We start from the raw sequence: 144,179 nt of genomic DNA on the forward strand, positions 1-144,179 counted from the left end.
ATTGCTCTAAACTCAGCAGGGCAATCTATAGTTTTTAATATCCGGTGATTTTAAGATACTGAAGAAACGCGAGTCCTAGAGCCACCTGGAGTAATGCAAACATTACCCTCTCAGATCGTTGGAAGCCAGCATCCCCTTATTCAATATGAATACAGAGACCATTTGAAAATAGCATGTTAATATATTTTTGAATGAAGCAATCTGACTTATGATATACATAGATGTTTATGATAGCTATTTTGTTTACAAAACTAATTACATTGCACTGTATGACTTACTTTAATTGCAGTAAGTTATGTTCTGTTATATAGCGATATGAATGTGAAGTGGTTGTTTTATTTCATCCATTTTGATTAGCTCTCAGGAACATAATTCATCGACGCATCTCGTAGTACTTTGCTCGAAATTGCGGGTTCTTTTTCCTTACTAGTGAGGATTCGATACCTAGCCAATCGAATTTCAGGAAAAAGAAAGTAAAAAAATCTGAAGTGTGGAGAATTGTCCATTTCTTTTTTGCCAGAACCTTGTATTAATTTTTTTCGGTATTAAAAAGTTGCGAATTTACTGACACCAATTTTTACAAAATGGTGTAATTAAGTCGAAATTAAATTTGATGTCGTGCAGATGTTGTCTGCCATCATATCTTAGTCAACTCCACTCAATACGTGTACCAAGATGTATTGTGGGAAAGGTACCCTGTTACAATAAACAAAGATCATGTTCAATTTTGATAAGATTTGGGCGTATTGCACTTTAGAGTTAAACAGTAGGTCAAGGATACTCCGATGTTTATTTTCTGGTATTTTTAAGAGCCACTGACGGTGAATATCGAGAATCTGCCGACAGTCGCAAAATTTCGTAATTCGTTTTATTTTTTTCTAAAGGACCCTTTTAATGAACCTTTTTCGAAGTCTATATCAAAAATTTCTATCGCGCTTTTTATCTCCGAAAAATCGAAAAGTTAAAAATACGCCTAAATGGCCGCTGTCCCTCCCTTAGAGCAATGAAAAATTATGCAACTTCGGCAACTTCATACCCCACAACGCGATGTAATACCGCTTTTAAATTTTGTGTGCTAGTAGATGATTCTTTTATCTCTTGGAAAATATTAAATTCTCGTTATATTTTTACATAAGTCTGAATAGTAACCCGTTGAAATAAAGTACTTCGCGTCTCTTTCGCGGAGGCAAAATAAAGGTCAACTTCAGTGACCTATGAACAGGTCTGCCATATACACTTAAAAATCATAATATACATCATCTTAAAGCTCTATCCTTGTATTTTAAGTCCTCCAATTCTCTATCTTGGCCCGCCATAAGCGGCGCGTCCAGGTTTAAAAGAGTTTGGACTATTTTATCAAAACTTCAATGCTAACCGCTGAACAGCTGTCATGATCCATTTAGAGGCCTTTAAAAATGTCTTGTGTGATATATTTACAAACCAAATATATGTCATCCTATAGTTTTATCCTTATAGTTTAATTTCTCAAAGTTTCTTTCTTGGCCCGCCGTAGGCGGCGCGTCCAGCTGTCAAAGAGTTCGGGCTAAATCAAAGGCTCTTGTGAGCAAACTCGTGAATGCAGTAGATAGGCCTCCAGTCGTGGAAGTGTATGTTTTGCTAGCAAGGGCACATACAGGTAGAGGTGCTGGAACAGACGGCTGAAAAGTGTCTGGAAAGGATCTGTTTTTAGAGTATTTGAGTTACTTTGCGTATTCCTATTCGCAGGACGCCCATGATGAGAAGCTGTTGAATGTTGCGCATTCGTTCGTTCTACTCTTGTTCGCTATGTTTGATTCTTGTGTTGTACAAGTGTTACCTTTCCGGGAGGATGACTAACGGGATGCTCGTCGAAAATTTGGAAATTTATTCCAGAACGATACCAATGTAGGCGTGGGTCACGCATTCTTTTTACCCCTAAGAGAAAAATCTGGGTTAAAAATGATTTTTTTACCCATATTTCTTCGCGTGCAACCCTAAACGAAACCTTAAACGCTGAAAATGTTGGCGCTTTTTCCTGAAATCCCTAGGCGAGGCCAGAATCTGAAATCTACACCACTAAGCGAGAGCACGGGTATCCCCGTTTGTTTCATATAGGAGTCCTACCCCCGAGATTGATTTTTCTTCTAAGATGATAATTTTTCGGGAGAACCAAGGAGAATGAGGTGTTTCAAGTGAGCATAGGGCTTTACCCATCTACGGATTTTTGCTGGACTGTATATCAGTTCTTCATTTTCCGAGTGGCTATAGAATCCGTGTTCCTTAGTGCCAACTGATTTTCGAGTCTCCTCGATTAATAGTGATTGCGTAGGAAAATGAAATTCAAGTTTTATTTTCGTTTTTCTTTACGCTGCAAAAAGTTGAAATCGGACTTTCAATTTTCTCTGCTAGGAAGGACTGATTTCTAATTATTACAGTGTGGGTGTTTTTTCACAGTAAATGAACATTTCATATCGATAACACGAGACCTCATTGAAAAAGACAGTAAAAACATGTGTTAAAAAAAAAAATTAAGTACCAAATATTTCGACAAGTAACTTTTGTTTGCATTCAATGTGGATATGCGGTCAAATCTGTTGTAACCAGCCAGCTTCTTCCCTGTCGCACTACACAGTAATTCAATTTCTCCCATTGCTCTTGGGAAGCAACCAGGTTAATGCAACCTGACTAGATAATTAAAAGACTGAGCTGGATATTTTGTGATAATTTATGAGTTGTTCCAAAAATATCCATGCTCCTCCAATAGGAGGTTTTTTTGGTTTGAACCGACCTTCCCCCCAACAAATCTTAAGTTAGTTTGAAACTTTCCTACTAGGGTTTTGAGAATCACTTCTTCATCAAAATATACAATGATCTTCCATGGGTAAGGAGGGGGGAGGGTGTGAGAAGGGTATCTTCTGGAAAGAAGCAAATTGATGTACAGCTCAAATACTGAGTTAACACACAATGTTTGAATGTTTCATTCATTGTTCAAAAAATACTGATTGTTATAAGATTTACGGTGGGACAGAGATAAAGAAACTATCCAGAAATCTACCGGAGACCCCAACACAGGACGGCGACAATGACTATACAAAGCTCAAGAGAAAGTTAAATAATCATTTCCTACCAAAGAGAAATAATCATCACGCCAAATATATGTTTAGCAAGGAACGTATATAATCCAACGAAAGCATCATCAGCTACGCAGCGAGAATGAGAGAAAAAGCTAAAGAATGTGAATTCGGCGATCAATTGGATGCTGGAATACTAGAGCACTTGATCCAAACCATACCAAAGGAAGACCTGATAAAGGAATGCATAAGGAAAAGATGAAATCTGGATCATCAAGGAAAGAGACATAAAACAAAACCAAATGAAAAGAGAGATGAGAAACCCTTTCACTACTATGGAAAAAACGGAGATCACAAACCAGGTCAAAACTGCCCTGCATATGGAAAGCAATGTTTGAAATGTGGAAAGTACAACCACTTCGCGAAATGCTGCAAAAGCAATCCAGGCAAAGAAACGACTGAAAGCAACAAAGGCACAAAACCACAGCAGAAACAAAGACAACAGCAACGCGTGATAAAGACCACAGACTCAAGCGAGGATTCAGATGACGGATTTCTACAACAAACAGCACGTCACCTTAACTATGAAGCAAAGAAAGTACGATCGAGTAATAAAACCAACACAGTCAGATTGAGAATCGCTGATTTAGATGCAGATGTGGAACCGGACAGGGGAGCTAGCATCAACATAATGGATGAGTATCAATTCAGAACACTCAAACACAGATCTCAAGAAATACAGGAATTGTCACCTTCTAATGCCAAACTGAAAACCTTACAAAGCAGGTTGGAGGTCAAGGGTGAATTCACAGCACTGATCAGAAACAAGACCCGAGCAATCACAGCAAAACTCCTAGTCATGAAAGAGAAGATGGACTCACCGCTACTTATATGCGAAGACACACTTACCGAGCTAGGAATGCTCAAGATTGATCCGGAAGGAACACTTTAAGAGCGAAACAACTTAAGGATTAAGAAAGTCCAAACATCATGTCAAATTGAAGCATTACTGGCAGAGTATAGTGACACATTTCATGGAATTGGCTGCTTCAAGGAAAAAGAAAGTGGAGAAAAGATGCAAGTCAAACTAGAAATGGAACCCCAAGCAAAACCGGTGGCACAGAAACCACGAAATGTACCCTACCACTTGCAGCAACCATTGAAACAATGGATTGACGAAGGTGTAGAGAAGGAAATCTTCGAAAAAGTACCACCAGGCGAAGCGATCACGTGGTGCTCACCTCTCGTGGTCCAGCCAAAACCAAAATTCGCCGAGACGAACAAGAATGAGCTAGAATCACAGATGATAAGAGCCAGCATAGATATGAGAATCCCAAATGAATCCATCAAGAGAAGCAGATGCGTACAGGCACCAAAGATTGAGGATTTCATCTATCACCTACACTACTGCAAAGTATTCTCGAAACTCGATCTCAAGCAAGGATACCATCAGTTAGCACTGGACCCTGAAACCAGAAAGGTGGCAACATTCAGCCCGCCATGGGGTAACTATCGAGCACTTAGACTGATCTTTGGTGCTAAGTCGTCGCAGGATGTATTCGACGAGGTGATGTTTAAAGTATTTGGAGACATTCCTCGCTGCCTAAATCAAAGAGACGAAGTACTTCTAGGCGGAAGAAATGCAGAGGAACACCAACAAGTATTGCGAACAGTGTTGCAAAGAGCCAGAGATCACGGAGTAACATTCAATGAAGACAAGTGCGAATTTGAGAAAGAGGAGATTGAGTTCTTTGGACACACCTTCGTCAATCCATGGACTGAAACCATCACCAGACAAAGTGAAAGCGATTAAAGAATGCAAAGCACCTCAGAGCAAAGAAGAAGTTCGGAGCTTCTTAGGAATGGCGGGCTATCTAGACAACTTCATGCCAAACTACGCAAGCATTGCTCCACCACTACATCGTCTAACAAGAAAAGAAACCAAGTTCCATTGCGGAAAGGAAGAACATGAAGCATTTCAGAAAATACGGGAGAACGTATCGGATGAGAAGACTATGGCATACTTCGACCCAGGCAGGCAAATCATATTGAGAACAGAAGTCAGTAACAACGAAGGACCGTCTGCAGCACTACTACAGAAGACCGAGAACGGCATGCAACCAGTCCACTACATAAGTCGTACAATGACTGAGACAGAGAAGAAATATAGCCAGACGGAGAAAGACGCACTAGCGATCAAGTGGGCAAAAGATCGACTGAGAGTATACCTACTTGGAGCACCGAGATTCACCATCGTAACAGCGCACAAGCCTTTACTCCCACTCTTCAATAAAGTCAAGATGTCAATGCCTGCCCGAATAGAGAAATTGGTTATGCAAATGCAAGACGTAGATTATGAACTAATCTACGAACCTGGAAAAGATGAAGCTGATCCATTAGACTACCTCTCGAGGCATCCGTTACCCGAAACAGAAGACGATGGAACAGAAAAGGTCATCAAGTGGACAGTAGAAGCTGAACACTCGGTAGTCTTAGAGAGGATAAGAGAAGAAACGCTGAAAGACAACACCATGCAGAAACTAGCCCAACAAATGGCAAAAGGAGACTGGGACACACACAAAAAAGACAAAGATGTCGAGCCATATACACACATCGAGCAAGAACTCTCTACTGCACAAGGACTTATCTTCAGACAAGAAAGGATCGTGTTACCAGAGAAACTGCAAAGAAAAGTTGTCAAGATTGGACACAGCTTAGTGCACCTTGGAAAGACAAAGACGAAGAAAATGTTACGCGGAAAGTATTGTTTCCCTTACATGAGCAGCATGATAGACAAAACCATTGACCAATGTTACGAATGTCAAGTTGCTACAAGAGAGAAACAAACGGAACCAATCAAGACTACCACCATCCCAGACAGACCATGGAACATTGTATCAGTGGATTTGGAGGCCCATACCCTGATGGACACTGCAACGTAGTAATCACCGACAAGAGAACCCGGTACCCAGTTGCAGAACGAGTACCATCAACATCATACCAAGTCAACAAAGAAAGGCTAAAACATGTGTTTGCTACTTATGGAACCCCAAGAAGAGTAGACAGACACCGGACCACCGTTCAATTCCAAACAGTTCAAGACTTTGCCAGAGAAGAAGGATTTGAGCATCATAATGTGACACCTCTCCACTCAAGAGCTAACGGGGAAGTGGACAGATTCATGGAGACGATAAACAACACTGAACGAATAGCCCATCTACAGGGTAAAGACAAATTGGAAAGCCGAAATGCAATTCATGACATGCTGACTGCATACAGACTGACACCCCACCCAGCAACAGGAATCTCACCATACGAAGCGATGAGAGAAACATTCATCAGGACCAAATTAGATCACTCAACACCCAACCAGCAATCATCCGAAGAAGATGAACAGATAAATGTTAATGATGCAAAGTACAAGGAAATAATGAAAATACAGCGAAAGAACAGTCGAACAAAAGAGAAGAGATTGTTGATCGGAGACTATGTATTGGTCAAGCAAGAAAGAAAGAACAAATGGAACACACGATATGAACCAATATTCTACATTGTGTGTGACACATTGTGTGTGACATTGAGGGATCAAAGATCACAGCTAGAAGAACCACAGATGGACGCACCGTATCGCGTGATGCTAGCCACTTCAAACTAGTTAATTCGCTTATCAACACGGCAGATGAAGTGAAGGACAACGCGGTACAACACGGCACAACGCCATCGAAGACCAAGCAACAGGACCATAAAGAGGAAAGTCTGAGAGGCATAAAGAACCCTGAGACCCAAGAAGAACCCAACAGCAAGCAAGAACAAACGACACAGTACGACAAACCAGCAGAGACACCACAAATTAAGCAGGAAAAGGAGAAAGAACCACGACGAGAAATACCAACTAGACCACAGGGGGAACGACGACTGCCTAAACGATTTGATGACTTCCAATTGTACACCTAAGAAAAGCAGCTGGATCATGAACTTAGTTATTGTTGAGCCACGTTATATTTGTGATAGAATTGAGTGATTACAAGTGATTACATATGATTTCCACAAAGGGACTGTGGATCTTTGAAACAATAGGAGAAATGTAGTATCCAATCACATCACATGTATTCACATGAGCATATTGTGTAACCATGATTATTGAAAATTAGTTCTGATCTGAGATGGAGTAGTTATTACAAATATATCATGCAAGACCTTTTTAATGGCCTTTACTGTCAAACTAAGTGAAGCGTAACCCTCAGGATTACATTAATGATTTGATCATTTGAATATTAAACCCGCTAATCGTTTCATGAGTGCAATAACGTATTGAATATTTAACAAATGGTAAACACCACAGCGTACACTATTGAGTTATGGATGCACGTGGGAGGTTGCTAAGCACGAAAGAAGCGTAAGAGTCACTCGAAGCGATAGCCGAGAGCGACTATAGCTTCTTGAGTGCTTGGCAAACCTCTCAAGTGCATCCATAACTCAATAGTGCACGCTATGGTGTTTACCATTTGTTTTATAACATAACATTGATACATTGTAGCTAAAGAGTTCCCTTTATTTAACAAATTTTACGTGACCAGAAAAAACAAGCACGCGCGGAAAAATAGTCTTTACATTTGCTCACGTCAGCAGCGTACACCCATGGGCAAATGGGGGACGCTAAATTGACCAATCAGAGCGCGCGCTTTACTTTGGTTATGTTATAATTGAACATGGAACCCGCTAACCGTTTCAAGAATGCAATAATGGATTGATTATTTGAATATTGAACCCGAAAGCCGTATTCGTTTTGAAAAGGCGCGGATCATAGTTCAAATCAGAAGTCCATTTCTGATTGGATTATGTAAACACGTGATGATGGATTGGAACTATTTCAACATGGCGTCAGACATGGGGGGAAAGGTGAGTTCGAGCGTTGTGTAGAACTTCTTGTAAATGTTGTAAATGGAATGTTATCGAGAGCTTTTTTCGCATATTTACATCTTGACGAACTTGTAGAAATTCTTGAGCGTATTCATGGTCGAAAAAAATAGTTTATGGGCGAAGCCATCGCAAGACTTTTTTAATTCGTTAATATTTGAGATCGACTGTTTTCGCAGTGTTTTTACAGTGCAGTTTGTTCATTTTCAGGATTTCTCGTCAAATAGAACAAACTTATCGGACTTCAGAAATGGACTTCTAATTTGAACAATGATCCGCGCCTTTTCACAACGGATACGGCTATCGGGTTCAATATTCAAATAATCAATTCATTATTGCATTCGTGAAACGGCTAGCGGGTTCAATAATCAAATAATCAATTCATTATTGCATTCTTGAAACGACTGGCGGGTTCAATATCCAAATGATCAATTCATTAATGTAATCTTGGGGGTACGCTTCACTTAGTTTGACTGTTAGAGTAAATGTCAGTAAAAGTCAGAGAAATCGCGGACACCGCTCAAATTCAATTTCGCCCATAATTTGTCCATTGGTAGGCTTCAGTCCCATACATATGACAGCAATGTCCGTTTGTTAAAATTCTCGCTTGTATAGGAGAGATCTACTTAACGCGGTTTACAATATTTTCTTGAACAAATCCTTTGAAATTGTCATAATTCGTGGCGCTGTCAAGTCAGTTCATCGTAAGTTTTAAATTAGTTTCACACTAATCCTATTCGTCTGATGCTTCAGCAATTGATTGGCAGCACAACCAACTCATAACCTTTCCTTAAAATTAAAATATGATTTTTTTTCAAGTGCACTCACAGCTGCTCTGAAATAGATTCGTTGGTACTTCAAACAAACGTGCCAAAAATGCCCGCGGCACTCAATGAAATCGACCAGGAAATCTCCTGAGCCATGTTCAAGGAAAGCTTCAACTTTCTATTGTTTTATTTCCCTGGGATCTTTTGTATCTGTACAACAAGACTTTCCTGAAGTAAGCCAATTTTCAATATCCGCCATTTTGAAGTAATGAACACTTCACACGTTTGCAGTTAAAAGTTTACAATGTGAAGCTCCTCTAAATTGTTAAGCGAAGCAAAATCAATGGAATAAGTTGAATATGCACCAGAGCAAAATGCAGAGGTACACGTAACAGAAATGGGTCGAGAAACGTTTACAAAATCTGCTGTGAGTCACCTCTTAACCTCGTCTTTACGTGTTTGGCTCGTCATGACATATTAGTTTGTTTCTAGCTAAATTCTGCTTTCTCCTTTTCACAGGCGATCTTTGCTAAGTAAGTCGGCTTCATGTTGGTGACGTTTCCTATCAGAACAGTTTTCAGTGTTGCGCTGGTAGACAGAAAAACACCTAGAGGTCACGTGCTTGGATACTGCATTGCAACACAAAACTGGAGAACAAGCGCTCCAGTAAACAAACTCTCGTAAGGGGTCAAGCATATCTGGCTTTAGACAATAGCTTTCTGTTCATTACGCTCAATCCTTTTGCAATATCTACAAAAACTGTAATATATTTACTAAATCTCTCGTCTGGACTCGATTTTTGGATGGAAAGCACGATATTTTTCTCGAAATCGTAAAAAAACTGTCACTAGCAACCCGCTCGACGGCTAAGATTAAGTTTTTATGTCTTAATAATCTTTTGTTAGGCGCATTGAGATTAGAAATGCGCCCTATAAGCATCTACTTTATTATTATTATTATTAAGAAACATGGCGGGTTCGCAAGGTATGTACTTCAAAAAATATACTTTTTTTTTGCTTTTTTTCAGTTATTGGACTTCTAAAGTCTTTGAAAATAAAATATTAGATCGAAAATCACGCCCGATTTCTTACGATATTATGAGAGTAACTATGCGTCTTACATTGAGACTAAACGCAATGCTAAAATTCACTGTAGATTTCGAAACTACAGACGAGCCATCAGCCCCGAAGAAGAAATCTTCGTACCATTGTTGTGTTCCCTTGTGTAACGGGGACTCTAGATATCGTCCTGAATTAAAGTTACACCGCTTACCCGGCCGGGCAAAGGATGACCAAATGCGCATGGCTAGGTTGTAGTCCAGACAGAAAAGTTTATGATCTTGATGCAGTAAATAATGGTGAGAATCCATTTGGCTTATTAGAAATAAAAGTTGTCAGAGAAGGTGAAACTTCATTAGACAATGTCAGACATCTATTTAAGGACCAGAACACTAACCAGTACAAACTGAAGACAACAGACATTCATTACTACCAGATTCAGTGCCAGCTTGGACTCACAGGATTGAAACGGTGATTTTTTTTAAGTGACATTGATGAAAATTTGCTTTTTTGCTCTTGAATTAATTTTGATCCAGTGTTCTTTCAGGAAGCAAAGGACAAAGTGGATAGTTTTTTCTTCAATTACTTTTTACATTAAGACTGTGTTCACAATGTATGGCAGAGGGAATAGGGCAGCTTAAATTTTAATTGACAATAAATTAGCTGATCATCATTTATCAACTTCAAAGATTAAAACCCCTACACCAAGAAAGGCTAAAAACTTTGTAACTCCCAATTTTAATATAAAAATGTTCCTGTTTCCCTATGGATTTTTTTCTACATGTTTTTGATCGCACTGATTTTTACTGCACCCTTCCGTCATACATGATGAATATTGACTTCTCGAACAAAACACAGGTTGCTCTCTAATTTATACTTCCCAGATATTCCAATTTATTATATCCATTTTGAAATCACCATCAAATCCTGTAATTTGATTGGCTCAAATTGTATGATTCGAGCACGAATCCCACTATTTTCCGTCTGAATCGCATCTTTTTGTTAGCAAAATTCAACACTAAATTTACACGACCAATCATATTACAGGATTGTATATATTTTGCCAATCAGATTAGAACAAATAATGTACACAAAATGAACTATTTTTCAAATTTTATTTCCTATGTTTGACATTGCTACTAGTCTCTAGGTGAACAAAGTGCAGCTTCATTTACATAAATCCAGAAAATGTTCAGTGTCTCTAGGTGAACAAAGTGGAGCTTCATTTACACAAATCCAGAAAATGTTCAGTGTCGTACAATTTCGGTCTGATATCAAACTTTTGATTTCATATCATACTCCTACTATGCCATCATGTGATCTTGTTCACTTGTGTTTGATATCAGATCAAGTTGCACTCTATACTCAGTTCAATGACCATTATTTTTTTGTTTAGGTAAAGTATAAACATTCCCAATAAAATATAAATAACACAATTCTAAGTCTAAATTCTCTTAGCTATTCATCTGTTAAGTACTGGAACTCCCTCCCTGACCACTTTAGAAAGACTGTAGATTATGGTGAATTTAAGCACAAACTGTTAGTGCACGGTTTCTGTTAATATTACATTAATATTAAATTATATTATTATATTAATGATTATTATATTATTATATTATGAATTATTTATTTATCTTTTTAGCCTTGTTCTTGCTGTAACTTTTAAAATTAGTAATTAGGATCGGAGATACTAGCTTGTAAGCTACATTGAAATCCGAGGATAAATAAAGCTTATGTATGTATGTATGTATGTATGTATGTATGTACAATAACTTCACTATGGCTCATTGTTACTATTAGATAAGATTAGTGGGCCCTGGAAATTTGTAAGGAGGCAGGCTAGTCTATGACTGATTGACTGAACCCAGTGTAGACGATGGCACATCAGAATCAAAAAAGTGATATCCTTTGACCCTCCTTATTGCTCTTTCAACATGTATTCTCAAGCTTGCTATTGTCTTTGTTTTCTGAACATCCTGGGCAGAGAATTGCTCCAGACTTTCCAGAAACGGAGGGATATTTAGCTCCACCCCCTTCTCCCTCAGCAAATCTTCAATGTCAAACCCTTTGTCGGCCATGACCGAGTCCCCAGGCTCTAACAAATCTGCACCTTGTGATTCCCGTACCACTTATCCCTCCGGTGTAGAGGCTAGAAACAAAACTGATAACTCCATAAGGGGCAATACCTATTAAACCTTTTAGTGTAGTAGTACTTTTATAAGTAGAATAAAGCTGTGACTGAAGTAGCAGTGAGGTAGGTGTTTGCACAAAAATCTCAGTACAATCTAATATAACACGCGTGCTTGCATAAAGCCTTTTGAAACCTTCTGGCATAGAGCTATTGACATCTTCCCTTGATGGCCAGATCACTTGACTCCCAGGAAAAAAAATACGAAAAATTAGTCCATGTCATCACTTTTCTGCAAACTGATGATCTGTGTATCTGAAACCTATGTGCTAAGTCCTGCTCAAATAAACCAAGCTTGAGTCGCACATAAAACATAAACAGCTCATCTACCAGAAGCATATTTCTTGAACCTGGTTTACTAGCTCTTTCACCGGAAGCATAACAATATGTCATTTGTACAGCAAAAGGCTGCAGCAAACGCATAATTGCTCTCATAATATCGTAAGAAATCGGGCGTAAAATGCGGTAAAATTCCGCTCGGTTGCTATTTTCGATCTAATATTTTATTTTCATAGACTTTCGAAGTCCAATAACTAAAAAAAAGCAGAAAAAAGTATATATTTTTTAAGTACATACCTTGCGAAGCCGCCATGTTTCTTAGCCGTCGAGCGGGTTGTTGGTGACAGTTTTTTCACGATTTCCAGAAAAATATCGTGCTTTCCATCCAAAAATCGAGTCCAAACGAGAGATTTAGTAAATATCTTACAGTTTTTGTAGATATTGCAAAAGGATTGAGCGTGATGAACAGAAAACTATTCTCTAAAGCCAGATATGCTTGACCCCTTAGTTGAGTTTGTTCACTGGAGCGCTTGCTCTCCAGTTTTGTGTTGCTAAGCACGTGACCTCTAGCTGCAAAAGGCCTATCGAGGACCGTTCAACACGGTTCGATCACTTGACTGATCTGTCACGCAATTGAATAACAGGCATCATCAAAGCCATGACAGCACTCTTTTTAATGTTGGGAGAAGTAATTTTAAAAAGACCCACATATTAATTGCGTGCAAAGAATTAACCCAAATTTTTTTTAAACATAGCGACATTCTAAAGTTGAATGTTTTTTTTAGTCTCAAAGATTTGCTTTTTGCTTGACCTGCTCAGGTAGGCTACCTATCTCTCGACAAGCAACAAGAATATCTCGTAATGAGCAACATATTGCCAATTATTCATAGACGTGGACAGTCTGAATTTGAACAAAAATAAATTACCTTAAAGTAACTTCCTTTCCATCTAAACCCATTTATTTTCTTACTTTTACAGTGTACCATAAAAGCCCACACTTTAACGTCAATTTCACCGTGTCTTTTCCATTTTTCGAACATTCTTGGAGGCGTGGCTCCTGATCTGACATGAATGAGGTCACGCAATATTATAAACTGGAAATAAATTATAGCTCTTGTAGGGAGAATTAATTGCTTGATACTATTAGCGTTTCAATGATACTCAGTTGCTTGATATGCTTAAACTAATACCGTTTGAATAGCTTATATAAACTAGCCAAATTCGTTTTTATTCTATTATAGAAAAAAAGCAAATCGAATAAAAGAGAAAAATTGACTGCCAAGCATCGTATTTTGCACAGATGACGATTTTCCGTGTTCTCGCGGGTGAAATACACTTCATCCGTGTTCCAACTTCCCAGCTACAAGATCCGAACACGGGTGAAAGTGGACACGGCCGGGTACAAAACTCTGTCCAAACCGTTCAACCATCCCGCGTAGGGGTAATGGGCCCTTTGGGGCACAAAATTCTATCAAAACAAACAGAAATGTGAATAACTAGACTCTTCTCATCAAGCCTGATGGCTTACACTGGTTTCCAGCTCTTTCCAGTGCCTAAAGTTTGAACACTGTTTGAATAAGTTTCAGTATTGCTGTTCTTTCATAAGTTGATATTAACATAGATTATGGTGTAAACGATATTCAGTCCTTGGTGGTCGTTTACTGACAGTAAATTACCTTGCAATACGGTAACCTAAAAACACCCTTAGTTGAAGATAGATTACATTCTCACGGAGACTTTTTCATCAACAAAATTAAAGCTACTCTTCATCAGAAAATAAGGACGAGATATTATGGAAGTATTATTTAGCAGATCGCCTTAATTTATTTTTAGCACGCGCGCAAATAATTTTTTCAGAACCTCGCTTATTTGTTCCTTTGGAATTTCATAAAAGATTGCTATAATAACCCTTGCCATGACAAGAACATGGCCATCATTTCTTCTACAGTGTCTGGGAATTTTTGCTAAAATAACCTCAATTTTCGTGTCACATCCAATAATCTTCAACTGTTTTTTTTACGGCATGTTATATTCCTGTTGCAAGATACGAGGGGGAGTCCCTGACGAGATTGATTTTCCCATCTTGGATCAGGTCCACATTCTCCCGACCATCAATGAAAACGTACAAGCCATGCTTGAGAAAGGTTTATTATTTTAATGACGCAATGTTAGTTATGAGAAAATTTTCTGAAAAGTTCTCAGAGAAAATTGAAATCGACAGCTCCAGAGTTCACACTTCACGGTGTCACGCAAGTAGACAAAAAGAACTGTTACTGGAGTAGGATACGTACGATTACGTTCAGATAAACCTTGCAGACATAACTAAATGAATAAAACTTGGACATATCTTGCTTTTTTAAATATTATTAAGGTTTAATTTAAATTAGCGAACTTCCTCATACCAGTGATACTGATCTTTGGACAAACGTAAGTAAGTAAGTAAGCTTATTTATTCACGTTGAACATAAAAGAGCTTACGACAAAGCTTGTAAGAACGTGCACGTGCTAAATACTAAAACATATGTTATAACATGTAATAAAAAGAATGAAAATCGTAATCTTTACAATTTATGATTTATGACCCATCCCTTCCAACCCGAAAATGCGCAGTAAGAAATCCCCAACTACAATGACTACTATGATGCATAATTCATCATTAATTAACCGTCCCTTCTAACCCAATTTATATATAAAAGATGGAATACTGAAGAAATCCCCAACTACTATAACTATTATAATGTTCAATTAAATATCGGTAGTTCTGTCATCAAACATGCGTGCCAACAGTCTGCCGACGGGTACATTACAGACACAGGTTGTTTCACACGCTGCATAGTTTAAATTATGTATTATTTGATCAGTGTTTGTCATGGAAAAGCCGGACTTTTCGTAGACTGCACATTCTGAAAAGTAAAACTAATAACTGAAATGCCCACAAAGTAGATTTGCAACCGAAATCGAAGGTATCAACAAAATGCAACTTTTTGGTACAGTAGTCAACAAATATCTTGTGTTAACAAACTGACAACAAGCAAATGTCTGCCAGAGTCTACCACCAATTTAATTAATTTTCTAGATAACCGTGAACAGAAACAATTTTGAGTTAGTTTATCATGTGTTAACTTCAAATGTACTTTTCGACATGCGATCAATTGTTTCTTGATGGTCAAGTTTGTTGAAACTTCAATATGGCGGCTGCAGCAAATCTCGAAAATTAGCAAACTTCAAACTAGGGTTACTGCAAAACCAAAAATTATCCCAAAAAATTGAAAGTTTATCTGAGAACGTCTATACTTAAACTGTATCTGCAATATAGTTATTGGGTTCTTCTTCGCGTACCAACAAGCGTTTTTGGCAGTTGTTTTAGGGTACCATAGAGCTATTGAAAAACAGCCGCAGGGTGTCATCGAGAAAAAAATTCATAACATATTTATAACGAGAACATATCTGCTTTTCATGCCATCAATGAATTACTCAAGGCCCTAACTATAATGTTATTGCAAAGGAAAATACACGGATAATTTTCGACTTACGCTGGCAAGCCATGAATTTGACAGAAGTTCGATATTTTGAATATCGAAATTTGGCTCGATCCGCACTCGACCGTTTTTATTTTATTACTCTAAAAGAAAAACAGCAGAAAAAACTAACCTTGTTTTGGTTACTTTGGTACAAGGGTCTATCAACATAGAAAGTATGAGCGAAATCGATTTTTTGGCTGTGTCCGCGATTTTGATGATCATGTCTGATTTTTACTGACAGTGCCTCTTAAATGGGTTGTGACAGTTTTTCAGGGGTTCGCATTGCAATTTTGACAAAATAGCCCAAACTCTTCCAGTCCTTTTAAACCTAATGGCGGGCCAAGATAGAGAATTGGTGGAATTAAAATACAAGGATAAAGCTTTAAGATGATGTACATTATGATTTGTAAGTATATATGGCAAACCTGTTCATAGGCCCCTGAAGTTGATCTTTATTTTACCTCCGCGAAAGAGACGTGAAGTACTTTATTTCAACGGGTCACTATTCAGACTTACGTACCAACGTAACGAGAAATTAATATTTTCCAAGAGATAAAAGAACCGTCTGGTAGCACACAAAATTTAAAAGCGGGATTACATCGCGTTATAGCGTACGAAGTCGCCAAAGTTCATAATTTATCATTGCTTTACAGGGGGGACAACGGCCATTTGGGCGTATTTTGAACTTTTCGAGTTCTCGGAGAAAAAAGCGCGATAGAACTTTTTGATATAATTTTCGAAAAAGGTTCATTAAAAGGGTCCTTTTTAAAAAATAAAATGAATTATGAAATTTTGCAACTGTCGGCGGATTCTCGATATTTTTGGTTAGTGGCTCTTAAGTTTCACACCTTTCATATTTTGTTGCATAGTCGTTTTTTATTTAAATGAATGTTCTTCCATTGGAGCCGCTTTACTGAGGTCTGGTAGAGACTTCAGAAAGCCGTCACGTCCGTTTAAGAAAAACGTGAGCAGTGTTCCTTTTCCCTGTAAAAACAACACACATACATAGTATTATATTAGTCCAATTTTAAGCAACAGCAAAGGGTACTCCAAAAACGATATAATTTCAGCTCGATTGCTAAAAAGTATACATATAATTAACCAAACCTAATAGAATGTGGTAAAAATCAATTAATTAATTAATTATTTTCAATGTGGTAAAAACTGGCAAAGCTAGAGATTGAAGTCGCGACTTTTAATGTTGCGTGAGTATTCATAAGGAGTACCTTCATTGACGTCCAACCTCTTTCCTCAATGTGATAACCGCCGATGTCATCCAGCAAGGACTTGCACTGAGAACTGACATGAATCCTAAGGGCTGCAAAATCCCAAAACAGTGATCTTTTAGTCTATTAGACTCTTTTCATACGCATTCCATATAAAAAAAATTACCACAAGAGTTCTGGTTTTCGAATTCGAATTCGAATTCGAATGCATATGTCAAGTTAATTTTGGCTTTATTAACTGAATTGCTGGTGTAAAGCTCCCACCGATAAGAGTTTTTAAGCTGAAGTTTCGAGCTGCTCTGTTCACGGTATTCGTGATTCGTGCTGGTTGTGTGATGTCATACATATCATACTTACCAAGCCCGCTGGATTCCATTCGGGACGCTGTGTTGACAGTATCTCCAAATAAACAGTAACGTGGCATTTTAAGTCCAACGACACCGGCAACACATGAGCCTGAAATTTTACAGTAGGTGTTTGTAAGACGGGTCATAAAAACTGATTTGGCGAAGTTTTGCTATATTAGCAATCGTCACAAGAATCCAGGACCGTGAGTTAGCCCTAATTAGATCGGAGGGAATCACAAGAATTGTACGTCCCTAAAGAAAGTTTTGCAAGTAATATTGTTACAAGGATGGAATTGTCTAGAAAGTTCGCGAAGGTCAATGTCACGCAATATGTTGTTTCAAGAATTTTCTAGAACTGACTCATCAGTTTAAAAATACAGTTTACTGTAATAGTTATGAATAGTTACTATTGTAATGGTTATAAATAGTTACTTTTGGAAACTTCTAGACTCTCTTCGGATGCTTATATGAGCAGCTCGTTAGTCAGGTTGTTGTTGTGATTTGGGACTTCGTTCCCTGTTTGTGATCTACAAGCGATATTGTATGACAAGTGACAAGTAAAGGGATTTTCCCGTTCGGATGTGATACTGATATTCTGCTGTCAAGTCCAGAGCTGTTTACCGTGGAGTGCGATACGTCGAAGGAAGTCTTCAGGAGATTTCGCCAAAGAAAAGGACAGTACTTTGCTTGTGGTCAGATAAGCGTAGATAAGTACATAGTTAATTTTAGTTGGATTGTTCCAAGAGTGGTCGCTAGCTCGTGTTAAGTTACCTCCCGTTGTTTACAGTTAAATAAATTGTGTTTCGCGGAAATAGCGAGGTTATTATCTTTCTGCCGGTAATCAGTTACCGTAACAATATCATTAGGTATGCGGAAGACAAACAGTTTAAGAGAAAACACAGAAATTCACGTTACGAGATAACTTACCAGAATGAATCCCAATTCTAAGTTGGAGCTGTTTCTCTGGGAGGTGTTTAATTTTAAAGTGACACATGTCACTCAAAAGATCAAGGGACATGTTGGCAATTTCTCCAGCATGAAGGATGCCATTGCGCTTGGGCAGTCCAGATACAACCATGTAAGAATCTCCAATTGTCTCAACCTATGGTGAACAATACATGTACATGTAGGTAAGAGTTTTAACAGATTGTACTCAAGGGAAAAACAATAGCAGACAAACAGAGAAGATCGACACCACCTAAGGCTGATACAACTGCCAACGAAAAGAAAATTAACGAACACGTCAACAATAACAATAAAAAAATGTAACAAAAACTACCACAACACCAATGATAACCAAGGTAAAACCTTAAGAAGACAATGAACAACTGCAATGGAAAAGAAAGCGGCATCATAATGAAAGAGATCATCTCTTATTTCAGAAGAGGTAATTTTCTTACCTTATAGACATCATGGCGATCAATGATATTGTCAAAGCAGGTATATAGATCATTTAATAGGTTAACAATCTGTGTAAAAAGAATTTAGTTAAATATGTGTCAATAATACTTAATGAAAATGATGCTCAATGAAAAAGAAATGCTTTTGTGTATTCGAAGACTATCCACGTCTGTACTTCCTTGATAGTTCAATATTGTCATGATTACTGTCATGAGTGCGATTGGCTTGGTAAGCCGTCAAAAATCGAAGATAAAATCAATACTGCTGCAGCTTAGGATAGGAGCTACCTCACAGCGAACAATCTTTTTGCGTCGTCTTTGACTCAATAATTGATCAACGAAAAATGGTGACGGTCAGTTAGTTAAGAATGAACGTTTTACGTTGTCACGTTAAAAAATCAGCCGTGTTCCTCGACCAGTGACCAACAAGAAGAAAATGATGTTGTACATTCTGGTTTTCATAAACAAATGAAGTTTTGATGATTTGTCTCCCGATGTAGGAGTCAGGGTTTTCGATTGTGTATTGATTAGTATTGATTGCAGCGATTGATAAGCCTGACCCTTTGATCGTGAGACAAAGAAGCAAACGTTGATTTTATCCATTGGTTTTGTTTTCAAACAAAAAGTTCTTTTAGCCAAATCGAATTTTCTTGAAAGATTTTGTCATTTCCCTCCACTATTCCTATTTTCGTGCACATTAACCTAACTGATCGATGAATTTGTAGTATTAATTTTTTTGATAGCTCAGATTGACAAGAAATAAAAACATTCGCTCACCTCTAGCGGCTTACTTTGGGCAGCTATTGTTGTGAAACCCACTATGTCACTAAAGAAAATTGTAACTTGATCAAAATATTCTGCCGTAACAGCCTCACCACGTTTTAACTGCTCTGCGACCGTCCTATTAGAAATGCAACAAAGCCTTATGTTAAAGTCATTGCAAATGTAAATATTTTATGAAGTCTCCAATTGAAAAATTAGGAAAATTATTTTTCTATTTCTTTTTCTACTTTTTAAAATTATGTTGACATGACTTTTTGAACAAAAAGAGTTTTGTACAATTTCACAAAATGTAATTTAGAGAGGAATTATCATCATTATTATGGCTATCAAAGATTGGAGTGATAAATGATAAAAGCAATAAGTAGATAAAATTGAAATCCCCTTTGGTCGGAAAGCATTTTAGAACTTTGAGATAGCTCCGAATCCTCTGTACTTACTTTGGCAGCATTCTGTATAGCAGGGCGTCTGTCTTTTGTTTCTCTTCCTCCAGTTGTTCAGTTCTCTCTCTGACGATCTCTTCCAGATGGTCTGTATATTTTTCCATCAGTGATATCATGTTGTCCATGATGTTGATGTCTCTTTCGAATAAAATCAATGAAAGGATCAGAAAGTGATAAAAGTAGATGAAGTCAAGTTTCAACCCCTCTCATTTCATAGATCAAGTGAGCCAAAAACTGGAAATGCGAACTCGATACTTTTTTCGATTCTTTTCAAAGTACGTCGTCCTCGGTGCAACAAGTATGACGCCAGTAACAAGGCTTACAGAGAACGTCACAAAGGAACAGACCGTTTTGTGTGTTGGAGTATCAACTTTAGGTGCGATGCCAAAATGCGTCTCATAGTGAGGTGCTCTTCAAATTCAAAATACTTTATTCAGAGCAACTATCGCTATTAAGGTGGCTGGACACAGTTTTTGATACCTTTGCTTTTTTCACCATTTTCTCTAAAACCCTTGATCTCTCGGTCGCCAAAATTGGCAGCAAGCAAGTTAACAACACAAACTTTGTTTCTGCGACAGTTAAGCTGCCTTGTGTGCCGTTGCCATGGCGACACGAATAGATCTAAATAGGCAATTAAAATCGGTTTTGTTTCTTTGTAGAAATTCTAGTCATTAGATTTTCTTTATAATTTTCATGCAGCGAGCTTGTAACGATACTCACAAGTTAACACCATTTTGCTAACAATTTAACAGAGAGATCTTTGATTATCCCTTGCTGAAGGTTCACTCGATTTTCTAGAATTTCCTTTGTTTAAAATCAATCTTTTTCAATACTCCAGTTACTTATTTCCTAAAGTATTTTTGTGCCAAATTTCGTGAAATTCTAATGGGTGGTTCTCGAGAAATAGGCATATTTCCGAGAAAGGAGTTTTCCATTCAGTCACAATTTTTTTACTTACTACGCATCCGCTGCATTTAACTGGTTTCTTTCGGTAACAACAAAAAAGCTGAGAATTGCTGGGTTCTTTGCACCGTTAACTTTTCTAACATTCTTTGTAACAAAAAATTAAAGCCCTGCGCCATCTATAGAGAAAAATAGCACAGATAGTGCGGATAGGTGTTAGTAAATGAAATGACCGCTCTGTTGACGGCATGTTTGTTTTTTTGCAATCCTTGTGCTGGATTACATCAGCAAAAGCGCGCACGGAAACTGTGTTCAGCCACCTTAAACTGTATTAAGAGAAGGTACATTAATTGTTGGGCGAGGAGGGCTGGAACCTGAGAGGGGAGGGTCATTAATAAAATTTGCAAACTAAGGGGAAGTCACATCTTTCACTTAAAGCTATTAGGGGAGGGTCATCCTATTAAACTTTAAATTCCACCCTATAAACTTCAAGAACATAATTTGATGCTTTCTTGATCGTTAAATTTACACGTGAAAACTGAATTATCTCAATTGATTATCATCATTAAGTAGCTATGTATGTATAAATACTCAGCAGTAGAAAATCACTATTTTCAGTGTATTTGATAACACATCTCTATATACAATTTTGCAAGTTATCTTAAAATCAATATGAGCAAGTTTATAAAAGTCCTTAAAAGTCAATCTGAGCCCACGAGACAAAGTTGTAATTCAAAAGAACGCTTTCGCTTGGAATTTATAGGGGAAAGGAAGCGTCAATGGGAATTGCATCAATCAGTGGCGAAGATAAAGAAAAAGATTTCCTTTGTTACATCTGGCAATCCGGCCACCGCAGGGAAGTACATGCATGAAAATTTCCAAGTTAACTCTCATGACTCCAGTACGATTACGAATAACAAGAATGGGCTGTCGAAAGTAAAGAATAAGATAGAGAAGCTTATCTGTGAGGTCAAAGAGCACGATAATGCGCTATTTATACCTTATGGGATTAAGCTGAAACCTGGATTCCAGGCAAAGCACAATGCTAATCAGGATTTCTTAAAAGATCTTTACTCAGCAAAATCTACAGTTTTGGAAACAACTGAGCTGTTGGAGAATGCACTTAGAAGAGTTGAGAGGATTTATCCTCGCTGAGGAAAAGCACCGAAAAGACATTCACGGATGAAGAAGCAACATCGCTGAAAGGCTGAGAAACGAGAAACCAGAAGGTATTCAGAAAATGAAGAAGCAGTCAAAAGAAAAATACTTAAAGTTGACATCGAAGTAATAAGGGACAACGAAGATTATGTAATTGACAATGATGATCTCATTGTTTCGGCAATCGCAAACATGAAAGCCTTTGAGATGAGATATTTGCCATCAATTCTTGACAATACTCCAGACAACACACTCAGTACATACAATAAAACGCTTCCTCTCGCCCCAATGTCGAAAAAAATTTGAAAGTATTCAAGAAAATCAATGTGATCATGAAGATAGTTCGAGCGATACAGATGAATAATTATACGGACTCGGACTAGACGTAGGACTATTATGCTCCTTGAATGTTTGTGTAAATGTATAATTGTATAATGTAAACACAAAAACACTCAAGAACGTGTGAATTTATATTCATACAATTTAATACTGTAGCCTAGTGCACGTGCCGAAAAAAAGAAAAAACATCGTACGTTCTCATTCAAATGCTACACTTGAAATCAAAATTAGCTAGGCAGTTTTTGCAATATAAGAATTTGATTTGAATATTTCATGACTTTTGCGAGCCCTGCATGTTCGAAATTTATGCTGTGTATATTTGACTGCTGAGAGAAAATAATCTTTAATATATTTATATATGGTTTGGGGGGGAGGCTTATGAGTATTGTTACTGCTTTCCTGGGGAAGGTCATAACTTTAGTTTCAAAATAACTGGGGAGGGTCTAACATTTTTTGGGAAAAATTGATCTGAATTCTCCAGCCCTCCCCCCCAGTAATAAACCTACCTTCCCTAAACGGAATCCCGATATTTAGGTCGTTGTTCGTTGGCTGAGATACAGAACTTACTTTCCATTGTTAATTCCTTTTATTGTTTGAAGAACGTCACTGAATCTTGGCCGTAAAGTTGGGTCATCACTCCAACAGGATCGCATCATTCTCACGTACAGTCCATTTCCAAAGCTGGATGGAATGACCGGACGAAAGGGAGGGTTCTCTCTTTTCTGTACCTTGCTGACAATTGCTGTTGATAAATAGAAATTATTATTAGAGTTATACATGTTATCGGGAATGTTGAGCGTCCTATAGTAACATTTTATTAACAACTCACCAGGATTGGTTTTTTTAAAAATGATTTTCTTTGCAATCTAAACGAGCTAAGTTTCCCTCTAATGTCTGAATTAACTATTTCAAAGTCAGAGGTAAACGTCTGAGGCTTACTTTTTGCCTCCATGAAGTCATTCATGGCATATGGCAGACCTCTAAGAAGAATCTCTTGCAGAATAATGCCGTAGCTGTAGACATCTCCCATTTGTGACTTAGATAAATCATTCCTGCCATCCAGGTGCTCCGGTGCTCGCCACAAAAGTTCTGAAAAGTTAAAAAAAGAAAATGAATATGAATTGTTATGTGAATGCTCTTTTTTATGTACAATTTACTCAAAGAAGATAGCCTAGTTAGGGTGACGTTTTCACATCATTCGATTCTTCATCACTGTTATCTTAAGCGCTTTAACTGAATTGGCGAATCAAGGTTGAAAATAAATTGGCTCTTCCCAGGACTTATCGACTACCATCTTTCCTTTCGCTGAACTTAAACGCCCGATTTTAGGAAGCTTCGAAATGAGACGTCATGGATCAACTAAAACCCTAAAGCCTCGCTTAGGTGTCACTCAATTGTCGTGGATCGAACTCCCTTCCTGCATCTGATATAACGAGACCTCTATTTCCACCTCTATTGAAAACTCCAGTTTTTTCTTTTTGTTCTCTGCCTCCAAACATACGGCCATTCAGTTAGATTTATTGGTATTTTGAACTACTCACTGTTATATTCCGCATCAAGACCAAGATACGAGTCAACCTTCTGTCCTGCTTTAAAATTTTCTAGTCCGACATCGGTTATTTTACAAACCCAACGGCTGTCTACGACACAGTTTGAAGACCGCAGGTCACCATGGTAAAGAATTGAGCTTTTGTGTAAGAAAAACATTCCCTGTAGAGACATTACACTCGTCAAAAATTTAGTATACATATGTGAATAGCATAAACATTTGTCATAAACAGAAGCAAAAACGAAGGCTAAAACAGCAGCAGTGATGAACCTCAATCTTTTAGATATGAGTAGTAAATATTTCGTTTTTCATATTTCTGCCATAAAAATAAGCATTCCTAACAACAAATTAGACTCTTATTCTGGTAAGAATTATAAAAACGAGGCAGGGTTTTCAGCGTCAAAGTATTTCTCTTGTACTTGTTTTTTGTTTTGCTAGATTTAGGCACTAATATGCCATCTGTTCTTACTCTTGCGATATCGGATGCAAAGGACATTTTAAACATCCAGTCAAGCTTCATCTTCTCATTATTCAAAACATCCTGAAAGAGAGATTGGCGAATGATATGTTTTTAATGTAGCAAATAAGGAAGATTCTCTACACGGTCTGGGAGTAGCTTACTAGATCATGTTAGCGTAGTAAAGTGATTACATGAATTATTTTTCTCCTTCGCACCTTGGGAGCTCTGTACTTTGGACTCCCAACGCATTACATGATTCGGCCTGTGATGAGCAAAAGGCCTAGCTTCAGTTTCAATCGAGGTTATGCCACTTTTTTATATCATCATGGCTATCGTCCTGATGGAACTGCACCTTTGGCTCATGCAAAATCTGATTTTGTATTAATGGTTTACGTATGTTGTTGTTAGTCAGGTTAGCGAAACTTTTAGAAAAGCAATTCTTGAATAAAAAGCAAGTAATCGACACCAATGGTAGATAGCTAAGTCTTTTCTTATGATTAGCCATTAACATTATCAAAAAGCGTGTGTAGACGAGAGACCCTAAAATCGTGTCTTTGTCCTCACTCCTTTAAAATATACCTGCAGACTTCCCTTGTTACAGTACTGTGTTAAAATCCATATATCTGGCGAGTCCATGCACGCACCGATGAATCGATTGATATTTGGATGTTGAAGCTCGTATACCTATGTAAGATATACACTACTGTGAAGAGCAGTGATTAAAGTTCACATGTTTTGAACTTCAATTTTCTTGTGGAAGGAAAATTAGATTGTTTTTCGAGATCTTCAAGAAATTATATTGCAAAGGAAGAGATTTGATGTTAGATACGACTGTGAAATCGTCATTTGAAGGGAGCCCCTCTTCCAAATTTCCGAATGGAATAGGGCAATATACTATTGTTGTGATCCAACGGAAGTGAATTGGAATTCTGTTTGTTCACGGATTACTTTCCTTCAGAAGACGACCATTTTACGTGCGCACGTGGTTTTACGATACTATCTAAATTGACCGATCTCTACACTTTGTCAAGGGCCATTCACGCTGGGGAGAGGGTTTTAAACCTTTTACAAAACCACATCTTGAAAATAAGCTAAAATTTTGTCTGTTGTCTCAGGTTTACGACGACAGCTGGTGTCGTGTTTTTGGGTGGCTGTTTATGGGACACTCAATCTTTGTTGGCCGTTTATGACTATTTTGTTGTGCTGCACTTTAAATGTTTGTGGTACACAGCGGATTACCTCTTTTAATTCCATGAGAATTGTCCTTGACAAAGTTATGTGCGTCTTTCTCAGCTTCTTAACTGCTACCACTGTGGACTAAAGAATTTAAATGGAAACAAATCATTGAGATGGGGAATTATTATTTCAGTATCTCACCGGGCACCTTTCTAATTCCAGTCCTCGAGAAATATATAACAAACCTTAAAAATTGCCACTTTTGTAAATACTTGTCCTCTTATTTCATCTTCCTCTAAGGCTCTCGAATTCATACTGCTGTCACCAGAGCCAATGCTAGATGTTGAGATCTGCCAAAAACATTACAATGTTCATAATAGAGATAACTTAATTACTTAAGCCCGTCCATATCTTCTTTAACAGCTACAGTAAAGTCTAAATTGACGCACGCTCAAAAAGCGGTACTGGAAGAGTTTTTTTTTGCACCCGATTGCTGATGGTTGCACAAGGCAATCTCACGCCTTTTCCTTTGCGTGAGTTATTTTTGGGCCACACTTTTTTTGGGAAAACGTCCAATATAAACAGTTGGTGTCAGACAGTATGCCAAATGTAAAGTCATAAGTGCGATCTTGACCCTGTATCTTTCTTTAATCTTGGCAAAGGGATAGTGAAAACATACAAGACTGAGGATATAAACGCGTTCTTAGAACGGTAGGTGACAACCCTAATTTCTATTTCATAAAAGATAAAAATGTGTTCAGGGATTGTTTCTCACCATGCTTCTTCCATCCAGAGCTTTTCTTGTAAAGTTTATATCTGCCGAAGAAATTTTCCAACGTTGGCTCTGAAGTGACGACTCAAATGCTTTCCTCCTAAATGTAAAGTAAGTATCATGATAAGGCCAGCCACTCTATTGACGGAAGAGCAAAGTACATTGGGATGGAAATTTGCAGCATATTAGTATTTTATCACCTAAATAGAAGAGGTGACGGGTCCGTAGTAATTGAAAGGTATTTTTAAATTTATTGTGGGTGACATCGATTAGCATGTCAATCGTTTTGAACTAACAGACCGATAGAAAATTTCCATGAATATATTCAGTTACAAAGTATAAGCAGAAAATTACTTTACGAATCATTCAATCATACGATAAGTTCCTATATATAATATACTGCTTACTTGTAATAAACAAGAAGAACACCCATGCAAATTATAAGAGCAGTGAAGGCTGAGAGTGCATAAACAGCGATCCTCCAAATCACTAGCAAATAAAACGATAAGATACTCATTAATAAGGAATAACATAAAAGCTTGATGACGGATTAAATTTATACATAGATAAACTTTTCATCAAACTTAGTTTCTCAATAGGAAACGCTCAAAGATGCGTTTACTTTCCAATTAAAGTTGGAAAGTAAAGCTTAAAGATGGCTTAAAGCGAAGCAAGACGGTAAACACAACCGCTATGCCCTGTCTAGTAACGAAAAATTTGCGGCTCAAATGATCCAGTTTGGATTATGTTTTTGTCAAACGTTTTATCGTATTTAAGGGAAAATTTGCGGCCGCGGGCACCTTGTGCTAAGGTTGTGACAGCTAATAATTACTCAGTCAAAAGGGCAAAATGGGCAAGTTTTTGGACAAAACTACTTCCTTAAGGAAGGACTAAAAATAGAATGAGTAACCCTCTTATTATTTCTTATTCAAATATAATCAGGATACAAATGGTTGAGAAGTTTCGCTTTGTTTGTGAAGCTTGTCGGCTTGTCTGTGAAGCTTGTACTGTTGTTTTAAACACGGGTAATCGTTGTTATTATCATACCTGGAGACGAGCAGAATTCTCTGTTAAAGCCACACTTAGGTCTTCCCAATGGAGCAACTACAGACCCTCCTGGCCAAAGAGTCGTTGCGTTTATGAACTCGAGTTCTTCTGAGTGCCGAAAGTAGTTTGCAACACGAACCATTCTGCCATTTTGAAAGTTCTTCATTTGGAGGGTGATCGCTCTATCCCCATTTTCATCTATAAAAACTAGCCCAGAAACACCTGCACGAGACGAAACATCATGCCTAGTCAACGCGAGCATTTTAAGTAAGCCTTCAGAAATGAAGGAAGAAGAACTGAAATGGAAAGTAGCGAAGTTGTGAGAAAAGGAAGGGGAGCTACTTGCTCTCCTTCAACTTCTGGCTTCGCAGCCTCTTTTTTAGGGCTCGGTTGCTCTTTCTTTATGGCTTCGCCAATCACCCTTGGAACCCAGGCAGCTATGAAGTCACGATAATTGAAAGAAAGATAGCAGATTCAGTGCAAAGTTAGGCCAATGCATTTTGATATCTTAAACTAATTTTTAGGTGTTTCAATTCACGAGTGGCTCCAGTCGACATTCTTGCGCAGGAAGATGAAATTTCTGACTAAAAAAACTGATCACTTACTCACTGACTAATCTTCGTGATAAAAAGTATTTAAATTAGACGGTAGCTGTGGATCAACACAACGGAAACAGAACAAGAGCATACACACAGACAATTCATCTCGAAAATAGAGGATGACATAGCCACATCATGAAAAGAAAGTTACGTCGCATCACATGTAAGTACCCTCAAAGCTTCTGTTTGTCATGCGCTTGATCAGTGCTTCTCCATCCGCAAGGTCTCCTCCAGCTCGTAAAAGGTCATGGGCTGCTCGAGCATACAATATCACTGCATCATGGAGAAAACCCGCGTAGATATCCACCTGAAGAACAGGGGATATTGACAAACACTCAGCATAAGATGAAATCCCTGGGAGTATTACACATTGGTTCATCTTTGTTATCCGTTATATATCGAAATGAAAACTCATGTTCTTGAAACCTGTTTACTCCTCGCTTATGCGAATCTAAGAGTGCTGTACAGACCTGCAAATAACACTGGAAGAGAAATTCCATGTGTACACGGGCCCATGTATTATTCACTATTTACTTCACGATGTTTATATTACAAAATTCTGAGTGCAAATTTTTTTCCTCCCTTGCCAACTTCGCAGCGAAAACGAAAATTATCGGCGCCTGATAAGTGTATATTGATTAATGAATTTATTTTACCACTGACCCAATTAATTCACTAATCCTCAGCTCTTACCTCATCACCCTGTGGCATCTGATATCCTAAGCCAGCGAACTCAGGCATTTTCTGTCGAACTTTTTCCTCAAACTTCTTGTATGCCGTATTTACTGGAACATAATTAGCAATGTCCATGAGGCCTTCGAATGCTTCACAAGCTTCTTTGTCCCTTCCGTCGTTCCCCTTACAGTTTTCGGGTGTGATTTCAAAGGTGAAGAAGGCGTATGTTGTCGAAATCATCTCTAAATCGTGCAGGTTTAACATGATCTGCCGTATCGAGTTTCCATAGCCAATAAGGATAAAAACTAAGTAATGAAGAGAATGTGTTGCATAAAAAGTTATGAAAAACATAACTACATCAACAACAACAAAACAAAACAAAGAAAAATATGCAAAGAAACAAGATGAAACTATAACTTCTTGCCTAGAGGGAGGCCTTAGAAGAGAAATTATACCCTGTTGTGGCTTTGCTTTTGTAGAGAATGCCGTAAATCTGTCTGTAAATCTTTTTTTTGTTATAATTTTGTATATTAATGACTGGGACTGAGTTATTAAACTCTCGGAAATGCTGTTAGAATAAAAAGCTCCATCATTATCGATATAATTTTCTTAACTGTTCCCTGGTGTCTGTTTCCATCTGGGCAGCACGGGTGGGCTACAATTTCGTCTAATCTAAACTAAAAATATGTATCTTTATTATCCAACTAAACCTAGATGAGTACAAATGACGCCATAGACGAGTACAACTATCCCGCGCTATTTGTACTCGTCTATTGTAGAGTACCGGTTAAACAGGTTTTCTCGCATCGCGCAAGCGAAGAATTGGATTTTAGTTACGAAAGAAAAAAAACAAATGTGGACAATTTGAATCATATTTCCGACGACGAAGAGTCAGAATGGCTGGCAAATATAGATCCAAGTTCATTAGACGAATCGAACGAAGAAAAACAGCTTGACGACCATAAAATTTCTTCATTTAATGAAGAAAATAGAAGCAGCAACACAACAACGCGCCAATTCCGTTCCGCCTCGCATACTTCTGTCACGCACTCCCCGTAAATAAACATCCGCAAAATTCGCCCGCACTGAAATAACAGTTCGACGTGTTGGATAATAAATAACTTATTAGACGTTTTGTTGTGTAGTATCGCTGAGTATTTTTACTCGTTATTTGTAGTAGGGCTCGTCAAAATACGGCACAACTCGTACAATTACTCAGCGATATTACACAACAAAACGTCTAATAAGATATATTTATTTACTCGCTTAATTTGCAAAACATCGGAGTTGAAGATACATTTCTGTCATAGGTTTTGTTTGTAGGTTTGCAGCTACATTACAATCTTCAATCTTTCGAGGATAGTCAAGTCCTAAGTTTCAACGGAAAGGGAAATATGATGGCAATGCGGACAAAAGATGTTGAAACAAAAAGATTTTTATGTGAATCAGTTACGCTGCTAATGATTCGTTTGATCTCAGTAGTGTGGCAGAAGACTGATTGCTTTCCAATTATCATCTAATATTTGTCCTTTTCCTGTTATTTGTAACAATTGTCCGCCTTATAAAATACATTCACACAATGCTCCAAATTTCTCAGATATTCTTTGTGCAAGGGCTTAAAACTCAATGAAATGACTGTGGATCAACATATAATCAGCTAAAGAACACCAAAGACATCATTTGACGTTTGTTAATCAACCAACATCATGATGTCATCTTTCTTAAATATTTCTTCATCTCAATTTCCTTTTACGTGGCGTCTTAGATGCCATCATCCATTTGTCATATAATGTCCGCCTCAAAACAACTTTAACCCTAATGACTTTATGGTTCAAGGAATGTTTTCATAAGTACATTTACCCATCATTACCACCCCCACCTCTAGTTCGAATTGTTGTGGTTCAGTTTCCTTGCAGTATTTACTTGGTCAAGAGACGAGTTTCCGTCAGTGAAATATAGATTTTCTTTTATGGGGCCTAACTTTCGGTCGAGCCATCAAGGGTCGAGGGTCTTATGTCGAGGTCGAGGATATTTAGTCGAGGGTCCCTTTCTTATTTTTCTTGGCGATAGAAAATACGAGTCATCGCATTGCGTGGGATCGGATGTTGACGTTGTTATGAAATCAAGGAAAACTAGTTCTGTTAAAATAAATTGACTTGAGTTCAAATGCGATCTTGAACGTCACATTTCGAAATGCGGGAATTTTCAAGTTCGTTATCATTTCTCGTATGAACTTTTTTGGCCCTAGCATGGATATGTTTCAGGGTTAACTGGCGTGCATGGATTTTTTTTTTCATTCAATTTTCCCTTTCGCGAAAATTTTTTTTTTGTACTTCGCTCGCCCTCACCCCTTAAGTATTTGAATTGTCCGTCGTGTTTTAGCGACGAACACGAACCGGAAGCAAGGCCTTTTCTCTTTTTATATGCCTTGATGATACCACATTTGTATTGATAAGTGTCAATACTCTTATGGAGGCAGTCTGCCTGAAAATTTAGACAAAACCACCACCCAAGAACTTCCGCTGGAAAGTACGTACACGCATATCTTTACCACAGACGCCACGCGATATTCAAAGGAATACCTTTGTTGTTTACTTTCCACCATTCTGGTTTTAACATTTTGTGCAGATAAACAACTGCACGAAGAAAAAGTATTCCCTGAAGAAGGTTTATTTTAGCCAACGTGTAGCTGCACCCTCCCCTGAATGGAAAAACGGAAAATTTTCGTCACCTCCAATGAACAAATAAGTGATTCAGTAATAGAAAAGGGTGGGTAATTCAATTTCAACAAAAATAGTTATTGAATTTGAAAGTAATCAGTAAAAAAAATGCACTACCGCTACTAAATGATAAAACAATGTCAAAAATTACTCCGAACAACTTCAATTTATTTTAACAGAACTAGTTTGCCTCGATTTCGTAACAACGTCAACATCCGGTCTCACGTAATGCGATGACTCGTATTTTCTATTGCCAAGAAAAAGAAGAAAGGGACCCTCGACTAGGAACATGGGCTGCGAAAAAGAAAAACAAAAAAAGGGACCCTCGACTAAATACCCTCGACCTCGACATAAGACCCTCGACCCTCGATGGCTCGAACAAAAGTTAGACTCTCTTTTATGATATCCTTAGTTATAAACACTCATAGAAACTAATCGACACCGGTTAGTCTATACTGTTTTATATTTAGTATTGGTCACGTATTAGTTATGTTTTGACATGCAAACTCCTTAAGCGTGACATTGTTTTGATAATATGCACCCGTATTCTTCTTTTGTGATCGATTGCCTTTTTATGCAGAACGCATAAACCCACCAGAAAAATTAACGATCGACCTACTGAAAATGAATTTCCTGCACAAAATCGGGCTTTCTCCTCGAAATTGATGTTATTTGCTCGATTCTTGGGTTAGTTTGGAAGTAACAATAGACTTCAGATTCCATGCACTTCACCTCCTGTGGTTTGCCTATATTATTTAGGTTTAAAAGACGTAATTTGGAGCTTTCCTCTAAAGCATCTGCTACGCTGTACTGGGGAGCCTTAGCTTAATTTTGCAGTTGGCCTGGATTTGGAAACAGGCTTTGCAGTCTGTTTTTTTCGGTTGCATTTATGGTTTAAATGGGCTGGCATGACGCACTCTATTTACATTTGAATGAAATACTAGAGGACAAACCGAGAGTATATTTGCTCACCGATCTATTAAGATAGCATGATACCGACTTTTACTCTTTTATCAATAATCTAAACGAATGAAGACGGTACGAAAGAATATATCTTTTATCAAACTGCAGAAACGAGGGAGCATAAGGATTTATTTTTTTTGCGTGAGTACAGGTCAGAAAAAAAATGGAATATTGAGGAATAATATCTGATGCGTATCGTTTGAATAAATCAGCTGTTCGAAAGAAAAATATAATGGCGGATTGACCTTACGAAAAGATAATTGTATCTTTTGAGAAAGGATCTTTTGAACGTTGACTTATGAAAAGGATCAAAAAGAAAATGTTAGAAAATATTTCAACGTCGTGTAATCTGTTTGCAGTGATTCAGCATTTAAAATTTCTTGCTTATTGCTAACAAAGGCGATTTGGAATAAGAAGTGTTTAATAGATCTAACTAATCCCTAAAGATACCTACCTATCTAACACAAAAACAGGGTTAGTAGAGGGGACCCAGTCCCCTCTACTAACTCTGACAAAAAGCATCAAAATAAAACATTGCAAAGGTATAACTGAAATAACCTTCAACAACCAATGATATTATAGTAATTAATTCCTCGTCTTAAAGTGATAAAACTACTTATAGGTTGAGTTTACCCTATGTTTTGCCTTTTTGCAGATTTTCGTGAGATAAATACTTCTAGAAAAATTTTTCATGCAGACACAAGTACTACCTACTCACCATGTGCCTCTTCTCTCGCAGAACTCAACATATTTTTGAATTGCTCATCGGTCGTAATACCGGGGCTGAATACGTGAAAAGAAGCGACAGTGAATTTCCCGCTTGTGCTACCATCAATTTCGTCTCTCACAAAATTAGCAACTTGCGACCATAGGCTTTCTGTGGAGGCTAGAATCCCAACACGACTCCAGCTATATTTTTGCATAATATTCAGAAAAAACTTTCCGGTTTGTGCGTACGTTCCAACTGTTCGAACGAATGTTGGATATTTCTTTTTATCTGAAAGCGCAGATTCGCCACAAGCAAATGATATCATAGGCTTTTCCCAGTACGCTGCTAAATAACCACCTGGTATACATCCAACAGAACAGCCTGGCCCGAGAAAGGCATGAATTGGTGGCTTCTTCGCTTGTAAGTCGACCATGGATCTCAGCGTGGCACCGGTATCACAAGCGCTATCTTGCCAGTAATATGTAAAGTTATAATTTGGCAGCAGGTTGAGATCGTTCTTTATCGTATCAAAGGCAACAAGCAACGCTGATGCCATTCTCGGTCCCACTGGCCAAGTTCCATTCCACGCTATCAGAGCTCCTAGTCTTATTTCTTCAGAAGTTGACAGACGATGGAAAAGACCATTGAAAATAGCAACGATTAAGGCCATAAGAAGCTTTGTTTTCATATTCGCTGATGCTACTGGCAGTGATGAACAAAATGTATCAGCTTCATGTATTATAGTATTGTTGAACCTCCATATTTCGAGCTAAACTCTCTAAGAGTTTGCCAATTCATTACAAAAGCTCTGAGGAAGGTGCTAGAAGCTTTCTGATCCAAATGGCATCGTATATCGACTCCAGTTCCATTACTTTGAACGAAATCTCCTTGGAAATAAGCTTGCATTAGTATAAGGTGTTGGGTGTCAGCAAAACAAAAAGAAGACAGATGTAGATTTGTTTTAGTTGGAGGAAAATAAACGAATTCGAATGGAGCGCGCATGGGCCAATTTATCCAATTTTCCGTCTCGATGGCAGTTGTAAATTAGTTTGAATTATTCAAACTTGACGGTAATTTAAATTCATGACCGAGAAAGAGTTTGTTTGCTTTAATTCATATTGGGGATGTGCGTTAGTAGGGTTGTTAAAGTTGTGTGCAGATCCTGTTTATAAAATGAAGGGCTATAGAAAATGATAGAGTTACCGAAACCAAAAGCTAGACTTAACATCAAGCTGAGAGAGAACACGTTGCGAAATATATCTCGGTGTGATTCGACAATTAATATAGTTATGCAAAAGCACCTGCGCGGGCGTGAATACAGTGTGAAAAGTTGGTAAACTAATAATTCCATTTTGCGGAAGACACCTATGGAAATTCGACACGATAACGGAGAAATGATATTATGCATTTTCAGTGTATTGTTTAAGGCTTTTATTTTGATAAACATTTGGAAGCAAAACGTTCATTGGAAGGAAAAATAGATATTTAGTGCATCTGCTCCAAACAATCTCTGTGTTCATAAAGCATAGATAATTGGGAGATTTCGAAGTCTAATTTGAGCACAATTTTTTCTCGTTACATCTGGAGCCAAAGGGAAGCCAATTTAAATTCCTTAACGACTGCAGTTCGCGTCTACTTTAAATATAAAAAGAAACAAGACTTCTTTTGTAAAAACTCAACCAAAATCTCGGGATATTAAAAATGAGAGATATATATACATATATATATTCTGTATACGAGGGAAACCCTGACCCTGTACACTCCAAATAATCATACTTAAGTAGAGTAAATGTTTGAAAAGAAAATTTGCCCTGAGCGGGATTTGAACCCACGTCCCCTTGTTACTAGTCAGGTGTGATAACCACTACACTATAAAGACAACCATGCTGGCAACACGGCAATCGAAGATGTGATTTACGTGATCGGAGACGTGGTCTCCCGGGAAACTTAATTTTCAAGGTGACAGGGTAGGGGAAGCCTATAACCCCATATGAAACCCAACTAAGGATCTATTAAAGATACACGACCGAAGTCAACTTTAATAGATCCTTAGTTGGGTGTCATATGGGGTTATAGGCTTCCCCTACCCTGTCACCTTGAAAATTAAGTTTCCCGGGAGACCACGTCTCCGATCAGGTAAATCACATCTTCGATTGCCGTGTTGCCAGCATGGTTGTCGTGATAGTGTAGTGGTCATCACACCTGTCGTTAGTGGAACTCTCAGGCCAACAAAGGTGCACCGCGCCAGGAGGATCAATAAAGATTCGCAGTCCAAACCTCACAGCAAACACGAACGTGGAAAGTTTAAAAATTGCGAGGACGGACAACTTCTGACGTAAAAAATTTAAAAAATTTTAATAAAAAACGTTTCAGTCAGAGACCTTCTTCAGTTATTTACAACTTTTGAAATAAAAAAAGAGCATTAAATAGGATCGAAGTGCTAATGATTACGTAATTACAGATAACGACTAATGAACTGGTGCTAATAAAAAGATAACAAAAAACCTAATTACAAAGAAAGCAATGGACAAAATACAAGAAACAAACCCTAAAAACTAAGAGATAAGAATACTAAATATGTTAATGAGTGGCGTAACCAATTGCAAAGAAGCAATGCGGCAAGCATTAAAAAAAGGAAGGGCCATTTTTAACTACAACTGTAAACCGTAACAAAATCCCAAAACAAGGCCTCTGGAGCCCGAAAGGGCAAATTAGCAACAAATTCTCTGGAGGGGCCCTTAAATGATACTATTTATATATATATATATACTGTTAACATAGTGAACGTACTTGATGGACACAATGTAAATCAAAGGAAAGTCATAATGGACCCTTGTCATGGAAATTTTTTCCTCATTCGAATCCAACTCAACTTGAATCAACCTTATCCGCCTCTTATTACTTTTTCTCTTATTCGGCATTTTAAAACTTTTCACACTTGGGATAACCAACTCAAACAGGAAAATTGCCTCAGAGAAAAATTCGAGTACATGTCTCATTTATTTCGCTATTGCCGGAGCTTCCTCTCAGGGTTGTTTTTCATGATGACAACAAGCATAATTTGTAGCAAATTTTTGATAAATATAAAAGCAAAATAAGAGTTGTTTCTACGTGTGAGTGTCTTTTAATCGCATCAGTACATTCGGTTTATTCAGAATCTTCCCTACCTGGCATATGATTTTATAAAGCAACTTTGTATTTAAAAGTTATTCCCTATTCTCTAGAGGAGCCCAACTGATTGCTAAGATCGTTGGATTGTTTTCGGGATGAGATTTCAGATAAGGAAAAATCTTCGGATCCTTTACTTAAAAAGCAGTGTCGTGACGTAGACCGCCATTTTTCACTTTTATTTCTTGCGCTTTTCGTGTTTGCCTACTTCACTGCAAATAAAATTTCAATACAGGTTAGGAACTTTCTCGCTCTCTGACGTCTTATATGTTAATCTATCTGCTTTTCTGTGTTATCACAGCTCTCTACTTTTTTTTATCATAAGCAATAAAGCAGGCAGAGGGCACATTGCTACAACAGCCATGCTGTGACGCTTAAAACCAACTTCTCTCAGTTTGTGTAGAAAAACCATTCAGGACGTAAATAATTCAGCTTTCCTTTAAGGGGCTAATCTCCAATTTTTTCCGGCATCTTGACCCCGACGTCAAAACTCTATTTGAGGATCTCGTGAATGTTTTTGGAATGTTAAGCAGTAAACTAAATGATTTATTAAGGGTAACACCAAGCATACCAAACCCCTAAAACATTCTCAAGAAATGTAAGACTTTAAGCTATGTGAAAAATCATTGTTTTATTTTAGCCAAGATATAATCTTACATCTTGAACAAAATAAGATAAGGCATTTGCCGGCTGTTTTCAGCAAACACGAGTTAAGATTGTTGAAAAATGCTGATCCAACGAGCGGACAAGATAATTCGAACCGAATTAGCTACAAGAAAAACAATGTGCTTGAAGCTGTTCACTTATTTCGTAGTTTTTCGGTTACATGAAGTGCAGTTTTCACAGCAATGGAAACCGTGGAGCACGTCCAATGACTATTCGAAACAACAAAAAACACGACTAATTTAGGGAATTAATAAAGAATAATCTTCATCGTCTTCCTCCCATAGAATAAGTCCTTTATTGACCAAGCCCTCTTGGTCCTTATCTTTGAATATTGGCCATGGACCAACGAAAATCCGCCGTATTGGCCTTACCCTTGTTCAATAACGTAGAAGAATTAAAGCTTTTTTCTTCAAACAATGAAGCCCAAACACTTATTATTTAAATCTTTTTAAGGGAAGGTACGTTTTTTATTAGGGGGGGGGGGGTGAGCCGGGGCTTCGGAGGGGAGGGTCATTAGCAAATATTTTACAAATTGGGGAGGGTCAAACCTGTTTGATACGCAGCCGGGGGAGGGTCATAGTTTTTTTTTTTGGCAAGGAAAAAACTACTCCATGTCGGTTAGTTGACTTTTAATTATTTGTTACCAAACACGCGAAGTGTAAAGAAACCTAAAACTTATATATACAAGCAAAGCTACCAGTCTAAATCAATCTACATCATTTTAAACAGATGTCGAAATATTATGTCAAAAAACTATCTTGTCCCAACTAACGTAAATGTCTCTCTCGACCCGTGCCCGCTTCCGTCCATAATTTGACGTCGGTAATGTTTCCGCGCGGGGCTCTGGTATAAAATTAGTGTCCGGTGAGGATTCGTTGCTTGAGCTACTCGGGCTTGAACCGACAACTCGATCTACCACATCACTTTGCGAGTCAGTTGCCACCTCGGAAAACGACGAGGTCACTTGTTGCTGTACATTTCTGAGTAGGGGCTTCCGAGGTTGTTGACGCCCCATTAAATTGTACAGCAAGCTACCAATGTGCCCTTTTATCCTTGCGACTTTTTCAGCTTTCTTCACGTTGAAGGTGATCTTGTGATGGGAAAAGTACAAGGATAGTTCGTCCACCCTCAACGACGACAGCTTATCGGAGACCCAGTCAATGTCATTGTACTCCCGGTTCAGCCGTTCCATTCGCTCCAGTTTCAGTCTCCTCTTTCTTCTTCTCCTTGCGCATTTTTATCTGGGCAAGGTGCTCAACATACACCGCTACAAGCTTTTCGGGGACAATGTATTTATCTGAAAACCTTCTAACAGCCTCACTGTCCCCACTGACTAGTTCACATTCCTCAAACAATCGCTTAATCTGAGCTCGAGGCTGGAAGTCATCCGGCTCACGGCCATCGGTGGGAGTTGCACTCCAAGAGAGATAATGGAAGTTTGGTAGCTTGCCATAGTCGGGATATGGTCGTCGAGTTGGAAGTGGAGCGCTGGTAGCCTTATCCTTCTCGCAAAATTTACATAGTCTGCCATTTCTCTCTTTACACGGCATTCGCCTATATAGTCAATATAAAGCTCACCTTTCTCACAAAATGCTATTTGAGAACTCAGTATATTCGCCCTTCGGGTTCGGGAACAACCCCAGATCTTTATCTTTCCACTTCTCTGGACTTGTACTTTCACTTGTTCCCGCACCCTATGTGCTACCAACAGCGTCAGAGGAGTAGCGGGCATCCTTTTTAGAATGGCGAGTCCGCAAACAGCCACAATAACCACAAGTTGCTCCATCTTACCTCATGAAATCCTGGCATTCTCCACAAGCGCATTTCCCTCTTTCTATTCCTGGCACATCCTTGCCCATTTTCAAGTTTTCACCGTACAACGCCACGCAATTAACTGCTTTGTGCGCAGACACGGTTATGCGAGCAACACTTCCGGTCAGTTATTTTCACTTCCGGTTGTTTTTGTCTTGGAGGATGTGGGGGAAGGGTCAGATCCTTTTTGTTTAGGCATTTATAAATTGTCATGCATTAATCCAATCTGGAAAGTGGGAGGGCCACGACTTTTTTGGCAAAAAATTTCTAAAATACCTCAGCCCACCCCCCAATAAAAAACGTACCTTCCCTTAGCCAGTTCTTGTGTAGGACAATTAATGTTTATTTCCAAGTAACGCTTGTTTCTTCTTTCGTGTCTTTATTATCAAATGCTTATGAAACTTATCAATTAGCATCAGAAGTCTAGCGCGAGGAGATGAATATGAATAGAAACAGTTTGTCGAAGTTTGGGTTTATCAACAATAAAACAAGTCATAAGAAAAAGATTAAAGCGATTAACATGGATATTCTTGAACTGAGATAACACTGAAATACGTTTGATGACCTGAAGGTGAACTATTCGCAACTATCATATCCACTATTTGCACGGAAATATTACATTTGCAAGTAACTGATATCTTTGTTAATCAATTAATCCTGGTTTTCAATTACTATTATTTTCAAAGAAGGTGAGTATTTTGTTTTGAAGGTGACTGCAGGATATTAAGAAATCCACAGGCGGCCGGCGCTTGTCTGCCAAATTGAGATAGACTTTTTACCGACATATGAGATTACATTAATCCTGCTTACGTTATTCAGACGGAAAAGCACTTATGCGAAATCTTAACATTGATTGAGAAATGGACTTTATAATTGAATTACTAAATATTGACCTTCGCAAATAAAGACGTGCATGCAGGAAAGAAGTTGTCTTTGGCTTATTTCACCTCATGCTTAGACTGGTTTGACAGTTAGGGCTAGACTTTCTCATAGTCGTTCGCTTGGTTTTCTGTTCTGGTGCGGTAGGACCCGCACGAACGACTTTTATCCCTTGCTGCGCGCCAAATTTACAGGAGGAATTTTCCTCCTGTAATTTTATCTAATCAGAGACAGCCTTATCAAGCCGCACGTCAATCAAACAGATCACGCGCGCAAGATCTTGAAACATGAAACCTGTCTGGGTAAAAGTCGTTTCGAGTGTTTTGCTTAGCTGTTTGTTTATGTAGAAGCTTTTACTAAAACTTAAATTTTCAGCTGGTTGTACGATGCGCTTTCGCTCGCTCGGCTCGGCTCGCTCACGCTTCGCGCTCACTGTCGCGCTACGCGCTCCAAAGCGCCACTTGTGAGCAAGTCTAAGTTAGGGCAGGTGCTATTATACAAAGTCCCTGACGGGAACTTCTGCATTAAAGCAGGATATGAATCGAATAATTTTCACAAAATAATTGAGCATCAAGGTTGGCTCCTGTTAAAAAGTTTCCCGAAAATATATTAGGTTTTCATTTTTTCCGATCACTAAAAAATTTTACTAGGAGGGCTTTCTCGAAAACATAATTATTGGCAATAAAATTTACCAAACTTTGTTTGTGGTTAGCGCCTGGCCGTCAAATTCAGTTTATTTTGACTTCCTCTCAGTTAATTACATGCGATAATGTATTTTCCAAAGATTTTCCACATAGATTTTCTTCTGCTTTCCCCAACACTGTTAAATTTAGGAAGCAAGAAATGTTCAGAGAGACTCGGCATGCAAAAAATAACCATACTGAGTAAATGTGCCCCGTGGGGAGGAAGGACACGAGGGGCATTGTTTCAATTTACTACCTGGAACACTACTTCAAGGTAGATTTTCATTTTTCGCTGATTCTCAGTTACTTGTGACCCACCGAACATTTTTTTTTTCACTGAAAAGCTTAGGAGACTTCTTAACTCTGTCCTTGCCAGTGAGTATCAGAGTCGAACTGTAAGGCATTATTTTTCTAGACGTAGCCAAAATATTTATCATTTATCGATAATTTCCGTAGATTTATACCATCTTTCTTGAAGCAATTATATAATCATGTTAATCACGAGGTGAATTCACAAAATTAAAGCGCGCAAATTTACCGTTTGTGAGATAGCCTTTTTCCTGAATGGGAGGGGATGGGAAAGGGGGGGGGGGGACATTTCGTAAGTTCTCATTTGTTTTCTTTCACTGGTCCACATTTTAAACCTAACACTTACATGACTCTATGAGCTACAATGATGTAACAATTAACATCTCATAACCATAAATTTATCGTTGAGAAGATAGCTGAAGCTGTTATTATATGAATGAAAGTAGAAAGCTTGGTGGGTGTAAGGCAATTTTGAATCAAATTTTGGCCATAATTTTCTTAGCAAAGCATCCTGAGTAGAAATAAGGAGTCTGTGTGGTTCTTAAACTGTTTATTATTTTCATTTTTCGGGAAAAACGGGAGAAATCTACCTCCTTCATAAAAAACTTTCACCCTTCCAATTTTACTTTCAAATTCTTCAAAACATAACTAATCAGGCTTTCCTTGGAAGTGCTCTCTCTTTTTGCAGAATTTTAAATTAACTGAAATGATACCAAAGAGAATTCATGGTTAAGGCATACTTCAGATCAAGTAGTTAAATAAAAACAAATAGTCGCACCTTCAGTGAGAGAAATCAAGGATCAACCCAAACTGAATCATGAACTCGATCGAAATGGTAGAAGTTGATAGACTGTTACACGGCTACTTAAAAGAAATAACCCTTTCAAGTCATAAGGTTAATTAGACAAAGTTACTCAAAAATGTTGCCAAAAAAATTATTTCGGGTTCGTTAGTAAAGTGAGCAGCCTCTACTCATCACGGTATGCCAAAAATATGCGTAAAGACTCAATTGCATCTTTGAAACGTAGACGCCAGTCTTTTATTTTTATCGAGTCGCGGAGTTTACTTCATTCTAACAGCTAAAATGAGATGCTATATCCGGAGTAGACGTAGTTATTTATTTGCAACAATCTTTTTGCTTGTGATATACAAAGCAACGTTTATTCAGCTGCTCTCCAACTTACATATTGACTAGAAAAAGAGAAAAAGACTTAACGTTAGCTCTTAAAGAGTTACAACACATCCGGTTGACCAATTACCATTTTTCATAACAAAGTGTGTTGTTGAGGTCCGTTAAATGAGTATCTTAATAGCTTAGCATGTCGTTTTTTCGTCGCGAAAAAGCAACATATCATACTTAACTTGTCATTCTACATTTCCCTCAAGTGAAAGCATTGAACGTATTGTATAATACAACAAGTGTTGTTTCGTTGTGCTCCAGCTATATCCGTGTGGTAAGATTATGTAGAAATTACATATCGCTACTAACTCTGCCGCTAGAGAATTATGCGAAATATTTGAGCGATTTAAGGTTGGTTAGGCATTTCATGAGATCTTAAAATAGTGTTGAGAAGTTTAAAAGGACTTCATATTTGGCGTTGCGGCAGCTTGGTCAAGCTAAGTGTAATTCCAATCGTCACTTTGAGGAATGACTGCCACCATTGTTTTGGATTTGGTGACGCCTAACTTGATATCGCCTGTTTTGTTTTGATTTTAGCTTTTGTTACTGCTGTTGTTGTTTTTTTTCCATAGTGTAAAGCTGCTGAGCGACCATTAAGCAATTTCAGACATTTCTTCTTCTCCAGACAACTCAATGCTGTAGGAATTTATAACCTGGCTACTCTGACCTCTCAGCTATTGCGTCCAAAAACCTCATGGGTTGAGGAAGGTCTTGGACGACCCCCGCCTTTATTAACTACTAAGTAGCAACCTTGCTTTACTAAAAGAGTCGACGATTTCATGCATAAATGTCGACGACGATATTAGAGAAATGAATGTAAATATTGAGAAACATCACGAAATGTTTGGTTTAATACCAATACATGGTCTTAAAGGATACTTTTTATCATGTACGATGTCCTTGTCATACAACATGCCTTTTCTTAATTTTCTAGTAATCTAATTTTCTTATGGATATTAAAATGTCGCTACTCTAGTTTAATTAATGCATGGCTTTGTAAATTATGGGACGGGAGGCAGTCTACTGATTGATTAACAGTTCATGGACTCGTGTTTCTTCTGCTCAGCCTGTTTTTTAATCCTTACGTCACAATTTGTGCCTTCCATCCGTTCGGCTGCCACAACACCTTCTGCTTCATTTGCCATTCTTCCCCTTCGCTTTCGTAAAGCTTTACCCTCTGCTTTATTCCTCATGCCTTTCTTCTGCTTTGTATTTGTATTACTGTTCACGTCACTCTTCAAGTTTCCTTTCTTCTTTGCTGATGCAATACCCTCTACTTCATTCTTCATGGATGCGTTCTGCTTTACTTGTTGAATTCCCTTTGCTCCATTTGTAGCTCCTCCCTTCTGCTTTGCTGGTGAGCTACAATCTGCCTCATGTTTCGTGCCTGCCATTAGGTTTTCAGGTGCTTTACCCTCTAATTTATTCTTCATGCATGCCTTGTGTCTTGCTGATACCGTACTCCTTTTTTCACTGGTCGGGATTTGATTCTTAGATGGCTCACGTCTGAACAAATAAAGTGAGTAAGGTTACTTAAGAAACATTTACAGTGTATTTAAGGGCGCAGTTTTCTTGAAACTTTTAGCTAAAGTTTAAGGACCTTTTACATCTATTCATTTTCCGTGCAAAAAGACAACTTTGAAAGTAATACGTTATCAAGTTTGTCAATGCTAACTAAGAACTGCATGGCTGCGAGGCACACTCAATCTAAAGTTCTGTTGACTTTTCCCGTTCTCAGATGGTCTCTTCACCTCGTGTGAGATCAGAAGTTCCGGCCAAATGGGCATTGTGTGACACTTTTTGCTCGAAGTGATGCTCTCTTCACTGATAGCCCCTTTCAAGTGCGTTTTGATCATAGGTTTACACTAAGTTTTTGGAATTTTCCTAACCAACTTAGGTAATAGACCTGCAAAGTAATAAAATCGACTAAAGGAATGTAATGCGGACTTTGAGAAGAAATTAAGAAATGCCTATGCTATACTTTAAAGCAAATCAACGTTCATTGCCGCAACCTGTCATTAAATGGCACGCCAGGCGAGTCACATTTCTAATGAGCAAGAATACAAGTGACTTAGTAACCTTTTTTTTCTACTTTGTTTCAAGCTGTATGACGTTCCTAAAGCGCGGCTTATGTATCATAATAAGAGTGAACCAAACGCCCAGTATTTGTGCAATATAGCGTGTGCCAGATAGTATGCCAGCAAGAAGAGATTTGGTGTAGGAATGTTAAATAGAGGTTCGGCTATGGTAGCTTAGGTGGTTAAAATATGCCACTTGCGAGGTTTCCTGCGTTACATTAAAATCATTTAGTCTAGATAATTTTCACACTCACTTATGTATCCTCTGCTGCCCTTTCGTCGATTCCGATCCCACGATGGAAGCAAATGGTGGCATTGCAACTTTTGTTTGTGTCCAACAATTATATTTTTTGTTGTTCTCTCTGACGTCGTCCTCTCGGTAGCGAAATTCCGTTTTGACTTCATTTTCGCGTTCAAACTCTTCGCCACAAATAGCAAAGCTCATAGCACCACTATCTTGCGCAGAAGCAGTAACGTTCGGTTTCTCCAACATCCCTGAGTCAAGTTGAGTTTTCATGAGGTCTTGGCCAACCATTCCTCGAATTTCTCCTTGCAAGTCGTTAAGAGGAAGAAGCAAAGCCAGGCAACAGGAAAAGGAACATTGTGGGTTTTTGCGCCACTCCTTTAAATGCTCATATAAAGACATCAAATACTGACCTGTGGCAGAGATAAAATTGGAATAGTTCAATCAAATGTAAATTTTTTATCAAAGCCACGAATTCAGGATATCATGCTGCATATAGCAAACCTAACTTAAAGTGAGCCTTGAGGAGCTTGTCTTTCAACCGACGCTATTGGCTGCAGAGAAACGTCATATAGGAAGTCAATTTAAATCATATTTTCTATCATGTCAGGGAATCCTAAGAAGCCCTTAAAAGGGAATATAGAAACACTAATTACATCATGAGCTAAAACGGTCAATACGTTCCAAACGTTAACTGATTCTAAACACAGAGATCATTCACGTTTTGATTTACAGAAGCGGAAAGTTGAGTATAATCAAAGTAACAGAAACAAATCAGCAAAAAAGAGAATATTGTATTTGACGGTGACAGCTCTGTTTTGAACCTAAAATACCCAAATGGTTATTTTCGTCGAAGGTTGCCAAACAGTTGTTGCCAAAAATATACGTAATAATATGTCTTCTAATATTTCCGCTCCTATGACGACAGTACATTTTCTTTGCCTCACTCGTTTCGCTCCATTGTTAATAATCGGATGTTATTTGCACTAGCCACGCAATGCAATGTAGTCATTCAGTCCGCTACTTAAAGCTATCACTGCTTTCATCTCATCGCTGGGCCAACATAGTAAGGCCTTAACGGCATCCACTGCTGGGATTTTTCTACACCGTTTAAAGGCTTAAGCCATAATGAAATCGGATCCACTTTTGGCTATCTTTTAGGCGTAACTAACGTTCGCTCAAAATTTAAGACGACGTGAATCCTGTTAATTGAAATTTTTCCCCTATATGATGGAGAAAGAGTCAACTTGCGATGACGTGCCGATCAACTGTTAAAAATACGGAGTACCTTTAATCCAGCCTTACCGACAAGTAGACAAATCACCATAGCATTTGCTCCAAGGATAAGTATTTTCATCATAAGTTCGTCTTTTTGTTTGTCCACCTCATGTGAAATATTTTCTGCGGGGATTCTGCTCACAGCGCCAACGCCCAAGTTAACAATGGTGACAGCGAGGGACGTGGACATCAGTCTGTTTTCGGAAGTGACTTGTATGGGTTTCATCCAGGAGAAGAGCACTCCATAAATACCAGCAACCACCCATGCCAAACCAATATAAGACCTGCTCTCTTGTCCTACAAGGATAAGGCCAGAAGTAAGAACAGCTTTACGAGACATTTCAACTAGTTCCCAGTACCAGAGAGTGGATTTGTAATTTTCAAAAAGGAATCTCAAACCCTCGATGACCTCCGTGCCAGAGTCCCTATTCCTTGTCGAAGATGATAACACTCTCCGGTGCCTCCAAAGTACGATAAACGAAGCGGCAGGCAAGGCAAAAACGTATGCGGTCGAAATGTATGCCAAGATCAGCCAATGGTTATATAAGGATCCTTGACACTGAATGCTGTAATCTGCTTTAACGTATTCTTCACACATCTCCTCCTTTTCATCTCTGCATAATTTCCGGCATGCAAATGGGAGAACGCTGGCTGTCTTGGAAAGTGTACTCAGGTATGTTACGTACAGGAAGAAAAACAAATTTTTGTAAACGAGCTGTTTTGTTTGGTTGATTTTGGTCGACTTTTCGTCTTCGTCAAGGTTATGACTCTTCGAGATTACTATCTTATAGATTAGGAGACATATACCAGAGACGCTAATGACCGTCAAATTCAAAGTTAACATCAGGAGCAATTCTCCAAAGGTATTTACGTGTAACCCTGGAAAAAGGCAGTGGATGGGTGCGATCTGAAGCATATTTAACTGGAGTATTCCGGAGTATGTGGCGACACCTTGCAAAGAATCTGGCCATTGAATGTACGAGAAGACTTCTAGCAAGCCGTGCGTGACCTGATAAAAACCAACCAGTATTTTGATTTTGGAAAAAAACACGTCCATCAGATAGTGGCCTTCGTCTTTTTCAAATTTTGATTTTCTCTTCAATATCAAAAATGTCAGTAGTAGACATAGAATGAGTACGACAATGGACAACTGTACCGCAATCCACGCCTTTGACGGACATTTTTCACAGGACTCCAGTTGTTTGTGATATCCTGAACTACAAACTGCGCAAAGTGGTCCTTGATACCCTTTTCCACATGGTGATTCCAAGCCACCTTTGCAAGATTTCTCTACCTGGCACCTATAAGCTGTTGGGATAGCATGCGGATATTGAATGGAGGAGCTATCCAGCGCTGGAGAAGCTACCAAAAGATTATGTACGAACTGCTGGTAGCGATGTTTGTATGACTCGTTACGCCACTGCCACCAAAATCCAGATTTTAATGAGGCATAGTCATCTTGGCACACCATTCCCACTTTGCATTTGAGACATTCAGCGAATCGATGGCTTCGATAAAATCCTTCCAAACACGGACAGGCACGATATCCAGCTAAAAAGTCACTTTCAGTTCCTGTTAAAATTTAGAAAATTGTGAGTGTTATCGAGGTAAGGTTTTGACTTCAAACAGTGTTGTACGCATGCTTATAGGTAAGTTGTGACGCTATTAAACGAAAAGCATTCTTTATGTTTCGTTCTTCTCTTAGTTCGAACTGAAAAAAAAAAGCAACGATGATTGTATTTCTTTTTTACCATAGTTTCAAATATATTCATACCTCAATGAGGGTATGAGGCATATCCAATATTTATAGTTTTAGTTACGACAGCCATTATTCTTAAAATCTGTCTGTAAACTTGTAAAACCGGTGAAGCATGCACAACGACGGTATTGTTTTTACTTGCAGATCAAGGGAAGAATGTAAAGGGATGTTTTGGAATATTTAAAAGTTTCACCTCAATACCCTTCACTTTCTCTTTTCATAATGCGTGAATTGAAGGTCTTGTTGAAAATGACAACATTGTTACCCTTCCGCCGATGTTTATCTATGGAAAATTAATTTCCCATTTGCAACCTTTTCTTATCAACGATCATATTTATTTACATTTGAATTTTTTTTAGCCATTCGACTCATCCACTTAAAAATTTTGACAAACAGTAGGTGCTGAGATGGTAAACAATCATGGGTAATTACAATTATTACCCAGGGGGCACGCCACGCATTCTAGAATTGATCTTCCTGGTTTTTTGTCGTAGGGGACGTAGGATCCATTCGGACATTCCTTACAGCTTTCCGCAACGTAAGCAAGAGTATCAGAGTAGAAACCGCCTGGTAAAAGTTCACATAACTTGTTAGCCATGGAAAGCCAAGAGAAAGCGAGGTAGAATTAAAAGAGGACTTCAGTGACTTCTTTTTAAACGAGCAAAGATCGTTTCAAGTTTCAAATAAAAAAAAAAGACCCAATAAAGGAACAAACAATATATCATTATGAAGACTTGAACTGTTAGTGACATAATCGGGCACTTCTGTCTTTTCTCTAATTATGTGAGTTATATCTCAAAATTCTCCTTGTTTATCATGGTGCTTTGATAATGATAACAAGTTTTTTTCAGCTATACGAGCATCGCCTTCTACAGATGGAATTTGGCCTTTCTAAGTCGTTTTAAAACGGATCTACTTCTTCTGAAGGTAGTAAACTAAATCACAACATAACGTACCAGGAGGACATTCTGTACACTTTCCATTTCCGTTTGAAAACGTTCCCAATTGACACGGTCGATATATACCGTAAGGGTGATCGTAAGTTCTTGTGAAACCCATGCTTAGCAAAGCATCCGAAAGAGTCAAGTCCTCCATAGCGGGGACTCTAAAAACTTCTCTGTGTGGATCTATAGGATTTCTAAGGATAAAATTGAGCACCAAAGTTCACGTGGAAGATACTATTTTGTTACAAGTACCACGTTGACCAGTCTCTAAATTACTGTAAATTAATTGTTATGAAGGTTGTTGTTCAGCCAGGGAAAGTTCCAATTGGGTAAAGAGAAGAAAAATTTTACTAACTTTTAGGCTTGGCTAAATTTACATGTAGGTATTATCCACACTGACAGAGAAAAGTTTATCAACCATTCAAACTGACACAAGGGTTTTGATCGAAAGGCTTTTGACTTTGCATTGTGAGTAATTGTTGGGAGAAACAATGCATTTTTAAGGATACTCCAAGAACATTTTTGCTTCGTATCTCACGTAGCTTTTCATTTTAAATTACCAAAGTATAGGTTGTGTCCCTCAAGGTAAACTAAAGAAACCCTCGAACAAAACTCATCTCATTTGTCTGAATTTATGCTTTTGATTATATCGAACAGATTGATTTTGTGACAGATGCTTGTTAGCATCCTTTTCCCAAACATACAAAACATCGTAAATGAGATACAATGAATATATGAAGTTCATATATAAAACATCGTACTTACATATGTACTTCCAGCGTGGTCTTGTTGTTATGGTAGTAATTTATGATGCGAGGAATTCTTTCCCATAAGTTTCTGAAACAGAAGTGCAACTAAAGATATACTGGGATTACAATAATCGATGGGGCTTACTCATAAAATACCTTCGTATGAGAGCGATCCTCGCAGTAAAGGACCTTACTTATGTAGTAGTGGAAATAAAGCTTGAAAAAAATTCAGGTCCGTACGGGATTTGAATCCATGACCTCTGCGATACTAACACGACAACTGGGAGCTGGTTATTAGGGTTTGTATCAAACCCGTCGAAGTGAGAAGTTCACTCGTAAGCACGTGTCTGGCGTGGGAAAGATAAATCATTCTGACGGAGCATTACTGTGCATTCTATTATAGGATTTCTCTTGTTCCTTCTCCACCTGGGCACGTAGGATTCTCTGGATTTACTTATATTTATGAAATATTATGTTGAATTGTTCGCATAATGATTATACAGATAACAATGATAAAATTTCTTTAAACACTCGTCGGATACTTTACAGCTTGAAATCGCCAGCGTCGAAGTTCGTTAATGAGTCAGAGTTGAATAATTTTAAGTTTGTTCGCAGAAGAAATCTATGACAATACAATGAAAAAGCAGAGTTTGTTAAAGGCACTCGTTGGGATGGCGTCGCTATCAGGTACGGAAACAAAGAATACCATATTTGGTCATATAAGAATGGTGTGTACAATTTATCAAAGCGAATGATCTTTTTAAACCTGAGATTTCGCAACAGAGCCGCTGTCAGATAAGGCTTAGAAAAGAGTGGCCTGTCAGAAGACTGAAGAATAGTTTATCTCTATAAAAGAACAAGAATAAGGGACCATTGGTTTTGAAATACCCGCCGTACCATTACCCCAAATCGCCATCCTAATTTGTAGATTCTAAAGCAGTCTAATTATTGGAGGTAAACACAAGATTTTAAGGATTTTCAGCCAGTGTAGGCCCTTAGTTGAGCTATCGAGGTTTAACATTTATGACATAGGTTTCTTTCTTCCACTCGGGGAGCAGTAAAACAAATTTTAATAACAAATAAGATTACTTACAATCTACTGGTTACAGATGTGCGGAAATGAAATGCCTCCGAGTCAATTGTTACCAAAGGATTATCGGATAGTGATCTACAGGTAAAAGATAAAAAGACAAAATATCTTAGTTGTTGATGTTTACATCATCGTCATCGTCGTTATCATAATCATTGCCGTCGTCATTGTGTTCCTTGTAGAAAATAACGCCACCACCGTCTTCGTTGTTGTACCGTTATTATAGTAGTTATCGTCAACCGTCGTCATGGCAAGTAACGTCCTTGTTACCGTCGTTAGCACCATCCTCACGAAGTTGAATCTGTTAATAAAATGTTATTCCACTGGCATAAAATGGAAAATGCTTCCTTTGGGAATTGGCAATTAACTACTATCTTGAAAAAAGAAGCTGCAGTTTTTCATCGTTGCGAATACTCTGTAGCAAGTTCGAAGGAATCGATAGACATTAGACATAGGTGATTACGCCAGTCTCTCGCAGTCAATTATTTAAAGAGCAGTTTCTTCGTGTGTACTTACATAATTCTCCATTGATACATATAAAAGAAGGCACGAGAAGGAATACGCGTTAGATTGTTCCCACTAAGGAATCTAAAACAGAGCCTCAGTTAAAAAATAGCTGTGGCAGCTTCGATTGCTGCGTAGAAAATTGATCGTCTCAGGGAAAAAGGTAGACTCAATACATTCCTGAGAGTAATTATTTTAAACCTTTAAGAACTGGAACAAAACATGGAAAAAAGGTGCATCATGTCTCTTCCTCCTCTCCATAACTAGCTATTTTTTAGCGTAGAAGAAAATAAAAGAATTCTGTGAACCAGTCAATTGAAAGTACAAAGTGTACCGCTCTGTACAATTTTTTGCGAAATAGATTCTTTTCAATATAAAGCGGGAAGTAATTGCGTTAAAACTAGGGCACAAGATTTTCAATATTTTGTCCAGAAGACTCGCAAAGATGTCCTAGAATTAATTGCTGAAGATAAACCTATATAAGAGCTAAAGAAGCAAAAAAAAAAAAAAAAAAAACATGAAAATTCTCCGAACTCCTCTCGAAACAATGTTCGCCGGCAGTATTTATATCGGCTTGACAGTGAAAATAACTGGTCTACTGTAAGATAAATGTATTCCGGAGTCGTTAGGAACTGAAAGGAAATGACAGAGTAGTCGTTACTCGCTGTCAGGCAATTTTGCATCAAATGGATCGCTGCGTAAGTGACACAATTTTGACAACGGAAATGTTAGAGCAAGAACTAGAAGCCACTTATCTTTTCTCTCTCTTTTCTCCCTACTGCTTCGTTACAGTAGCAAGTTAAAATCTCTCAACTTTGAAGAAAAAAATTCTCCTCTATACTTTTGTATTGCTGTTGAATAACGCAATTTGTGTAATGCTAGTAGTACGTGCAATTTGATATGATCAGGCTGTTTGGATTCATCCGGATTACGATTGCAAAGACAAGTACAACGACAGCAAAAGAAACTACTACTGGAACCAACAATTCTTTATGTTAAAACAGAAAATTTTGAAGGATAAACTGAGGTATGTCAAATTTTACGTACAGGAACCACAGAAAGGTCAGCTTGGCAAATACTCCTCCTGGAAGAGAGCTTATTTCGTTGGAAGATAGATCCCTATGGTAGAATCAAATATTGAAGCCACGAGAAAATGTAATGGGGATTCTATGATAGAATCGACAAAACTGTCTGAAGTGACGCGAGGAGAAAATTTCAATGGACAAAAGTGAAGTCTTTCACAGCGCGCACAGATAATGAAAAGCATTTTAATTTGGATACGGACGGTCTCTGGTATAGTTACAATAGCCTCTGAGGATGAATCTCTTTTTTAAAGTACTATATTAGTTGGAAAGATTAAACTTCTTATTTTATTCATGTCTGCTAATTTTTACTCCATTTACCATTTCTAAGTTCGTAAAATTTTAAACAAATGTTTCCCATCAACCCGAAAAACCATAGTCAATTTCGGTGGTGTTTTACCTATCTCAAATTCTACGTACAGGTGTTCCAGTGAGGTCAGCTTGTCAAACACTCCTTTCGGAAGAGAGCCTATAGTGTTTGAGGACAAATACCTGCAGGAAAATCGATTAACTAAGACGAGGAAAAGGAAAGCTTTGTAATGATGCTTATTTCGTGATAGGACAGAATATTCCACCTTGTAACCATTTGAAATGTACTCAATTTTCAAAGTAAATGTAGCTTAAGAAAATAAATGTAAGAGAAATCTAAGCATTTGAAAACTCTAAGGCATATCTGTTGCCAATAGTAAACACTACTACAATGATTTTGAAGCTGCCATTTACACGTTACATGCTTATTATTATGCGCACTACGGGCCTATTCTCTGCCCGACTCATGGTTGTCACTTGAGTTTAAAAGCGTTGACGTCGTGTAGTTTTAAAAGCTTTTTAACCGCTAATTTATAAATGTTCTTGACCCTGACTTTGCGGACTATTTAGACATTAATTTGTGGATATAAGGTTATGATATTTATTTATAAGCAAGCAAAAGAGTCAGTAGGCTTGGTGCATTCTAGACAAACATTCTGGACATCATTAACTTGTTCATGGTCAATCTTAGTGGTAAAAAACCGAACCTAACAGAACCTAAAGTTGCCTAAAATTTGGCTTATTTAAGGAATGAGACTTTCGTTCACGAGCCGGATGTAATGAGGAATTGCAATTGGTTAATCTTTTATCAAGTATAGCCAAATTATATTTCTGGTATTTGGCCTGATGACAAATCTCTCCATATGTTTCACCTATCAACAATTTAGTGTCAACTTAGAGATGAAATCGGAGACAATAAGATACCATATCTTCTCGAAAAAACGCCAGTTAAAAGCTGTCGATTTTAAGGATACGGTAAACCTTTGATGGCCAATTTTCTTGATTTTTTTTCCATGTCAAACTAAGCATTATTATTTTATCTATGGTTTCCAAGGAAAATTTTTGTTAAAATATTGAGACGCACGCGAGTTATTTCCAGAAATATATTTTCGAAATGAATCGCTAGCTCGCCAAAATATGGAAGTCAATTATAACTTGACTCCCGTACAGTTAACGTTTCTAGCTGCAAAACACTCTGCGTTTAAAACTTGAGAATGAATATGAGTGTAAAATAGAGGAAGAGTCCAAGAAGCCTTGCTGTCACACAAAAGGTAAAGAAACTCGAGGCGGAATGGCGAAAGAATCTCAAAGGTTCGTTGTTTGCTTAGGCAATCTTCGCTGCTCGCACTCGATCAGCAAACGTTAAATTTTGCTGAGGCGTGCTTAGGTCGCTTTTAAGTTGAAAACACGCCCCATTCAGTTTATGATTAGAGAGCGAGAGAGAGAGAGATTTTATTTTCAAGTAAATATCAGGTGGTTATTACTAGGCTGGCTTGCGAATAGCGAAGAGCTAGTCGCGGCAAGCCAGACGATTGAAAAGTAATATTAGACAATTTCACATAATAATATTGCAACATGACAGAGGAAAGAGGAAAACTACAGACTAAAGAGACTAGATACCAAACATAACTACAGTTAGAAATTAACCTTTCATCAAGTATTAATTAAAGTATCTGTTTTGAATTAGGAGTCGACTACAGACTAAACATAATTAGAAGTTAACTTTCATCTTATTAATTAGAGTATCTATTTCAACATAGGAGTTTTCAGTTTATAGAATTTCGATTAATTTTGTTCTAATGGATTTTTTAAAAGAGTTCTGTGAAAAGTTTTTTAAGACTAGTTGGTCTCCCATTCCAGATTCTAACGCCAACACGTGAAAAAGCCTTACTTTGAACATTAAGCGCAGAATGTTTGGTCTAAAAATGCTCAGGCGTTGATGAACGTGTGCCGTAAGAGTGAACGCTGGAAATTTTCGAAAACAAATTCGAAATATTACTTGGTGCAGAAGTAGTATTGATGTCGTACATTAGATTAGCAATTTTTTCCATAATATTGGAATTCTTGTGGAAGAAGTTATGCTTTCCAAAAAAAAAAAGGGTATTGCATGCTCACTTATGATTAGATCAAGACAAGAAATATTTTTTTCCCGAACAGTGCATTTCAGAACCTTTTCATTGATATGTAGTTTATGGTGGCTATGCTTCAAATAACGCCTTAATTTTTTTTTTTTGCGAAGAACACCCACGAAGGTCTACTGTCACCTCAATTAAACTTCGGGGGCTTTAAATTGAGAAAATATGATATATAAATTTTCTCTAAACAAAGGTTCTTAATTTCTTATCCACTGACTTGCCATCATCAGACATTAGAAATGATTTGTATTTATTTAATGCAGAGGCAATCTTCAAGAATTCGCATGTTTGGCCTTAACACCAGTAGGTCTGCCGTTTCCACTCTCCAAAGGGTTTACTTGAGGATTTTTTCCTTTTCTGAGGTTTGATTAGAATTCCTTCGTTTCAAATTGCATGGGAAATACCCAAATTACAAATTGTCTCGACACAGAAATTTGGGACGCAACTCTAACGGTTCTGATTTGCCATACCGATAAGTAATTAATTTCTTGGGTGGTGAAATTGTCGCCACGATATTTGCTTGGGAGTTCACCCTTTGTCGGAAGGGGGGAAAAGAGTGATATATGACCGCATTTATGAGAAACGTGAACGGCAAGAGTAACCACGTGACCTTGTTTTTTCCCACCATTTTTTCACGTTGGCCGGTTGCGCTTTGCCGTTTCTTCATGAAAGGGATCTGTTTCGCATTTGCCTTATACGTAAGATTTTCACATTTTCTTTTCCAGAGTAAAAGTTTATTGCCGGAAAAAGGGCCCCAAAACTATTCCTTGCAAATCATATTGTAAGTCATACAGGGTCGCCTTCAAATCAACCGTGACGTGACCTCGCGCGAAGCTGAAGCAAGGCTCACGCTATTTTACTAGAAACGTGAAAGGGCAAGCTGACGTTTGCCGTTTAACGTAAACGCCGTGTTTAATCTCTCTTTTGTCTCTCAAGTGAATACTTGACATGACAGGCGCTGCCTTAATCAGTGAAAGCATTTAGGAACGTTCGCTGAAATCTTTGGATTCAGAAGGAAGCTTCCGTTTTCCTCCCTTTCCCTTTCTTCTTATGTCTTCGTACGAGTTCCGCTTAGACCATGCCTCTTTCCCTTTTAAAAGAACTTAAAGAAGAAGGAAAAGATTGCTGTTCGCTAACACGGAACATTTTAAAGGACAAGTCAAATTTCACCTACAGGAAACGTAATCTTTCCAGCTTGACAAACGCTCTTCCTGGAAGAGAGCCCATGGCGTTTGAAGATAAATCCCTATGGAAAAATCAAATAAATAAGGTAATAGGGAGAGTGAAGCGATAACTAATAAGTATTTTAGAACAGACATAGAAAATAACATCAGAGCATTCAAAGAGAGGTACTCGGTTTTCATTTACTATCACTTTTGTTCGTATTTAATACAGCGTAAACCTGTCAGCTTCGAACAGAGCAGCGTACTATAGTGAAATGATATACCTAAACTTTAAACACCTTTTATCACAAATACTCCGAAATTAACATAATAAGACGCGAATTGAGGATTTACAGGGTTAAAATTTTACGTTTCATAGTACTCTCAGAACTACCTTTCTGGACAAGGCTCCCTGCTTCGTTTTTCGAAGGGGCGAGGTTAAAGGACTGAGCGACAGCCGCGGGAGGGCATTATAAAACAAACAGGCCGATAAGAAAACAATATAAAATAAAAAAACAAAAGCAACAACAACAACAAAAAAAAGTGATTAGTGGAAGGAAGGAGCATCGAAGGAAAAGAAAGGCCTGACGGGATTGTTTCGCACGAACTTCTGAGAGCGAGAATCCGTCTAGTCTATGAGGGAATTTCAATCAATCAAAGCCACTGATGCAAACGGGTCGACTGTCAAATAAAATCGGACTCGCCTTAGAAGGGATTGAAATTTGCTCCACACAAAAGCGTCGACGTTTGTTTCGCTGAGGTGCGGAAGGAGGTAATGATTGTTTCTCACGTGACGTTTGACGAGACTCGATAGAAGACGTCCTGAGAAAAACCTCTGAACTCGTCAGTAAGCTTTCTTTTCTTTTTTTTTTTTTGTCTTCCCTACCCCTTCCATTGGTCTTAACAGTTTTTTTTCTCTTCGTCTAATGCCTTTGCGCCAGTCTTGCTATGCTCTTTTTTAGGCTAAAAATAGAGGGAAGGACCGCTGCACATGCTGACAAAAATCATATAGTAAGGTGAGTCAAAATTTCACGCACAGATATTCCAGCCTGGTCAGGTTGAAGAATAATCCCTCTGGAACATGGCTTATTGCGTTTGAAGATATGTCCCTATAGAAAGATCCACTAACTCAGTCCAAAGGAAAAGGAAAGTTTTACTATAATATGTATTTAAAGATGATTTGCTATATAGTCTGCAAATGTACCAGAAAAGTTAGTAGATATGTTGTCAATGTCTTTAAAGGGATAGTGTAGTGGACACAACCACCATATGTAGGTCCAATAAGACTAAACAATATTACAAAGAGATTTTGTGATAAGGAAATTAAAAATTTTTCAGACTGTAAACTGGTCATAACCTCTGGCTAGTTTTGGAAACACTTTTTCTGGTAATGAGTTAATAGCCTTTAAAGATAAAACTCTCATCAAGTTACACTAAAAACACACTCACGGGTTTCTTTTTGCACATTTTTGTCGCACATTTTTGTCGCACATTTTTGTCATGGAAGTTCCACGCAATATCTCTATTTATATCTACTACGACAGAAGAAAATGCGAATAGTAGCCCACACTGTGTTTTACACGTAACTCCTAAGTCTGCAGCGTAATTAACAGCTTTTGAACCTTTTGATCTCCAGCCGGTTCATTTCTAATGAAATCATGACTTTGAATTGTTATATGCAGAAAACGGACCAAAAAGTGCAGATCTCACTACTATGATAGGCGGTTATTGGTTAAATTGCCTTTCTTTAAGGGTTGTTATGGATACATAATTCTTATGGGTCCAGTGCACGCTTCAAACTTTGTTCTATCGATGCGGAATACACGATTTATCGGCCAACTGCGTTCAACGTTCGCTTCAGCCACAACATGCTTTTGGATTTTCAAGCTTTTCTACATTTGTTCAATAAATCTGAATCGAAATAATGCTTGGGAAAAGTCGGACTTTGCCGCACTACCGCGATGAAAATGTACTTTTCGGTTTAGCAGATGTCAAAAATAAAACTTTACATTGTGTTAATGTAAATCTTATTTGACGAACCAAAAAAAAGCGCTTTACACTTGCCAAATATTTTTCTGGTGGTGAAAGCGGAAACTCTTGAAATTCTAAGAATTTTACAATGATGAACCCGGTACCCGGCACCAAAATTTAGCCCTCAGGGTTTGAGACAGTTTTAGCATCGACAAAGGAATTATTATTGCTTAAATGACTTTCGGAATAACAAATATTTTTAAGCAAAGTTGGAAGTGTATCGATTTCGCAAACCGAAATGCAGCGGACTGCCTTTAGCGAAAATTTTGGTCAAGCTAGCTTGATGAAGAACTTGTTTCGTCACGTTCGGCCATTTCCACTTCGTTTGGTCTCTACTTTTCTTTCTTATCTATATATACACATGTATATATCGTAGTGCAACAGTGTATTTTGTTGTCAAGTTATATTTATTCTATTGAAAATATTTGGTGAAAGAATATTATGATTAAGAGGTTGTCTCTATTATTTCCACCCGGTCAATTTCGTGTCAAAAATAATTTTGCCTGAAACTCTGTCAACAGAAAGACTTTACTTAGGAAAGAACTAAATTAGATTTGGTTTGTTTGGAAATAATTTTCTGACTGCGTTTGGGGCCATAATTGTTTCCCAGTCTGTTGGGACCGTCGCAACGTCTCAAAAATTGAAAAATAGGCATATTTAGTAACATTGTAAAATATTTGATTCGCATAGTTAAGCCATCGAATTTATATGAGATTGCTTAAAATCCTTTTTAGTTTGCCAAGAAAGTTAGAATTTGCTCTCTCAATATATCTGAAAAGATGAATTTTAGCATATTCTGACCCCTATAAATCGCCATCGGCCGATGGCCGTAAATAACCTTGATTTAGACGTTAAGTTTTGGGATTTGGGACCTGGTTGACAACTCTATCCTACACAGCCGTTAAGTTTAGACCTTTATAGGCAAAAAAAATGCAAAAACCCCTGTACGTTTTCGATTTGTCAAAAGTTATGACCGTTTGAATCAGCACATGTACCAGCATTCGCGATTTTTTCACCTACACTAAAATCGAACAACTGGAGGAGATTTCGTCATAAATACAGCTTACCCTCGGCGCACCTTGGCTTTATGTGAGATTTCAGATGTTCCTCGCTCCCCAAACTGGTGAACTTAATGATAACTCCAGCAAATAACTCCAAACTTCAGCGGTCGGCGTGTCTCGACACTCTTCTTTAATTGGTTGTTGCGAGCTAAACTCGAAAACTAAAGCCATGTTTCGCGCTTAATGTCCTGTTAAAACTTTGGATCGCTGCTGCATTCCGTTCAAGAATCAGTCATAGAACTCCACAAGTCTATATGTCGAAGTTTGGGGGCTAAAATTTGGAATTTAAGGCTGAACGATTGCACTATCGAGCACAGTCGTGGTTCTGTTTTCACAGACGTCCGCATTGACCATTGCGGGTGAACCCGCTGGCTCTTTATTTTTCTTGAAGGCCTGCAAGTGTAGTATGGCATGCAAGTGCTTTTTCGAAACCAGAAAGGCTTCAGTCTGTAGCGAGTCTTCAGCGAGGTTGATAAAGCTCTCAGAATGTAGACGTGACATCAATGATCATCTACAAGCATGTCACTTAGGTCAGCTAAGAGGAAAGGTACAAGAATATGAGCTTATCGTTAACAGGTCAGGGTTGCTACACGACCTTCCCCCCGATCAACTTGAAGAACTTTGGATCTGCGAAAGGCATAGAGGAAACATAGGTAAAAACTGGCGACCACGTCGCACTTGCCAGTCCCCGCTGCACAACGGCCGGAAAAAGCAGCTAAATACTAGAAATGCAGTTCATCTCGACATGTCAAGGGAAATTAATGTTATCTTTTCAGAACTCGTTCCAATAGATTCCCGTAAGTATGATTATGTAAATTATAGCTTACCAATAAGGTATTGTCCTGAAATGTGGACCACGGTTTAAATTAAGATAAGATCTACACGTATATTGAGGTGCGGTAAATGTCAGAACTCAGTATTTTGGATTTGATTAACATCTGGGCGAAAGCTCGCACGCAAGTGAGTATAAAACAAAACAGCTGCTGTGATTTCGTCGCAAGATACGTACTGTCATTCCACATGGAGGCCATGTGGCAGCTAGTGCAACTTGATAACTTAAATCACACTTCGACTTGTAACAATGCTCTGAAGCAAACTTGAAATCTACAACCAAAGTTTCCAACACTACAAAATTGTGACGTTAGTCAATTATGTTTATAATCGGAAAACAGCATCTCTACTGAAAAATGCGTAATATTTTGGGTTTTTCTGCCCTACCTTATCTCTCAACGTCAACAAAAGCATTTTTTATGTCATACACGCAAGGCGAGATACCAGATAAATAAACTTGGAGAGTCATTTGACACCAATGTTTACGCTGTTGCAAGATAATATTCCTTCTGTTTTTGACGTTTATACATTTACACAAAGCCCTTTTGCGTCATTGATATAGAGACCAGGAGGCATCGATTTTCGTCCTTTTATCCCTAGAGTCGAGTTTAACAACCTATGCAGCACACCCTCCAGTGGAAGTTTAAGAGAGTACCCAGGGGTCACGTGATCATAGTGCAACTGTTTTTATTTGTTATCTATAAGTATTACTCTGCTCATTATCATTTTGCATTATTGTTTTATTTCGTGCTTTTCAGTAATCTGTGTATCTTGTTAGAAGCTGCACAAAATCAAACTCGCGGAGAACATGACGTTGTTGCAAGGGCAACGTCCCGAAGAAAGTAACCAGCAAGAGGACGAACCTTATAGGTGATATAACGCTACCTGATCCTATAAATAAAGCAGACCATGATAGGCATTGACACCTAGAGAACTTTCAAGGACAAATGTTCAATGGAAATGTTGCATGCAAGCAAAATTTTTTTCCTCTGCGTGGCCACACATTAAAATATTTCGCGCAACATTGCTGATGCAGTAAGCAAAGTATGTTTACTGGTGCATGGCCAAAATGGGAAAAAATTGCGAAAAAATGACAAACAGTGTTTTGGCTTTAAATTGGACGACTTTAAAAGAGAAAATGGTTGATAATGTACCATACAATTGCACGCGGTGATGCTGATTGTGAACAGAACGGAGTTTTTTGCGCGTATTGCTGACGAAGATGAACTTAATTGTACTTTCGCAACAATGCGCTCAAAAATTTCAGTGGTGGACACACTATGCAGTTAATCACATGGTGGGAGGACTTCTAATTTTTGTTTGATTTTCTCAACTCCCAGACTTGCCAAACGAATGGCAGCTATAAATCTTGCAACGGTCACATCAACGCCTGCCACGACGCCGCCTCAACCGAAAGCGAATGCCTTTATATCTGATTGGACTCTGGGATGCAGATCTGGGACCGAAACCAAGAGCTCTGGAGACGACGAGGCAGCTGAAAGTACCAGCGAGTTTGCAATGTAGGCGTTTACAGATGCCATGGAGAAGCTGAACCCACTAGCAACCGGTGGTGGCCGCGTCAGTCCCCTGACCTTTCAGCTGAAAAGTACATGGTAGGAGGCAAAAGAACACGAGAAAGAGATTTGCATCGACAAGGCTACTGAAGCTTGCACTCTCGTTTGTGACGTCATAGCGCTGAAGGCCGAACAAGAGCTATTTCAGGCCTGTTTCACACCCGATAAAGGGACCAGCCACATGGACCTTGTGCCGTTGATGCAGGCCTACAGCAACGCCATGACGAGTACCTTGAAGACCCAAATTCTTAGCCTGTATGCGTATCGATATCCAGTGAAGACGCTTCAGAAAATCCACGAGCCATATGCAAAGTTAACCGAGTGGAAAATTAGACGCGCTAGAGCTCATGCAAGAGAATGTGGTCCAGGTTCTTTGGTCGAAAAGTCCCCATGTCATCGAGTTCGACTGCCACCAATAAAGCTTAACCATTTCTTAGACTTCTCGAGCCGCCTCTGCTTTTATCAAGACGTGTCATTTAGAACTAGGAGACTGAGGCTCAGCAGTGGCGAGAAGATCACAATGCCAAATGTTATTCGCAAAGTCACAAGGTCAACAATGGTCAAGCAGTACCTTCAGTTCTGCGAAGAAGAGCAGTTTGAACCACTGAGCCGTTCGACCCTATTTCGCATCCTCGAGGTAGGGGAAGCCTCTCAACAGAAGTCCCTTGGCGGCTTGGATAACACAGCAGCTGATGGGTCGGCGAGGTTCGCGCGCAACTCCTCCGAATAGTGGACGAGCTTGACCAGATTGGGCTCGCAAAGAACGTGGCAGACGAAGAGCGAAGAGCCCTCAGCGAGGGTAAGAGGAACCTCAAAACCCAGTTTCAGAATCACTGCTAGGAAGATGAGAGCGAATGTCCCGACCACTGTCGTAAGTTTGGTCTCAGCGATCCAAACGATCCAGATTTCCAGGAACAATGCTCACATCAACACATGCTTCTCTGTTCTCAATGCGACGAAATTGCTTCCGTTTTGCAGAAGATGCAACAAATTGTTAAGGATAACAAAACCTTAGTTTTTTACAGGGAGGACCAAAAAAAATAACTTGTTTTACGATATCCAGATATCTTCGGAGGCTATCGTTCAGTGGAAAGTTCACATTATGAGGTCCGTGAAAGCAAGATATCATCGCAAAGCTTGACCAGCCCTCGTGTCTTCTTGTTATAGATTGGGCCATGAAGTTTCTGCAGCTGCGCTATAGAGAGAAGCAAAGTGACTGGTACGGAAAAAGAGGGCTAAGCTGGCACATTAGTAGCGTTGTGTCTCGAAGCTAGTCTAACACGACGGAAGTCATCTCGTACGCTCACCTCTTTTATCAGTGTACTCAGGACTGGTATGCAGTTACGTCAATTCTCGAAGATCTTCTAAAGCAGCTGACAGTCAAGAATCCTTTGCTGCAGAAAGTTCATCTGAGGTCAGATGAAGCCGGTTGCTATCATAACAGCTCCCTAGTAACCGCTGTGAGAGATGTCGTAAAAGGAGTTGGAGTTGACGTTCATAGTTATCACTACACAGAGCCGCAGTATGGTAAAGACATTTGCGATCGTATCCTCTACCCAATGAAGTCTTCTATTAGCGCTTACTGCAACGAAGGGCACGATGTTTTAACTGCCGTTGACAGGAGAGATGCATTGACGAAACACCCAGTGAAGGGAACAACTGCTGCAGTTAGCATAGTCGACGAATCAAAGAGCACTCTCTATATAAATAAGATTGAGCATTCCAGTAGCTTCCACGACTTCGAATATGGAGATACCGGTCTGAGAATTTGGAAATGTTATGGCATCGGTAAAGGGAAGTACATCCCATATGACGTGATTTATATCAAGCACCAAGGTGAAACCTCCCTTCAAACCATAGAATCTCAAGGGTTTTATGATCCTCATGAAAAGCGCGTGGTCAAGCGTCGTTTAAAGGACAGCAAGGAGACAGAGAGTACAACGCCATTGTTTGAATGCTCTGTGCTTGGGTGTGTTGAAGTGTTCGAAACGTTTTCGCAACTAGAGCTCCACCTGGACGTTCGAAAGCATACAGTCAGCAGGTTAAGCCAGTATGATGCAATCAAAAGGGGCTGGGCCCTTAAGTTCTCGTCAATAGATACCGCTGGTATCGAGTGTTCGAGCTGTTCGTCGGATTCCAGTATACCACTCACTTCTCCTGGGGATACTTCGCCCCTCTCGCCTCTACGAACAGAATGGGCCGTAAGCAAACCGAGGGGCAATGTTAGATTTTTAGAGAATGTAAAAGAATACCTAACGGCACTGTTTACACTTGGAGAAAGAATTGGGAGAAAGGCAGACCCCGCCCAAGTTGCAGTGGACATGCGAAATGCGAAAAATGAATCAAATGCACGTTTGTTCACTAGAGAACAGTGGCTGACAAAGAGACAAGTTCAGAGCTTTTTCTCCCGGCTAGCAGCAGTGCGACGCAAAGATCAGGGTGTGATCGGGATATCGCTGGACGAGCAGGAAGATGTCCAATGCGTCCAGGAGAATTCCGAGAGACAAGATCTGGTAGACAAAGTTAACAAAGTGATCAAAGTCTCGCATCCAATCTGCTACGACACGTATGACCTCTGTGAACGTTACCACAGTAACACACTTCAGAAATTCAATGTGGTTTTGTTGCGAGCCATCTGTAGTCATTTTGAGATCCCTGTAAAACTGAGAGACAAAAAGCAGATCCTCGTAGACAAACTGTCCGACGTTATTAAGGATTGTCAGTGTGTTTCACAGTAGACTTATGTAAACAATGTCCTATACAGTTGCTGAAAGTGTAGAATATTGTCTACAGGTACAAACTTCCTTTAGTTCCGATATCAGGTTCTGACGGCGTTGTTATAGTGTAATACTCAAAGCTTATGATATCTGTGACATTAATTTTTGTCGTGCTTTACTCACTTAGAATTCAGAACTAAATCAGTGAAAGATAGTACCTAGTTTGACGACATGTCAAGCAGTGTCTGATACATGATATAGGCATCGTACTGAGCCTTGCTCTTCAAGTCAAAATCATTTTTAACGAAAACAGGGATAAGCGTGTTCAGCTTGTCGCAATCAGTGATATTTTTTTTTATAAAAACGATTGAAAATTTACCAGAAACAACACTTATAATATCTGTTCATACCAAACATGTGTCAAAATTTTTATCACGTTTGTAGCCGATTTCTCCGGCTATTGACAAGTTGCTGGTCTGTGGACACAATCGACGCGGAACCGAGAGAAGCAAGCTCAGGACATTTGAAATTAATTTATTAATTGTATCATATCAAACTCCAGATTGAAAGCATTTATTCTTTTTAGCCACAATTTTCTCCCCAGATATTACATTGAGGTGTAAATTGGGATAGAACAAAATCATACGACACAGCATACGGCACAAGCTATCAGCGGTCTTCTCTTTTGTGCGGACCTTCGTGAGAACAGTACAACATCGAACTGGATCATCGTGATCTAAATTTAAGCAATTATTTCTCCACTTCAGAAGGCTAAAACCTTCATTTCCCCCTCAGCTTCCAGACATGGGGAGTTCATATTCTGATTCTGGAAAAATTCACCTCGGAAGCGATATTAAATGGGTAATTAACTGCGAAATGTGGCCATAATTCCGACCATTTGTTTTGATACCACGATCGAATCGCGATGGATGCAGCCTACTTTTCGAAGGCAATAATTAGCAATTTGTTGAGGTTGTCATGGATTTCAGCAATTTGGTTATTACAAAAATACTGAAGTTAGCCATGAAGCCGGGCTGCAAAGCGGGTAAGTTGTATTTATGACGAAATCTGCTCCAGTAGGTCGATTTTGGTGTAGGTGATGAAATCGCGAATACTCGTACATGTGCTGATTCAAACGGTCATAACTTTTGAAAAATCGAAAACGTACAGGGGTTTTTGCATTTTTTTTGCCTATAAAGGTCTAAACTTAACGGCTGTGTAGGATAGAGTTGTCAACTAGGTCCCAAATCCCAAAACTTAACGTCTAAATCAAGGTTATTTACGGCCATCGGCCGATGGCGATTTATAGGGGTCAGAATATGCTAAAATTCGCCTTTTCAGATATATTGAGAGGACAAATTATAACTCTTTTGGAAAACTAGAAAGGTTTTTAAGCAATCTGATACAAATTCGGCGGCTTAAATATGCGAATAAAATATTTTACAATGTTACAAAATATGCCTAATTTTCAATTTTCGAGACGTTGCCACGGTTCCTACGGACTGGGCAATAACTGTGGCCCCTAACGCAGTCAGAAAATTATTTCGAATCAAACCAAACCTAATTTAGTTTTTTCCTAAATAAAGTCTTTTTGTTGACAGAGTTTCAGGCAAAATTATTTTTGACGCGAAATTGACCGGGTGGAAATAAGAGAGACAGCCTCTTAAGTTGTGTAAGCCCAGATATGTCATTTTATACGTACAAGACCCTCAGCAGGGTTAGCTTGTCCAACAATCCTGATGGAAAAGACCTTACACCGTTTGAAGGCAAATTCCTATGGAAAAGTCAAATGAATAAGTGAAGAGGAAGAATAAGACTTTACGATAATAAATATTTTTCTATAGGACATGGAAACTAACAGCAGATCATTCAGTGAAATTAGGTAGGTACTCACATTATTTCACAGGAAATGAATCTCTCAAAATTAAATCAATGTTTTTGGAGTCAACCTCGTACAAATACAGCATAAAAAGATGATTTCGAAGAAATTAGATTTTTCTAAAACTCTTTTTTACATTTTTCTTTTTTAGTGATGCCTAACTTCTGACTGAATGTTTTTATACATTTAGCAGTCGAGGCAGTCACAAACAAAGAAAAATCACAAAAAGCAAATGTGGGAAAAGGAGAATTCCCGATTGCAAAAAATGATAAGCGGGTCCAAGTGGGTCAATATTGAACGACATCAATGTTACAGGCTGTCAATATTCGTTGGAAGACAATCCCTCAGATGCAGGTCCGTCACATTGACGCATGAAAGAACTTTTCGTCTGTATGGCCATGTTGTTGAAAGGGAACAGGTGGGTCTACAATCTATAAAAAATACAAAAAGGAACAACGAAACAAAAACCAAAGCGAGATATTAAGAATATTACACGTTGTTTAATAAAGTAGTTGGTTTGTAGAAGTATGGTTTTCTTTCTTTCGGTTAAATTATACCGTAATGTAGAGAAATGAAGGGCTGCATGTATTTGCTGTGTATTGACTTAGACAGCCCAGTCAAACCAGACACTGGGTTGGTGATGGGCACAAGGATAGTGATGCCAGAGTGACCAACACCAGCAATGATAATATCCACATTTCCTAATTGTTGTGTTGTCCCACAAAAGTTTAGTCTTGTCGTCGTTCAGTCAACGGATGATCTCAAAAAACTTGCTCCTCTATGTCAAGTTTACTTTGCAGTTTGTTTGCTGCATTTACGTGTTTAAGAGTATCAGCTGTTCCTTAACGGCTTACCTAAGACAGAGAAAGTTCGGAAGTCTGAGCCATAATTGCTGGTAGCTACACAAGAGAAGTTTCCTTCCTTAAGGAACTTGAAAGTTGCAGTGTTTGATGTGTTCACCAATACCGTAGATTCGTTCAGTACGGCTGTATACACAGGAAGACTTCCCGTCACAGAACATTTCACTTCGTCTCCTTGAAAGGCTCGCAAAACAACTGGCATTAATAAATTTGGAGGACCTAGAATAGACGTTAATTCAGTAACACGACAAGCGCCAATACAGCTTGTTGTTGAACATTACAATCAATCATATGCACAAAAGAAGCGACAGTTACTTCACCCGCAAAGTTAACTAGATTACACAGCAGGTCAGGTTGTTGCAGTATCAGCAATCAGTTGTTCTTCTTTGAACGAACACAAATTTTTAGCGGAATAATTAATTGGTAAAAGCTTTCAACTACTGAGAATTAACAAAGATAAAAATCAAAATCTGAAGATTTATTAAAAAAAAAATTACGATCATAGGCCTCTGGAAGCTAGAGCTATTACGATCATAGGCCTCAAGAAGCTAGAGTCGCTCTCGGCTATCGCCTCGAGCGACTCTTACGCTTCTTTCGTGCTTAGCAATCTCCCGCGTGCATCCATAACTCAATAGTGTACGGTGTGGTGTTAACCATTTGTTAATTGTTCATATATAGGCGTTCTCTTGTTAATATATTAATTCTTTTGAAATCTAAAGACAAGAAGTTTAAGCCGATGCCGAACAGCATTGAATTATTTTTCAAAGAAATACTTTTTTGTTTCGTAAATGTATTCTACCGTAGATACACACTGAGTAGGAGTGGAATTACGAAGAATAAGTATTATTTATACACACTTGGTAAAACGGCTGTAAAAAACATGGAGAATCCTGTTTGTGAAGAAAATGAGTCCGAATGAAATCTTATGACAACATGTTTTCCGGTTACTTCAACTGTCGTCCCAGACTTCTTTCCACAGTATTTACCAAATGTGAAGTTATAATGATTAGAAATTTCTACGAAGTCAAATCTGCAAAATAGAGATATTTGGAATTTGATCAGTAAACTCAGTTTCTGAAGGACATACAAGATACAGGCAACAAAAAGACAGACAAGAGAATTATTGAATAAAACGCTAATCTACTAAGGGAAGAGGCCTATGATCAAGTATGCCAGGTTACCAGACGGGCTGAGAATTCACTACCTGCATAAGTCCGAGTTCTCCAGCTCAAAATGGTCGAAGTAAATTTTCATAGCCATGCCGTGAGGAATGATAGCCCGATATACGCAATCCATATTCTTTGGGTAGTTATCTGGATATCCAGGACTCTGCAGTGAGTTATTCGTTAAGGAGCCACAACCTATGTGAACAACAGATGATGCTTTTGAAATGTTTTCTATGTGTCTTATAACGCCTTAAAAAGATACCAGAAAGAGGTAGACGGGAATCTAAACATTGCCCATCAGCAAATGGTGCTCTGTTTTGTGCTGTGCCATTTTGATTTTGATACTGCATAATCACGTTGTAAACTGAGTGTATTTAGCTTGTATCAACTTTTGATTTTATATTTTGTAAATTTCATTTCATAATAACATTGTTTTTTAAACTTGCTGACATTTTTTTAAGCATCCTTAAGAGCAAAGTTAAAAGGCAAACCACAAAAAACTAACGGCAAACAATAAAAGCACAGAAAGCAAAAGTAATAGAGTCAGAACAAAGAAAAACTAAGCAATACCAAAACTGATGAAAATTCTCATTGTGCTTGACGTATTGTTATGGCAGTAAGCAAATTAACTGCGTTTTTAACCGCAAGTTTTTCGTAGAGGACCGGCCTTCATGGCGTAGGATGTGGTGGGGGAAAACATATATGAAATTCATCCAAGCTGTAATACCCGGAAAAAAGGTCTAGCAAACAGAAACTGAAGAAAACGATAATTGCAGAAGATGATTTGACCTCTGAATTAGAACAGGGAATCAAACAAGCAAACTTTCCCTGTAGACCTAAGATAAAATGTGATTTGCAGCCTAAGTACACAGACCTTCGACATTCCTCGAAACGACCTCCTTTATTTTTTTAAATGTATTATACAACGAGAATCGTTATATAACTCAGGGCCCAGTTGTTCGAAAGCTGATTAGTGCTAACCCAGGGTTAAATTTCATTCGGGGTTTCTCTATCCTTTTGTTCAAAGGCCTTTCTGTGATCACTCTCTCTATTCTTTGAAGGGCATCCAGTCATTAAATCGTAGACGAAACGAATTGTCCTGAATTTGGTTTTAAAGCTTTCAGATCTAAAATGAGATTTCACACTAACCCTGGGTTATCTCAACCCAGCTTTGAACAACCCGGCCCAGGTCAACAATCATTTACATGATTCCTATTTAATAAAGAAGTAATGTTACGGGAAAATTTAGTGGTTTTTCCGTGTGGTTGTTCAGGCATATTTATTCGTTGTTTTCGTTATTCTAGCCGTTCTCAATTTATACGAGTTTTTTTCATTGCGATGTTTTAAAAAAATAAAAAGCCACATTAGTTTTTGAAAATAGATCTTGCATTGTTACTTTGCCTTCATTGTGCGTTTTCCTATCGGTACTTTTCTTGTTTAATTCTAGTGAAATTGTAGGTAAATAAAAGTGTTAATGACATTTCTGGCAAAATCAGTTCTCATGGTAGTTGGCAGCTAAGTTTATACTCGTGACTTCAATTTCTTTTCTTGCGATCAAACTTAACCCCAACCTTGCTTAGATAAGCAGAAACTTCTAATTAATTTTTTTCATTTTATTCTATAAGCTGCTCTTTTGTAATAACGAGGCATATTTCCAATATCAAAGCTGTGAATTTTCACCTAAGTTTCCTATTTTTAATGGCCTAAATTTTATTGAATCTGCTCTTCCAATTTCAACATATGAATATTTAGATACAAATCATTTAACTTCAAAGAGACCCCTTCCGTTCTTTTTTTTTTAAACTTACTTAAACATTGTCAATTTAAAGAAAAATAGAACCTCACACTAGTTCATATTTAAGTAGGTACTTTGTTTAGGTTTTCCGATTACTAAACTGAAGAAGCTAGAGGTCATGTCAGTTGTTGGCCTGGCTAAAATAAAGTTTACTGTGGAACCAAAAGATTGTCTCGTCCTTGACGTCCGTAAAAGCGGGCTTGAAGTGGTCGCCTGTACCAGGGAATCGTGACGAGTTCTCGTTCTCGCTGCCGAGTCGCTCTACAAAGCTAGTTCCTCCCGTTATTGTTGTGCCGTCGATAAAGTCTAGTTCGCACGCCAAAAACTATCGTCACAGTAAACTGTGACATATATGAACAGTTTAAGATGGCCTGACATGGAATAAGATTCGAATACGACTTTTTCCCACGGAACATAGCTGTGGCTTTGGCAAACACCTTTACTAAATCGTGTGCTTGTATAGCACAAATGACTATTTTCGGTTTCTCAAGGCAGCCTATTACCTGAAGCAAAGTAAAATGAAGAATTCTAGTTTTCACTTTGAGACCTACCTGAAAATATCACAGAGAACATTTTGAAGACAGTCCCATACTTGTTAGTGACCACACAGCTGTAGTTTCCTTCCTCCTGGATCAGAGCAGCTGCCGTGTTTGTTGTGTTCACCAACACTGTCGAGTCCTTCAGTATCGCTGTGTAAAGAGGAGGGCTTCCTGTCACTAAACACGTCACCTCATTGTCCGGAAGGGTTTGTACAACATCTGGCATCGATATGTTGGGAGGACCTCCAATAAAAACAAGTTAATGTCATAAAAAGTACCAGAGCACCTTAGTGCCAAGCATTTTAAAAACAGAGTCCTAACAGAGTGTTAATTTGTAGAGTTGACTAAGGAGAAAGAGTAGTAAGCGGCGAACAAAGAGCAGTAGGATTCTAGAACACAACTACCATGTTTATTTCCACCTCGTGGTCTCTCGTTACCTATGATAACTTATGCTACTTATGACAACCAGATGAGATAGCCCATCAACACAGAGGGGGATACGAGAGGGTGTGAAAAGCCGAGGGCTGGATAATTCCCTCATTCTTATGGATATCTATTATTATTACAGTTTAAGGTTAATGAGGTTTTTTTGTGTCTTTCCACCTGTATTGCACTTGTATTAAGTTTACAAGTTTACAAATTTATTAGGTCTTCCAAAACAATTACTTACAATAAACACCGCCTGCAAATAGCGAGCTAATCTAGGCGGGCGATGTTAAGGACAAACAAACACGAATTACTCATTGAAGGCGTTAAAAAAAAGTCGATTTTCAATACATTATTTGTCAAAAGAGGGAAAAATATATATATCTTAAAGAGTTTAATATTACCCCCGTCGAGAAGTTTATTTTTCGTTTAAATGGATTTACGAATTCCTTTTGTAATCCAAGGTTTTGAAAAAGATTTCATCTTCCGCCCAGAGATTGGTTTTAATGGAGCATTTTTATTTATCAACTTATTTAATTTATTGTAAAAAGAAGAGATAGCCTCATCAACATTAGTTTCATTACGGAAAACTACGTCAACCCAATCAATACGCGACAAGTCAGGTATAAAATGTTCTTCAGAAAATTTAGAAAAATTGCGCGCAAGAGGTCTGTCGGCTATTCTCTTGATTACAAGTGAGTTTGATATACAACATTGCGAGAAATGGTCACTAATATCAGAGATTATGTTGCCAGTTATGATATTCTCATTAACTTTGTTTGTAAATATATTGTCGATTAATGAGAAAGAATTTCTATGTACGCGAGTCGGTTTGTCTATGCAGGGAGCTAAGTTAAGGCTCTGGAGAGTTAGAAGAAAATCTTGTGCATAATTGCAGGAATTAAAGTGGAGAAGAATAATATTAGCGTCAGTCATTACATAGACAGGCTTGCCGGTAGCAACAAGGTCTTCTCTGTTTTCCTCAAAATACTTGAGCAGCGACATCTATTATATAAAACCGCTTTGGATAAGTGATTGTACATACGTGGTAAAACGGCAGTGAACAACAACGAGAATCCTCTTTTCTGAACAATTGAGTCTGAATGAAATCTTATCACACCGTAGTCTCCAGTAATTTCAATTGTTGTTCCAGTCTTCTCTCCGCAGAATGTGCCAAATGAGAAGTTGTCCTGATTGGTAATTTCTACATAGTCAAACCTACAAAACAGAGATATGCAAGTTATTCCAGCTGATGAGTATTTTCTACATATTTCCTATAAAACTTAAGACAAAAAATTGCCGCATGCTAACACAAATCAAAAAAGATAAAGAGCCAGAATTTAGCTTTTCTTAAAAGAGTGACACATGACTGAGTGACGTACTCTTTATCAAAGCGAAAACCAATTATGTCAGTTTAGCTGATAACTTCAAGCACTACATACCAGCAAAAGGCGTATTGCAGCTGGAAATAGTCGAAATAAATTCTCATAGCCATGCCGCTAGGAATGGGAACGTGATAAACACAATCCATATTACTTGGGTAGAATTTATCTGGATATCCAGGACTCTTTAATGAGTTATTTCCCAAGGAGCCACAACCTACAAGAACAACAGATAATCCTTTGGACATTTTTTAAAGGCTTCTTAAGATGCTTCAATTACATGGATATAAAAAGACGCAGGTGGAGTTGTCAATGACTCTTGTCTTGCTATGTATTGAGTCCAGTAGGTTTGCACGTTACCAAATTAATTTCAGCAATGTTTCCTGCTTGTAGGCCATAATTTCTCTTCTTTCTTTACCCGAATTAGGAGGTAACAGTTGATCGATGAGCAACCATGCCTGATTGCATAACCGAACAACAACCGACCTGTGCATGCACTTTCGCAAGAAAACAGAACGAAGCGAGTTGCTCATGAGTTTACCTAAGTACTACTGGTCATACAAAGTTTTATTCCGGGGACCATGCTATGGGTATTACAATGAATGTTAAGATATTTTTTTGTCCCTAGCATAAACGAGCGTAAAATGGAAAACGTTTTGGTAAGTGTCAGTTACGGGGGAAGTCTGTGAAATTATAACAAGCTGAGTTAGGTCGCTTCTGTGTACATGTAGGTCTCGAGGGTTGGGCACGAGCATCAGAATCGTCCTGGACATGTCCTTAATGCCCGAGAATGAATACTAACGTGACAACTATGCAAATTTTCTGGGCTTGATCAATTGCCGCCTTTGAGTATGGAGGCTTCCCTGGCGTTAATCAGTCAGTAGACCTCTCCTGATATTTTCTCACAAAAAAAGTACCTACTCAAAAACGTTTTTATCCACATTAGTAAAATTAGTTCACGATGTTGGTAGAAAGAAAGATTAGTTTGAAAACTAAACTGACCTTGCGTAGCTGAGGCACAGTGATGATTCCTCGTAAGCACCCAAATAAAGAGAAGCGATGAGGCGGTTAGCAAAGGTATATTTTCCATTGCAAGCGAAATTACTGTGGGAAGAAAAAAATGCATTTAAGTGGAGGACAATAATAAGATTTAATTTGATTATTCAATAGAGTGTGCTTGTTGTTTCGTTTCTTCAGCTGATGCGAAGACATTAAGCTTGAAGGAGAAAAAGAAAGAAAGCACAATGGAAAAAGAGAAAGAGATAAAAACAAAAACAAAGAAATAAATAAAAGGAGTAAAAAACGAATTGAACGACAAAACAAGTTTGCGAAAGAATAAAGCATTTTATTGATTCATGAATGAATGAAAGAATGAAAGGATGGAGTAAGCGGGTAGTATCAATGAATACATTAATGTATGGATGTATACTGGACACATTAATGGATGGAAAAAATGAATGAGAGGGAGCAGAGATGCATCCGATAGTTGAATGGAAGGATGGATGGATGCTACAATGAATGGATAATTGGACGCAAGGATGTGTAAATGAATGAAAGGCAGGATAGAGAAAAATTAAAATTGTGTTGATTAACAACATCAGATACTGAGATTAAATCCCTTGTTTGCTCTTTTTTTAATAGCAGGTCTCAGTCTCAGAACCTATTTTTCAGCCACGTGAAAATTGATTTTTGAAGTCGAGACAAAACTGCAACCTCCGCATGGACTGATTGCAGTAACAATTTAAGTGAAATATGGCAATCGCCTCGAGCTTAAAGAGAATTTGTCACTTTGTTTGAAAAAAGTCCTTAAAATTATTTACTGTGGTTTTTATTTTATCTCTTATGCAAATCTGTGCAGAGCATCGAGGGGGAGGGGGGTGGGGTGGGGGAATTTAAGACCTACAGACCAAAAAATTACATTTTTACTATTTTTGTCTCTAAATTTCGATTTTTCTGTTCAATACTTGAGAGAGCAGACAATGATTTAAAGATTGATTTTGAAATGTATAATGTTGTAAAAAATGCGTTATTGCGTTCAATAACAGTCGTCACTCTTGTTAGCTGAAACTCTCACTCGTTCTAAATTTTAGTAAAATAAACAAAATGATGGAACAGTTTCTAACACCTTAACAGTTGAAATCCTGCCTTCAACAGACAGAAAATTTGAGCGAACTCAAACTTGGGATTAAGGGAAAGAAACAAAATGTTATTCCTCACGTTCCCTAAGAAAACAACTATGATTGCTAGAAATAAGGACCGGTCTGGGATTTTATATAAATTTTTACGGTCTTAGATTTAGAGAATCGGCTGAACTGCTTTGCGGAAAAAAGAAAAAAAACCACGAACGCGTCAAGTTTTGCATAACTGCTTCGATAGTGAAACTTTGGTTCGTCGCCAAAAATAATTTTTTGATTAAGTATCAAATAGTTCACATACGATACAATATGACATTTATAGTTCATGAAAGATAAATTCCTCCTATTGTGAAGTGCGTTGTAAACTCAAAATAATTTGTTTTTCGCTTGTCGTAGACAAGAACTTCAATAACTAAGTTATGCTTGCATCAAATGGGCTACGTTGCGATTGGAATAAGAAAATAAAACGTTTTGAAAAGAAGTCTTCTGTATTTCTTTACGCTTTTAACTTTACGGATACGCTTGCCCGTTGTAGGGATCTTCTAAACTGCTCGTGGCCTCTTTGTTTGCGATATTTCCCGAATCATTAGCTGCAATGAGCTGCAAATTCGCTTCTGTTTTTTTGCATCGTTTCCTTTTTTCCAGTTTTTAAGATAAGAACCATCGATTTCAGTAAACGTTGCTCCAAGTTTTCGTTCGTCGATCGGTTATCGAAATACATACCCCAACGGCGACTTGTTTAACCACTTCGCTGATGTAGCCAGCTTTATCTTGTAAGCGTCTGGGAAACAATTTTTGATGGCATCGATTTCCTGGGGTCGCTTTCTTACAAAAGGTTTCTATTTCTGTGTATTGAACTTAGCGTTTTTTTTAAAAGATTATTACGAATAATGCTGCCCTCCTCCTCAGATAGCTGCGCTTTTGGTGTTCTATCGAATTTTCGATGACGTGAGTGAAAGTTCGCCTTATTTTAATTTTGATTATTTCCACAAGCAGAAAATTACCTTCAAATCATGTTTTCTTTGAGAGAAAAGCCCCGAGATTTATGGAAGCTCACTCGAAACAATCGGAGCAAAAATTTTCTACATATGGAATTGCAATTACCCGGCAATATACACAATAGTAGGCGACCAAAACACTTTGTGATTGTCGGCTTCTACCGCCACACATTCTGCTTCGTGTCAACAACAGTGGGAACAATGACCACAAAAAATGTCAAACCGAAATTAAAAATAGTGCGTAAACTCACAGCCTGACCTTGTCCCTTTAAAAAGACACAAATTGGTTTTTGCACAGATTGATTGTTTTCAGCCACTGTTAATTTGAGACAAAATCTTAATTCATATCTTGTTTTGTTACTTATGCCAAAACTTTTCCCAAAACAATGAAGGTCGGTTTTAATATCGCAAAACTGTTCCTTCCAATATTGTACAATTACAAGTATATCTAGCCATCATCACCCTCACGCAGTGTTTAATAAAGGGTTCCGTTTTCGTCTGCCCACAGGTACACGCAAAAACAGCATTTTAAAACAGATCCACTTTGGAAGGGGTTTCTGAAAAGTTCCATTTTCGATGATCTTTTTCATCGGATAAGTGTGGACGGAAGCCGTATCTGCAACGAAAAAATTGTGTTTTCAAATAAAAATGGATACTTGTGAATGGGGCCTAAGGCCATATTGATAACTCTTTTTACCCCCACTCAGGAAAAACAATTTGGAACTCTTTGCTATCGTAGCTGCCACAATATTGTGACAGTAAAAGGCAGCAGGGCTTTTGGAAACTTCCTCCATTCTAGAGGTGTGCTGAGAAAGAGAAGTTTTGTTTGGTTTACAAGAACAATTTTGAGCCAATTGAACTAGCTAGGTAGCACTTCTTGCGGCTGCCGCAGGTTCTAATTTCAGGAGCATTTTTGCACGCGACTTGAAAAATAAATATTAAACGGATTAAAATGACTAAGAAATTATTAAACAGTTCAAATTATATTCAATTGTCATATTGTGTCGTGAAAAAGTATCATTTTCTTTCGTACTAAATATATCTACGTCGTTTACACTAAAGAATAAATAAACGAATCCCCCAGAAGAGAGCTCTGGAAAGTCTCCAGTTGAGTAGTTTTATTTGTGACATGATAGACTCGATGCTGAAATCAGCATGTGATTGCGGTTGGGAATTTTAAAACTTTCAAACATTTTGCTAGTTAAAATATTTTGAAAAGTTAACTCCTTGTCTGTGACCTCAGAAGAGTTGGATTCTAATTCAAAGAATGAGAAGAACATTTCGAACAACAAGTATCTTTTTCGAAATGGCCTATATTTCCCATTGTTAAGCAACTTGAGAGCAAAATGTCATATGGTCACTTTCCTTTGGGGGTTTCCAATAACAGCAAATGCTGAATACAATCAAAGAACTGACAGCAAAAGCATACCATGTGTCTTCTTCGCTAAGATAATTATTTTCAGTTCTGTCTTATGTAGAGAAAGATGATTTTCGTCTAGTCACGAGCTAGTTTTCATTTCACGTTTCCCACGCGCTTGCGTTGCCTCACTGATGTATAAAACAAAGCTAATTATAACATAACCAAAGTAAAGCGCGCGCTCTGATTGGTCAATTTAGCGTTCCCCATTTGCCCATGGGTGTACGCTGCTGACGTGAGCAAATGCAAAGACTATTTTTCCGCGCGCGCTTGTTTTTTCTGGTCGCGTAAGATTTGTTAATAAACGGGAACTCTTTAGCTACAATGTATCAATGTTATGTTATAAAACAAATGGTAAACACCACAGCGTACACTATTGAGTTATGGATGCACTTGGGAGGTTTGCTAAGCACTCAAGAAGCTAGAGTCGCTCTCGGCTATCGCCTCGAGCGACTCTTACGCTTCTTTCGTGCTTAGCAACCTCCCGCGTGCATCCATAACTCAATAGTGTACGCTGTGGTGTTTACCATTTGTTAATTACCAGGTGCGAATTCACTTCGTCCTGCCAAGCCTCGACGTATATGAGCAGTAGCAAATTGTGAAGAAAGACACTATGATATTGCTAGTCATTTCTTTGAAAACAGGCTGTGATAAAGGGAGCAATTGTCAATACAAATGCTTTATTTATTTTCCATCTTTGTGGAGTTACCTTTTTGCTTTCACGACGTACTTCACATTACTCTACACTCAGAATAACGAGCTGAAACCTCAGTGTCTTGGACAGTCGATTCAGGTATTTTGAAGGTTTTTTGTGACACTCATAAATTTCCTTTTCTACAGAAAGGTCCTGCCCAGAAAAATTCTAGTCCGTGCTCATGAATTACATGAAACAATTATGATAAAACCCAGTAGGTCTGTTTTGGTTTTTCCAACTCTCATTATCACTCCAAAATAAATTAGAACAACAGACAGTTTCTTAATGTGTCACAGCCAAGGTCCTCTTCAATCGGAGTTCCTTTCTAATATAAGTTGTGCATTTCTTCTTAGTTCCCGGATAGTTTTCTTCAGTTTTCTTCTCTGGGATTTTTAAGATAGTGTGCCATAAAGCATGGTCTATTAAATGGCATCAGGTGCAATGTTACGTGCCACTGATACATGTAAATTATGGCAAAACGCGGCGGGTATGTTTTGGAAATAGGCAGTATCTCCGGCTTTTAGTTGCACAATCACAGAATGGAAATCGCTCCCAAATAAACTAGGTCCACTAATAGTGTCATTAAATTTCATAGCCAAACTCATCTTCAACAGAGAATTCATTTTCAGCAAAGGTTGCGTATTCTTCCCGAGTTTCTGGATAGTTTGCCCATGTTCACTTCATCGAATCTACGTATCTAAGACGCTTTCTTAAGTTTTCTCTCGGGGACTTTAGGGTAGTAAGAGTTTCCCGTCTGATTTTCAACTAAGCTGACACGGTTTGCCATATAGGACGGTCCAGGTAATGACATCAGATGCAATTTTACAGGTCGCCGATACGGGAAAATCTCAATTTTTTCCCGGTTGTTTTACTGTTTACTGTTCAGACAGCTTTACTGTTTGAGTTGTGCGGCCCTAAATGTTTGCCACAATGAGATAAACCGAACATGATGTCAGTCTCGAATGTGAAAGCTTAGTTTAATGTTCAACCATGGATTATTGTTAGCTTTTGAAAAACCAGCCCCTTAATTTTATTCCCAATAGAAATAAATAGGAGAGTGGAAAAGTTTAGTCGTGCGGGAAGCTCAGCAGCTAGTACTCATTACGGGGCCATGTGCTGAAAAGGCTCAAGTGGCGTCTTTGGAACATGGCAGCACGTCTTTTTGCAGTTACTTCACTCTATAAAAAGGGGTAAAGATGATTTGTCAAATGTGACCATGGTTGTTAAAGTGGCTCAGTTTTCATGCTCAATGAATGCTAAGCAACGTGTATTTATCTGCTCCCTAACTCTATATTTGAATACGAAGAAGGCAAAATACTTAACGAAAATTTTTTATGCTCGATAGATACGAAACTTCTGTTGGGCTAATTACCATCTTCGTGACTGTAGTAAGGTGCGCTGCAGAGGGCTATTAATTATTACAGTACTGCAGTAGCATTGTTTAGTGGGGCTTACATATATCAGTTACTATATAGCAATATTCATAAAACTCCAGACATTAAAATGGACTAAATTCTGTGATGCAGGTATCGCATTTTATGAAAAGCAATTGTACACTGTATTGTAAATATATTTCAGCATTTACTATAATGAAGTCGATTTGGAATCTTTGCTTGATACGTGAACATGATACTATTGGTCTACAAGATAACCATCACTACTTTTAAGATTATCTGAATATGCATTAAGATTTACGTGACGACAAACCGTCAGCTAATTGCTTCACAGTTAATAGAATCATTCTTCATTCTTCTTCCTTTCTATCGTCTTTATTCCTCAAGTCTTCCCATGGGTTCGCTATTGCAATATTCTCTGCCTTATTAGTCACGCATGTCTTCTGCTTTTTTGGTACGTTGCATTCTGTTTCATTTGGTAAGCTTCTGATGTTCGAGAGGCTTACGCCTGGAAAAATGAAAGGTTGAAAGTTACGAGTCATACGATGTTCGTGATAACTTGGGGTCTAAATTTTAAACTCTGATTTCATATCATAGTATTTCAATCTGCTCCGGAGGGGGGACGAAACGATTTTGTATGTTAACATCCTTGAAGGCAATATAAACTAACAAATTCTGGAAATTAAGAAAAAAAAAGGGATGTAGCTTGATATATACATAATGGTTCTGTTGAAATAGTTGCAATATTTGAGGTAGATAACACCGGAAGAAATGCCAAGCTTCAAAGACAAGCTGGCGAACAAACATTGTTGTAACGCTGAGAAACATGCAAACTCAGGCAAGATTATTGTTCAACTGGAATTTATGATGCACTTTTAAGTGATTAATGCGGCGTTTCTGAAAGGCTAAACAGTGTTTAACTCAGCGCCATAGAAAACTACCATCAAAAAATATCTTGCAGTCTATCGCCTAACTCAGCTTCGCTAAAATTAAATGGGTTTGGTAGTTCTTCGAATGTTGGGTACATTTTTCTGGAAAAGGTGTTTTTTTCTCGTACGGGTTTCTCCTTGTTTTCTTAGAGAGTTTTAAGATGGTATTGTACTTACTTATCTATTGCAAGGTTGTCTCTTATTGATCCATGCACTGCCGTCTAAGCGAAAGATGAGACCACCGTTTGCGTGCATTGATGGCTGCGGTTATGGTTGTCTTTGATATTTTCTTTCTCTCCCTTGTGAAATTTCACATTCATCTTATTTTTATTTTCGACATCATCCTCACAAAGGCTAAAGGTCAAAGCTTCACTGTCTTGTGCAGAGTCAGCAATGGACGGTTTCTCTAAGATCCCCGTGTCAAGCTGGGTTTTCATCAAGTTATTACCGGCCATTTCTTGGATTTCTCCTTGCAGGTCATTTAATGGAATGAGTAAAGCCAGACAGCAAGAAAATGACCAATGTGGGTTCTTACGCCACCTCTTGAAGAACTCGTAGAAAAACATCAAGTATTGAACTAAGGTATAGGAAAAATGAAAAATTTAGTTAAAAGTATTTTTGCAATTGATATGGTGACCTTAAGCTGAGAAGAAATTTCACTGTGATTATTGGTCTTTTCCACTTTTTTTTGTTTCATGGCTTTATCTTCTTGGATAAATAAAGTGCTTCTCTCCCATCTAAATCCTAAACATTAGTAATATTTATCACATAAGTGGCGACCTAAATGCTTCTCTTTCTGAACTTGACATGCCATCTGGCATCGATAACGTGTTTAAAAAAGCAGCTTTTCCCTCCAACGTGAGGCCAACAAGGCTTATTTGCTAGCACATTGAAGAATAAGGATAATGCTCGCCATTATGAAAGAAGGCTATCGCTTAATGAAAGTTCGAATAGCATCAATTCAAATTTTTTTACCATGTTCTTCAGAGCAAGGAATGAAAGTACTAAAATAGCCCCTCTCAGGATGCTTTGGTCTCAAAAAATTGTTTAACTGACATTTCTCTTACCAACAATTTGTGCAATCACCATTGTATTTGCACAAAGTACTAACATCGTCATCACTATTTCGTCTTTATGTTTTTCTGTTAGGGTTGATGTATTCTCTGCTGGGATTCTGCTTACCGCACCAATTCCCAAATTTACAACAGTGACAGCAAGGGAAGTCGACATGAGTCTGTTTTCTGAAGCGAGTTGTATGGGTTTTATCCAGGAGAAGAGCACTCCATACATACCAGCAACCACCCATGCTAAACCAATATAAGACCTGCTCTCTTCTCCCACAAGTATAAGAGCAGACGTAAGAACAACTTTACGAGACATTTCGACTAGTTCCCAGTACCACGAGGTGGGCTTATAATTTTGAAAAAGGAATCTCAACCCTTCAATCACTTCCGTGCCAGAATCCTTACTACTGTCTGTGTTGGATGATATCACTCTTCTTTGCCTCCAAAGTACTATCAGCGAGGCGGCAGGCAAGGCAAAGATGTAGGCGGTCGAAAAGTACGCCAAGATCAGCCAATGGTTAAATGAGGATCCTTGGCATTGTATGCTGTAATCTGCCTTAGCGTATACTTTACACGTCTCCTCCCTGCCATCCCTGCAGAGTTTTCGGCAAGCAAGTGGAAGAACGCTGGCTGTTTTGGAAACTGTACTCAGATATGTCGCATACAAAAAGAAAAACAGATTTTTGTAAACCAGCTGTTTTGTTTGGGAGATTTTTTCCGACTTTTCCTCGTCTTTAAGACTATGTTTTTTCGTGACGATTGTCTTATAGATAACGTAACTCGTTCCTAAGGCAATAGTGACAGTCAAATTCAATGCTAGTAACACGAACAATTCTCCAAAGACATTTACTTGTAACCCCGAGAATAGACAGTGGACGGGTGCGATCTGAAGCAGATTCAACTGGAGTATTCCAGAGTGTGTGGCGACCACTTGCAATGAATCCGGCCAATCAATGAACGAAAAAACTTCTAGTAAGCCGTGAGTAACCTGATAGAAACCAATAAGTATTTTGAGCCTAGAAAAGAACATGTTTATGAGATGGTGACCATGATCCTTTTCCAATTTGGTTGTTCTCTTCCACATCAGAAAAACAAGTAGCAGAAATAAAAGCACCACGATAACTGACAGCTGTGCCGCAATCCACGCCTTAGAGGGACATTTTGCACAGGACCGCAGTTGCTTATGATATCCTGAACTACAAACTGCACAAAGTGGTCCTTCGTACCCTTTTCCACATGGTGAGTCCAAGCCACCTTTGCAAGATTCCTCTTCCTGGCACCTGTAAGGTATTGGGATCGCATAAGGGTATTGCACGGAAGAGTTATCTAACCTGGGAGAAGGCGACAAAAGATTTTGTATGAAATTCTGGTAGTGATGCTTTAATGACTCGTTCCGCCACTGCCACCAAAATCCCGATTTTAAGGACGCATAGTCATCTTGGCATAACAGTCCTCCGTTGCCACATTTACGACATTCAGCGAATCGATGGGTTCGATAAAATCCTTCCAAACACGGACAAGCACGATGTCCAGCAAAAAAGTCACTTTCAGTTCCTGTGAAAATTTAGAAAGGTGTCAGTGCTGTTAATAATAGATTTTATCTTTTTTTTAAATTTCACCTGAAAGGTGCTATATTTGCCTTGTGACTGGTAGAGTGAGTGCGCTGTTAGAGGCATGTGTTTAATACGGATATGAAAAATACAATCTATTCACGCTTGGTTGTATGTAGGCACCAGTCCCGCATTTGAATTTTACGAGAGCCACTCTTGAGATGAGTTATGCACGGGCAAGCTTTGATGTCAGCTAGGTGCCAACAGTGTTGGTACTTACCTAAAGGGCACGCCTTGCAATCCAGAATTGATTTTCCAGGTGTCTTATCGAATGGAACGTAAGACCCATTTGGACACTTCTTGCAGCCTTTCGCAACGTAAGCAAGGGTATCAGAGTAAAATCCACCTGAAAAAGTCATTAGATGCAAGGCATGGAAGCCGAGGCAAAGTTAGGTAGGGAAAGAAAAGGTTAATCAGTTACAAATTGACAAATAACTGTATCAAAATAAGAAAATTACAAGCTTGAAACCCACCATACAATAAAATTAATATGATTGCCGCGGCATTCAGCGAAGGTTTCATAAAAAATTAAGCTTAAGATGACTGTCAGAACCATTCACCCATTGACAATGGCAAACTATTTTTCGTGTAAAATTCACGATCGATTGTTTTATTAATGGATTAAGAGTTTCATGGTATGCGATAAAATCTTCTCTTGTACTTTCGGAGGGTGGTTACTACGTACCAGTTCATTAAAAGTTTTTTTTAACTAGTTATGGTTTGAAAAAGTTAGTTTTGGTCTGATTGAATGTTTCCGTGTTTTCTGCGATGACTGAGGCTGCATCGACTCGAAAGTCTCCGTGCTTAGCCTTTGAGAATTGATCTTCTTTACTTTTGGAGTTTATGTAACGTTTGCTAATGATGGTTTTTTAATTAAAGTGGCCAGGTAAGAGCTTCATCTATCAAAATATTACAACATTGACGACTAGGGCATACCTGGAGGGCATCGAAAACACTTCCCATATCCCGCTGAAAACGTTCCTAGTGGACACGGTCGAAATAGATTTTGGCGGGTAAAATGATCGACAGTGTGTGTAAATCCCATCCATAACATGGCACTTTGCAGGCGAGCAATGCTAAAATAACTAGAAGTAAACTTAAGAACTCCTCTGTGTGATTCAGTGGGATTCCTAGACATAACATTGAACAACGAAGTTAGCAATTCGGTGCTGAATGCGGTCAAGAAGTGCTTGTATATTAGGTAAGTACTACTTAATCGATTATTCATAATACAGTTAAACGACTTAATTATCAGGAGAGTATCAGGAATAAAAAATTTTGCCTATTAAACCTACTCATAGTATTTAAAAGTACGGCGACTTTTGCCTTCGGTTAATTGACCAAGCGCAAAATATCAACACAAAATCAGTTTAATTTTCCGCATTTGTTCTCTGGACACCATTAAACAAACTAGTTTCTGAGACCACCAACTGTTAGTTTCATGTTCTTGATCATTCAAAACATAATACTAACAGATATACTTCGAGCATAGTCTTGTTTTCATGGTAGTATGCTATATACCGAGGAGTTTTTCCCCACGAATAGCTGAAATAGAAACAAACAACGGTACTATTACTAGTCACGCCTGCTGTATTTCAGCCCCATCCATCCCTCGAAAAAAAGCGCGTTAAGGCTGAGTGCGTATGAAAATTTTGTTGTGACCATCAGTTTGGAGTGACTTATGCCCAAGGGAATGGAAACATTGGGGCTCATGTGTAAAGATATGCTGGCAGGAAAAGTTTTATGCTTCACTGCAAACTTTGCTGAAAAGTTTTCTCGTGGAGATGTCTGATCCAAAAAAAAATTATCCGTTACGATGGAACATTCACGTCTAGTCTGTCCCAATATAGAATTTCTTTGTTTAAGGAGCCGATTTACCATATGCAGATGCTATTGTAGAGCAAGCAAGTACTGAATATTCTCTATGACTACACCCCTGTGGTATTTCCACTTGTGAGTTATCATATCATATTGGTGACATCATAACTGATGCAGATGATGAGTATGGTCGCAATATGGAAAATGGTATTGATACCGTAGTTAGTGATGTCTTATCTGCGCCAAACAAGTTTTCAGAAGAGGAGCACAAGGTTCCTTGAGTTCATATCTGATGTCAGGTGAATTTTCAATAAATGTTTGTTGGATACTTTACAGCTTAAAACCGTCGACGTTGAGATTGGCAAAGGAGTCCGATTTAAATGTCTTCAAGTTCGTTCGCAAAAGAAATCTGTGAAAACACAGTTATTAGTTTAGAAAAAGAAGGATTTGTAAAATATTTTGAATGGGGATGACATCTCTGTCAGGTAAGGTAAACCAAGATTGCTATATCTAGCTGTATTAGATAGTATTTACGGTTTTTGATTTTGTATTCACGCCGTTATCACTTCAGCTAAAACGTTAATTGGTCGAAAGGTTGTAGGCATGAACTTGATCTATTAAGATCTATTAAGCTTTATTTCAACAACAACAACAACAACAACAAAAAAAAAATATTTACGTGATAATACGTTGAAATGGGAAGAATCCTCAAAAAGCGCCGCAGCACCATTCTAGGAGGAAAGTCCAACCTATTTATAGACCTACTTATATACACAGAAACATGTATCCATAAACAAACATGTATCTATAATGAATAAAGGCTGATAGTTTCGAAAGAAACTGTTTGGGGCTGCGTCGGTGGGAGTAACGAAATAATTTGGATATATCAAAAAAGTTGAAATCGTAAATTGGCCACCGTAATGATTACAAAAGCTGACGTTTCGAGCGTTAGCCCTTCGTCGGAGCGAAGTAAATATTCGCTCCGACGAAAAATATTCGCTCCGACGAAGGGCTAACGCTCGAAACGTCAGCTTTTGTAATCATTACGGTGGCCAATTTACCATTTCAACTTTGTTGATATATCCAAATTATTATGTATCTATAATATTTAAACGATAATTTCAAAAATATTAAAAAAACCTGTAAAAAGAGTAGCTAAGCGAAAAACGCGTTAAAATTTGATTTAGTAAAAGAAAGTGAATGACTTCGTGGCACAATTATCGTAATTGTTATGCAGAAACCAAAATAGTTGCGTGATCGTTAACATGAAAAGTAAAATATAGGCTTCAAGGATTAATTTGAACATCTGGAGGTCGATAGTTTTGACGGAGGAGGGGTTTCTTTCTTTTCGGTGGGGAATACAACAACTTTTGATTGTGTATTAAGATAACTTACAATCGAGAGGTAGCAGAGCTGTAGAAATTAAATGCCTCCGACTCAATTGCCTGTATAGGATTATCGGATAGTGCTCTAAACGTCAAGGATAACAAAAAAATTGATAGCATATTCAGCGCCTTTACTATAATCTTCATCGTCATAATCAACATCGTTGTCGTCATCGAAGTAATCAATCCATCATCGTACCGCCTCGGCGAGGTTAAATGACAATGATGCATCTAACGAACGGGTTAGGGTTACCGTGCACCTTCAGGGGTGTCTCGCGTGCAAGCGATGTAGCGCGTCCGGTTTAAACTGTAGATATCTCAACCCCTATATAAAATTAAAGCTTATAGGACTGGCTATCAGACTATACCAAAAATTTTGAAAAAAAATTAATTGTCGAATTTTTCACGACTTCTAAATAGGAGCGCCCGAATCACCTTTTAAGAGCTACAAGTAAAAGGGAATTTGTTCTATTGCTCTCAAATTTTGACAGTAGTTAACATATAAACAACAAAAATTTGTCTCGGAATTTTTTATTTCTAAATCTTTTTTTTTTTAAGAGCGATTTTTGTACGATCACTCCACATTTTTTTCAATCCTATTTCAAAAATGTTCTGTAACTTTTCACTGAAATTGAATATGGCAAATCGCAGACAAGGTTTTTTAGCGCTTTGGCTCCGGAAACGGAGGAACACATTAAATAAGCGAAAAACAAAATTCGCTTTGACATGTAACGTTCAAAAGGGGATTCCGGCGCTCGCATTTAGAAGTCGTGAAAATTCGACAATGAATTTTTTTTCAAAATTTTTGGTATAGTCTGATAGCTAGTCCTATAAGCTTTAATTTGATATGGGGTTTAGATATCTACAGTTTAAACCGGACGCGCTACATCGCTTGCACGCGAGACACTCCTTAAGGTGCGCGGTAACCTTAATGAAGGCAGCACAAAAAAACCATTTCATATTGGCTAAGGGAGACGTATTTTAAGATAACAGAGGTATATAAGTGACGAGAAATTTCTGTGAAGACCAATTACAGTGGAGCATAACTTGCTATCTTCGGCTCCATTATTTGTCCCTGCGCTTCGTCCCGGATCTGGGAATAACTTAACTAAACACGAGACAAAGAGGACCCCACCAATCTCTCACGGTAAATTGATTTTGAGGGAATTAGTGCAATGATGTAGACTTACATTATACTTATGTATTTCATGGCATAGAAGGCTCGTCGAGGAATACGCTGTAAATTGTTTCTATCGAGGAATCTAGCGTATCAACAAACGTATAGTAAATAAGTGACTGGAACAAGTTAAAAAAGTGTGGGAATAGGAAATTGTGCGTCTTATATGATGAAAGTAATAGAGTTCCGAGATTGACGCGTTTGACATAATTAAGAACAGAGAGAAAATATGGCGTAGACATGCATTAATTCTCATTCCAGTCAGCATCAAATTCTTTCTGAGAATGAGAGAATTGTTCCTCAAACAAAAAGATCAGATAATTTTTTCAGTTGCAACTGTTTTCGATCATAACCCCAATCCTTTAAAGCATTTCATTGTTATGACTCAGCAAGCGTTCTTTTATGTTATTTCAACTTGCACAGATCCAGCTCCGATATAAAAACGATATATCGGTGCGAAGAGAAGATAAGTTGAGTAAACTGGGCTTGTTTTAGAGTGCGTACAGATAATTTGATACGGCAAACTAAAGTGTATCGTATTTTTCTCACAGGTGCCACAGCCAGGTCTGAGTGGTAAAGAGTCCTTCTGGAAGAGAGGTTATGGCATTATCAGATAAATCCCTGTGGAAAAATGAAAAAAACTTAGTTAAATAGAAAGTAATGCTTCATATTTTATGAGTGTAAAACTGGATTTTATTTGCGTGTTTGCTTTGTCGTAAACCTGTCCAACTGGAATGCCATAATCGTATATTTTGCACATTACTTTCACCCTATTCTTTGAAGTGAAGTAATAGTGGGATGATTCAAACCCGTAATTAATGCATGCATTCAGTTTTAGCTTGTTGGGTCATTGGAATTGATTGGGTCATTTAAAGCAATTCAGTCAATCGAGCCGGTTAGGTCTAATTGCATCACTGAAAAAAAAACAAAAAAACAAAAAACAAAAAACATAGGGCTATAAAAATAGTTTTTTGCAGGGTAAAGTTGGTCTGTGTCTCAGCACACATAGAACATCGTGTTGGGTGAGATAGGGCATAATAAATCATGAATATTACATACAAGTCCAATAGCCTGGTCTGCGTGACGAACAATCGTCGGGGAAGAGAGGTGAGGGCGTTTCTAGATAAATACCTGTAAAGAATAAAGTAACTCGACGAAAACAAGTAAAACACGGAACAATTTGTAGGGTGGAATGAGGCAGAGTGGGATTTTAAGAGAGAACATAGATGATGACAGGCCCGGTTGGTAAATGTTATTTTGTGATGGATAAGTAATAACGTTTACAAATACCAAGTTGTTAAAGTAAAATCGAAGAAGTTGTACACCCGTCAAAGTGTCTATGAACACTATGATTTACGACAGTGTCATGCTTTATATGTCCTCTTGGTCTTAATTTCGGTAATTTCATTATATTGGGATAATCAATGCCATTATTGCATTTAATTTCGAAACTGAATTAAAAATTGGCTCAAAGAGAACATTTTATTGAGTAAAGTTGATCTGTTTCATAGTATGCAGAGAATATTATGGAGTGCACGCTAAGGTATATTAAATATCACGTACAGTTCATTCAGTCTGATCATCTTGGTGAACAGTCCTTCCGGAAGAGACGTGATACCGTTTGAGGATAAATACCTGAAGATAAATCAAGCAATCAAGCTATCAGAAAACACCAAATAGTATAGCGATCATACATTTTATGCTTTCTCCCTTTGCAATAGTAGAAGAATAGGAAGCGTAATTACTTCCAGTTCCGACTTTATGGCACAAGAAGAGTTTCCTGTACACAATCGCCTTTTTTTTTCTTTTGTGGGCGAGGCAACTGAGACCACTACGTCCATTAAGTCATGACAACTGCTCACGGAAGTTATCTCGTGAAGAAGACTGGTGCATGGTTTTCGAGGGACATGACTACAGCGTGTAAAAAGATATTATCATTATAATTATTATGGCCATCAGTCAGTCTATTGAAAGTGTGATGTAGGATTTAAAAAATGAAAAAAGAACATCAATAGCAAAGCATCTAAGGTGAAAAATAGGAAGCTGAAAGAAAAAAAAAATGGCCTTTAAACGAAAGTAGAAAAAACAATATGCGACAAACTTAGGTTAATTGTAGAACTGTATTGATTTTAAGAGGTAAGTTAAATAAAATCTTATGTACAGGTAAGAGAGCTCAGTCTGCTTGTCAAACGATCCTTCTGGAAGAATGGTGATGGCGTTTGAAGATAAATCCCTGCGAAAAAATCTACTACCTAAGCAAAAGAAACACACTGCTCCACAATTAATATTTGGGGAGTTTATCATAGCATACTAAAGATTTATTCTATTATCATCACGAAATTACACGAGTATGATTCAGAAGTGAACGGGTTCGGTTGGCGAATAGTTTTTGTGTAGATAAGAAATAGCATTTGAAGACAGATAGCTGTTGAAGTAAGGTCTAGGCCAGCAAGAGTCAAAATATGTTTCCGATCTCATCAGCTCATTTGCACTGAGTCCTTTCTCCCCTAATTTTTTTTTTTTTACACTTGAATGGTGTAATGAAATAATATGATGGAATACGAAAAACCGTCATATTACACCCAGTTCCGCAAGGGGACATTTCACTTGAGCAGTACTTGATGTATGTCTCATAGAACTGACAGAGCAGGATATGCTAAGGTATGTCAAATTTTTACGAACAGTCTGATCAGCCAGTTCAGCTTGGGAAAGATTCCCTCTGGAATAAAGGTAATAGCGTTTGAAGGTAAATATCTGTGGAGGAAATGTAATGTTTTATGATTTTGGAGATCTCGTATTACGACACATTGTTAATACGAAGTTGCCATTCTTATTATTGAAAATAAAGGTATAAAAAAAAGGTATCAGAGAACGAAGAGGTGAGGTTCCGGAAGAGGCACAGGGACTAAAGGCTTTTTCAGTTGGCAAATTTTTTTCTTGCGTGGGAGAGATAATAGCTTATGCAGACAACTACATGTTTAAGATAACGTCTAGATTAGCGAGTTTAGCTTGTCACAGATGATAAAGTGAATCAGCAATCAAAACTAGATTGAGGCAGTAACAAAAAATTTCCTTGGCTAAAGCTGATAGGAGACATTGCATGTACAAAACATTAGATAGGACAAAATAATAAGGTACATAAAGTTCCACTCACAGATACCGCAGCATGGTCAGCTTGGTAAAACATCCTTCTGGAAGAAAGCTGATGGTGTTTAAAGATAGATCCCTGTGGAAACATCAACTCAGTGAGCAAGGATAACAAGTGATGCTTTATAATATGGGGATGCTAATATACATGTAGAAAAGAATATCGTTTGATCTTTCAACCATTTCAAAGGAAACGAATTGTCTAATAAATCGAAACGCTGGTAACAAATTATGATTCACTACAAGGCAAAGTATTTATTATATTTACAGGAAACCGAAAGTATACAATTATTAGATATAGTTCTAACACTAAGTAATGATAAAAATGAAATACTTGACATGGTAAAATTGGGGATCTTTAAAGTGTGCACCTATCATTAAGGCTGTTAAGTTTCGTAAACAGTATCAATGTAATTCCTTAGGAGGTAAGCGAGGTTTGGTTCATTACGTTCGGCCAGTTTTACAGTCTCTGGCTTAGCTGTTCGTATCTTACTTGTCGAGAACTTGCGCAACCAGTATTCTAAAATGTCATTATCTGTGCGTTCTCTCGACGTTATGCTGTAAAATTACATGATACGGAAGAATAAACACCATCATCTCATTAAGGTCCGATATAGTAATCAAATTATAGCATTAACAAACATTTTATTGAGTGGAGGTGGTAAGTATCTCCATTTTAATGAGTAAGCTGAGGTCTATCAAACTACACGTACAGGTATTTTATCAAGTTCAGCTTGGGAAAAATTCCCTCTGGCAGGGAGTGGATCATGTTAAAATGTAAATCCCTGTAAAGAAAAAAAGTAGGGATTCAATGGGGTTTGAAGAAAAATCTGTGTTGAAGTAACAATTTAACGGCTAATGTAAGATTCAATATTTGGTTCTTTACGTTCGTCCACATTTATTCTGTTCACCGTCTACAGTACACGTTTCCAATTTGTTGTAAAGCTGCTTCTCAGGAACATCACAGGATGTTATGGTGGTATATATATTCTGAGCATTTTTTGACCCCACTCGATGAAGTGACATTATATCGGAGTGATAAATACCATCACTTCATCCATATCCGCAATTATGATCAAAGAATGCCATGGAGGGAACATTTGATTAGGTAAAGCGGGTATGCTTCATAAAATAAGTTAATGTATATCAAGTTTCACGCACAGTTTCTCCAGCCGGGTCAACTTAGCAAACAATCCTTCTGGAAGAGTGCTGATGATGTTTGAAGATATATCCCTATAGAGATTTTGCTTAACTTAGCAAAAGAACAAATAATGCCTTTATGGCCATTTGATGACAAGAAAAGACAAAAACAACAAAAAATGTGGTCATGTCAATATTCAAATGTTAAGCAATATTACAATATTGATATATCAGAAAAATCTAAAATTACTCAACATACTTGAGGGTAGCCTAGGCAAAGTAGAGCGCTAAGAATACACGCACAAAAAAATTAAAGAACACCATGACTAAACTGAGCAAAATTTTGCGTAGTGTAACGTGAAAAAGGATGGAGAAAGAGAGCCAGAAAATAAAGAGATTAATCGGAAAGTAATGGGGAAGGTTCATTAACTAATAGAGCCTAATTATGTAGTAAAATGCCCCAGCAAAACGGCTTAGAGGATATGATGTTACATAATAAATTCTTACATTTTATCCACTTCAGGAATCTTAGATAAATAATGGAAATAATTCATTGTATGAGCAGAACATTTTGCAGGAGAAGTTAAGGTATAGTAAATCTTACGTACAAGCTCTCCAGCAAGGCTAGCTTGGAAAATAATGTACTCGGAAGAGAGGCGATGCTGTTTGAAGATAAATGCCTGTGAAAATATCATATGTTTTAGCCATATCATATGTTTTAGAAGATAAAGCTTCGTGATTTTGTCAAAGGACACAAAAATAATAGCGAGGCGTTTAAGCGTGTTAGCATTCCAAAATTACCTAGTTTGGCCGATAAGTTTGCCGATGATATTAGACTTATTATAAAATAATTGTATCGAGAAAGCAAAGTAGATCAGAGCACCATGACTAAACTGTGCCATTTTGTCATACCTACAATAAGTGGCATTGAACAAATGATCAGTGTTTTGGCGTGGTCTCTAATCTTGTCGACAACGATAGTCGTCATCACAGAGATCAAAATGTTGTGGACTCACAAGGTAGGGCCTACCCCTCTTCCCCAAAACGGTTTTGCAAGGAATGTGTGACAATTTTGCTAAAGCCAGGCAACATTGAAATGGAGGAGAAAGGGAGGTAAATGAATGTTAAAGAAAAAAAAATTAAAAAAGGGGGAAAACGTGCCAAGGCTTTTTCCACTCCTTAATAGCTTTAGTATCAAAACAAAACATTGATTCAGAGAAAATATTTGAGTTGTTTAAAATTGATATGATTGATAACACGCACAGAGTGTGAAGACTGGTTAGGTTGGCAAACACTGTCTCTGGTAGGAAGCTAATAGTGTTTGAAGACAAATCTCTGTTAAAGTAACATTCAACTTAGCAAGATTCAAATTTCCTTTTGTTTCGGCCCATTATAGAAAGTAAAAGGTTTGCAAACATGCATTATTAAAGTAATTTACGAAGTTTTTTCTTTACTCTGCATCTTATAAATACACAAAGATCGAGGACGCGCGAACGATAAGTCCTTCGACAGACCTGCTACAGGAATAGCTTATCCCAGCATTGATTTGGACGCAGTATTAGCAGAGTCGCTTATTAGTGAGATAAACGAAACATTTCGTTGGGTAAAAGTGCTATGTGTTGAATATACATTGGAAATTTTATAGGGTAAGCTAAAGTGTGTCATATCTTCCGTACAGATGCCGCAGCCTTGTCAGGTTAGCAAACAGTTCTCCTGGAAGAAAGGCGATAGCGTTTGAAGATAAATCCCTGGGGAAAAATCATCTTGTTACTCTAGGAAAACAAGTACAGCCGAAAGTAACAGGAAAAGTTTCAGCCCTTTTTCCGTTCCAAAGGTAAAAAATGGCTTAATGAGATGAAGAGCTATAAAATGAATAATAAAAGTAAACATAGCCTCCAATTTTATTCAAACGAAACGGAATAATTTAAAATACTCATGATCTGTCATTTCTTACATCTTCTTTTAAAGTTGAAACTGAACAATCAAGGTTCAAAGGGAATATTCAACTAGGTAAAATTGACATTTTTTTTATACATACAGAATTTGAAGGCTGGTTAGGTTAGAAAACACTGTCTCTGGTAGAGAGGCAAGAGCGTTTGAAGACAAATCTCTGTTAAAGTAACATTTGGGTTGGCAAGATTAAAGACTTGGTTCGTCGCGTCTGGCCATTTTTACTCCTTGTAGCATCTTTTATGTTTTTATTTCACTTGTCGTGAACCTATTCATATCCTACGGCTCATATTTATGCGATCTCTTCGCCTTATTTTGTGAAATGACATGATATTTGAGTAACAAAAACCATCATTATATGCGCTTCAAAATTAAGCGACACAAAACAAATAGAATTTCACTGAGTAAAGCTGGTAAATTTCATAGTAGACGCCGGAAATTTAGCTAGTAGGTATGTCAAATTGCACTTACAGGTTCTTCAACCCGATCACCTCAGCAAACAACCCATCTGGAAGAGATTTGATCGCGTTTGAGGATAAATCCCTATGGGAAATTAAGATCAAGAAGATTGGTTATAATAGGAGAATCTCAAACATTTAACAGAAAATATCAGCCTGAAGGGCATTTAGTAATTTTAGCTTTATCATTGTATGCACTTAAAAGTTAAGCCGGATTAGATGGCGACAGAAAGAAATAGCTGAGATACAATGAAATATATGAAGTTCATATATTTTGTACTGCGGTATTAGATACATATGATGCACGATCCTCGCAGTAGATAGCGCTATTTAAGCAATAGCGAAAATCAGACCTGAAAAAAATCAGGCCTGTACGGGATTCGAATCACTGACCTCTGCGATACTAGTGCAGCGCTCTACCAATTGAGCTAACAAACCAAATATTGAGCTAACAAGCCAAATATATGAACCTCATATATTTCATTGTATCTCATTTGTCACTTTCACGGGTTTATTACGAATCAACTTTACGGCCTGCTCCCAGTTGGCTTGTTAGCTCAATTGGTAGAGCGCTACACTAGTATCGCAGAGGTCTGTGGTTCGAATCCCGTACAGGCCTGATTTTTTTCAGGTCTGATTTTCGCTATTGCTTAAATAGCGCTATCTACTGCGAGGATCGTGCATCATATGTATCTAATACCGCAGTACAAAATATATGAACTTCATATATTTCATTGTATCTCATTTGTCACTTTCACGGGTTTATTACGAATCAACTTTACGGCCTGCTCCCAGTTGGCTTGTTAGCTCAATTGGTAGAGCGCTACACTAGTATCGCAGAGGTCTGTGGTTCGAATCCCGTACAGGCCTGATTTTTTTCAGGTCTGATTTTCGCTATTGCTTAAATAGCGCTATCTACTGCGAGGATCGTGCATCATATGTATCTAATACCGCAGTACAAAATATATGAACTTCATATATTTCATTGTATCTCATTTGTCACTTTCACGGGTTTATTACGAATCAACTTTACGGCCTGCTCCCAGTTGGCTTGTTAGCTCAATTGGTAGACCGCTGCACTAATATCGCAGAGGTCAGTGGCTCGAATCCCGTACAGGCCTGATTTTTTTCAGGTCTGATTTTCGCTATTGCTTAAATAGCGCTATCTACTGCGAGGATCGTACATCATATGTAGAAAGAAATAGCATTTCAGTGATTAAAGCTGGTAAGTTTCATAGGAGACACCGGAAATTCAGTGAGTCTAGGTACGTCAAATTGCACTTACAGGTTCTTCAACCCGATCACCTCAGCAAACAACCCATCTGGAAGAGATTTGATCGCGTTTGAGGATAAATCCCTATGGGAAATTAAGATCACGAGGATTGGTTATAATAGGACAATCTTAACATTAAACAGAAAATATCAGCCTGAAGGGCATGTAGTAATTTTAGCTTTCTTATGGATCCATATTTCTGAAAGGAGGTCAGATAGGGTGATTTGTGCAATACTTCGCCCCAAAAATATCTGCAGGGACGGTGAACTAGGATTTTCAGAAGCATGCATACCCACAATCTAAAACCCAACAACAGCAGAAAAAAAAAACAACAACAAAACAAAACAGAGAACCAGAATTGCCGACTTATCAGAATTTAAGGAAGGTAACGTAAATATGTTGTGTGAGAAATCTCATAAAAAAACAATGTTACAGGTTTTCAGTTTTCCCTGGAAGGCATTCCTTAAGATATGAAGGTGTCGCGTTGGTACAGGAAAGCGTCCAGCCATAAAATCTCAATCCGAAAGAGCAGGTGGGTCTGCAATCTTTTGAAGTAAATTAATAAAAATTAAAGCAAGAAGGTTTTTTTTTAAAAGAAGTGAAGGTGTGAAAGCAGTGGCAAAATGTGCGCACGTCCAAAAAATTAAATTCCCTACGATTTTGTTACTTAAGCCGCCTTAGTGGAAAGTTAAAATCTACTTATGTCATGGTCTTTGCACCCTTGGAAAATATTTATCCATCCTGGTATTAAGTTTGGCATTTTTAATTTTTTTACTAATCTTCCTGAAATTGAAAAGAATGTATCTTTAAGTGATTCTGCTTGCGTGTAAAACTGAACTTTGATGAACTGAAAGTTCTCGCTAAAAGCGCCTATGACAAGTTTCCTAAGAATCCAAGACTGGTTCTGCTACTTCCCTTGACAACACCAGATTTACTCCTACACTTGAATAAATCGGATCAATATCCTAAAAAAGATGTTGAATTTCCCTTGACGGTTTATTTCAAAATAGAGAGATTATCAGCGGCCGTTAGCCAGAGACTTACCAAGAACAGTGAAGACTGTAAAGTCAGATCCATACTTGCTGGTCGCCATACAAGAGTAGTTTCCTTCCTTAAAGAACTTAACAGATGCTGTGTTTGTCGTGTTTACCAAAACGATCGAGTCGTTTAGAATCACTGAGTATATGGGAGGGCTTCCCGTTACTGAACATATCACCTCGTTGCCTGGAAAGGCTCGCACAAGAGCTGGCATCGCTATGATCGGAGGACCTTCAAGAAATGTGTAATGGAGTAACTTTAGCTGTGGTAATGCAGCTTCCTGTTTTACACAAGGTAAGTCACATGGGGATGTGAAGCGACTGGGTTTTTACCTAATAAGTCAAATGTATTTCTTAAGGCGCCAATTTGGGTAAAATTCGCATCTGAAATGCTCATTTTTCTATGAAGCAAATTCTTAGTGTCACAAGTTAACGGTACCGTTATCCTTGTGAACTAAACAACCCTGCATATCATACCATGTGCCATTGAGCCCGTTTTTTTAATCTCGATGTATACGCGAACAAAATAGCTGTTATTGGGAAAAAGTTTCGAGTTACGAGTTTAATAATTTTTTTATCAGGACTATGAAAGATAAATACTTAGTTTGCGTACTTGGTAATGCAGCAGTAAACAGCAGGGAAAATCCTCTTGTCTGACCATAAAAGTCTGAATGGAAAGTTATCACAGCGTAGTCTCCTGATACTTCAACTGTTCTACCAGTCTGTATTCCACAGTATTTACCAAATGTGAAGTTATTCTGATTGGAAATTTCAACATAGTCATCCCTGCAAAATAGAGACACATTCTTGGAGTATCTCTCTCCAATAGCCTCTACAGCTTTCCTTCTGAATCAATACAACAAAACATATAATTTAACATAACCGTATGTTTTTTTTGTAATCATCTCGTGATCGCAACAATGAATGCTGAAATCCGGTTTGATAGCTGTGGGCCATGGTAATAAAAGCCCTTACAATAGACATTTGGAGTTAATGTCTTCATCCTGGTCATCAACATCATAAACATAGTCAGCGCATCAGAATCATCATCATCATCAGAACAATCATCGTTAGGATGATCAATATCGTTACCATTATCGTCGTTGCCGTTATCGTTGTCGTTCTTGTTATAGTTGTCGTTGTCGTTGTCGTAGTCAGTGTCATCTAACGATGTTTTTATCTTTGTTGATGCCACCGGCTATCGTCGTTTTCGTTTTGGTATTCGTTGTTGTTTCCGATATGAAGAATCACTGTCACTGTCATTGTAGTCCTAATTGATGTAGTTTTTTCAAGCTGAAAAAATAGAGTTGGACGAAGGCTACAAAATATTTGTCGGGCGATGTAGAAAAACGCTGAAAGATTTTTTTTTATATATCTTAGTGTTGTTTTAAATTTTGGAGTTTATGACGATACAATGAGGTGGTAATAAAGAATAAAGAAACTTCTCTCTAAAGGTAAATTACAGAGGCATAGTAACGCATTTTTTTGCAACCCCTGAGAAAGGCACAAATACACAAGTACCGTGGAGGAACTCTAACGACTCACATTTAATACCTGCATAAGGACGCTTCCTCCAGTGCAAAATCTTCGAAATAAATTTTCATAGTCATGCCGTAAGGAATGTTAACCTGATATAAACAATCCATATTCCTTGGGTACGAATTTGGATATTCAGGACTCTGTAATGAGCTGTTTCTCAAGGACCCACAACCTGTAGGAACCACAGTTATTGCCTTAAAATTACTCTTAAAATGCAACTTAAAAGATCTAAAGCAAAAAATAGAAAGAGCAAACTAGAAAAAAAGAAGACAAATGTAAACATCAGTTATGAAAAACAGATATTCCGTTATGTAAAGTGTGAAATTGGTTCGGAAGCTGCATAATTTCAAAACTCTACAAGGTTTACCGTTATTCCTTCTTAAAATATTTTATTTTACAGTTACTGTTTCTTAGTGAAAATCGTATTGATATCCCTCTATTATCCACTTCTGCACTTGGTGTTCCATAGTAGTATCTGTTACCTGGATCAATATAAACTGAATGATTGTTGTTATTAGTTGAAGACCCACCTGGAATTATCACTCTAACCTTCCACACATCAGTCCCAAACTTGCTGGTGGCCACACAGGAGTAGTTCCCTTCTTCACGGAATCGAACAGTGGCTGAGGTTGTAATATTAATCAATACTGTAGATTCCTTCAATATTGCTGTGTATATAGGAGGACTTCCTGTCGCTGAACACGTCATTTCTTCGCTCACAAAGGCACGCTCAACAGCTGGCATCGATATGATTGGAGGACCTTTTTATGAAAACAAATGACAGCCATATAATGTGGAGAATTAAACCTGGGGTATGCTGTTGAAGATAAAGACGTTTCCACAAAGTGGGAAGCACAAGGAGGCGAGAATATTCGGAAAATACGCAGGGACAGGCAAAAAAGGGTCACGTTACATTTGTGTTTTCACACGACTATCCAAACACCTACCGACCCATGAGAGCGTGCGTATTTTTTTCATAATTTTATAAATACACTTAGCTGCTTGTTATTTCATGTGCCAGAAATAAACAAGGAAGTATATTTTAACTGTCAAAATACATGAATTTTTAACTAGATCCTTTCTTTTAGCAAGTAAAGTAACCTATTTACCACACCAATCAAAAGTCTCACTCAATCTTTGACTTTAAAAGACTCTGAGTGAATCTCGAATACCCGACTGATTACAACTGACTGGAATACTCGTTGATTACTCTCATGAGCTTGAAATACAGGGCAGCCAGCTTCATCTACGGTTTATTAGTGGCATCGACACACCCCTAAGTTCACGTAGTCGTATGAACGAGTTATAATGGATATTGTTATCATCAGGACTTCGAAAGATAAATATCAATAGTACATACTTGGTGAAATGGCAGTGAAGAGCAAGGAAAATCCCCTTTCCTGATCAGCTGAGTCTGAATGGAATTTTATGACGGCGTAGTCTCCAGTTATTTCAACTGTTTTTCCAGTCTGCTTTCCACAGTATTTGCCAAATTTGAAGTTATTCTCGTTGGAAATTTCTACATAGTCGTACCTGTAATGTAGAGACAGTTTAAAGTATTGACATTCTTGGAGTAATCTTACAGTTTTTTGTGACTAACTTTAAAAATAAATAAAATTCTCTCTAAAGATAAATAACAGAGGTATAGTTAAGCATAATTTATTCATCCTTTGACCATCATTTTGAAGCGGAGAATTGTTAAAGGAAGTCGCTCAGTGTGCGTGAGGTTTCATAACTTGGAAAAGCTGATAGCGCATGCCGAAGAAATCTGGTTGTGACCCACACTTTTACTACTTTTACTACTTTAAGCTTGGGCGATCAGCTTGTATGGCGGTTAAAACTCTTGGAGCGATGAATGAACGCTGTGGTGAAACATGATTGTGTGAAGTAGTCTACAGCAAAAGGAACAGGAGCTCTTTTAGTGCGTTTACATACCAACATAAATCGCCCTCCAGCTCAAAATCATGGAAATGAATCCACATAGCCATGCCATGAGGAATGGTGATCTGCCATACACAATCCAGATTGCTCTGATACCCATTTGGATATCCTGGGCTTTGCAGAGAGTTATTTTTTAAGGAACCACAATCTACGTATATTAAGAAAAAAGTGATGAAAAATAAAAACTGATGACGCTTTCTAAATATGAAGAGGCTGCTCACACAAAGAAGAAGATAAATGTAAACAAAAGCGATCAGCAACTGTTCCTGTGCTTTGTACTACAGCCACACTGGACATGGAATAATCAGGTTTTAACTGAGATTTTGTGGAATTTTATAATTGCTTGTGGTGACATCGAATGATATACAACAAGAAAAATATGATGCAACCGGGAAAAAACTCAGCAACTGTAGAACATCAAAGTACTGGACAATTGGCTTTTGTTAAATGACACAAAACCGAGAATGGTTTTGTAACTCAGCTGTAGAAACACATGGCTTACGTTTCCAGGAGAAGTTACCGCAGACGTCGAAATCCTTTTTTTTTTAATTTGAATGCGATAAGGGTTTGGATGCGATAAGGGTTTGGACATGAAATAGGTACAACACTTGTCAAGACGTTTGCTGCAGTTTTTTAAACTCCAATTTTAATTAAATTATTTTCTTCCAGGGCGGTCTTATATCTAAAACGAAGTACCAAATGAGGGGTTTTCTTTATCTGTTTGAAACCTACCAAAAAGTATTACAGAGAACATCTGCACATCAGTTCCATACTTGCTAGTAGCAACACACGTGTAGTTTCCATCCTTGTGGAGTTGAATAGTTGCCATGCTCGTTGTGTTTACCAACACTGTTGAGTTTTTCAGTATCGTTGTATATATAGGAAAGCTTCCTGTCACTGAACAAGTCACCTTTTCGCCTGCAAAGACTCGCACAACTTCTGGCACCGATATGTTTGGTGGACCTTGAATGCAAATAAATTAGAGTCAATAACTAACGTGGCTTGTTGAACAAGACGAGTCTAGATATGAGGTACATGAAGCGGTAGGAGCGGGCCTAGAGTGCTACAATGAAGTTATTAATGGTCCTGTCACAGAAGGAAACTTACAAAGTTTACAATTCATCATTAACATTGAAAATCTCTTGAATTAAGTACGGCTTCTTATTCGTGTTTCATCTTGATCTTCATCTTCTTATTCGTGTTTCATCCTCAAAAACCATCATTATTTGAATTTATTTAGTTTAAGTTTATTTGTTGCTCGCAGATATTAGCATTTGCATGCTACCTTGAAATTCGAGGATAAATAAAGTTGTTATTATTATTATTATTATTATTATTATTGATAAAGCCTCTTGAGTTAATGCGTTCTTTAGAGTAGTTTTTCGTTCAGAACTAGAACATAGTACTTATTATACCCACTTATTTTACCCACTTAAGTACTTATTATACTTATTATACCCACTTGGCAAAACGGTAGTGAACAATAAGGAGAATCCTCTTTTCTGAACGTTTGAGTCTGAATGAAATCTTATCACGGCGTAGTCTCCAGTTACTTCAATTGTTGTCCCACTCTCCTCTCCACAGTATTTACCAAATCTGAAGTTGTCCTGACTGGAAATTTCTACATAGTCATAACTGTGAAACAGAAACATGTCGGGTATTGTAGTTCGTGGAGTAATTCTATCAGCATCTGCATCAACTTCAGCAAAAAATATATCCTAAAGTGCTGCGTTATAGTTGACATGATTTTTTGCTTAAGTAAACTCAAGAACAGCAGCCTGGTCAATAGAATTAGGATCCGATTGGGAAGATATGTATTGTTCAGTAGTCCGGTTTGTTCCCTAGACCCCATGTAAGGTTTGGTTCGAGGTGTGAGTGACAGTCGTAAAGGTAATTATAATATGTGTGACATCGTTTTGTGCGCGGTAGAGAGACGGAGGAAGAGGCAATAACAATTTAGGGAGATAGAGATGATGAAGGCGGATTTAAGAATGTTGGCTAAGTCCATCAAGATGAAGAAGGCTGGATATGGTGTGAGAAAAATAGAGACGGAGGAAGAGGCAATAACAATTTAGGGAGATAGAGATGATGAAGGCGGCTTTAAGAATGTTGGCTAAGTCCATCAAGATGAAGAAGGCTGGATATGGTGTGAGAAAAATAGAGACGGAGGAAGAGGCAATAACAATTTAGGGAGATAGAGATGATGAAGGCGGATTTAAGAATGTTGGCTAAGTCCATCAAGATGAAGAAGGCTGGATATGGTGTGAGAAAAATAGAGACGGAGGAAGAGGCAATAACAATTTAGGGAGATAGAGATGATGAAGGCGGATTTAAGAATGTTGGCTAAGTCCATCAAGATGAAGAAGGCTGGATATGGTGTGACAAAAATAATCGAGTGAGGTATTCTCAATTAAAGTAACATCAGCCATGCCAATTCATTAGACGAATTAAAGCACAAACATTACATACCTGCAAGCAGAATCTTCCTGCAACTCAAAATCATCGAAAGATATCTTCATAGCCATTCCTTGTGTAATGTTAACTTGATATACACAATCCATATATCTTGGGTAACTATTTGGGTATCCAGGGCTTTGCAGTGAGTTATTTCGCAAAGAACCACAACCTATATGAACTAAAAGAAAATCATCATACCGTAATGATTCGATTTAGCGCCCCCGTTCCAACAAGCACACCCTTTCTAATACGTGTTCTCCTCAAATATGTTTCTATTAAAAAAACCGCTACTATTCAGTAAGCACACTTATTCCAATGAGCACTCCTATTCCATAAAGCGCCCCTGTTTTGTTTCACTGATGGCACTGCTAGAGTACATTTACATTGAGTTCAAAAATGGTACATCTTCCTTTAATTGCTCATTTAAAGCCGCATTGATTAAACAGTGTTCTTCGTCTCAGTCTCTCAACCATTATGTTCACGTGAATTCACAATTCCCTCAAACGAATGATTCTCGGATTAAAATTTGCGACGGTTGCTTTGCTGGTCATTTCAGGCAGGAAGGATCCGGGGACAACAAGTTGTTTCGCGCATTCTGCTGTTTCTCAATTTTTTTTTTGGCAGACACTGCGATGATGACGATCAAGATATGTTTATATCATCAACATTAGAGAGCATAAAAGATAAATGTTTGCGTGAACTGTTATCAATTGGGAGCAGGCTTTGTGGCAAGATTTAAGCAGCTGACTCGCGGGCTTCAATTTTTCGGAGGCAGAGGCGGTGGCTAGCCCCCTCTACACTTGGTGTAGTTACGACGCCTCACCTTCGGTTACAATTTAACGCCTTTTGAACATTGTTTTCCGCTTTCGGTTGTTTCGTGCATATGTTATTTTATTAGGTTCGCCAGTCATTTTTGGTTGCGTCACATTTCATATTTTCGTGTTCATTTTTTATGCATTGTTCCTATTGTTTGGTATAGCTTCTTCTACCGTAGTTTTCTTATCGCCGTTGTCATTATGTTTTAGTCGTAGCAGTCGCCACATAATCTTGTAAGTTTCGTTATTTTGTCCGTCATTTTGCCTGTTTTATTTGTATTTCGTCTTGCTTTCCTGTTCTGTATGTTTAACTTGTTTATGTACATTGGCTTTTAACGAGTCGCTAGTAAAAGTGCGAATATCTTGGTTTGTGGATTTCGACTACACTTGGTACCCATGTTTACTGCGTGTTACGAGGCTGAAGATCTCCGGAAGGAATAGCTGGCTAGTGACATTGCGTAAGCGGCCTACTATCTCAGAACATAACAACTGCCTTGAAGTCAGAGGAAGCAATATTGAAGAGGGTAAAGCTCATGTTCTTGTTAACGTTTACAGATACATGAATGGCCGGCTTTGCCTTCAAAATAAGGTGGATAGAAAGCGATGTAAGTGTTTTTCGTGTATAAATTAGGCTTTTTATCCTCCATGGGGCCTCTACAAAAGATGTACTATCTATGGTACCTGATATAGCTGTGGTAATGTCGGGATCCAAAGGCGTTGAGACACCTGTAGGATCTAAAGTAAAGGAAGTGTTTATAGATAGTTTAGCTTTTAGATTCATTGCAAGAGAAAATCAGACAATGTAAAAATCATTCTCCATACGTTTAAAAATGTTTTCGGTGTCAGTTACTGCCCTGAAAGGTAGTAATGACTAGTCTTATATTCATCCCATGGATATTTTAATACATGAGTTGGCTTGATGTGACCTACGATCTTCTTTGTTTTCTTCAGCGCTTTTTATGATACGATTATTACGCAGGTTAATTTGTCTCTTTCCATTTTCTTTACGTCACCTTGGCAAGAAGGGGCAGTTTTGTTCTTAAAGCTCTTTAATTTACACTACATTTAGCCCAATGGTACGTGCAGGTTAACGCGCGGAACGAATTTTCTAGAATCATGGGGAAAAAAGTAGCCGACGCTTAAAGTCCGTGAGGATCTTATGTTCCAAAGTTCATATTATCCCTTTCATTTTTTTTTGGGACATTCCTCTTTATCTCATCTTAGAGGAAACGACATAAAGAAAAATGTTTTGAGATGCGATTTTTGAGCGTCGCTTCTTTTTTCTTAGCTCGTACCTAATTCTCTTTTGTTATACTCTCCAGTTCTGCTAGATAGACAGATGCTTACGGGAAAATGGTGGAAATTTTTTTTGGCTCAATGGGTTGTGACATTTCAAGTTTAAAAGGATCTTTCAGCGTTTCTTTCGCGTTGAGCCTTCCCTAATATCTTATAGCTTCATCATTTTTCTTCTGTTTACAAATATCGAAACAGTAACTTAGAAAATCCGAGGCATACCTTCTGTAAATGAGGAACCAGAGTAATAAGTCCAGGTAAACACGCAAATGAAGAGGAGCGATTTGGGCGACAGAAGAAACATGTTCTTCACCGCAAACGTCTGAACTGCGGACAGAAAGATAAATTCATGTAAGATAATTGCTTAGATCCGCTGAATTTCCTAAATGAACTCGTCCCACAGACGGCTGCAAGAAAGAAAGAGAGAGAGAAAAAAAGAAATAACTGAAACTAATTGATGGAAGGAGCAAAGGATTCACGAATGGATCGCTCGAAGGATAGATGTGTAGATAAAAAGGATAGATCAATGAAAGAATGGATAGAAGGATGAACTATTTATCTATTTATACATATATTTTGGGATTTTGTTACGGTATACAGTTGAAGTAAAAAGTGGGCCTTCCCTTTTTTAATGCTCGTCGCATTGCTTCTTGCAATTGGTTAGGCCATTTATATTGACATATTTAGTATTCTTATCTCTTGGTTTTTAGAGTTTGTTCCTTGTATTTTTTTCATTGCTTTCTTTATAATTAGGTTTTTTGTTTATTAGCACCAGTTCATTAGTCGTTATCTGTAATTACGTAATCATTAGCACTTCGATCGTATTTAATGCTCTTTTTTTTATTTCAAAAGTTGTAAATAACTGAAGAAGGTCTCTGACCGAAACGTTTTTTATTAAAATTTTTGATATTTTTTACGTCAGAAGTTGTCCATCCTCGCAATTTTTTAAACTGTCTACGTTGGTGTTGGCTGTGAGGTTTGGACTGCGAATCTTTATTGATCATCCTGGCGTGGTGCACCTTTGTTGGCCTGAGAGTTTCATCAACGACTTGTTATATATATATATATACATACAACAAGTTAACAGGCTTCCAGCCAACAGAGACGCCGCGCCAGAAGAATCCAAAAGGACCTGAAGTCCAAACCTCTATAAATAATAGAAGAAGTAATGTGGCACAAGAGGACGGACAACTTCGAGCGAAGGAAGACATATACTCAATAAAAAATCTAAAAAGTTTAATAAAAAACGTTTCGGTCCGAGACCTTCATCAGTTGTAATATAATAACTTACAAATTCCTTCTATAGGTTTACAAAGAGGGCGTGATAACACATATTAACAAATACAATACATATATATATATATAGATATTATGAGAGGAAAAAAGGACGTAACTACATTTCCCGACAAGCCTGTTTCGTGAATCGCTTCACTCTTCAGGGAGTGAAGCGATTCAAGAGTGAAGCGATTCACGAAACAGGCTTGTCGGGAAATGTAGTTACGTCCTTTTTTCCTCTCATAATATCTATTCTGCTCTGCTTCAACGTATTGAGCACTGTTCCACGCGAAAATCGACTTGCAGACTTCCTATATATATATATATATATATAAATGTAAAAATGTAAAAAACCTTATCTTTGAATCACAGAGTGCTCTACAATCATATGGAGCTTTGTAAACGATTATTTAGGAAAATAAAAATTAAAACTTGATACTACAGATCTGTTTCGAAAGGAAAAGTCCTCTCTCGTCAGGTGACGAGAGAGGACTTTTCCTTTCGAAACAGATCTGTAGTATCAAGTTTTAATTTTTATTTTCCTAAATAATCGTATATATATATATATATATATAAATAGAATAAATGTTTGAAAAGAAAATTCTCCCTGAGCGGGATTTGAACCCACGTCCTCCTGTTATTGGTCGGGTGTGATGACCACTACACTATCAGGACAACCATGCTGGCAACACGGCAATCGAAGATGTGATTTACGTGATCGGAGACATGGTCTCCCGGAAAACTTAATTTTCAAGGTGACAGGGTAGGGGAAGCCTATAACCCCATATGAAACCCAACTAAGGATCTATTAAAGATACATGACCGAAGTCAACTTAGCGGATGACAAAGGAGGATCCAAGTACGGATACAGGCCCAGGGAAAATTTTCTTTTCAAACATTTATGCTATTTAAGTATGATTATTTGGGGTGTACAGGGTCAGCGTTTGCCTCGCATACAGAATTTGTTTAATTGAAATCCCTACAAGCCTGTTTCGTGACCGCTCACGCAAACTGCGCTCTACTTCTATGTATCGAGCACTACAATCAAAATTATTTGAAGGAATCGAATTGTTTCACTAGCACTAGCACAGGCAGGAAGTATCCTATCATGCAGACAGTTAGCTGCAAATCCAAAAATGTAATCTACTTAGTTACGTGCATCAATGCAATGTTCAATATGTAGGCTCTACAAGTAATGAATTTAAGATTCGTTTTCGCAACCACAAGTCTTCCATGACCACCAAAAAACGGACTTGTGAAGTTGCTATTCATTACAACAAAGAATCTCATATTTTACCAGATTTCAAATTTTTAATTATCGAACAGTTACGTAACTCTAATGCTAGTAATAATAGCATGGATTATCGTCTGCTTACTAGAGAGGCGATTTGGTGTGCCTAACTATGTACCCTCAAACCACATGGTCTCAGTAAAAGGTGTGAGGTCAATTCTTGGAAAAGAATTCGGCATAATTAACAACACCTCATTACCGGATTTCATTATTTTATTGTCACATTTTAGCGTGTAATTTTATATATCGTTATCATTATTTCATTCTTATGGGATTTGATGTAAAACATTTTTATTCCACGCATTTAAGACTTTTGCATTGCTTGTAAATTTTACTCCACATTGATATTTAGTGCTGAGGAAGCCCGAATGGGCGAAACGTACACGTATTAAAGGCCAGAAGAGGTTGGTCCGCTTCTTCTTCTGTTTATTCTACTTATCGTCATTTAAGAAGGAAGCATCCTGTATCCTTTGGATCCTTTTCTCGGTGGAATCATCGTTGGTTGGCCTACATCGTTTACACTCCTATATATATATATATATATACCTATAAATCCCCTTACAGGTGAGAGATTCTCATTTTTCTTGAAAAGCCCCCTTGAATTTTTCATTTTTCATTTCGTTGGGTAACTCTTTCCACGTGTCTACAAAGATACTTTTTTTAACAGATGGTAAAGCTATATTTCCAAATGAAGTGTAATTCCTGGTACAACTCTCAATTTTCATTTCCACCTTCGCCCAGTCTTGAAGCAACGAATAATAACTGGCTGAGGAGGATATATCATTTCCTATTCAATGATCTCATAGTAACATTTAATATTAATGTTGAGCTTAAACTCACCGATCGATATCCACTTAGGCGGATAAATGCAGAATGAATTGACTAATTCCTCTTGATTCTTGACGTCTGTTATTCTTAAGAATCCTTACCTTCACAACCTTTCTTTTTCCAGTGGGCTTGATTAGGCAAGAATGTTCAGGTCCACAACTGTATGAAGTTTTAATTTACTTCCTAAAACCCTACGATACTTTTACACTTTTATATGTAACCACACCACTGCACGACTTTGGAGAAGCAGCTTTTAAAATCGTCTCATCGCAGCAAGACATTTTAGAGACAAAGCGTGTGGTAGCGTCACGGCGTAAGTTATGTCTCAGCAAAAAAGCAATTCAAATCTAGTATGATCTACCAGATTTTAAACAGAGTTAAAATTTTCTTGATAATAAACGCATTGAGAAGTTCGATTTGGAAGTGAACGAAGCGAATTCCCCTTTCCGTAAAGCTCTCTCGTTGTGCTTGACTGGAAGATGATCCGATGGCGCAATGAATTGGCAAGACATTTATCTCCTGCTCAGAATAGAATCACAATAGAGTTGGAACGAGAACAAAATGTTTGATTCCATGGGCAGGTCACGAAAAGCACTAAGAGTGTATTGCTATAAGCTTATTCTGACTTTGAGGGATCCTTTCTGTTTTTGTGTATCTGCAAAAGATACCTTGACGTCATTTCCATCCGCTCTTTCGCAGACCTAAGAAAACAGATTAGTTGGAACTAACCATGATAATGTCGTTTTCGTTTTTCCTCAAACTTTCTGTCGGCTTTCTTTGGTCGTCTTTATACTTTATTATCGATACCAACTAAAGATGCAACCCAATTTTTGTTGTTAAAAAAAAAAACAGGTTTCATTCTTAGAACCACGTTCCAAGTCAAGAAACAAGAAATCTGAATAACTTGCAAAAATAATATATCAATACGGCTTCGAATATGTTACAAACTGTGGTTTCGCGAGCAGTATATCGGGAAAGGGTAAATTATTTGTCTTTGTTTGCTAAACGCTGGCTCACTTTTCTTTAACCAAACTGGTTTACGTTTCAATTTAATTTTCTCACAAGTTAAATAGATACTTTGAAATTCAAATGAATAATCTTTTTCAAAGTTGATTCCCTTTGACGTACTCTCATATATTAATGGCTTTGCTTAAACCCAGTCGTTAAGAATACGCTATAACTACATTTTTTTAATTGAAAAGATAACATTACGGTTATTTCTCCACTGTTTAAGTTAAGAAAATCAATTACCAACTGCACCTCAAAAACAAAATAGGGTGCAAAATATCCAGTGCCACCAATTCGGATGCCGATACTTCTGGTTTTGAATGATTTCGTGGATATTACATAATTCTGACTTTACCCTGGTCTTCACTCATCGCCTTCGATTAGTAACTGAGAAATTTGGGCCGAAGGACGAGCTCTTTAAGCTTAGCAGTCTATATTCAGTCAGGCAGATACGGATCCCGTTCTCCTCTTTAGATCTTAGTTGTCCTTGGTTGTCGTATAAACAAGCATAGTGAGTGTATGAAAAGTCTTACTCACCTCAAAAATACAATCGAATGATGCTCGGTCGTATTTGGAGATAAACAACTAAGATATTTCTTTTTTAAATAGAAACTTTTAAGACATCTGCGGAATAAAAAAAAAATTAAAAATTAAAAAAAAAAACACTAAATCGAAAAGGTAATTTTTTACATCCTTGCCAAATCTACCTCGAGTGGCTGGTTTTCTTATATGAAGCTTTACAGTCAAATGAATAGATTTTGAATGAATTTCATTTATCTTTTTAAAGTTTAAACTATCTAAGAAGCGGCATTTGAAAACTTAAACAAGTTGTCTTTACACGTCGTTGCTGAAAATCAAGTAATAGTCAGGATTATATTCCTAAATTCCTAAAATTTAACTTTTCCCTTTTTTCATTTGCCTTATATTTCTTTTGGCATGATTGATAATTTTTTATTCAGAACCATAAGCTCACTATTCTTCATGTCTTATAAGGGTTTTCCAGTCAAGTTGTTGAATTTTAAATGTTTATTCAATGGGCACATTCGGTGAAACACAGCTGTTCTATTTTTCCGACATTTTGGCGCATGGTTATCGCATGGGGTCAGATCAATGACTATCTCGACATAATGTTTGGAAAACAGTGTCTCTAAGGAAGACTCGTGTCTACCCCATCTCACTGTTACTACTAAATGCTAACAGTGAATAAGATGTGGTGTGTCCATAAGCTTCCTTTTCCCAAAGCAATTAGTTGAATTCCTAACGGGGGATAAAAGGCTGCAGCTATGAGGCACACGGCAAGTGGTTTAGACAAATACTCAGAATTTAATCGCTTGAAGTGATACATTCATATCTTTGCGGGCTTACGGAGAGAGTTTACTTCTAACTTCACCAGTAAACGTGTATCTTTTGTAATCAATCTTTTTGGAGAGCTTCTTTGAAAAGTACAAAGGCTAAAGCTATATGAAATGTTCATGTATCAGTTTAAAACGTAGACTAATTTACCTTTAATTACCTAAGCAGACCAGTTTTTCAGGACCATGTAACATTTTCGTCTGTTTTCTCTATGTTCTTCAAAGTTTCTCAACGAGGTAACGCATTAACACGCTTACTATGTAGCAGCGTCACGGCACTACGCGATCCGATTCATCTACATAATTTATATTTTGGACTTGATTTCATATAGTGGCTGGTATTTATCGTTGATTAAATGAACGCGCTATATAATTTTTTCCCCTGTCTTAAACAGATAGCATCGATGCAAGTGTCTTTGACTAACCGAGTTGAAGTTCCCTACGGAATGTCTGCGGACCATGTCATTTCCACTTCTGATTTGTAGCAATTTGAGGTCGATATAGTTTACATACTCTATCCAGAAAAAGAGCGAAGTAAAAGACTTTTTCCATTTCTTCTCTATCTCGTATCAGTATCTGTCGTTGTTCCTTTGCCGAACTCTAATTGAGCAGGAGGGGATGATGTTCTGGTAGCTTAAGGTTTAAGCAATGCTAACCCAGCGAGCAGCTCATTGTCCACAAAACTATCTTCTCAAACGAAAAGACTTCACGATACCATTTCGTGGACAGGTTAACAATCCTAAACCTCTTTAAAGTTCTACAAACCAATCCAAAGAATTCGGAGCCTTACTACTTAAATAACAAGAGCATTCTGAACAAGAAAATTATGATTTCTTTATTAAAGAGTCTAAACAGACAATTTCAGGACAAGGCTAGCGAGGAAGCTGGGGGATTTCTAATTCAAGCCATTAGAGGTTTTGAAAAGGACAAGTTGGATGAAAATAAATTGATCATTAAACATTACAAGACAGCAGACAGTCATTTGTTTTTTATGTTACCTTTTATGTAATGAAAAATACAGAAATGAGAAACACGATTACTAGTTTTGAGAAGCCAAGAAAACATTGTTGGTAAATTACAAGTACTGTGGGGTACCCTGTTTAAATTTCCATTGCGCACATGGGCTACGCATCGCGCTATGACAAAGCGTGCTCGCCGGAGATCAATACTCTATACACTTGTAGCATATTCATGTGCCCCCTATGAAAAACAAGAGGAGACGAGTCTTTTCACCAGAGCAACACATTTTAAACAACAGCAAAATCTTACAAACAGGACGATCTCCGACTGTTCATCTGAAAACCAGAGCTGAATAAAAAGTAGAGGGATCTTTGAGTTAGGGTTTCGGGCCGAACTGTTAAAAGATGGTCGTGCCAAAAAAGCAGTGCAGGGCTTGGGTGAATTCTCTATGCTCAATGCACGAAATCTTTGCAAATAGCTTTAAAGTAAACCACACATGAGAAGAACGCACACATAAGAAGAACATTGGTAATCCAATCTGAGACATCAATTCAAAAGCAGCAACAATTCAGTATATTTCAGTGTACACTGACTTTTCAAAGATTTTCCTCAATATCATCAAATTTTGTTATTTTTACCATTAGTTATCACTAATGGTAAAATCATTAAATTGAAGAGTAAGAATAGAGAATGGAAGAAGAGAAAACTACTTACAATGTAAACTTATGGGATTTACTTATTAAAAGTAACAGTACTTACAATAACGTCAATAACTGGAACATCAATGTAATCTCCCGCTGTTGACGCTTCATTTCCGTCCAGGTAGTTCCATTCCATATATCACACTTTAATCAATTTGTATATATTCAATTCACAACAGAGATATAGCCAACGTAACCTATTTTTGTAGGACTTTGAAATGCTAGTATCTAGGCTAGTTATATTTTGGCTAGATGAACCTTTGGGGCTTTTTTTTTTTGGTAACCTTTTTCAGGATTTATCAGCTCCAACAACTTGCAGAAATTGTGTAGACTTTGTTGGCACGTCTGTTGCTTAGAGAAATTAATTTTTAGTTCTTTGAATCCTGATCCAAAAGGTTTTTCCTTCTGGTTCAAGTTTTTTGGAGAGCTCTGTCAGCTGCTACTTATATCAGTTGTTAGAGCTGTGGTCCACAAGGAGAGTTGAAAAATTCTCATGAAGAAATCTTGGTTTTCATCAAATCTGGAACATGAAATCTTGAGGATGGGTCACTGCTTTGTTACTGCGGCATTCCCACCTAGTGATTTTTTTTTTTTTACGTTCCCAATTTCATTTTTTGTGTTTTGCACGCACATTTTTCTTATTGTCTTTCGCATTCTTTTACTCGCGGTGATTTATATTCCGTAAGGTTTTGTCGTATAATTTTGCTTATGTCACTAAGGTACAGGAAAATATCCACAACCTTGGGTCTGGTTTGATGTTCATGTGTAGATGGCTGTTCACATTGGTAAGATCCGTGGCAATGCCCTTTGTGGACTTTACAAGCTTAGACAGATCAGAAAATGCCTCTCCATGCAATCGAAAAAGACGCTGGTCTTTGCTTTTTTATCTTAACACCATGGTCACTGTAACTCACTTGTTTCTGGTCTATCTAAAGATCAACTTAAATACAAAAACTTCAGAATGTCGCAACTAGGGTGATTTTCTAGATTATAAAATTTGACCACATCACACCAGCTCTCATTGACCTACATTGTACACTGGCTATCTGTATTATTCAAAGTAAAATTTAAACTGCTCTCTTCCTTTAAGTCCTGAAATAATCTAAACCCGCTCTACATGAAAGATCTTTTATCTCTTAAACCTGCCTCTAATTATGGTCTTTGCTCGTGTACGCAATCCCTTCTGTTCCTCCAGTGGGTCAACAGCTCTACACTTGGGGTTATACCAATCAGTGTAGCAGCCTAGCTACTGTACATGTACTTTTTAGAATCAAATCAAGACATTTTATCTTCAGGGAAGCGTTCAAGTAGTAGTTTATAATCCTTAGTTTTTAGTGCTATATAAATGTCATTAGTATTCATATTATTGTTGTTATTATCGCTGTGGTCTCAAAAAATGGGTTTCTATTGATTTCATATCAGATCGAGGTGAAAAATGACGGAAACTACACATCTCTTAGTGCCTTGTGTTGTTCATGCCTTCCTTTCAAGCTGTCAGAAAAGCTTTTTGGTGACAGCTATTTAGCGTGCCGCCTTAGACTTTGATTTACTGTATAGTTCATTCCAACTTCTGAATATATCCTCATCTATCTATCTAGAGACAGTGAAGAAATGGCTAATCGTAAACTTATCAAATCTGTTTGTTGAAAAAACTTTTAGTCAATGTGATAATTATGGACACTGTAAATTTTGCTATGACAACAGCAAGACTTCCATCTGCTCTACTTGTCTCAAAATACTGTTGAGACTTAACAGAGTATTTTAGTATAAATTAGTTTGATCTGTGGGAAATAATTACCTTTGCTCTCACAAAGTGCGAATAAATTTAAATTTCTTGAGGACACAAACACAATGTTAGATAGTACACTGTTATCAATATTGATAGCATAAAGCTGGATTTGGTGCAAAAACAGGCTATTTTAAAGATTTGTGGTGGTGGCATACTTGTGACTTGAACGACACATGAACTTATGTATCTGACTGAGTAACATACATCTACACAACTCTATTCAACATATACTTATACTATGGTGAAAAAATCAATCCTTTTTCCATGTTACCTCAAGGAACTATCAGCTGATACACTGAAGTAACTTGTGGAAAGCATAGATTTGTAGGTGGAGAAGATGGCAATGGGGAAAGAGTGGAGGCCATGCATTATCATTACTCTTTTATGAAATTGCTGCCTCAGATGGTTACAGAAAGGTCACAAAATTTTAAGCGGTATGACTGTGAAAACCATGTATTAAAGAATATCTACATGTGCCTGTCTCCTAAGGCTGTATATAGTCATTATTTCATGTACCTCAGAGGCTTTTTTTGCTATGCATGGACTTTAATTAACTTGCATTAAAAATACAATGCTGCATGTACAGCTCACTGTCACTCATCCATAATTAGGATAGGCATCCTCCCCTCATATCACAATTAGACAGAATAAAGGAGAATCAATTTGGTCCATTTTCACAACGATTTGAGAGAGGTTGTCACAAAAAATCAAACATTCACCGGCAACAGTCAAAAAAATCGAATTGGCTCATATTCTAGTATTAAGTAGGCCTATAGGTAAAACAAACCAAGACATATGTAGTTTGTTAAAAAAACTCTTGTTTTCGAGAAAATTGATAAAACTCAATTTGCGCATAAATAGCGTCATTCGAAGGTCGAATTTAGCCCATTTTTGGAGGCCTCGTTTGTACTTGTAAAAGAGTGAAAAACTTACTTATCCTACAGAATTTTAGAAAAATGTCTCCCCTATGCTTTCACAAAAAAGTAGAATCAATGTTTAAATTTGAAATAAAATACGGATTTTTCTATTTACCTAAGTGCCGCGTGAAAAGTGGGGTAGCTTCAAAAAATTATTTTTACATGCGCTAAGTGAAATAAACGTTTAATACTTGAAATGTGAGAAGAAGAAATGATAAACTTACCGTTTGTAGAGTTGTTTTCCTGGGGTTTTTGTGCTGCTATGCATGCGAGGGTTTTAGAAATTTGGCTCTTCGGCGAAGTCGGCGACATAAGAGAAAGACCGACTTTGTTTATCATTTCCAGTTTGTGAGCTTGAGTGGTAATAATAAATGCTTGAATGCTATGAATACCGTCTTCAAAGTACTTGTAATACGGTAGAAGTTGTTTTTCTTTTCTCCGAAAGCATTCACTTTGGAGAAATGAGTAGACATGGTTGTCACTGCGTGACTTATGTGTCACGCAACTGCTAGATCTATATTCCTATTATGCAAGTGGTTTGAAATTTCCTAAATCGAAAAGATGCAGACGTTTTTTTAAAAAGAAATCAAAAAAGTACGAAAGAGAGATTTGATGTTCAGATAAAATTCATAATTTTTTTGGACTTGTTACAACTTATAGGCAATTAGCAATAAAACGTAACATCACAGTTAATTTCATCTGAGAAAACTTACCAACAAATAAACAACTGAGTTTAAATATTTTGAAGACTGGAAAGTTGTTGTTCATTTGAATCTCCTGTTGTGGATGATCGTAGCTACAATCCAAAAGGTAGAAAAGGGGATAGGCAAATAATACCTTTGCTGTCGTGTGACAAGGAAATAGCAGGGCATTTGCTCCTTTTTCATTCACTGGTGTGTTCACCGAGTATGACTTGATATTGAGTACAAGAGCTGTTTTCGAACGACCCAACGATGTTGATACATGTTGATACTTCATCGCTAAAGACTTGGTCTTGGATGGACTCGAGGGGTTAATACTAAATGCAGAGTGCCGACAAACATTTCCAGGCGTACTATGGGGTAGTGGATGATTATCGCGCAATGTTCAATCTGTACCGCGTCAGGTCTGGTATCCCTCCATGGTATCAGATCATTGAAACTTTTTTAATTACCATAATGAACAGCACTTGTCGCCTTTGTGATCAATGATTAGCACTGCACTCACAAAGAGCTTCAAGCACAATGTAGTCAAGACCATCCACACCTTTAAATTTCGATCTAGCTAAACCATCAAGTACTTCCTCAGACTGTTTGGAGGTTAGTTGATCGAGGCAAGTGGTGATCATACGCCATAAGTGCGCACTGAGGCTTCATCCCACGGGGCAGAAAGTACATGTCGAATAGGAATAACATTCCTTGATTCAAAATACATATTTAGTTTGCCTCTTGGGGACCACATACTAACAACCAGAAACACGTCTACATATAGTGCATAATCTGTAATGTTTTCAGAGGAAAACTATTAAAATATGAAAAATAAAACTGAAATACAACTGAATTAGAACATAACTAAATATAAACGGCTAATTAAATTATTTTTATTTGAATTTGCACCATGACTAACAGTGAATACAACTCTCCTCACCTGGCTGATACTGACTTCAGGGCGTGTCTACCAGGGTGGAGTATACAGAATGAGTACAACTTGGTGACGCTATTGTTAACCATTGAAATACACTCAAAATTTATTTTCGGTGCGCATGCCATCAAGAAGTACAACAACAATAAAACAGGAATTAAACTTGATCGCAAGCAAATAGAATAATTACCTGAACCAATCGGAATTAGTACGTCAATATTTGTTGGCGCACTGCACTTAGTATTTACCCCTTGAGTCCATCCAAGACCAAGTCTTGAGCGATGAAGTGGGCATATTGTCCACGTATCAACATCGTTGGGTCGTTGGGAAACAGCTGCTGTACACAATATCGAGTCATACTCGGTGAACACACCAATGAGTGAAAAATGAGCCAAATGCCCTGTTATTTCCTTCTTACACGACAGCAAAGGTACTATTCGCCTATCCCCTTTTCTACCTTTTGGACTGTCATAAAAAGATGGCGGTTACTTGGTTACTTACTCTCGCAGTACAAATGAAACACACCTGGGCTTCTGAGGTACTGGCGCCACCTATGAATCAATGTGTAGTTTTCGCTTGTAATTGTTACGTTTGCCAACCCCATCAAAACCTTTGGGATACCTGGCCTGAAGAGTTGAAGCCATGTCATCTCCAACCACGTCGCATTCAAATCCACTGCCAGCATTTAGCCCGATTTGGAGCACACCCAGGGCTCTTGAACTTATTTGGCCCAAGGGATATCTACCACCTTTGGTAACTACAAAGTGTGAGTTTATCTTCCTATCACTAACGGAAATCTGTACTTCAATCCGGCTAATCACCTCCAACTCTTACCTATTGTAAAGCTATTTGTGGCATTTATCCATCTCCGTGTTATGGCCCTGTACCCTACGTTTCTCACACTCACTCATCCCTCTATGGTCGTTTACTTAGCTAGAATCGCTAAGTAGTCTTTTTGAAACGCCACCAATACTTACATTCATTGTTGGTTTTTCGAAGCTAGTTACCTAGCATGTATCTTCTTGTCTCTTAGTCACCGTAAATGGAAATTCACAGTCTTCCCTTTTTTCACGAACAGATACCTCATGGCCCTAACAACATTAGCAACATTTAGACATCTACTGAAATCCTGGTGCTGGTTAGTGTCGCCTTCTGATATATTCTCACTGTGCCCTCTACAACCAAAAGCAAATTGACCATACCTTCCACATTTTGCACATTTCTTTCCTCTTGTTAGGCAGCTTCAACAAAATTGAAACACTTCCTGTCCTTCTTATTCGCTGGGCCTCACCCCATCTTGATAGCATTAACATCCTCTCCCGCTCTCTGGTGTACTTGACTGTGTGTAGTTGACATACAGGAAGCCTGTCGACCAGCCACTTTCCACATGCAGGCTTTATCTACAACTGCTTTCGAGGTAACATTCCTCTGTTCGAAGTATTTCCTTTTCAGCTCAAAATCCGTAAGCTTTTCAATCAACTGACGCCTCAGGTCGTTGTTACCTGGTAAATATCCTTTAAGAAAGTCAAAACAAGAAATAATAGTGTTGTGGGGTTTTAAGGAATGATTTTGGTATAGCGTATTGTTTATTGTGTATCGTACAAGATGGCCAGTGCCAGGTATGCATACAAACATATATATTGGTTCGACCCAGAATCGTATTCAAGAGCAATATGCGAGAAAGGAGCCCCTCTGAGGAGTTGATGACGAGATGCCTTCATGTTGAGTGAGTGTGGGCTGGTCTAAATGCTGGAGCAGAGGATGACTAAACCAAATGGTGATGTGTATGTCTTGTATGGGGACCCTGCCTATCCTACACATTTTGGCCCCATTTAGGAGTGCCCGCCTTTCGCCAGTCGAACAAAATTTCAGTGCTGATACGAAGTGCTGTAAGAACATGTGTTAAGTGGGTTTATGGTATGATTGCTCGATATTTTGCTCTTCTCGATTTTTATAAAAACCTATAAGTTCTTTTACAGCCAATTCCCAAGCTCTACAAAGTAGCTGCTTTACTCTGTTTGGCTCACAGACTGGCTCATAGACTGGACAGTTCTTCAACTTGGGTATTCCAGTGGTAAAAACATAGTTGAACAATGTTTAAATCCTTTACAATTCTTTCCTATTTAATGTACTATTAGCGTTTTTAAGTAAACTCAAATTTAAGAAATACACGTGAAAGAAGTAAGGTTGTCTTCGGCAGCTTAATTTGTATAGGTAATCGCATGGGGCCGAGTAAAATTAAGGATTCATATCACTTGTGTTTTTTGAATCCTTAATTTTACGAGGAACCATCTGATTACTTGTTTATAATATAAGGGGCAAAATGTTTTCTTACTGATCTCGCGCAAAACGGGACGCCATTGTTACAAAACAAACAGAAATTTATTTACCTTGGCAGCCGTTACTAAGCGATTTTCAGCCAATCATTTTCAAGTAATTTTGCCTGGGCAATTACAAAAATTAAGAAAAAATGCCCTCTGTCTTGACCAATCACAATTCAGTAATTTTTCCCCTTATATGATAAGTAAAAATTAAATTATCCTTCGCCAAACTGCGACTGAAAAATCTCTTTACTAAACCTCCTTGGATATCATGTACACCACTGGTTGCTTACTTTTGACATCAAGGCTGATAGTTTCGAAAGAAACTGTTTGGGGCTGCGTCGGTGGGAGTAACGAAATAATTTGGATATATCAACAAAGTTGAATGGTAAATTGGCCACCTAACGCTCGAAACGTCAGCTTTTGTAATCGTTACGGAGCCAATTTACCATTTCAACTTTGTTGGTATATCCAAATTTCTTTTGACATCTCTTGGCTTCTCTTAATCAAAGATATTTTTCTTGGCAATCAACCAAAAAATACACTGAATCAACGAGCAGGTAAATGGAGTATAAAAGGAGACAGCCTGATATACAAGTGTCACATTATGTTATATTAAGAATTCATTATTGTACAGTAAGAGACAATAAAAGATTTAATCTCTCCCTTTGGGATTGGATCATAGCTTGCCATTTCATTTCCTCCAATCTTATTTCCTTTTCTTCTAGGTCTAAACTTTCCTCTAATTCCAAGCTTGTTATTTTATGTTTACTTTATCACTGTGCCTGTGACTGAGGTTATCCAGCATCTGACCTGTTCAAACTCTTTTCTTAGATTGCATTGTTTTAACCTCTGTAAATCAGGAAGGAATTAATGCTAATTTAACCCACTCAGTAAAAAAAACATTTTATTTCATGAGCTGCCTAGTAAAGGGTACTTAATTCCTAACATAGTACGTATAACTATAGAAGTCTTACCTTTAAGTGAAATTTCGTCTGTGCTTCATGCTCATCCATCTCTTTGGATTTCCTTTTCTATTAAAGGTAGTTAAGTGAGGGTTATTTTCACAAAATGCATGTGTTGCACAAGTTAAATCATCACTCAGTCCCATCTGGGATCCCCAACTCATGCAGGAGTAAGGGGAATCAAAATTAGGATCCCACCATCCTGGCTTATAAGACACCCTTTCGTTCCACAGGTGAGATTTCTCTCGGGATCCTACTTTGCTTTCGTGGGAGCTCACATTTTTTTTCAGGCTGGATCTATCTTAGTTCGGTGGGATTCCACGTAAGCACAGCTAGGTGGCATCAAAGAGTGAATTGATCGTGGATCCTTGACAACAGCAGGATCCTTCGAATTTTGCAAAGTATGTGTAAGTAAGATCCAGATAAAATAACAAATGTTTTTTTTCTCATTAATTTATAATAATAATAATAATAATAATAATAATAGTAACAGCATTTGTAGTGCGAAAATTCCATGTGGATATGCTCAAATGCGCATTACAACATATCACTATTTAAATAGTTTAAAACTAAGAGAACAATAATAAATAGGTTAGGATCACAATATATAGAATAATTAACATATAAAATAAAATAAAGTAATTAATATTAGGCAGGCTATGAAAACGCAGCACGAAATAAATGTGTCTTAAGTTTAGACTTGAAGCCAGCAACAGTGTTTTCAGACCTAATTTCCAGAGGAAGCGCGTTCCAAAGTTTCGGCGCAGCATACGTGAAGGAGCGATCACCAATAGTTACTTTAGACAGCTTTTTAGGATAACTAAGGAGGAGCTTATCAGGAGAACTCCCAATATTATACCATGAAGGTAACTTAATGGAAATTTAAGAGGCTAGATATGTAGGTGCCAAACCTTTAAGAACCTTAAAAGTAATTAAAAGAATTTTAAAAACAATTCGAAATTTAACTGGTAACCAGTGTAAATCAAAAAGTAAAAGTGTAATATGGCAGTATCTACTCTGCTGACAAACCAGTCTAGCGGCAGCATTCTGTATTCTTTGAAGCTTAATTAAACGATAGTCAGGAATACCATACGAAATACTGTTACAAAAGTCAATCCTATAATTTGATAAAAGTCAAATAATTGTAACCTTCTTGAGTACTTTTCTATGGCTAGCTTGCACATCCCATGCACTTCATTTTGTTTTGTTCTTCCTTCTTTCCTTCCCCGGCTCATGAATTTGACTGATATTGCTGTCAGCAACATAAGTTAATATTCTCTCGAATAACTGTGCTAGCTCGTTGTACTCCTCCATTCCAGACCTTGGAAAGAACCAAAGAACGCACGGTCAGTTTGAGAACATTTACCATTTCCCACTTAATTTTCAAAATTGGAACAAATTTGCCGGCAAGTTCACAGCTCTTACATAACAACCCAACTTGATTCGGTTTCTTCGTGCGCTAATACGTTTCAGTGTAGTAACTTGAGTGGAAAGTTTTCGTAAATGGTTTAAAAACGTGCAAAACAGGGAAAAGAATCGTAGGCTCCTATAAAAATGGCCTTCACCATTCTACATGAAACACTGATTTCACTCTTGTTAGAAACATTCTAAGGTTGTACTCAATGTTCGAGGTTTAATGGAAGCTAAAGTTACTTTAAAAGTTTTCTAACCAGCAGACGTGAACGATGGGGGTAAAGTTGTGGTCACGTGATCACTGCTAGCGTTCACGTTTCACGTGCCTCGATGACATACATGGGTTAGCCGCCCATGAGAAGGCAGATCAAAGATAAAACACTGCCATATTATAAGCGTGTAAAATTGTCCTCTTTCTCTAGAAACTTTGCAATACTGTCGTTTAGAGTGTTTATCATTTCGTTAATGCGAAATGAAAGGAGGAAATCATTTTGTAATAAGTTTAAGGAAGTACATGATAATTTTATACTTGTTTTGTGTTTTATTTTGGACAACAAGTCGCCTCACTTTACAGTGCCGCCTCTGAACTAAAAATCATGAACAAGAAGAAATGCAAGCTAAGTGGAGCAATTAGCTTCCCAGATTTATGGAATTATTCAAGCGAGTAACGATTGGAGAGTGCGTCGACTGTTCGCAGTGTGCATTTTGATCTCAAAACTTTTTTCTTCACCAAAGCCCAGTCAAGAGCGAAACTAACTAGTGCAAAAAATCGGCAGTTGGCAGACACCCTGATGTCATTTAATATTTCTTGAGGCGCCTAAGAGAGATAAAGCAGAAATGCCTTGTTGGTTGTTGCTCAGAAATTATTATCCCTTTTTTTGTAAGCGCGATTAAATATCTTTGCTTGAATGAGACACACAAGAAACCCGTCTTTGGTAATACAGCTTTACTTTCCATTTATTAGTTTACGTTATGGCAATCCGCGTAGTCATGGCGTTATCTTTAAGAAGAGTACGACATTTTTTAATTTCGAAGACATGTTTCGATGTTACGAACATCATCGTCAGTTACAGAATATTTGAAAAACCGTCAGGACTATATAACAACTAGGCGAAACATGCATAATTAATTATGATAAGTGAGAGAAATTACATATTTGAGTGAGTAACAAAGTGTTGGAAAGAATATAAAGCCTAAAGCGTAAGCGTCATGTTGACATGATGGACTTGTTGGTTTAAATTAGGCTTTTCCCAGTTTATGTGCATAGCCTCCTTAAGTTTAAGTTGAAATTTAGTAGGGGCGGAATCAAGGATTTCAAAACAATCCGCAGAGCAAGATTGACGACAACTTTCTGAGTTTTGTAAATGTTTGAAGATATGTGAGGACTTGTCTGAAGAGAGATGTTCACGGACGCGTGTGGAAAAATGACGACCAATTTCGCCGATATAGCAAGCATTACCGCAAGCACAAGTAAATTTATAAACCACACGTGAACGAAGTTCTCTAGGAACAGAATCCTTCACTGAGAAAATATTTCTTAATTTAAACGTGGTAAACACTAATTTGATGTCAAGATCATAACAAAAACGACTAACAAGGCGACATATTTTGTTTTGAGCTACAATAGAAAAACGGCCTAAATAAGGTAACCTATAAAAGTATTGTTTACCCTGTGAAGTGATATTAGAGGAAGGAGGTGCTTGAGTGGAGCCATTTCGGTCGATGGCTGTGTTCAAATATCGATAAACGCATTTATCGATAAGATGAACAGGGAAAAGATTCTTGCGCAAAATGAAAACTAATTTAACAATGTCCTTGTGAAAGCCCAACCAAGTATTGTTGATTTTAAAAACCCTGTCAATTAATGTCCTGATAAGACCGATTTTGTATGACAGAGGTGCGAAACTAAAGTAATTGGTGAGAAGACCCGTGAAGGTCCTCTTACAGAAGGTACTAGTGACGACGGAACTAGGGTGGGTATTGTTGATTAAGACATCAAAAAAGGGCAAGACATTATCGATTTCTTTCTCCACCGTGAAGCGTATGTTGGGATGTTGACAATTGATATAGTCGAAAAATGCAATGGCGTCCTGTTCTGAGTAAAATAAACAAAACGTATCATCCACATAACGACGATAAAATAGAACCTCAGGACCTTAATATTGCTCTAACCAGATTTTTTCATGGTGACCCATAAAGAGATTGGCGAGGACAGGAGCTAGGGGTGAACCCATGGCAACCCCCTCAATGTGGTCATAAAGGGAGCCTTTGAACAAAAAGTGAGTTTCGGCAGTAGCAAATGAAAAAAGACGTCTTCGAAATTAAAAAATGTCGTACTCTTCTTAAAAATAACGATTTGCTTTCTGCTGTCTCGGCCTTTTGGTTCCATTATCCACGACCTAGCAGCCAGATATGAAGGAGTCATGGCGTTATAAAACAAATCAACCTCTCTCAAAGTAGCTCGCCTGATATTTTACCCCTTGAGGCATCATCCTCAACATTGTTTTGTGAATATTTTCAGTCAAAAAAAGGCATCACTATATCAAATCAAATCTATCCTGTCCAAAATAAAACTGCTGCAAAAGATTGCGTTTTTTCAAGCCGTGACGCTGCCATGTAATGAGCGAGTAAAATTCCTTAACTCCTCCATAAACTTTTTCCATGCTGCCTTTTAAAGGTTTTGTTAATTTTTGATTAGTGTAAACTGAAGGTTTTAATAAAGAAAAGCTTGTATCTTTTGATATAGTTTGTATCTTTCATTTATATATGGACTGTTACGTTTGCATTGTCAATTTATTTTAGATAAAAGGTTTCCTCACTTTAGTAGGCGTGGCGCTTCTGAGTTTAAAACGTTTAACAGACACCCATAAGAAATTTCATTTTATTTGTGCAATGAACTTTAAATTGTCTCTGTTAACCTCCAGATATTTGAAATCTTTTAAGCGATTAAGATTTTGAGATTGTGTCAACTGATGGCAATGTGCTTCAAGATGACAACCAGTCAGGAGTTGAACTAATTACTACAGAAATGGGGAAGGTGACAAACGTTCTGATACCATCTTTTATATCTTTAATGACGCACCTGAGAGAGATAGGGCAGACATAAATCTTTGTTTAGAAACAAATTTTCCAGAGATTAAGGTGTGACAAGTCATTGATATAGCCCTATTGAATTATTTGCGCCTTGAAGTCCGAGAAAATGTAATTTCCAAGATGGAACTGTAGCTGCGTCTAACTTTAATTAACTCATTCAAATTCAACTCTTTGAACGGATTTGTTGAACATGACATCAAAGTATCTGTCGTGGACTATTCTGAGCAGAAAATAAAACAGTACAAAACGATAAAATCTCGGGAAAAAGCTTACAATGTAAGATCTTAAAGTTTATCGATATAGGACATGAAGTACTGAGCTTGTGTAGTCTAAGTGCAATGAAGCACGTTACAAAAGTAAAAAGGAAGGACTAGGAAAGACAGCAAGATGCAGCATTTGCACTGCAATTGGTAACTCTAACCTAGCGATATCTACTTATTTAACTTCATTGCTCATTGCATTGTTGCGTTATTCGTTCGTTAACTTTTAGAATCATTCCAGGAACACTGAGAATGAAACTGAAATTTGTAAAGAGGATATCTACGTCAAAGGAAAGGGAATAATTATTCATTCCCATTTACCTCCTTTTTATTTAAACAAAGGCGATGGAGGTTAAAAATGTGTGCATTTCTGGGGTTACCTAAAAACGAAAGGTATCATTTCCGCGGTTGTATACTGGCCTTCCTTTCATGGACCGCTCTCATTAAATCATTCTGCGAACAAATGGAGCAAATATCAGGAGAAGAGAGAAATATGTGGCCGTGGAACTGGGAAATTTCCTTTTTATTAACTCAACTTCCAATAAAGAAAGAATTCAAAAGAACTTAAATTTCCTCATGATTAAAGTTATCTGCTTTAATAATTTTAAGGAGAAGAGATGGCAAATACGAGTCGTTTGGCAGATATTTTTGCTTAAACAATTGATCAAGATCTTAAATGAGGTGGTGCTCCCCTGCAATGTTATAGTGACTGAAAATAGTCGACAACGATCATGTGCTTTTAATTTCAAGGGGAAGTTGGTAATTTACTTTTATTCTCGTCCGGAACATTCGTAAAACAGCAAAAAGGACTTGTGTATGAAACACATTTGACAATGGGGGAGATTTTTTCAGTGCTAAAATGGTGGAATATTTAATGCTTAATCAAGAAGTGAATAGCTTTTCCTTATCTTTACGTGGCGCAGTTAAGCCACGATAAAGTAGGCGCAAAAAATTTCCGGCCGCGATGTAAATCTCTAGAGAGCCACCTTTTTGAGTTGTGGTTGTGTAACATCCAAAAACAGAAGAACCACCCTAAAACGTTCTTTCGCAATAAAGATGAAGCTTTCACATACTTTTCAACAAAATAATTTTTACTTGATTATAGTCAACTCAATCCAACCCTCTTTAGGAGTGCCTAGAACTAGAAACCTGGAATTGTCAATCAAAAGACGTGTTAGTAATCGATGCAGTTGGCTTCAAGTTGTCGCGATATCCATACGAATTTATTCAAACGAATAAAAATTTTGGCTGTTTAAAATTATCACCGAATGCTTTACGTTCGCAAAGGTTTTTGCGTTAGGTGAATTCAATTGGGCTTTGAACTAATTACTTTGGAGAAAAAGCAGATGGCGAATGCACTACATGTCATTTGCTTTCAAATAATTTAAGCATCTAGGAAAGATGGAGCAGTAAGTCTTTGATAGAACTGTTTTTTTGGATACGTGTATAACAGTAGTGATTTCTCCCATAGGATCACGATGCGCTGGAACTGTCGCGTTTCACCGCAAATTTCTCATTAACTAGGAAATGAAAATTCAGTACACCGAGAGGAATTTTGAACTGAAATACTGTCCGGATTGTTAGTGGAAAACGAAATTTGAAGAGATCGCACAAAACGATAAGGCTCTTAAAAAAATGCTAACCTAAGTCTTCTAAATTCAGAATTTGTTACAAAGTAATCCGGGTGTGCCGAGTGCGTGGAAAATAAGTCGTTGTGCTCTTAGAAAAAGCAATTTAGCATCTCCAGTGACCAGCGCTCCAGGACAGTAGTTGTTCGCAAAACAAATAAAATGACGAAGAACGTTATGGATTTTTTCACAAGTAAAAATGCCGTATATTGTTTTTTTCCAATGACACGTTGTGAGGGTACCACACAGTAAGCGAGTAAAATGTTTCGCTTGGATGACACAGTTTGGAAAGCTTCCTTCAAGAAAATAGATCACTTCTGCAGTTTTTGGTTTACTAGTCTGGTTGTGCGGTAACAGTCAACTGGTTTACCTTTTATGCCTTTATATGGTATTTTCTTCGAGTTTTGGACTTGCAATTTTCGTGTGGTCATAGTATTTTAGAAAAAACGAACAGCGGCTCGCCTAAACCCTTGTGGTGTCTACCTTAAAAGATCATCTAAGATACTGCATCAAATGCAAACTATCATAATGAAACGAAAAATTGCTGCATCAGTTTGCATATTTTTCTAAAGTACAATGTGGCACCATTTCGCTTCCAAATTATAAGGAAGTAAATTTCCTTACTACTCTAAAAACGCGCAATACTGACGGTCTTTTAGAGGTTTTATACATTCCTTGTTTAGTGTTAATCGTAGCAGGTATTTGATAAAAAGAAAGTTATTTTAATCTCAAAGGTAGTGTATAACAATTTTGCATATGTTTGGACGGTCTGTTATTTTATTTTAGTCAAAAAGTCGACTTTATGCAGGAAATACTAAGCTCTGTCAAACTGTACATACAGATACTCCAGCTTAGTCAAATTGGCAAATACTGCTTCTGGCAAAGAGCTTAAGACGTTTGAAGACAGATACCTATGGAAAACCAAATAACTCGACTAAGAAAAAAAAGGTAAAGCATCACACGGAAGAATATTTCTTCCGTGTGATGACACAAAAAGAGCACCGCATTTAATCTTTTATCGTTTGAAAGGTACACGACGCTTTAAGGAAATGAATAAGAAAAGAAAAGAAGGGTTTCAAAGAATTTTTTTCACGAAGAGAAATGCACACGAAGGGAAGGATAAGAAAGTTGGGCACCAAGAAGACAAATTTCTTCGTCTGTTTCCGTCCATGTTGGGAGGCACTGTGCGTATTAAATCGTTATGTCAATCAGAACCACTGTCTATGAACAAATCGATCAGATGTTGATTCGCCCTCTTAGATATCTAAATTTGTCCAACGCAGCGTTTCTGGTATCCAGTCGTTTCGCACCCTCCGTGGTTTCGTACCCAAATACAGTCGATTCGCACCCAGTTTAAGTCAGTTGGTATCCCAACCGCCGGTCGATTTGTATACATACAATATAAAATCATTTGAAGTACCTCACTTGCGAGTGTGTGAGTAGATGTTGGTTGTTGCTTACAAGAGTAGTAGACTCTATTAAGTACGATACAAGAAATCGTTTGTAGGAAATACTAAGTTACATCAAATCTTACCAACAGGTAAAAAAGCTATCATCTTTCTTATTCTTTACAAACCATGACCCGAAATTGCCGATCTTAGCAGCATGCAAAACGCGGGTGACATATGAACTTTGTAATGGGCCTTGCTCACTATAGAGTCTCAGTGGCTCAGTGGTAGAGCATCGAAGCGCAGAATACCAAGGTCTGAGGCTCGATTCTCCATTATGGGATCTCAGAGTTTTTTCTCTGTCCCACGCTCGTGACTTGACGAAAAACACCCTTCTATACTTTCATGTCTAGTTCTAATCAAACTGGTAAACATGAATTGTTTCACAAGTAGAATGGACATTAAGGGAAGCTTAAGTAAAAGAAAGATTTGGCGCCAAGTCCACAGATTTCTCCGTTCACTTCCATGCAAAGCGGGAGGCATTGTGGGTAGCTAATAAATAGGTCTAAGTAGATTGATTTTGCTTTAACTTCAGGTTTTTGCAATGAGATTCATTCCGGTCTCATTTCCGGGTCCACGAGATGTTCAGTATTACTGAGAGATATTCTTAGAGAAAAACACAATCTGAGAAGACTCGCCACTTTCCAGGAATCGTTTAAATCACCGTGGTTTTAGTTGTTTAAGTACAATAGCATTCGTAACAGCAGGATACTCATTGACTTCCGGAAAATTGATACCAACAGTTCATTTATCAATTACTAAGCGCTCTTTCACAACTATTCCATTTCCGCGCTGCTCAGACAATTGCGAACTCTTTACTACGTTAGTTTACACTTCTGTCTCGCAGGTAATCAACGATTCAGCCGGAAAGCAACTCGTTTCTGTGTCAAATAAATTAATCCGGTGTAATATTAGTATGGAAAACATATCACTCTCTTATTAATGATAAAAAACTTCTCAATTCAGATGGACCGAGTTGTCGACTCAAGTTTGCTTTTTAGGGGCAGGTAGCTGTGACTTTACCAACGGGTAATGACATCTTTGTATCTTTGTAAAGTCTTTATCAAAGATGAAGAGGTTTCTCGTTGACAAGTTTGATCGAAGTAGAAGTTTTGATTGTCACGGGCTTGTTATTTCAGAGTATGTCGAAAATCGTTACGTTCACATCCTCAAAAGATTGAAGTTACTGAAAACTAAAAACGGAAAAAGATTTTAAGATACAAACTACGATGTTATACAAAGGTCCAGTCCTAATAAAAGTTTTAGCAAGACACGTGACAAATTAGCGCATTTTTCACGCGTGTTTGATATCGCCAATCAGCTGCTGACACGGCGCTCGCCTTTTGCGCCACTCGGTCAATGTTGTAAATACCAAGCTCACTTGTACCAGTGACATGCTCATTTGCTGCATTGACAGTGCAAAAGTTTCATTCGACTGACGAATTGCGTCAGCAATATCTTTCTTGAATTGAGAACCCTCTTTAGCTTCATTGATTAAAAGCTGGTCTTTCCGTGATGTACTCAATTGACGCTCCAGATGTTTCCTTCTGTTGTCGATTAACTTAGGGGCTGGATTGACGCCCACTCTTTTTTTGTTCCTGGAGCCCTTACTTCCACTGCTGTCACTAGTAACACTTTCAACTTCAGAAATACTCGTGTCGCCATCAGACTGACTTCCATCTGCACTTGGCACCAACTTCACTCCAGTCTCAATATCATTCTCGTTATCAAAATCATCAGTACTTACACCACACGACAGAGGCTCTGTGGATGGACTTCCACCCCAGATCTGCTTCATCTGATCAAAAAACTGCATCACAATTTTGCCTCTCCCACTTCAGGAACCAATAGTTACTGCAGTCGCAAAATTCTGCCGTAGTTCTTTTAGCTTTTCTTTGTCATTCTTCAGCCTCTTCTGGATCTCAGCTAACTCCTTTTCATTGAGCTGTTCAACCTGTTCTGGTGCTGGTGATGGAGTAACGCAAGGTGGCCCAAAGAAAGTCGGTTCGTCATCCGAGCCATGGCTTCGCGGACAGCCTCATACTGTTTTACTTTGTCTGTATCGAAATGAGTGTTGCTGTACTCCATTTGGGATTTATAATTCGCTAAACATCCTCAAATTGTCCCCTTTCTCATTTCTGTCCCAGCGAAACCTTATCGCCATCTTTGTTTACTTTGAACACACAATCGATGCGCATACCCAAGTCCATATTTCAGCCCGGTTTGAAAAAAGATTGCAATTAAATGGGTTTTACAGCCCGGTTGCCTAGGCTGAAAATTCCAGCCCGGTTGCCTCAAACCAGGCTGAAACTTTGATCATGTAATCGCAATTGTTTAATACGAGGCATTGCTTGAGAGAACCGGGGTGGAGTTTCAGCCCGGCTAGCCGAGCCGAAATTTCAGCCCGGGCTGAAACTCGCCATGTAATTGGCCTCTAAATCTAGTTGACGGCATCTTTGAAGTTTGGTGGCACTTGTGAAAATTTTGATGAGTCGAAAAATTCATTCGCACTGGAAATGGTTCCGCGTTGCCCAAGGTAGGAAATACTAAGTTCTATCAAATTGTACGTACAATTGCAACAGATCAGTCAGCATGGTGAATACTCCTTTTGGTAGAGAGCTTAAGGCGTTTGAAGATAGATACCTATGGAAAACCAAATAACTAGGCTAAGTAAAAAAGAACACTAAAAGTTTTGCACCAAAGAATATTTGTGATAAGAAACAGACAAAAACAACGGTGCATTTAAGCTTTGTATTGTTTGAAAGGTGCTCCGTGTGTTTAAGGAAATGGATAAGAAACTAAATATTTTACAGTTTTCTGATGGAAAAAGAAAAATGAAATGACGTCCGCGCATGCTTACACAGTAACTCTATTTGGGAAATACTAAGTTATGACAAATTGTATGTACAGGTAAGCCAGATTATTCAGCTTGGCGAATACTCCTTCTGGCAGAGAGCTTAAGGCGTTTGAAGATAGATCCCTATGGAAAACCAAATGACTAGGCATAGCAAAAAAGAACAGTAAAGCTTCACATTAAAGAGTATTTGTGATAAGAATCAGACAAAAACAGCTGTACATTTAAGCTTGGTATTGTTTGAAAAGTCTTTGATGTGTTAAGTGTATTGTATAGCGATGTCAACTTGTGAATATTAATGCAAGTGATGTAATACGCTCGGGATTTGCATGCATATGTTGTAGTTCAATTTTATACTTGGTTCAAATTTTATTTTCCTTTGTTCTCGGTCATGTTCATGTATGATAATGAGTTTGAAACAAAGGAAAATAAAATTTGAACCAAGGATAAAATTGAACTACAACACACATACATATATAGCGGGTGTTTAATTTAATGTGTTACTTCTTTTCGGTTAACGGACCTGGGTAAATCGCCTCCCGGTTAGCTCAATGGATAGAGCGCTGGACTGTTGTACGGGAGGTCGAGGGTTCAAGGTCTGGCCAACACTCAAGGTCTTAAAATAATCGAGAAGAATATGCTACCTTTCTCTAACATCAAGTAATTCTAGTCTTCTCGGATAGGGACGAATAAATGGAGGTCCCGTCTCCTACAGGGTTAGGGGTAGGAGACGTTAATTTCCCCACGCACGAGATTACTGTGTGATGGATGTCCTCCCCTGGGGTGGGGTGGGGTGGAGTGGGATGGGTGGGGTTTATTGGGTGGACTACTCGCATGGTTCGCAAATGTTCCGTTCTAGTCATACCCTACTGCGGAATGCAGTGAAAATGGTTAGAAAGTAAACGGCTTTAAACTTAAAAGCGGTGTACTACTTTAGGGAAATGACTAAGAAACTAAACATTTACAGTTTTCTAAAAGAAAAAGAAAAATTAAATGATTCTCGCGCACGCTTACACAGAAACTCTTTGTACGAAGTACTAAATCATGCCAAATTCCTATGTACAGTGTAAACAGGTTAGTCAACATGGAGAATACTCCTACTGGAAGAGAGCTAATGACGTTTGAAGATAAATCCCTATGGAAAACCAAATAACTAGGCTAAGCAAAAAAGAACAGCAAGGTTTTACACTAAATAGTATTTGATGATGAGAATGAGACAAAATCAGCAGTGCATTTAAGTTTGTTATTGTTTGAAAGGTACTCAATGTGTGAATTAAATGAATTTAGGAAACGAAACACTTTACAGTTTTCTAAAAGAAAAAGAAGATAGAAGTGACGCCCGAACACGCTTACACAGAAACCCTTTGTAGGAAATAATAAGTTATGTCAAAGTTTACGTACAGGTAAACCAGATTACTCAGCTTAGCGAAATTTCCTTGTGGGAGAGACCTTAGGTTGTTTAAAGGTAGAATCCTGTGGGGAAAAAAAATTCGGCTGAGTAAGAAGGAAAATTAAAGCTTTACACTAAAGGGTATGTTTTGACAAGATGATAAGAAGCATTTTTCATTAGAAAGTACAAACCTACACTCAATTCCCGGGAAGAATGTAATGAATTCGCAGACCTCCTATTTTAGCATCTTGTTTTAACGCTCTTTTACACCCTTTGTTTATACGCTCCATCATTACAGCCTTTATTATGTTCCATTTACAGTTTATCTTTACAGCTTTCACACATAGTCACGCCTTTCACACACTTCACCACACACTCTTTTTACAGTATATATACGGCGCTCCCGAATATTGTCTTATCTCTGATGATGCCGTTGATCGGCGAAAGCTCGGATTTATGAAACATTTTACTTTTTACAGAAGTGTAAGACTTCATTCGATTAATTTGCATATAAAGTACAGGAATTTCTTTAGTGCTTAGGTAATATTCACCGAAAAGTGTACACGGCGAGCCTTTAAATCCTTACATCACCTATTTTCATCCGCCAAGCGGTCTATTTGGGGATACTTTGCCTTTTCCCTTTATTCTTGACTATGATAACACACCCTTCGCATCAAAGTACATGGAGAACACAAAAATCTCAGATTTTCTGCTTAATGATATTTCAAACGCAATTTTAAAAGGTTTCCTGTGTTGATTATTGAATTGATTTCTTAGGTGGCAATAATTTGTCTCGGCTTTGATAACACATCGCTCGCATCACAGTACATGGAGAATATCCAAATTTCAGATTTTCTGCTTGATAGGTTTATTATGCCATTATGATTAAAACTAGGCGGCAATGCGAGAACGAAATGAATTAGAAACTAAATATTTCACAGTTTTGTGCGGAGAAAAAAGGAAGAATGAAAAGACGCCTGCTTACCGGCGATGACACTCAAACTCTGTATGAAATACAATGCAATATCAACTTTTTACGAACAGGTTTGTCGGCTAAGTCAGCTTAGATATACTTAAATATGCTCCAAAAACTTTTTCCGGAAGAGAGCTTTGGGCGTTTGAGGATAAATCCTTATGGAAAACCAAATAATTAAGCTCAGAAGGACAAGTGAAGTTATACACTAATGAGTATTTTGTGATGAAAGACGTTGAAAAAACAGCAGTGCATTAAAGCATGTTATCTTTCAAAAGGTACTCCATGTGTACTGCCAACAGTTTCGTCAGAAAATGGATAATGTATGTGCACATACACTATATCTAGTTCTAGAGCAACTAAAAAAATGCGACAAAGAAATTGTCTCACGAAACTTTGACGAAACTTTAATAGTTTCGCAATAAGAAAAAGAAGAATGAAAAACGCCTTCGTACGATGACACAGAAACTCTATGTAGGAAATACTAAGTTATGTCAAATTGTACATACAGGTACTTCATTTTAGTCAGCTTGGCAAATACTCCTTCTGGCAGAGAGCTCAAGGCGTTTGAAGTTAGACCCCTACGGAAAACCAAATAGCTCGGCTAAGCGAGAAGGAAAAGTAAAGCTCCACGCCAAAGTGTAATTTTTGATATGAAACAGACAAAAACAGCAGTCAATTCAAGCTGGTTATCGTTTGTTTGGTACATGATTTGTTAAGGAAATGAATAAGAAAATAAGTGTTGTACAGTTTTGTAAGAAAACGAATAGTATATATGTAGAAACACTTTATCTAGTTTCAATTAAACGTAAAAAAGATGTCATAAAGAAATTGTATCACGGAGTTAAATGAACATGAAGGAAAGGAAAAGAAAGGTTTGGCGTCAAGTCCAAAGTTTTTCCGTCCGTTTCCGTCCAAGGTAGGAGGCATCGTGTTTAATATATCCTTAGTCAATCAGAGCCACTTTTAGGAACAAATAAGTTCGATGTCAATTCGCTCTCAAAAATATTTAAACTTGTCTAACAAAGAGTTTCTTATGTTATTTCCGAACCATTTTATCGACAAGGAAAAGGATTTCTTTGACGCTGAGGAAATCCATGTTCCCGGAAAGTTTACACAGCGAGCTTTTTTAGAGGTTTAAAAACATGCACATCAGCTACTGTCACCCGCTAGCTATCCATTTGGGGATTCTTTTGCTTTTTCCTAGATTCTCGACTTTGATAACATATTCTATCAAACGCATTTTAATAGGCCAACCATGCTCTAGTAATTCAAATTGTTCGTTCATGTCTGTGTTAATGAGAATTTCATTCACCGGAAGTGGGTAATTTCTCAACTTATTTCTCCTTTCACATTTAGAGTGAGGGTTGAAGAACGTGGGCCCGAAGAGATTGGAGCAGTTAGGGGCGTTTGGTACACTCTTGGAGTCTCAGCAGCAGGCTTCCAACCTTTCTTCCCCCTTCCCTGACTATGAATACTTTTGTTCTCTTTTGCCTTCTGTCGTCCCGTGAGTTTACCTCAATTTACTCATCTTCCTTTTGGCGGAAGAAGGAAAAGCCGCCAGCATACGCTAGCACAGAAAGTGTTTGTAGGAAATACTAAGTTATGTCAAACTTTTTTCGTAAAGATTAAACAGCGCAATGAGCTTGGCGAATACTACTTCTGGAAAAATGGACATGAAGGGAATGATAAGAAAAGTTTGCCACCGAGGAGACAACTCTGTTTCCATTCAAGGCGAGAGGCATTGTCCGTAATTAATCGTTTGTCGATCCGTCAGTCAGAACCACTGTTATGAACAAATCGATCAGATGTTGATTCGCGCTCTTAGGTATCTAGATTCTTCCAACACGGGGTTTCTGGTATCCAGTTGTTTCGTACCCACGGTGGTTTCGTACCCAAATACAGTCGATTTGTACCCAGTTTAAGGCGGTTGGTAACCAAACTGCCGATCGATTTGCACACATACAATTAACAATCATTTGAAGTACCTCACTCGCGAGCGCGAGAGCAGATGTCGATTGTTTCTTAAAACAGTTTACTGGAGTGTAGAGTAGAGTGCTATGAATGAAATGAAAACATTATACCATGGAAAGTGTTTAGATGATTTTAATTCCCCTTTTGCGACGCATCAAAAAACTCACTTGGTCGCTGTGCTAACTCGTTCGCTTCTGATGCATCGCAACTCGTGGATAAAAAATCCTTCGGGTGCACTTTCATGGAATAATCTCTATTCATGGCGTGACTTAAACACAACGCGCGCTCTGATTGGTCAAAAATTTATTGTATATTTGCCTGTATACCCATAGAAACGGAAAAATTTTCCTGTTCTGTCGAATGCGCCTCACAAGGCGAATTCTTAGATTTTAGCTTATTAAAAGCCCTTGGTTTGGAGGAAACGAAGAGGAATTTTTGAGCGCCAAAATTATGTTGTTGTATTCTGATTTTGCCGCATTCTCGCGTGTGGTCCAACAATGTTATTAAACAATCTAAGATTTAGTTCTCATAATCGAAATAACAGTTCAAATTCTACAACTGACCCTTATTTCTCTGTAAAACCTTCGGAAAGCATCAAAAGTGCCTGCTTGGTTCGAAACTTGAAAAACATTCCGTATAGATTATCTTGATCAGATCGTAAGCGTAGTGCTAGGCCACCTCTGACCACAAAAATCGCGGGTTCTCTGTCTAAATTGAATAATTCTTCAGTCACACTTTATAGGTTGTCTCTTTATCTTGCATATCGCCATTTCTCGTTAGTTTTTATTACAATTTCTGCTCAGTTTGTCCGCGCCATTGCTTTCATTCAGCGATAAATTAATTACAGTCTTCGATCTTCTGTCTAACAGTTCATTCATTTTCCGGTGCTTTGATTGGTTTATCGTACTTTTTGTCGGTTTTCATGAGAATCAGCTACTTGATCAGAAAAATTAGATTGAATTCATCATTCTCTCTGACAAACTTCATTCATGTTTATGTCATAAAAGCAATAAAGCACACTTTCTACCAGTTTACCGGCTAATAAATCAACATCTTGCGTGGTTTATCAATCGTTCAACCGATAGAAAGTCTGGTTTATTGCTTAAATAGATATAGCTCTCTTTTTATCCATTTTCAAAAGTAAGACCTATGTTTATTTTTCACTTACTTTCCAATCATTTTTCTCTTTTGGATTTGAGAAATCGCTCATATTCTTCATTTTAAAGATTACCGGGAGTCTAACTAACATTCGAGAGGGCAGACCGCGCTCCGATGGAGTTTTAAAGTATCTCTTCGTCAGTAGAATTGCTGGTAGTCGAGTTGGAATAACTAGACATCGAATCGTAAAACAGATCAAAAGTTCCCAACATAAACAATTCCAGCAGACGTTTTGTAAGACACCTGAGATGCACAACGCACTTCAATCAAGCCACGAAGCTGGACAGATCGCTACAAGCATGCCACGGGTACAAGCGTATTACACTTGTAACCTTTCTCAATTTTAAATCCACGAAGAGAATCTGATCCTTGAGTTCGCGCGACACAGTCAAACGTAGTTTAGAGTTATGTCATAAAAGCAAAAGAAATCATTTTTCGGCTTATGGTGTAACAGAACATTTTCGTTTACGCACAAGGCTTTTACAAATAAATGAGGAAGAATCAAAATTAATAAAGTAGGGAAAATCCGAATTCCCGATTGCGAAGAATATTAAGAAAAAAAAAAAAACAAGTATCATTTGTGGCAGAAATCTCGTGAAATTATGTTACAGGGTTTCAGTCGTTGCTGGAAGGCATTCTGTAAGATTTACGTCTATCACATTGTCGCAGGTAGCAAGCCTTCCTTCAAACTGTGTAATCCTGAAAGAACATGTGGGTCCGCAATCTTAAAAAAAAAAAAAAAAACAAATAAACAAACAAACAAACAAACAAACAGAAAACCGAGCAGATAATAGAAAATGAATTCTCGCATTCGCATTTTCTATATTTTTTGAGGGTACAACACCCCCAATAAATAGCAGTTCAAACCAAAGCCAAGCGAAGAGTGGCGAGCAAATGCAGTTATTTAGCTGACGAAAGTAATATCTTCAACATCAGCTTAGAAATTCTTTACGGAGGTCAAGTAACATTATCAACTGAGTTGAACTTAACTATCTTGCTCAACTTCCCCACCGACGCAGCACAACAGTTTACAAACTCCGCCCCCCCTCCCCCTTGTTTCATTTCGACGTACGGTTGGGTTTGTAGAAATTACCCATGAGAATACTACGTGATTTCGGAACCGCATATTCAACTATATCCCTTCGACATTAACCGCTTCAAGGCCTGAAGAGACACGCAACTCAATGATAAAATCCTAATCGTCTAGCCAAACGCCTGGCCCGCAACCACAAAAGAAACTGCTAAAAATAACCTGGGAAATATGTTTTCATGCATGTATCCTCCTTGGCCGCCGAACTCTCCTGGTAAATCATACTTCTCATACGGTCTTTTTAACGTTACAGACAAATGGTAGCAGAGAACTTGACACGCATATGAACACCTTTAATTTTAGAAAATCTCACTAAGTTTACAAACCCTCTTACCGAGAAATCCCTCTGAAGTTTAGCAGCATGGTTGGATCAGGAGGTTTGAAGGGAATGCGAAGATAGATACTTGCAAAAAATATCGCCCGGCCGCTGTACAACATTTATATTATCATTAATTTTTTTTCCTCTCTGAACAAAACGGTCACTGATTAAGTGGTTTTCCCAGGCAATCTCTTAACTGAATGGGAGAAAATTAAAACGTTTTAATTATCAGTTTGAGGCCTACCTGGGAATATCACAGTGAATACTTGCAAGTCAGTCCCATACTTGCTGCTAGCTACGCAAGTGTAGTTTCCTTCCTCCGTGATCCGCGCGGTTGCTGTGCTTGTTGTGTTCACCAGAACTCTTGAGCAACTCAGTATCGTAGTGTATATAGGAAGGCTTCCTGTCCCTGAGCACTCCACTTCATCACCTGGAAAGGCTCTCACAAAAACTGGCATCGATATGCTGGGAGGACCTTGAATTAAAATGATTTGATTCAATTAAACCTAACCGAGTACTTTGGCGTTAAACATTGAGCTGAGTACCTTTTTTTAATTTATTCTTATATTTATTCAGGGCATCCAATCTAACAGTGCTAGCCTAAATATAAATGGGGGCCTGACACAACATAAAACAAAGAAATTAAACCACAAAAACCAGACATTCATGAATTAAGTTTCAAAGGCATGATCATTGCCGCAAGCGTTACTGTTAAGATGGCGCTTTAGTTTGACTTTAAATTCGCTGGGCGTCTTTACTTGTCTAATGTTTCTCGGAAGGCGGTTGTAGGTCCGAGCAAAGTTTATTCTGAAACTCTCTTGATGCTTGGCAGTTTTTGCAAAGGGAGAGTGCAGCAAATCACAGCATTTAAGCAATAGCGAAAATCAGTTGGCTTCTTAGCTCAATTGGTAGAGCGCTGCACTAGTATCGCAGAGGTTCAGTGGTTCGAATCCCGTACAGGCCTGATTTTTTTCAGGTCTGATTTTCGCTATTGCATAAATAGCGCTATTTGCTGCGAAGGATCGTGTATCATACGTAAAATCATCTTGCTACAGAAAGCAAATATAGCCTTAGAAATGACACGAAAAATTTGCCTTCTCTTCGAAACATATTGTTACGCAGCCATTTGCATTGCATACTATTTCCCGCCATTTTGCATTATTACGAACACCATCAAGAGGCAAAGGGTAGATTTTTTGTTTTCCTCTTTGATACGAATTAGCCACCTATTTCCCTAACAAAGTCTGTATCAAGATAATTTTCGGAAGCAGAGCGCCTGTAAATATAGTCTATTAGTTAGCGAATCTTGTTTCGTCGATTATCAATCGGCCCTATTGGTATTTTGCATAGTTAGTAGAGGGGACTAACTACTAACTATGGTATTTTGCGAAACAAGGCATCTAGTGAGAACAGCTTTCGAAGAGAAGAAATAATTTCTTTTCACGTCCTGTAAGCCTGTCTTTGCTTTGTCTAGCAAGATAATTTTCGTAAGCAGAGCGCCTAAAGAAATTGTCTGCAAACCTTGTTTCGTCGATTACCAATGGGCCGTTATTGGTATTTTGCGAAGCAAGGCATCTAGGGAGAAAAGTTTTCGAAGAGAGGGAATAATTTCTTGTCGCGTCTATAAGCCTGTCTTTGCTTTATCTTACAAGATAATTTTCGGGAGCAGAGCGCCTAAAGAAATTGTCTGCGAACGTTGTTTCGTCGATTACTAATCGGCCGTTATTGGTATTTTGCGAAACAAGGCATCTAGCGAGGACAGGTTTCGAAGAGAAGGAATAAATCTTATTGGTATCGTTAACTCGGTGAACGATGATTTCCTTATCGATTAATGTTTCGTTTATTTTCGTTTCATTTCGTTTCGTTTCGTTTCGCGGAATACCGTAAGCCTCGAAATTTATAGAAAATCGCGAAATCTTTGACGACCAACAAATTACTGATGAATAAAGGCTGATAGTTTCGAAAGAAACTGTTTGGGGCTGCGTCGGTGGGAGTAACGAAATAATTTGGACATATCAACAAAGTTGAAATGGTAAATTGGCCACCGTAACGATTACAAAAGCTGACGTTTCGAGCGTTAGCCCTTCGTTGGAGCGAATAGAGGAATTGTGGGTTGTGTATGCTTTTAAAGGCAGAAAATGGAGCTACGTTATTGGTGGGAACATGGCAACGAGAAAAACAAGAATAAATTAGTGGAATGAAAAGCGTTCGTTGATCCCTGTGGGATTTAGACTGCCGGTTTGAAACCTAAGTGTAAGGAAAGACCGCAGATTGCCATATGTTGCTTAGAATGACTAGCTAAATTAAAATGTCAAGCGACTGGTTTCGATGTGTCCTTGTCATTCCTTTCCACGTCTCTACGGTGTTCTCGGAATCGGTCACCCAGTCTTCTGCCAGTTTCGCCGATGTATATCTTTTTACAATAAGTGCAAGTTATGCAATAGATTACATTGGCGGAGGTGCACGTGAAGTGATCGGTGATCTTAATGGATCGTTTAGGTCCCGATAGTTTATCAGTGTTGTGAATGAAAGGACACGTTTTGCATCGTGCACGATGTAAATAGCGGCAGCAGATACTGAAAGCTTGTCACTCTGACAAACTTGCTGAGCACTTTGGCCGTGACGAGAAAAAAATGTTTGTACTAAATTCAGTGTTGCTTCTCTGAAACATTTAAATTGTGGTTACAATTTAATTTATCGTTATTAACTGTCGTGTTCCTGTTCTTCTTCCGGGTTACATCTCGGTGCAATTGGGCTCGATTGTTGGAGGGCTGCGAGTACCGAATACCTAAAGTACCGAGATTTAAGCCAGGATACTTACTACGTGCTATTTTTTTAATTATATACATCGTTCATAAAATTGTCTAGCGTTGCGATGTTTGCCAGCGTACTTCCAAGAAATTTGAATAGCCCTCTGCCCAGCTACACCGGATTAAAGTAAACACTGTGTGGTATCGTATTGGTATTGATCTGGTAGGACCTCTGCCCGAAACGTCCCGTACCAATAAGTACTTGATCACCTGTACTTGCTATGTCAGCAAATGGCTAGGGGCAGCTCCTCTTAAAAGCAAATCGGCTGCAGGTATGTCATATCCGACATTAATTGTAGAGTACCGAGATTTAAGCTAGCCTTAGGATACTTACTGCGTGCTATTTTTTTAATTATTTACACCGTTCATGGTCAATCTATCAAAGACAGTAATTCAACATGCTCATTTCTGATTTGTTTCTTTAATAGACAAATATTTATCGGTCCTCTTGGTGTGACGGATTTCCTGTGCGACCTGATAACCAGATGCGGAGTGGCGAAAATTGCGATGTCTGACAAGGGCCGAGAATTCATTAACAGGATTAACGAGGAGCTATTTCAGTTGTGTAGCACGGACCACAGGATCAGTACGGCGTACCACCCAGAGTTCGATGGTCTTGACGAAAGAATGAATACGACGCAAACGAGAGCTCTAGTGTATTTCGTGATCGACAACCAAGATGACTGAGATGTAGACACCAAGTCCATTCTGTTCGCCTATCGAATCAGTAAAAACGACAATAAATTTACACCGTTCGAGTTGATGTTTGGCCGTGCACCCGTGCTACCCATCGAGATGGAAATCCGATCAAAGTCCCACAGTACTAACTCGCTTTCTATTTTGATGAGCAAGTCTGCGTCAAGATGAAAATTCGCGACCAGATGAAGGCTCAGGCAATGCAGAACGTTAACCAAGCACAAGTGCTACAAAAGAGGTCATACGATGCAAAGGACCGGCCATCAAGATTCAAGAAGGGCGACGGCGTGTTGCTGAGGAACTTACGGAATGAAGCAAGAAAAGGAGGCACACTGGAGCGGGCGTAGTCAGGTCCTTATTACATCAGCAAGGCGTTGACAAAGGGTCTCTGCGTGCTCCGAAACAAAGACGGTACTGAGCTGAAAACACTATTTTACAGCTCAAGATTGAATATCTGCTATCATCCGTTATAGTTACACCCAACACTTCCGGAGATATGCTTTTGAGATCTGGTACCGATGAGGAGGACAAAAACACTTCGACAAAACTTACCAAGTTTGTCAAGGATAATCTCCTTGAAAAAGACCGTAATATCATTCTGAGTAACGGTCGCCTTTACAACGTTATTGAAGAATCACAAAACATTTTACAGAAGCAAGTTCGGAACATTGGTGGCTGGCAAGATACGCTGCTGTGCCAAACATCCCTTTCCGCTGTTTGTGAAGAATCTGTCCAAATTCACCACGCTTGAAAAATCATGGTCTTTGTTCAACGTCGATTAGCGAGCATTTATAGGTCTACGATAGTTCATCCAGCAAGAAGCTTGCGTCATCCATGGAAATACACTGGGTGAATGTTATTAAACCTTGATCGCGGACAGGACCCTTGTGGTGGAGCTGCAGCCTGCCGTCTGTTTAATTTACTTTAATTAGAAAATCAGAATAAGTTATTTTTTTGTGACTGGACGTATTAGTCTCCACTATTGTTATGAAAATTCGTCAGATCAGAGTTGATTCGCATCATAAGAAGTAAGGACTTATTGTGATAATTTCAGTGGTTCAAATGCAGTAGTTTATTGGCATTGAATACTTCCATATACTCTTCTTTATCATTTTTGAGGATTGTTTTGTTGTGGTTGAAAAGAACATCGACGAAAAGCTTGCAAATAGATTTAGTTACCTTATATGATACAAACGATACTTAAAAGGAAAGTTTGGTAGGGGTGGACCAAACGTGCGAAGAGGGTTTCCAAATCCGCTGTGACATTAGCAGATAGCAACAGAAAAACCAAATAAAAATTTGTACACATACTAAGCACCATGATTGACGTTATTATAATGTGAGTAGAGACGAAAAATCAGCAAAGAGAAAACGAAATGGACTGCCCAAGGTTTGAGGGTTTTCACGCTCAGTCAGTTGGATTGTAAACTTTACACACGGTAATAAAACTCGAACACAGCCTACACTCTTACGTAAATACAGTTTCGCGTTCAAAATCAGAACAGAACAAAACAGGAATGATGACAAATTTAACCAAACTGGCAAAACTGTTAAAATTCATGTAAATCATGATGGCATCAGAGTGACAGTGATCATGCTGTGGCCCATTGCGGCTGGTTCATCTTAGCGATCTCCGGATATCGCATTGAAGAAAGCCTGGGAAAAAACATACTCCACTATCAAGTGAAAAACTAAGAGCTTGCTCTGACATCCTTTTCGATTCGTTGAGTGGAAGGCCACATCAGTAACAGCAGCCGAGTTTTACGGTTGTCATTGAGCCCGAGCAATCTTTATGTTCCTGTGAATTCGGCTGTCGTTCATTGATAAAACACAAACCTTGAGCAGTTTGTTTTCTAATTTTCATTTGACATAAGTTGCATGTTTTTAGGAGCCACAATTCGATCTGATTTCACTGAACACTTCGCTTTCAGAGCCAAGCATTCTGGCTCTGCAACATCTGAAACCAGTGGTCAAACGTTAGGCATGCGCGGGGCGATCGATCTGACCAGCCGCGCACAAATTCCTATCGAAAAATTTTAAACGAAAACATAAAGAATCAACCGCTGTTGCAAAATAAGTGAAAGAATATTGAAATGTTTATGGAAATCTATAAAAAGAATTAAAAGTAGGGAAAAGAAAAACTAGAGACTTTTCAAACGCAAAGCTTATTCAAGTACTCTATCATTCCGTGTTGAGCTTGATGAAATACGCCTCTGCGCTTCTAAAACAGCATGACTTACCCGCTTGTGTGCTTGTTCGTAACTTTTGGACAATGTCGGCGACGAAGTGGCAAAAAGTGGCAGAAGATAGTCAAAACAAAGAAAAAATTAAACCACCCTTTTGGGTTTAATGTGCTACAAACACAGCTCTCTTTCTAGACTCTCAAAATACACAAGTTATTCTTGATTCTTGTTAAAGCGAAATCTTTTTGCGTTGTGATAAATCCTTTATCAACTAAGCCAAAAAAATATAAAATCTCTTGACCAAGCCTGTTCGGTCAAGATGGCCGGATTGGTCAGCGTCTATTGTTTTGACATCTGTCAATTTTATGGCAAAAGCAAATCAGTATGAAGGTTTGCAGTCAAAGCTTCTCGACCTACGTCTCAAGCAAATAAAAAGCCACTGATTAGAATCAGCGAGCGAGCCCGCAACGCGCCATGAAGTTTGGTCAGAGGATTCTCTGATGCAACAGTTGTTACTTTAACATCTCAACGTGGATGCACAAGTGCAGTCAAACTATTGCATTGAAAGGTTATTACATTTTGGACCGAATATTATTACATTTAGGACTATATTACATTTAGAACCAAATTTTATTACCTTTAGGACCAAATGGTATTACATTTAGGACTTTATTACATTTAGGAAAGTTATTGCATCTGGGCCTTCAACAGCCTATGGACGATTGCCTAGGAAAATGTTGAGATTCGGAGGGAACAAACTTACTTGTTTGCCGAAGGAATGATTGGCACCTGTTTGATACAGCTCCTCTAAACATGAATTAGTCAAGTGGTCTTAAATAAAGTAACATCCACTACGTACGTCAGTGCACCAGAAGAATTTAGACACCACTCACATGCATCCGAACGAATCGTCCAGCTCAAAATATTCGAAATAAATCTTCATAGCCATTCCGTGAGGAATGGCAATCTGATATACACAACCCATATCATTTGGATACAAGTTTGGGTATCCAGGACTCTGTAGCGAGTTGTTTCTCGGGGAACCACAATCTATAAGAATAACAAATAGTCCTTTGGAAATCTTTTAAATTCTACTGATGAAGTTTAAACAAGAAGGTAAAGTATGAAAAACAGAAGCGTGTGGACATTAGTTGTTAAAATTAATTGCATTGTTATGCGTTGAGCTGCAATGTTTACTTGTATAATCATAAAGCAAAAGTGAACTTTTTGTGTGTTTATTTCCTCATCTTAATCCAAGGGGGAGTTAGGAGAATTCGAGAAAGTTATGCACTCCCGAGACCCAGTCGGGGGGTTGCATAACTTGCTTAGATGAGAGTAAGTAATCACGGGACAAGTTCTCTATTGCTTTTATAGAATATTTCTCGCCCATAAGATGGCAAATAAAAGAAAATATTTTTTCCTCTTGATTGAAATAGATTTTCCCAATACCGGTAAATGTCTTGGACAATAGTGTTTTCTACCAACCAATCAAATTGCGCATCTGACATCTTATAAACTAATCTAAATTCGCGTTATAAAACTCGGAGTCAAGGTGATATTGTGGCAAGGGTCAGCACCAAGTGCATAAAACAATTTCAGCTTTAAAACCTGGTAAATTTGAAATGCCGAAACGTTTAAGATATACGATTCCTCAAGGAAACGACTTCAAACGAGGAGTTTCATTAAGCTGAAAATGCGTGTCACTGTGGTTGATTGCTTTTGAAAGTGTCGAAAACTTGCCCGATTTGACAGCCCGTGAACATAGTTGAAAAGTTAAATTGCTCATAATGTTTTGTGAGGTTTTGAAAAAGTTAGCGAAAATCATTGCCAATGTGAAAGTAGTTACTTACGCCGAAAACGCCCTGAGAAAATCACATTTTATAAAAACTTTCAAAGCGAAAACACTGGAACTGGCAGGCTGCGTGATGTTTCCTTTGAGAAAAATAGACTGTAGCACATAGTTTAGAGTGTGTCGTCGTAAATAAATATGATAAAGAATGTCTTATAAAGAAATAAAAGCCGTTCTTAAGTGCGAAAATTTACTTGGAAAATGTTTGCTGCACATTTTTTTAAAATGAGCTCTCTCGACGAGGTCGTCCAGCTCACTATCGTCAAGGCAGGCAAAGTGCTGAAGTTCTTAGTTATTTTGCTTTTTTTTTTTTCTCGGGCTTTGTGAGGAGTAGAGAGCTAAGCCCCAAGAAACAGTTTGGCAAATTGTTCTCCATTTTCAACATTTGCTTTTGTACTCAAAATTACTTTGCAGGTATCGCAAACGCTTTGACTTTAAAAAAATTTTTTTTTTATTTCAACAATGAAATAGAACAAACTTGAGATTAGTTTTAACCTCATTTCAACCTTTTCTGTTGGTCAATTTTTGTTCCATTCAAAAAATAGCACACAAATTTGCATATATTACACTGCTTCTCGCGACGCAGACATATCGGAAGAATATATTTACTGGCGGAGGGGAATCTAATTCACAGAGCTCAAACTCGTGGGGTGGAAAGTACTGCTAACTTTTTAATCAAATAAAACGTATCAGATACCGTTTTTAGCAACTGAAGTTGCCTCTATTCTGATGGACCGCAATGACAGTTAAAGTGGGACGATTTAAAAACTTACAAAGCAAATTTCGAACGATAACCACATACTTTTTAAATAGTAGAATAGAATATTACTTACAAAAAGTCTTGGTTTTTATAGCATAGTTTCAGGTTTCCGGTGACCTCCGAAAGAAACACAAAACTTTGCAGATCTAATTAGGTAAAAACCGCATGACTTTGTGTTGATTTTTTAAAGTTTTGAATTTTGCGAATCTTTTTCTTCTGTGTAAAATCATAAAGTCTTGGCACC

The 144,179-nt window shown here is 38.0% G+C and overlaps 5 protein-coding genes and 1 pseudogene across 12 annotated transcripts; 1 reads left to right on the forward strand and 5 right to left on the reverse strand.

The window, feature by feature from the left end:
- Nucleotides 1–6,216: 6,216 nt before the first annotated feature.
- Nucleotides 6,217–7,030, forward strand: LOC111345212 (uncharacterized). The gene is given in 2 exon segments (XM_088755591.1): nucleotides 6,217–6,600; nucleotides 6,603–7,030. Coding segments are annotated over 2 exon segments (771 nt in total). The 5' UTR covers nucleotides 6,217–6,231; the 3' UTR covers nucleotides 7,005–7,030.
- A 9,609-nt stretch (nucleotides 7,031–16,639) lies between these two features.
- On the reverse strand, nucleotides 16,640–34,045 carry LOC111329798 (atrial natriuretic peptide receptor 1). The gene is made up of 20 exons (XM_022934570.2): nucleotides 33,056–34,045; nucleotides 28,673–28,959; nucleotides 28,151–28,286; nucleotides 27,381–27,602; nucleotides 26,741–26,822; nucleotides 26,337–26,433; nucleotides 25,807–25,911; nucleotides 25,625–25,702; nucleotides 24,965–25,069; nucleotides 24,395–24,466; nucleotides 23,918–24,086; nucleotides 23,316–23,465; nucleotides 22,944–23,118; nucleotides 19,974–20,114; nucleotides 19,531–19,654; nucleotides 18,754–18,822; nucleotides 18,281–18,455; nucleotides 17,364–17,462; nucleotides 17,007–17,098; nucleotides 16,640–16,764 (listed from the first exon to the last, which is right to left on the reverse strand). The coding sequence occupies exons 1-20, from the start codon at nucleotides 33,732–33,734 to the stop codon at nucleotides 16,657–16,659; spliced, it is 3,165 nt and encodes a 1,054-aa protein (XP_022790305.2). The 5' UTR covers nucleotides 33,735–34,045; the 3' UTR covers nucleotides 16,640–16,656.
- A 7,615-nt stretch (nucleotides 34,046–41,660) lies between these two features.
- LOC148735411 (uncharacterized) lies at nucleotides 41,661–50,550 on the reverse strand. Its single transcript, XM_088753724.1, has 9 exons — nucleotides 50,402–50,550; nucleotides 49,889–49,963; nucleotides 49,343–49,417; nucleotides 48,812–48,883; nucleotides 48,059–48,240; nucleotides 47,544–47,669; nucleotides 45,371–46,915; nucleotides 44,076–44,478; nucleotides 41,661–43,249 (listed from the first exon to the last, which is right to left on the reverse strand). The coding sequence occupies exons 1-9, from the start codon at nucleotides 50,419–50,421 to the stop codon at nucleotides 42,775–42,777; spliced, it is 2,973 nt and encodes a 990-aa protein (XP_088609850.1). The 5' UTR covers nucleotides 50,422–50,550; the 3' UTR covers nucleotides 41,661–42,774.
- Nucleotides 50,551–65,007: 14,457 nt separating this feature from the next.
- On the reverse strand, nucleotides 65,008–74,584 carry LOC111328824 (tolloid-like protein 2). Its single transcript, XM_022933338.2, has 9 exons — nucleotides 74,198–74,584; nucleotides 72,342–72,443; nucleotides 71,400–71,556; nucleotides 71,003–71,175; nucleotides 69,544–69,774; nucleotides 67,236–67,392; nucleotides 66,889–67,061; nucleotides 66,026–66,250; nucleotides 65,008–65,602 (listed from the first exon to the last, which is right to left on the reverse strand). The coding sequence occupies exons 2-9, from the start codon at nucleotides 72,427–72,429 to the stop codon at nucleotides 65,481–65,483; spliced, it is 1,326 nt and encodes a 441-aa protein (XP_022789073.2). The 5' UTR covers nucleotides 72,430–72,443; nucleotides 74,198–74,584; the 3' UTR covers nucleotides 65,008–65,480.
- Nucleotides 74,585–77,541: 2,957 nt separating this feature from the next.
- On the reverse strand, nucleotides 77,542–106,647 carry LOC111329440 (uncharacterized). 8 transcript variants are annotated; one of them, XR_015998860.1, is made up of 37 exons: nucleotides 106,417–106,612; nucleotides 103,233–103,337; nucleotides 102,399–102,452; nucleotides 100,915–101,080; nucleotides 99,908–100,080; nucleotides 99,178–99,408; nucleotides 98,440–98,593; nucleotides 97,865–98,037; nucleotides 97,035–97,265; nucleotides 96,520–96,676; nucleotides 95,579–95,751; nucleotides 94,973–95,197; nucleotides 94,362–94,473; nucleotides 93,941–94,012; nucleotides 92,669–92,740; nucleotides 92,286–92,357; nucleotides 91,924–91,995; nucleotides 91,511–91,582; nucleotides 90,856–90,927; nucleotides 90,269–90,340; nucleotides 89,821–89,892; nucleotides 89,115–89,186; nucleotides 88,643–88,714; nucleotides 88,122–88,193; nucleotides 87,524–87,595; nucleotides 87,020–87,091; nucleotides 86,510–86,581; nucleotides 85,974–86,045; nucleotides 84,794–84,868; nucleotides 83,733–83,807; nucleotides 83,054–83,125; nucleotides 82,517–82,710; nucleotides 81,801–81,926; nucleotides 79,974–81,524; nucleotides 79,084–79,483; nucleotides 78,291–78,485; nucleotides 77,542–77,761 (listed from the first exon to the last, which is right to left on the reverse strand). XR_015998860.1 is itself a non-coding variant. In XM_022934160.2 (36 exons), the coding sequence occupies exons 2-35, from the start codon at nucleotides 103,312–103,314 to the stop codon at nucleotides 79,128–79,130; spliced, it is 5,460 nt and encodes a 1,819-aa protein (XP_022789895.2). In that variant the 5' UTR covers nucleotides 103,315–103,337; nucleotides 106,506–106,647; the 3' UTR covers nucleotides 77,542–78,485; nucleotides 79,084–79,127. The 8 variants fall into 8 exon arrangements, 6 of the variants coding, with proteins under 6 accessions (XP_022789895.2, XP_022789903.2, XP_022789886.2 ...); XM_022934160.2 differs by having other exon boundaries at nucleotides 77,542–78,485; nucleotides 106,506–106,647; XM_022934168.2 differs by having other exon boundaries at nucleotides 77,542–78,485; nucleotides 91,511–91,558.
- Nucleotides 106,648–120,450: 13,803 nt separating this feature from the next.
- Nucleotides 120,451–127,695, reverse strand: LOC148735412 (uncharacterized; annotated as a pseudogene).
- Nucleotides 127,696–144,179: the final 16,484 nt, after the last annotated feature.

The sequence above is a fragment of the Stylophora pistillata genome, chromosome 3 (assembly GCF_964205215.1).
Source record: "Stylophora pistillata chromosome 3, jaStyPist1.2, whole genome shotgun sequence".
Taxonomy (NCBI): domain Eukaryota; kingdom Metazoa; phylum Cnidaria; class Anthozoa; order Scleractinia; family Pocilloporidae; genus Stylophora; species Stylophora pistillata.

Bases quoted from the DNA above. Each gene is read 5' to 3' on its own strand.
- LOC111328824 (XM_022933338.2), bottom strand. From the start codon at position 72,429: ATGGAAAATATACCTTTGCTAACCGCCTCATCGCTTCTCTTTATTTGG. The intron at 69,775-71,002 runs GTATGTACAATC...TTTTTATTGGAG, and splicing joins GTTCACTGCCGTTTTACCAC to GTCCTCCCAACATATCGATG. The intron at 67,062-67,235 runs GTAGTGAATTCT...TCTATTTTGCAG, and splicing joins GAGAACTCGGACTTATGCAG to ATTTGACTTCGTAGAAATTT.
- LOC111329440 (XM_022934160.2), bottom strand. From the start codon at position 103,314: ATGTTTCTTCTGTCGCCCAAATCGCTCCTCTTCATTTGCGTGTTTACC. The intron at 102,453-103,232 runs GTATGCCTCGGA...CCTTTACTTTAG, and splicing joins TGGTTCCTCATTTACAGAAG to ATCCTACAGGTGTCTCAACG. The intron at 92,741-93,940 runs GTAAGTGCAATT...AATTTCCCATAG, and splicing joins GTGATCGGGTTGAAGAACCT to GGATTTATCCTCAAACGCGA.
- LOC111329798 (XM_022934570.2), bottom strand. From the start codon at position 33,734: ATGAAAACAAAGCTTCTTATGGCCTTAATCGTTGCTATTTTCAATGGT. The intron at 25,912-26,336 runs GTGAGAAACAAT...TGTTTTTGGCAG, and splicing joins CTCTGGATGGAAGAAGCATG to ATCTCAACATCTAGCATTGG. The intron at 19,655-19,973 runs GTAAGTACAGAG...CATTTCTAATAG, and splicing joins CTATACAGAATGCTGCCAAA to GACGGTCGCAGAGCAGTTAA.
- LOC148735411 (XM_088753724.1), bottom strand. From the start codon at position 50,421: ATGTATCAATGGAGAATTAT. The intron at 49,964-50,401 runs GTAAGTACACAC...TTTTACCTGTAG, and splicing joins ATGTATCAATGGAGAATTAT to ATCACTATCCGATAATCCTT. The intron at 44,479-45,370 runs GTAAGGCTGGAT...TCTCTGCCACAG, and splicing joins GGTGATTTGTCTACTTGTCG to GTCAGTATTTGATGTCTTTA.